This window comes from Phyllobates terribilis, unplaced genomic scaffold (genome assembly GCF_046119375.1).
Source record: "Phyllobates terribilis strain yellow unplaced genomic scaffold, ASM4611937v1 Scaffold_3__8_contigs__length_932513732, whole genome shotgun sequence".
NCBI classification, from domain to species: Eukaryota; Metazoa; Chordata; class Amphibia; order Anura; family Dendrobatidae; genus Phyllobates; species Phyllobates terribilis.
In genome coordinates, this window is record NW_027362763.1 from 360,327,009 (window position 1) to 360,448,904 (window position 121,896).

At 43.0% G+C, this 121,896-nt stretch overlaps 1 protein-coding gene across 3 annotated transcripts; it reads left to right on the forward strand.

Annotated features, from left to right (window-relative positions):
- Positions 1-27,391: 27,391 nt before the first annotated feature.
- FAM131A (family with sequence similarity 131 member A) lies at positions 27,392-115,888 on the forward strand. Of its 3 annotated transcripts, XM_073675342.1 has the most exons (7): positions 27,392-27,692; positions 86,213-86,337; positions 90,783-90,863; positions 104,503-104,596; positions 107,974-108,156; positions 108,576-108,704; positions 114,577-115,888. In XM_073675342.1, the coding sequence occupies exons 1-7, from the start codon at positions 27,653-27,655 to the stop codon at positions 114,978-114,980; spliced, it is 1,056 nt and encodes a 351-aa protein (XP_073531443.1). In that variant the 5' UTR covers positions 27,392-27,652; the 3' UTR covers positions 114,981-115,888. The 3 variants fall into 3 exon arrangements, with proteins under 3 accessions (XP_073531443.1, XP_073531444.1, XP_073531446.1); XM_073675343.1 differs by lacking the exon at positions 90,783-90,863 and having other exon boundaries at positions 27,406-27,692; XM_073675345.1 differs by lacking the exons at positions 27,392-27,692; positions 86,213-86,337; positions 90,783-90,863 and adding an exon at positions 104,240-104,364.
- The last annotated feature ends 6,008 nt before the right edge of the window (positions 115,889-121,896 follow it).

Below are 121,896 nucleotides of genomic sequence, written 5' to 3' on the forward strand. Positions count from 1 at the left end.
CACACTATATAATTGCCCCCACTAGCCATCCAAACAGCATAATGGATCCCACACAACATGATGGACCTCACACAAACCTCCAAACTGTATAATTGCTTGCATACAACCAGTATAATGGCCAACCACTCAGCCCTGCAAACAGTATAATGTCCCCCAACATAGCCCTTCAAACAGTATAATGGTCCCCACGTAGCTTTGCAAACAGAATGATGAACCGCACTTAGCTCTGCAAACAGTATAATGTCCCCCATATAGTCTTTTAAATTATATAATGGCCCCCGCATTGTCCTTCAAATATTATAATGGCTCCCTCTTAGCCTTCCATATGGTATGATTGTCCCCATATAGCCAACCATGTAGAATAATGGGCCCCACATAGCCTTCCATATAATATATTGGTTCCCATATAGCCCCCCATATAGCCTTCCATGTACTATAATGGGGCCCCACATAGCCTTTCACATAATATAACAAACCCCACGTAGCTTTCCACATAATATAACAAGCCCCACATAGCCTTCCCTATAATATAACAGGCTCCACATAGTTTTCCATATAATATAATGGTCCCTTCATAGCCTTCCATGTAATATAATGGGCCCCAAATAGCCTTATATATAGCATAATGGGTCCCACATATCCTTCAATATAATATAATGGGCCCCTTGTATCCTTCCATATAATATAAAAGGGTCCCCCCATAGCCTTTTATATAGTATAAAGGGCTCCACATAGCCTTCCATATAATATAATGGGCCCCACATAGACTTCCATATACACTGACTAAGCAAAAACGTAACAATGTTTTGAATCAGGGCTGTGGAGTTGGTTAGCCAAACCCCCGACTCCAACTCTGACTCCTCAATTTCCATGACACCGACTCCAATTCCAACTCCATGACTCCAACTCCCTCATACATGCCTCATGTTTAAGTGATAAATTTACTGTAGCACAGATTCATCTCAGCTAAAAGTCTAGACTCTTAGATCAGGAATACTGTAGGATAGACATTTATAGGACATTTCATAACTTTCCCAAATTCTTATGAAAAAATATTCCCCACAAACTGCATTGAACTACTATACCCAATTTATTATATATTTTAGGAGTTGGAGTCGGTCCATTTTATACCGACTCCGATTCTGACTCCACCAAAATGGACACCGACTCCACGACTCCAACTCCACAGCCCTGTTTTGAACTATTGACTTTTAGGCTCCATATCTTACCATCCACTACTGCTTCGAATGTGAGAGTACCATCATTTTATAGATAATCATCTTGGCTATCTCATACATAAATTTGACTTCCAACTATTTTGCATATGATTAGTTATGCAGATTCTAGTCATGTAACTGCATTGTTACTGTTTTGCTCCGAAAAATATAAATTTTATTAGTATTTTGTAAATCTACCTTTGGCTTTCAACACTGCCTGAATCATTCCGGGCATGCTCTCAATCAGATTCAAGCATGTCTCAACCGAAATCTGATCCCAGGTCTCTTCTACATGTTCCCAAAGTTGGTGCATACTGGTCGACTCACTTGGGTATGTAGATATCTTTTTCTTCAACTATACCCATAAGTGTTTGATTGGGTGGAGGTCTGGGGAGTGTGGGTGCCAATCCAGCACTTCTACTTCATTGTCATTAAACCATTTCTTCGCCAATCTCAACGTATGCTTCATGTCGTTGTTCTGCTGGAACACTATGCCGTCCTTTTCATATGCATAGTACTCGAGTGTACGAAGTAACATGTCTTGTAGGATACTCATATATAGCTCAGCATATCACCAGGCTTCCTCCACTGAACTTGACAGTTCCTTCAATTTCTCAATCTGTTAGCCCTTTTTCCATTGTTTCTTCCAGAACCATTTGCACCCATCAGTGCCTAGTCTATTGACTTTTGTCTCATCGCTCCAAATCACTCGTGTCCAATCTTCTACTGTCCACTTTTCGCACTTTTTGTAAACTCGAGCCGACACTTCTTATGACGATATTGAAGTTGAGGATTCTTCACTTTTTTTCGAGCAACCATTCCGAACTGGTGTAACGTGTGTCGCACGGTGCTTGCATGGACGTATGTGATCTCACTATTACGACGCACACGAGCCCCATCCACTGCTGTGTTTGTCGCACCAGAACTGATAGACCTTGTGATGAGCTGACTTGTTGACTCCCATACTTTGCCTGGACATCCACCTCTTAACTTTTGAATGGATGGACGAACTTCATTTCATATTCTTCCAACTGTCATGGCACTCACATGATACAGTTTGGCAATTTTCTTGACCGAGAGATAGCTATCGATGAGCTGTATGATGCTATTTGTCTTTTCTTGGGAAATGTTATTTATGGCTGCTCTAAATTTGAACCAATGACCTTTCACTTGGGAATCAAACTAATAACACACTGAGCTATTAGGTAATGTGAGAACAGGTTAAATTTGTTGTAATTTGTACTATACAGGAAGAAAAAGATTTTTCCCCCACCAGGGTCAAACAACAACAATGCAGTGACATGACAAGAATCTGCATAAATAATCATATGCTAAATAGTAGCAGCTCAAATTTATGGATGAGATAGCCAAGATGATTGTCTATAAAATGATGGTAGTCTCACTTTTGAAGCAGTAGTGCATAGTGAGATATGTGTTATGTTCTGCTACCAGAGCTAAGGAAAGAGAGGAGATCTGTCCCTACGATAGAACTCAGCTTAATCCCTACGATGTAACAGGGGACCTGATCCTGCGATCAGACCTGCTAAAGTCCTAAGCTAGTCTGTACGGAGACCTATAGATGTGGGGAAGGAATCCCTACAAGTACTAAGGACTGGGAGGAAAATGGGACACCTCCTAACAGAAATAGTAGCAGACAGACAAACAAACAAAATATATAGAACACTGAGGTCCGTAGACCAAGCAAACTAACAGAGTAAGATACAGAGCACAGGCTAGCTAGAAAGTAGTTATACAATGAAGTCCAGCAAAGCCAGGAGGGCGGAGCAGGATTAAATAGGCCAACAAGGTCATGTGACCAGCAAAGGAAAAAACCTAAGAGCAAGGTTCTAACAGTACCCCCCCTTCTAAGAGGATCCTCCGGATCCCCTAGGACCAGGCTTATCAGGAAATCTCCTGTGAAACGCTCTGATAAGTCTGGACGCGGAAACATCATCTGACCTCACCCAAGAGTTATCCTCGGGTCCGAAACCTTTCCAGGCCACAAGATACTGCAAACTACCTCTATACCGTCTAGAGTTAAGGATGCGAGAAATTTCATATTCCCCGTCCTCCACCACCGGAGGAACAGAGGCAGAGGCGTCACCATCCGACACAACAGCTTTTTTTAACAGAGAGACATGAAATACCGGATTAATTCTCCAGGAGGTAGGAACCTCCAACCTAACAGCAGATTGGTTGACAACCTGAAGCACCTTAAAGGGCCCTACAAACTTGGGACCCAATTTCTTAGAAGGAATCCTCAACCGCAGATTCCTAGAGGACAACCAAACCATGTCACCAACAGCGAACAAAACCTCCTGTCGTTTCCTATCAAAGTAGTCTTTAGATTTTCTGTTGGCCTCCTGAAGATTACCACGCACATCCGTCCAAACTCTCTCCAAATCACCGGAAAAATTCTCCTCCTCAGGCACGGCAGATCCCAACTTGGAGAACGACCCAAACGACGGATGTCTCCCAGAACAACAAAAAAAAGGCGAACAACCAGCAGAAGAAGATGTATGATTGTTCAGAGCAAATTCAGCAAGTGGCAGAAACTCAGACCACCCCTCTTGATTGTCTGCCACAAAACAACGCAAGAACTGCTCAACATCCTGGTTTTTCCTTTCTGTCTGGCCATTAGATTCAGGATGATATCCGGACGAGAACGACAAATGAACTCCCAACCTGTCACAAAAGGCACGCCAAAAACGAGCCACGAACTGAGGACCCCTATCAGAAACAATGTCAGTAGGAACGCCATGAAGTCTGACAATTTCCTTGACAAAGGCCTTAGCGAGAGTTTTAGCACAGGGCAGTTTGACGAAGGGAACCAAGTGACACATCTTGCTAAAACGGTCCACGACCACCCAGATGACAGTAAAACCCTCAGAGGGGGGAAGGTCAGTTATAAAGTCCATAGCCAAATGTGTCCAAGGAGCACTGGGAACCTCCAAAGGACAAAGCAACCCCGCAGCAGGAGTATGTGAGGACTTAGATCTAGCACATATAGTACATTGACGCACCCACTTAATGACTTCCTTCTGCCATCCAGGCCACCAAAAACTGCGACCCACCAGTCTCTTGGTCTCAGAGATTCCGGGATGACCTGCCAACCGAGATTCGTGACACTCAACAAACAAATCTCTCCTAAAGGTCCCAGGCACAAACAACCTCCCATGAGGAGTGTTAGATGGGGCATTCTCCTGTGCTTTAAGAATCTCATCTTCCAAAACGGAGTCCAAAGCAGCTATCACAACACCTTCTTGTAAAATGTTCTCCTCTTTCTCAGCACCGACTATGGGAGAAAAACTGCGAGACAAGGCATCCGCCTTAACATTCTTAGTACCAGGGATGTAAGTAACGGAGAAATTAAACCGCGAGAAAAACAGTGCCCACCTAGTCTGACGGGCATTCAGGCGCTTGGCAGCATCAAGATATATCAGATTTTTATGATCCGTAAGAACCTGAACGGGAAATTCCGCACCTTCCAAGAAGTGGCGCCAGTGTTCAAATGCGAGTTTAATAGCCAATAATTCCCGATTACCAATATCGTAATTCAGTTCAGTCTCCGAAAATTTTTTTGAAAAAAAGGCACAGGGATGTAATCCATCCCCGTTATCCTGAGACAATACTGCGCCAACCCCCACAGAGGAAGCATCAACCTCAACCAAAAACGGCTTAGTCACATCAGGCTGCATAAGGATGGGAGCAGAGGTGAACCTCTCCTTGAGATACACAAAAGCTTCAATAGCCTCAAAAGACCACTGAACCGCATCAGCACCTTTCCTGGTGAGATCGGTCAGAGGTCTGACAATACTAGAAAAATTTTTTATGAATTTTCTGTAATAATTGGCGAAACCTAAAAACCTCTGTATCGATTTCAAACCAATAGGCCTAGGCCATTCCTGTACAGCTTGAACTTTAACCGGGTCCATCTCAAAACCTTCGCTGGAGATAATGTAACCCAAAAAACTAATTCTCTGTACAGCGAACTCACATTTCTCCAGCTTAGCAAAAAGCGAATTGTCCATTAACAACTGTAATACCTCACGTACGCTCCGCCAATGAGACTCCAGATCCGGAGAATAAATCAAAATGTCATCCAAATACACAACCACATTTTTGCCGATCAAAGGTCTAAGGATGTCATTAATAAGATTCTGAAAAAATGCAGGAGCATTAGTAAGACCAAAAGGCATAACCAGATTCTCAAAATGACCCACAGGAGTGTTAAAAGCAGTCTTCCATTCGTCACCCTCCTTCATGCGCAACAGATTGTATGCCCCCTTAAGGTCAATTTTAGAGAACCACTTGGCCCCCATTAACTGGTTAAAAAGATCAGGAATCAATGGCAGTGGGTAAGGATTGCGTACAGTAATTTTGTTAATCTCACGAAAATCCAGACAAGGACGTAAACCGCCGTCCTTTTTTTTTTACAAAAAAAAATCCAACCGCCACAGGAGACTTAGAGGGCCTAATGTGACCGGCGGCCAAACTTGTCTGTATGTATTCCTCCAAAGCCTTCCTCTCAGGAATAGTAAGGTTAAATAAACGACTTTTAGGAAGAGTCGCTCCAGGGACAAATTCAATAGAACAATCATAGTCTCTATGGGGAGGCAAAACCTGCGATTCCTTCTCAGAAAAAACTCTCCAAAAATCCTGAATAGGAACAGGCAATTCTCCCCTATCCAAAGCTGCAATACGCCCGTTACAACACTTGTCATAACATTTATGGCTCCAGGATTTAATTTCACTGGTAGACCAATCCAGTACAGGATTGTGAAATTTTAACCAGGGCAATCCCAATATTACTGGAGAAGGCAAGTTATTCAAAACTACCAAATCCAATTTCTCATGGTGAACACCATTAATAGTGAGAGGAAATTCACAGACCTTGAGAGTAATATTCTTCAAAGGGGAACCATCCACAGAAACCACAGCAATGGGGGATGATAAAGGTTCGGGTTTTAAATTGAGTCTTTCCAAGGATCCCCCATCAATTACATTCAGAGTAGACCCACAATCGACAAACACCCGAAATTCCATTAATTTTTCCTGAGCAATCGTGGAAGCAGCTAAAAATACACCATTGGAATTTAAACAGGCAATACGGGCATGACTGACCATTTTTTTTTCTTTCTTCATACGAAGCTCACAGCCTTTAATCAAATGACCAGATTTTCCGCAATAGAAACACAAGCCTTCAAAAAATCTACGGTCTTTTTCTTGAGAGCGAGGTGCCACCGATCCAATCTCCATCGGTTCACCACTGTTAGTACACACATTCTCATAACCAGAAACTGACATAGCAGAGGATTTGCTCTCATTAACCCTTGCACGCAGTCTCCTATCCACCCGTATAGCTAATTGCATAGCCTGTTGCAAATCTTCAGGTGTAGGATAAGCAATTAGCAGGTCTTTAACCCTTTCATTGAGCCCAGCAAGAAATAGACTTTTCAGAGCAGAATCGTTCCACCCTGTTTGAGTAGACCAACGACGGAAATGAGTACAATATTTTTCCACATTACCTGATCCCTGTTTCAAACGTCTCAACTCAGTCTCAGCTGATGCGACACGGTCAGGATCATCATATAATAGTCCCAAAGCAGAAAAAAAACTATCCACTGAACTGAAGCATGTATCACTAGGTTGCAAAGAAAAGGCCCACTCCTGAGGCTCTTTGCGCAAAACTGACATTATGAACCCTATGCGCTGGGATTCATCCCCAGAGGACTTGGGTCTCAAACGAAAATACAATAAGCAAGCATTTTTAAATGAAAAAAATTCTCGGTGTTCACCAAAAAATAAATCCGGCAAACATACCTTAGGCTCCAAGAAATGTGCTCCAGGACAGTTACTCACGTGCTGACGGAGCTCGGCCACCTCCAGAGAGAGTCCCTGCAGGCGATGAGCCAAATCCTGAACCGACACCATGATGGAACAGATAAATCTTTCCTTAGAGAATTTGCAGGCTAGACTTACTGTTATGTTCTGCTACCAGAGCTAAGGAAAGAGAGGAGATCTGTCCCTACGATAGAACTCAGCTTAATCCCTACGATGTAACAGGGGACCTGATCCTGCGATCAGACCTGCTAAAGTCCTAAGCTAGTCTGTACGGAGACCTATAGATGTGGGGAAGGAATCCCTACAAGTACTAAGGACTGGGAGGAAAATGGGACACCTCCTAACAGAAATAGTAGCAGACAGACAAACAAACAAAATATATAGAACACTGAGGTCCGTAGACCAAGCAAACTAACAGAGTAAGATACAGAGCACAGGCTAGCTAGAAAGTAGTTATACAATGAAGTCCAGCAAAGCCAGAAGGGCGGAGCAGGATTAAATAGGCCAACAAGGTCATGTGACCAGCAAAGGAAAAAACCTAAGAGCAAGGTTCTAACAATATGGAGCTTGAAAGTAAAAAGTTCAAAACATTGTTACCCTTTTTTGCTCTTCGATGTAGTATAATGGCCTCCACATAGCCTTTCATGTAGTTAATGGGCCACATATAGCCTTCCAAATAACATAATGGGTCTCACATAGTCTTCCATATAGTATAATGGCCCCCACATAGCCTCCCATATGATATAATGGGCCTCACATAGTCTTCCATATAGTATAATAGGCCCCACATAACCTTCTATATAATATAATGGGCCCCACATAGCCTTCCATATAATATAATGAGCCCCACATAGCCTTCCATGTAGTGTAATGGGCCCCACATAGCCTTCTATATAATATAATGGGGCTCACATAGCCTTCCATATAATATAACAGGCCCCAAATAGCATACTATATAATATAATTGGCCATACATAGCCTTCCATGAAGTATAATGGGCCACACATATCCTTCCATATAATATAATGGGCCCCACATAGCCATCTATATAGTATAATGGACCCTGCATAGCCTTCCATGTAGTAAAATGGGTTCCATATATCCTTCCATGTAATATAATGGGCCACATATTGCCTTCCATATAATATAATGGACCCAACATAGCCTTAGCCTTCAATATACTATAATCAGCTCCACATATTCTTCCAAATAATATAATGGGCCCCACATAGCCATCTATGTTATGCACACGCCCGGACTGACTGGCGTGTGCGTGTTTAGTGATCCCACTGGACCATGAACCGGAGAGTGCCTGGAGGGGCGTAACTAAGTATCTGCCCGATCCGACCAAGGTCGCATGACGGCATACGACGCCTGTGCACCAGGGAGGAACCGGGCAGAGGGACCAGGTGCTACTCCAGGTCAGACCCCGGACACGGCTGTTGACCCACACCGGGGAATACAGGAACAGGCAGGTTCGGCTGGCACACTGACTGGTGGGTATAGGCAGGCACGACTGGTATGCAGGCAGGTGGGTACTGATGAGCACGACTGGTATGCAGGTCGGGGGTACAGGCAAGCACGGCTGGAGTGCAGACAGGGAGGCACTAGCAGCTTGGAGCACAGACGGGATAAGGTCCAATACAGACTGGGGCTCAGGAACAGAACCGCAGATGCGGTAGACAAGCAGAGCAGGGCGAGACCGCCGGAGCGGTGAGCAAGAGCAAAGCAGGGTGAGACCGCCAGGAGCGGTGAGCAAGGCAGAGCAGGCAAGAACCGCCAGAGCGGTGAGCAAGGCAGAGCAGGCAAGAACCGCCGGAGCGGTGAGCAAGGCGGAGCAGGTAAGAACCGCCGGAACGGTGAGCAAGGCAGAGCAGGCAAGAACCGCCGGAGCGGTGAGCAAGGCAGAGCAGGCAAGAACCGCCGGAGCGGTGAGCAAGGCAGAGCAGGCAAGAACCGCCGGAGCGGTGAGCAAGGCAGAGCGGGCAGAAACGGCCGGAGCGGTGAACAAGGCAGAGCAGAGGGGACAGGGCTCTGTTCACACGGAACAGACTGGAAGGGAAAGGCAGAACCAGATACACACAAGATACTTGCAGTGAAGTAGCGAGTGGACTCTAAACTCACAAACGGAAGTACAGCGACAATGAGTAGGAGTTAGGTGCAGGTTCAGACTCTGCAGAAAAAGGGAAGGTATGGACATAGAGAAAAACAGGAAGCAGGTTAGGAGACAGTTCAGACAGGAACTGTTACTGCAACAAATACAGGAATGAGCCAAGGTAAAGCCAAGTGCTGGTTCAGACAATGCTGGAGAAAGGGAAGGTACGGACATAGAGAGAAACAGGAAGCAGGTTAGGAGACAGTTCAGACAGGAACTGTTACTGCAACAAATACATGAACGAACCAAGGTAAAGCCAAGTGCTGGTTCAGACAATGCTGGAGAAAGGGAAGGTACGGACATAGAGAGAAACAGGAAGCAGGTTAGGAGACAGTTCAGACAGGAACTGTTACTGCAACAAATACAGGAACGAGCCAAGTAAAGCCAAGTGCTGGTTCAGACAATGCTGGAGAAAGGGAAGGTATGGACATAGAGAGAAACAGGAAGCAGGTTAGGAGACAGTTCAGACAGGAATTGTTACTGCAACAAATAGAGGAACGAGCCAAGGTAAAGCCAAGTGCTGGTTCAGACAATGCTGGAGAAAGGGAAGGTACGGACATAGAGAAAGACAGGTAACAGGTTAGGAGACAGTTCAGACAGGAACTGTTACTGCAGCGAGATACAGGAGCGTGTCTGGGTATGCGGCCCCCAGAGGGCGGGACGAACAGGCTAGGAGCGTGTTCAGACAGGCCTGGAAATAAAGTCTCCAGGAAGGCAGACAGGCAGGCAAGAAAACACAGAACAGGACCTGGCACATTCAGAGAGAAAGAGCACACTGAATGATCACATTGCTCAGGCACCAGCTTCCAGGTGAAGCTGGTTTAAATATCCAGTGACGGACAGCAATAGGCTGAGGACGCATTAGGGGTGTGCCCACAGCAGCTACAAGAAGCAGGAAGAGATCGGGCGCCACCCTTAAGTAGCCAGAACAGAGGCAAGCAGACAGCATGGAAAGAAGCCAGGCTAGCAGACTGGACTGGTGATCAAGTCTGCGATCTTGCATGGTGAGAGATGGTGCACCATGCAAGCCCGCCACCAGGTATGTTACAGTACCCCCCCCCTACGCCCCCTCTTTTTCAAGCCTGCCAGAGTGTTCCGCAGAGAATTGGGAGGCCAGTCCTTCTCTTCAAGAGGATTGCCTCTTCTGTCCACTAGAGGAAACGAAACTGGTCTCATCATCTTGGTAACTAGGATGCTTCCTCCCATCAAGCCATCCTCAGCAACGGATGAAGTGGGTGAAGTACCAGGTACAGGGTGTAAGAAAGTCTCTGTCCATTTGTTATCAGGTAGCACCCCGGAGGGTTCAGGAGACAACGGGAAGTCCTCCGCCTGGTTGGAAGGGTGCAGAGACTTGGAGGTATCCACCGCCTCGATGGACGCACGGCCAGATTTATTAAAGATGGAGGGTCCATGCTTTGGGACCATCCTCAAACTGGTTTCAGAAATGACATGTCTGTGAGGCGGGACGGTACCTGAGGCCAGATCATTGGTACAATCGTCGAGACTGTGTGGGGACATTGCCTCCGCTTCTCTTCCTTCGGAGACTTCAGCGCACAGCGAGTCAGCGACAAGCAGATCTGGTGAAGAAGAAGAAGACATTGCTGACTGTCCTGAAGATAAGGGGACTGGACACCCCTTGTACCTTAACAGTCCCCCAGGATACACCATGCAAGGTCTCCAGACCTGAGCGGGCACTAGATCTCTCGGCTCTGGACGACCTGTGGGTAAACCAGTCAGCACCTGAAAGGAAAGCTTCTTCAAGTGTAATGCTCCAATCTGGAGCTTAATTTGTACAGACATCTTTTGACTGTTTCTGAGTAGGGCTTGTCCCTCTGCAGACAATGCCCAAACCGGCTTCTGGAGTTTTCAGACGGGAATCAGACACTGACTCTTCAAGGCTTTAAGCCCGAAACTTCCGGTTAATCCGAGGCTTTTACTTGCCACGGAGACAGTCATGGTCATCTGTGGAGAGGAAACACTAAGGCCCAGGGCAGCCTCTCCTACAGGCCTAGTGTTTTGGGATTCTCCAACCTTCACTGGACAAAGACCGTCAGGGGGACTGCAATCCAATTTCGTGACTGAGTTCCGGCCTCTGCTTTGCCTGCCGAACATGGTCAACCTTCATGGATTAAGTGCGGGTAGCTGCTTCTGCAGGCTGGGGAATAAGAGGTCTTTGGGAGGACAGAACCTGGCGTGATGGTTTGCCTCTACGCCTTGCACGTCTGGACTGCCTCTTGAGGTTGGGAAGAGAAGTATTCTGCGGAGCGTAGTCATCCTGTGTGGATTCTGGGTGGGCATCAGTCTCTTCAGGCTGGAGAACTGGTGAGCTACCCACACACATTACCCATCGGGGCTGCTCCGGGATACTGGGAAGTGAAGCATTAGCAGAGGCTTCAGGATTGGGGTCATCGAAGACCATTAGAAAGGCCACCAGGAAGGCCTGCAGGTCAAGGACGATAGGATCCCATGCTTCCCATATGGGGGTGACCCATTTCAAGGCATCACCCGCTAGGTAGGATAACATAAATGCCACTTTAGACCACTCGGTAGGAAAATAGAGAGGGTAGAACTTGAAATGCAGCATGCATTGCTCCACAAACGCATGGCTTTGTTTAGGATCCCCATAGTACCGTGGCGGATCAGCAGGATAGAGTGCCGATAGCTCCATTTGGACTGGTGCGTAATTCACCTGGGCCATAGCTAGAGGAAAAAATTTTATTTATTTATTTTTTTTTTAATGCACGTATTCGCTGGACACGGATTCAAAATGTCTCTGAAAGCGAAGGGCCGTGGGGCTCAACGGGAACCATGGCCTGAGCAAACTGTTATGCACACGCCCGGACTGACTGGCATGTGCGTGTTTAGTGATCCCACTGGACCATGAACCGGAGAGTGCCTGGAGGGGCGTAACTAAGTATCTGCCCGATCCGACCAAGGTCGCACGAAGGCATACGACGCCTGTGCACCAGGGAGGAACCGGGCAGAGGGACCAGGTGCTACTCCAGGTCAGACCCCGGACACGGCTGTTGACCCACACCGGGGAATACAGGAACAGGCAGGTTCAGCTGGCACACTGACTGGTGGGTATAGGCAGGCACGACTGGTATGCAGGCAGGCGGGTACTGATAAACACGACTGGTATGCAGGTCGGGGGTACAGGCAAGCACGGCTGGAGTGCAGACAGGGAGGCACTAGCAGGTTGGAGCACAGACGGGATAAGGTCCAATACAGACTGGGGCTCAGGAACAGAACCGCAGATGCGGTAGACAAGCAGAGCAGGGCGAGACCGCCGGAGCGGTGAGCAAGAGCAAAGCAGGGTGAGACCGCCAGGAGCGGTGAGCAAGGCAGAGCAGGCAAGAACCGCCGGAGCGGTGAGCAAGGCAGAGCAGGCAAGAACCGCCGGAGCGGTGAGCAAGGCAGAGCAGGCAAGAACCGCCGGAGCGGTGAGCAAGGCAGAGCAGGCAAGAACCGCCGGAGCGGTGAGCAAGGCAGAGCAGGCAAGAACCGCCGGAAAGGTGAGCAAGGCAGAGCAGGCAAGAACCGCCGGAGCGGTGAGCAAGGCAGAGCAGAGGGGACAGGGCTCTGTTCACACGGAACAGACTAGAAGGGAAAGGCAGAACCAGATACACACAAGATACTTGCAATGAAGTAGCGAGTGGACTCTAAACTCACAAACGGAAGTACAGCGACAACGAGTAGGAGTTAGGTGCAGGTTCAGACTCTGCAGAAAAAGGGAAGGTATGGACATAGAGAAAAACAGGAAGCAGGTTAGGAGACAGTTCAGACAGGAACTGTTACTGCAACAAATACAGGAACGAGCCAAAGTAAAGCCAAGTGCTGGTTCAGACAATGCTGGAGAAAGGGAAGGTACGGACATAGAGAGAAACAGGAAGCAGGTTAGGAGACAGTTCAGACAGGAACTGTTACTGCAACAAATACAGGAACGAGCCAAGGTAAAGCCAAGTGCTAGTTCAGACAATGCTGGAGAAAGGGAAGGTACGGACATAGAGAGAAACAGGAAGCAGGTTAGGAGACTGTTCAGACAGGAACCGTTACTGCAACAAATACAGGAACGAGCCAAGGTAAAGCCAAGTGCTGGTTCAGACAATGCTGGAGAAAGGGAAGGTACGGACATAGAGAAAGACAGGTAACAGGTTAGGAGACAGTTCAGACAGGAACTGTTACTGCAGCGAGATACAGGAGCGAGTCTGGGTATGCGGCCCCCAGAGGGCGGGACGAACAGGCTAGGAGTGTGTTCAGATAGGCCTGGAAATACAGCCTCCAGGAAGGCAGACAGGCAGGCAAGAAAACACAGAACAGGACCTGGCACATTCAGAGTGAAAGAGCACACTGAATGATCACGTTGCTCAGGCACCAGCTTTCAGGTGAAGCTGGTTTAAATATCCAGTGACGGACAGCAATAGGCTGAGGACGCATTAGGGGTGTGCCCACAGCAGCTACAAGAAGCAGGAAGAGATCGGGCGCCGCCCTTAAGCAGCCAGAACAGAGGCAAGCAGACAGCATGGAAAGAAGCCAGGCTAGCAGACTGGACTGGTGATCAAGTCTGCGATCTTGCATGGTGAGAGATGGTGCACCATGCAAGCCCGCCACCAGGTATGTTACAATCTATATAGTATAATGGACCCTGCATAGTCTTCCATGTAGTATAATGGGCTCCACATATCCATTCATGTAGTATAATGGGCCACATATTGCCTTCCAACTCGTATAATAGAGCCAACATAGCCTTCGCCTTCCATATAATACAATGGGCCCCACATAGCCTTCCATATAATATAACAAGCCCCACATAGCCTTGCATTTAGTATAATGGGCCCCACATAGCCTCCTATATACTATAACGGGCCTCACAAAGCCTTCCATGTAGTATAATAAGCCCCACAATGTAGTCATTGCTTTAAAAAAAATAAAATACTCACTTCCCCTCGTTCCTTCGCTGCTCCGGTCTCTGCAGTCTGTGGTCTGCAGATCTACACTGCTTAGCGGGCACAGTGATGACACTAAATCCCTCCCACTGCGCTGAGACGTCAGCTCTCAGACACAGAGGGAAAATGTTGGAGATGGGAGCTAACGGCTCCCTCTTTCATCATTGCTTTCAACTGTATTTGCATCTAGGATGCCAATACAATTGAAAGTGCGATGCCGAGTGGGCGTGGACCGGCTCTGGCACCTGGTCCCTCAATTCACGGGCCACATAACGACCATGTAGTCTGTCGCTATTGGCGTTACACCACTGCTGCTGATGTAGAAAAATGGATGAGAATGCAGAAGAAAAATCATTTTTTTTCATGTGAAAATGTCCTAAAGGTGAATTCACACGACTGCATTTTACGGTCTATGTTCAGGCCGCAATGCCCAGCCCAAGTGTGTGTCTCCTGATGTGAACTAACAGCTTCACAGGAACATATTAGGCTGATCATTCAGGTCAGGAAAAACTGGGTTAGACCAGGGATTATGGCCTGAACACAGACCATTGAATATGTTAGTATGATAGAAATGGATGGGTAGGAGATTTTATATGGCAGATGAAAGGGAGGAAAGCATCCAGGTTATCAGGTGGGGCAGATCACACAGGCTGTGTATGAATGTAGAGAGGGAGAGGAGTTACTCCTTAACATCAGTGTCAGCACAAGGGAGAAGAGACCCTTGGTGCTCTGTAGATGGGGGGAGCAGTAAAGGAATTAGGATGTTGTAGTTCTTGAGAGTTAGTGAAATGATCTACTTCTCTCCATCACCTCTGTGAGGATAGCATGAACTGAACAGTCATGTGAGACAGCCTGGTTGCTAAGAATACACCAGGGTTGCCAGGCAACAGGTGCCTAGCAACCAATCTAAGATTAGTCAAGTCATTAGCCTAAATCAAGATTGCCCTGAACTAAGACCAAAGATGGGTCAGAAAAAAACGAATTTTCCATATATTAAAAAAAGGAATGCTGTATACATAATCTGTATATTGTGTTATGTGATGACACAAGGATTCCCACAATTAGATTCCTTGTTATGTAGCACTGTCTCAGGCTTAATCTGGGTGTGATGTGCTAGTTTTAATTTGAGCAGGATTTTTTTCTGCAAAAGGTAACAATAATTTCAAAATACAGTTATATGAAAAAGTTTGGGCACCCCTATTAATCTTAAGCTTAATGTTTTCTTAAAATTGGTGTTTTTGCAACAGCTATTTCAGTTTGATATATGTAATGAGCTTTGAACTTCATAGCCAAGTGTATGCAATCATGAGAAAAGCTACTTAAAGTGGCCACTTGCAAGTTGTTCTCCTGTTTGAATCTCCTCTGAAGAGTGGCATCATGGGCTCCTCAAAACAACTGTCAAATGATCTGAAAACAAAGATTATTCAACACAGTTGTTCAGGGGAAGGATACAAAAAGCTGTCTCAGAGATTTAACCTGTCAGTTTCCACTGTGAGGAACATAGTAAGGAAATGGAAGAACACAGGGACAGTTCTTGTCAAGGCCAGAAGTGGCAGGCCAAGAAAAACATCAGAAAGGCAGAGAAGAAGAATGGTGAGATCAGTCAAGGACAATCCTCAGACCATCTCCAGAGAGCTGCAGCATCAACTTGCTGCAGATGGTGTCACTGTGCATCGGTCAACTATACAAAGCACTTTGCACAAGGAGAAGCTGTATGAGAGAGTGATGCGAAAGAAGCCGTTTCTGCAAGCATGCCACAAACAGAGTCGGCTGAGGTATGCAAAAGCACATTTGGAGAAGCCAATTTCTTTTTGGAAGAAGGTCCTGTGGACTGATGAAACCAAGATTGAGTTGTTTTGTTATACAAAAAGGCGTTATGCATGGCAGCAAAAAAACACAGCATTCCAAGAAAAACACTTGCTACCCACAGTAAAATTTGGTGGAGGTTCCATCATGCTTTGGGGCTGTGTGGCCAATGCCGTCACCGGGAATCTTGTTAAAGTTGAGGGATGCATGGATTCCACTCAGTATCAGCAGATTCTTGACAATAATGTTCAAGAATCAGTGATAAAGTTGAAGTTACGCAGGGGATGGATCTTTCAGCAAGACAATGATCCAAAACACCGCTCCAAATCTACTCAGGCATTCATGCAGAGGAACAATTACAATGTTTTGGAATGGCCATCCCAGTCTCCAGACCTGAATATCATTGAACATCTGTTGGATCATTTGAAGAGGGCTGTCCATGCTCGGCGACCATCAAACTTAACTGAACTGGAATTGTTTTGTAAAGAGGAATGGTCAAAAATACCTTCATCCAGGATCCAGGAACTCATTAAAAGCTACAGGAAGCGACTAGAGGCTGTTATTTTTGCAAAAGGAGGATCTACTAAATATTAATGTCACTTTTCTGGTGAGATGCCCATACTTATGCACCTGCCAAATTTGTTCAAATGCAGATTGCACATTTTCTGTTAGTACAATAAACCTCATTTGAAGGCAGAAACATTACTGCGTCCAACAGTTATTACATATATCAAACTGAAATAGCTGTTGCAAAAACACCGATTTTAAGAAAACATTAAGCTTAAGATTAATAGGGGTGCCCAAACTTTTTCATATAACTGTACCTTTGATATAAATTACAGAGACTGTAAAGTGCTGCTGATCACTAGGGGTACAGAGCCTGAAACCACCACCAATTGCTCCAAACCCCTTTCTGAAGTGGGCAGCTCCTGCATGATTATACATCGGTGTAAGGGCTCATTCAGACGTCAGTTTTTCTAGTATGGTTGTTATTAGGGTTGAGCGAGTATGTTCTGTCCGAGTATGCTCGGGCCGAGCACCGAGTATTTACAGCTGCTCGGTGATATGGTTGAATCACTCCCGTGTGCATGATTTGCGACCGTTTGACAGCTTTATTACATGTGAGGAATGTGTAAGAAATAGACATTCCTCACATGTAATAAAACTGTCAAACAGTCACAAATCATGCACACAGGAGTGATTCAATCATATCACTGAGCAGCTATAAATACTCGGAGCTCGGCCCGAGCATACTCGCCGAAAGGGTTAATAGAACATACTCGCTCAACACTAGTTGTTATCCATGTTTTTCACAGATAGCACTCATACCTATGATTGTCTGTGAGGCAGTTCGCTTGTCTGATTTTTTCCTCGGACTGAGTGGTCCACACAAAAGCACGGAGACTCGTCTGATATTGAACCAAGTTTCACACCAAACTAACCAATGAGAGTCAATGGGTGTGAAAAAATTGGAAAGCACTCAGATGCCATCTTTGTGTCATACGTTTTTCATGGACTATATGATAGGAGAAGCTTGAAAAACCTCCATCAGTTTGGTTTTTTTTTAATCGAAAAAAGCTGTTGAAACTGACCATATTCTGATGATAAAAAATGACACACTGACTAAACTGATTAAATTATGGTCACACTGATGAAACTTGGACCGTTTTTTTGTGTAAGAGGAAATACACTGATCTGTGAAGGAGCCCTAAGTCTGTGGGTCCATACACCACTCTCATAGAACGGTGTTCGGACCCATACAGAAAGTGAAGGGCACATGCAGACGTCTGTGAATCTTGGACCGCTAATTATTATTATTACTTAATAATGCTAATACATGGACTGACAGGGTGTCTCCCGACCCGAAAGTGCCAGCTTCATTGAAATATATGAAGCTGTCACACTTAAAGAGCACCTGTCAGCAGGATTGTGCTCAGTAAACTACATACACTGTCAGTTGGGTGACATTACACTGATTAAAATTATACCTTGGTTGATGAAATCCGTCCTGTGCTTCTTGTGTAATCTCTACTTTCAGTTTGGAGATAATAATATGCCCGTGCTCCGGGGCGGCCTGTGGGGGGCGCTCTATCTGGTGCTCTGCTTACATATTCATCTGTATGCTCTTATGACAGCTCACTGTGCCTTCACTGACCTGCCTCTTATTTTACCTAGCCCCGCACTACTAGATGCATTATGTAAAATAGGAGGCAGGTCAGTGAATGCACAGTGAGCTGTCATGAGAGCATACAGCTGAATATGTAAGCAGAGCACCAGATAGAGCGCCCCCCCACAGGCAGTCCCAGAGCATGAGTATATCATTATCTCCAAACTGAAAGTAAAGATTACACAAGAACCACAGGACAGATTTCATCAACCAAGATATCATATTAATCAGTGTAATGTCGCTCACTACACAGTGTATGTAGTTTACGGAGCACAATCCTGCTGACAGGTGCGCTTTAAGTCAGGAGAGCTGCAGCCAGACCATGGATTGTGGTCCGAGATCAGACTGATTTGCACAGACATCTGAATGAGCCCTAACTTAGAACTTTTAGACCAGTCGTCTTATGTTTTGTTCTCCATGATGCAACAACTAAGTTGCCACCAGCCTTTCATTACTATGACTAGAATTAAGGTAGCGTGATAATATTTAACGTTGCCAATTGCATCTGGTAAGCCTGTTATTTAGTAGCGTGTTTATTTGGTTGTTATAGCAGTCACTGAGCTCACACATTGAGTTTAGAAGTCATTCTGACCGCCTTTCCATCTATTTCAGCTCTGTTTAAGGATATATTTGTTTAGTAACTAGGAGCGGATACACTGTTCTGTGCATCCCACTCGGTGATCAGCAATTATTAACCATCTGGGATCCTTCACAAGTCATCCTCCCTAGTTTTATTCATGCCGCCGTCATGTCATATTCATCTATAGTATCAGAACTTTGTGCAGATGGTCATACTATTTTTATAAAATGAAGCTTGGCATTAGTTGATCAGGATCATCTGAAAATGAACACCTGGATCTGGGTTTCTTAAGTTATATGGTGCCATCTCATGTCAAATTAGGTACATTAAATAGTAAGCCAGCCAAAATTAAAGAAGCACTGCTTGATATTTGTGCAATTCTATTACTGGCAAGCCTCTATGCTTCTTTGCTCAGTGCCAATTCAACCTTCATCCTAAAGACCAGGAGTAATCAGTGACAGGCTGGTAGCTAGTGACATACTGCAGGATGAACACTTTAATTGGAATCTTTCACCTGTTTTTTGCCACCTAGAGAAGCATGATGTAGAGACAGAGACCCGGATTCCAGCGATGTGTCACTTATTAGGTTGCTTGCTGTAATTTTGATAAAATCACTGTTTTATCTAAAGGAAGAATATCACTAGAGGACTACTAAACTGCTGTCATCTAGACCTCTATATTCATGGGTTCAGTATAACCTCACCCACACCGCTGATTTACATCTTTCTGCCTATGCACAGTGTACACAGAGAGCTGCCAATCAGTAATGTGGACGGGGTTATACAGAGCTCAGACTTCAGAGAACTGGTAGATCTGCAGCAGATAAAACAGTGATCTTAACCCTCCGTCAGGGGCAATATGTTTCATAACGAGTTTAGGGGCATTGCGCCTGTCAGGCACAGGCTAGAAAATTGGCTATATTTTCCTTTTTTTAAAATTTCAATGCTCTAAAAGTGATCAGTTACCTTAATAGGAATGTAATAAATGAGAATACACATAATCACACAGCCTTTAAAGTTAGGAAGGTACTGGGAGGAGGGTGTTTCCCAGACAAACCACTGAAAATAGAGAAATGAAACTAAGTGAGCTGCGCCTGTCAGATCAGTTGCCCCTGACGGAGGGTTAACAAAACTGCAAACAGCCCAGTAAGTGACACATCACTGGAATCAGGGTCTCTGCCCAAATATCATGCTGGTATCAGATGGGGTAGCACAATCTGGTGACAGATTCCCTTTAAAGTCAACACCTTGACTTACATATGTAAGTTCATGCTAACATTTAGGTCTATGACAAACCCAGTCTGAACAATGTTGTGTCACTGAGAAAAATATTGCCAGACCACAAGAAAGAAAAAATTGCCTTCTGAATGGTACTGCAACCCTTTAAGTCCCCATACACCTTGATTAGTTGTCGACGTAACACATTTATAGCCAACAGCTAAATCTCCCAACCTTCCCATACACATGAATGCTTCGACATGCTGAATCCTTCTTTCACCCGACATTATTTATCAGCAAAAAGCCAGGAATCGCTAATGCATACATAAGCTGGTTGTGAAATCTGTGGTGTGTGCCAGATCAACAGCAGATAAAAGTAACTATAGGAAAACTGAAGCAAGCAGTCCAGTAAGTGATACATCCCTACAATCAGGATTTCTGCCACTTTATCATGCTGCTCTCAGATGGGTTAGCAAAACATGATGACAGATTCCCTTTAAAGTCTCAACCAGAGGTTAACCCCTTATTGGACAGTGTTAGACAGTGTGACATACTGTATCCTGGTGACAAAGAGAATGTCAAGCTTATTCGGGTGCCCATCGACACATCCTGATTCTCCACAACAAAAATACGGGGGACAAATGGCTTGCCATGTCAGCACAGTAAAGGATCCCATCGCCGACATCTTTGTCCTTAAGAAGTGGCTGGGCTTCATTGGAGATCTTAAATTTCACTATATTCTGCAATATATAAGTATTGCAGAATAGAAGTGGGTAAAGAAAAATACTAAAAATAAGTTTTTGAAAATATTAAAAAATAAAAAAATATACATTTCAATCAACCCACTTTTGCCAACACAAAAGCCCCTTTGATCAAACATACAATTATTCCACCTGTAAACAGCGTAATTGCCATGTTTTAGTTGCCATAGCGCCCCAAAACATGTAATAAAAACAAATCAAAACATTATATGTAACCCAGAATGATAACAATGAAAACTACTGTTTGCCACACAATAAAAACTATATGTCTGTCGCTGTAATTGTACTCGTATATAAAACTTGACACTCAAAACTCAGTATTGAAGTAATTTATTAAGTGCAAGCAATCCAAATCATAAATGTAGATGTTTCGGTCAACACATGACCTTCATCAGTAATGCGGATTGCAGTAAAGATAAAGAAAGTACTGCCGCTATGGATTGGCAGCATGTACTGTAGCAGAGAGTACAGACAATTGTCTCAAAGCCCATTAATGGGCTGTATGTGCTATTCCCTTATTAATCCTTCGTAAATTAAGTAGGTAAAAGGTCTTGAGCTGATGGCTGGTGTGGCATTTGCATTTGGAAGCTGTTGCTGTGAACCTACAACATGCAGTCAATGGAACTCTCAGAGGAAGAGAAACAGACCATCATTAGACTGAAAAAAAGAAGAAATCCATTCCATCAGAGAGATATCAGAAATGTTAGGAGTGGCTAAATCAACAGTTAAATACAGAGCATTGGTGAACTTGGGAACTCAAAAATGCCTAGATGTCCACGGAATAAAACAGTGGTGGATGATTGCAAAATTCTTTCCATAGTGAAGAAAAAATCCTTCACAACATCTACCCAAGTGAAGAACATTCTCCAGGAAGTAGGTGTTTCAGTATCGAAGTCTACCATACTTAGATTCAGTATCTAAGTCTACCAAGAGAGCAGATACAGAGTGTTCACCACAAGGTGCAAACTATTAATCAGTTTTAAAAATAGAAAGGCCAGTGAGCTTCTGAAGCCAGGTAGCGTACACCCAGCTTCAGAGGAGCAATAATGTGGGCAAAAAAAGCTGCGCGCATGCGCAAGTTTTGCAGATGAAATGCAAGGTTTATAAAGCCTCTTTTTAAACTAGGGTCTTAGTGTTAAACACTACAGAAGGTTGATTAGGCAGGGTACTTAGCAACAGATAGTGTAATGCTGATGGGTTGGAGGACATGGGGACCTTTCAGGGTCCCTTAACCCTAGAACGCATACCTGGGGCCTCGCAGGCCCGCCCTGTTAATTGTTTTCTATTTTCTGCAAGATTACTTTAGTTCGAATTTTGAAACTCTAGGTATTCTTCATGTATATAGTTGTTTGTCATTTGAGTTTGAGTTATTCCATGTTATTTGCACATGGGCCTAAAAGGCCCCAGGTGTATGAAAGTGTAGATTTTTATGGTCATGCGTTTTAGGGTTAAAGCATGTGAAAAATGCATGCTCGATGGGGTTGAGATCTGGTGATTGACTCGGCCATTGCAGAATATTCCACTTCTTTGCCTTAAAACACTCATGGGTTTCTTTTGCAGTATGTTTTGGGTCATTATCAATTTGTACTGTGAAGCGCTGTCCAATCAACCTTGCTGCATTGGTTGAATCTGAGCAGATTCACATGATTAATAAACACTAGTGGCCCAGAGCCATTGGAAGTCATGCATGCCCATGTCATCACGCGCAGAAAGACCCCCAAACAAGCAACATTTGAAATCAGCTGCAGTAAAGGTTTGGCAGAGCATCACATAGGAGGAAACCCAGCGTTTGGTGACGTCCATGGCTTCTAGACTTCAGGCAATCATTGCCTGCAAAGGATTCTCTACAAAGTATGAAAAATGAACATTTTATTTTATGATAAAGTTAATTTGTCCAATTACTTTTAAGCTCCTGAAATGAGGAGGCTTTGTAGAAAAATGGTTGCAATTCCTAAACATTTCACAGGATATTTTTGTTCAGCCCCTTCAATTAACCCCTTAGTGACAGAGCGACTTTTGACTTTAATGAGTCAGATTTTACAATTCTGACCAGTGTCACTTTATGTGGTAATAATTTGGAACGGTTCAACAGATCCCATTGATTCTGAGTTTGTTTTTTTCTGTGACAAATTGTACTTTATGATAATGGTAAAATTTGTTTGATAGGATTTGAGTTTATTTGTGAAAAAAAACGGAAGTTTGGTGAAAATTTCACAATTTTCAAACTTTTCATTTTTATACCCAGGGCCGTAACTACAGCCGGGGCAGCCGGGGCACTGCCCCGGGGCCCCAACCACCCAAGAGGCCCCAAACTGATGGTAAAAAAATTTCCAAACATATTCACTAAATATTTAACATCTAAAACTTGCATCATAAACAACAAAATATATTAAAGGTCTTGCGGAACGTGGTGAAGCCTGTGTGTTGTATACAACAATGCGTAGCAGGCTTCACCACGTTCCGCACAACCTCTAGTGATTGAAATGTTGAGGGGCCCCACTATGTCGTTTTTCCCCGGGGCCCCGAAGTTTATAGTTACGGCACTGTTTATACCCTTAAACCAGAGAGTTATGTCACACTAAATAGTTAATAAATAACATTTACCGTATGTCTACTTTACATCAGCACAATCTTCGCAACATATTTTTTTTTGTTAGGAAGTTACAAGGGTTAAAAGTTGACCAGCGATTTCTCATTTTTCCAACAAAAATTTACAAAACCATTTTTTTAGGGACCACATCACATTTGAAGTGACTTTGGGGGCCTATATGGCAAGAAATACTCAAAAGTGACACCATTCTAAAAACTGCACCCTCAAGGTGCTCAAAACCATATTCAAGATGTTTATTAACCCTTCAGGTGCTTCACAGGAACTGAAGCAATGTGGAAGGAAAAAATGAACATTTAACTTTTTTTCACCAAAACTTTACACTAGACCCATTTTTTTTTTACACAAGGGTAAAATAGACCACAAAATTTGTTGTGCAATTTCTCCTGAGCATGCCGATACCCCATATGCCATATGTGGGGAAAAACTACTGTCTGAGCGCACAACAGGGCTTGGAAGGGAAGGAGCATTGTTTGACACTTTGAATGCAAAATTGTCTGGAATCAAGAGCGGATGCCATGTCGCGTTTGGAGAGCCCCTGATGTGCCTAAACAGTGGAAATCCCCCACAAGTAACACCATTTTGGAAACTACACCCCTCAAGGATTTTATCCAGGGGTATAATGAGCATTTTGAACCCTCAGGTACGACACAGAATTTAATAACATTAGGTCGTCATATTGAATATGTCGTCATTACTGTTGAGCGCAAGTGCTCGCTACTTGAGTTTGCATAGGGTGCTTCGGTATGCACCATGTATCGCGGGTGCTCGAGTGACATGCTCGAGTCCCCGATCCGCATGTTTTGCGGCTGTTAGACACCCCCTAAAAAACACGAGGGGATTGCCCTTGTATGGCCCGTGTTTTTTTTTGGCTGTCTAACAGCCGTGAAACATGTGGGGCGGGGACTCGAGCATGTTACTCGAGAATCCGCAATACTCGGTGCATACCCGAACACCCAATTCAAACACGAGTTGCGAGCACTTGCGCTCAACACTAGTCATGTCATCATTTTTTTTTTTACTTTTGAAAAAATCCCAGTCCTAACTCCAACCCTAACCACAACCCCAACCCTAACCCTACCTTGACTCCAACTCTAACACAACCCTAACCCAAACTCTAACAGAACCCTAATCCCAATCCTAAAGGCAAAGAATGGAATTTTTTTTTATAATTTGTTATCTAACTAAGGGGATGACAAAGGGGGATTTGATTTTTTAACTTTTGGTTTTTGATCACTGTGATAGACCCTATCAAGAGGAACCAATAGGTAAAATTCTCTATTGTTGCCAGTTACTGGCCGGCAGATCTCGGTGGGTGCGCATGTGCCTGCATACTGCGCCCGCCATTTTTTCAAGGAGGATGTCTCAGAGGGCCGGGGCACAGAACAGGAGGGATCGGGGGATGGCGGAGGTACCGGGGGTTCTTGGGGGACACCATATCTCTCTCCTCTGACATGTATATAATGTCAGAATAACGGCGATCACGTGATTGGGGACCAGAAATTCCAGCCCTGATCATGTTCTCCAGGGTCTCAGCTACCTCCTCGGAGATTTTCCGACTCTGGAGGGCGCAATACTCTTATTCCCGATCGCTGTTTTAAAACAGCAATGAGGGAATAAAGCCCCTTAATGGCTGATGTTTTAATGCGTTTTGGTGGTCGTTAAGACGTTAAACCTGAAAGTCTACACATCAATTGCATCTCAGTTGTTTTATTTTAAATAAGATTCAGTCACTGGACATATATTTCTGGACCTAACTGTATGTATTGTTATGGTAGCAGAGCTGTGTATGCATCTGCTGTGCATGAAGAAGTGTTGTGTATATGTGTGCCTTGCAGAGTTTGTATACATAATGTGGATTTTGCAGAGCTGTGTGTATATTGCACATGCTCCATAAACAGGAGCTTACTGTTAAAGAAGCACTCCCATTAAAATTTTTATGTGCTTACCTTGTGTGAAAGTATGCAGTGCTCAGCCTAACTTTGAAAAATAAGATTTTAATCAATATCTCAGTGAACACAAGCACAAATTCCAAAACTTGAACAAGACAGAGTTTCATAGAGCATTTTTTAACCCAAACATGAAAGTAAGGTTAATAATATAATTTTCAGTACAAAATCTTCAGTTTTACTCAAATAACCTCCATAACTTTTAAGGACAGCACCAAGTCTTCTAGCCCTGGAATAAGCAAATTGGTGATATATTGCAACATCTATCTCTTTCCATTCTTCAAGAACTACCTCTTTTAGAGCCTGGATGATGGATGGAAAGTGAAGCTCAACTTGTCTCTTCAGAATTCCCCACAGGTATTTGATTGGGTTCAGATCAGTAGACATACTTGGTCACTGAATTACTTTCACCCTGTTCTTCAGAAATGCAACAGTGGCTTTAGGTGTATGATTTGGATCATTGTCATGTGGGAAGAGTGCACATCTACCAAGTCCACGGAGTAATGGGAGCATCTCTCTTTCAATATCTGGAAATTCATGATACCATCAATGAAATGTAGCTCCTTGACACCAGCAGCACACGATGCAGCCCAACATAAAGTCACTGCCACCACCATGTTTCACTGTAGGCAGCATGCAATTTTCTATGTACTTCTCAGCTTTCTGACACCATACAGCTTTGAAGCCATCAGTTCCAAAAAACATTTATCTTGGTCTCCTCACTCCAGAGTAGAGTTCCAGTAGTCTTCATATTTTTTAAGCATGAGTTATGGCAAATTGTAGGTGTGCTTTTTTGTGCAAGGGCTTTAGGATAGACTTCCTTCGAGGATGACACTCATACATACCATTCCCCTTTAGTGTGTGCAGTATTGTGTCATGGGAATCACTCACCCCAGCTTCACTTTTTATTTCTTTAGCTAAGCAGTGAACTCGCATGCAGGGAAATGTTTTACCTCACAGAAAGAATCACCTGCGATCCCAGCCTGTCCTGTCTGTATCCTCTTTTCCTTCCCCCGCTGCCCAGGAGATGTGATATGATCAGACCATGTTCCTGTACGGTCAGACACAGCCATTACACAGTACACAGCAGGGGCACATGTATAAGATTATCTCAGCACAGGAACATTTTATTTAACACATCCAATTGTGGAATTTAATTTTATTCCAAGATCTATTGATTAATATGTACTTTATTCGTGGGAAAACCCCTTTCATTATTACCTCCTTATTCTAATTTAGAGTACAGAAATACTATTGACTTCTCCACTGATTTACACCACCAGAGACGTTTTAATTAGTAGGAACAGGTTTTAAATATTTTCTCATATCTAAACTTGGGATATGTCTTACAATCAGAAAACTGTGGTATAGGTCAGCGGCAGGATACGACGTCCCAGGAGGGGGTGTATGTATGGGGGTGTATTCAATAGTTTGCTATGGGGCTCAAGCTCTCCTAATTATGCCCCCGCTGTCATTCCTCCTATCAGTGGAGGAATACATTGATAACTGGGCATTACCAGCTAGGCGTGGTGCTTCATAGCTGCTATTGTGTGGATAATACATTTACTAAACCTGTCAGGAGAGGCGCCGGCACCAGAATGGTTAGGAGTAGTGTCTTTTTTATTTCTGTATCAATCTCCAAATACAGCAGTGACTGTTCACTAAGATGCAGGAAGAAAGATAAGAAGATAACATATGACTGAGGGATCATTTGGTTTGTCTGTTACCATGGAGACACATGGGCATGCATAAGAGCTGTAGACAGCGCTGTTTACCAAGTTTGCAATAATGCCCCTTACCCAATGCACACAAGAATCTGGGGGTCTCTCATGCCCACTACTCCTATTAGGTATAGAAGGTTGTGGGCTGCCCTAGTGGAAAAACAACAGCTGGGGGGCTTTATCCTATTTCCGGACTGACCAGCTCCCATTTAGATGACCCCATAATTATCAGCCAGGCTATGAGATGCTCCCCTCATTCCCTATTATCAGGGTGCACTTCCCATTGGACGGGTCAGTATTCTCTCCTACTGTCACCGCCATTTCTTCCCTGTGTCTTCTCCCGGGCAGATCCCCGGTGTGTGACCAGCCATTGCTTCTCCTCTAATTCCCCCAATCTGTCCCCGGCCCCCTCTCTCCCGCCCCTACAATAAGGCGGCACAGGGTGTTGCTGTGGATGCTGTAGTCGTGGAGGGGCAGTGACGTCACGGTCTCCGCTCATCAGCAGCTGCAGCTCCGGGGAACATAACTGGAGCAGGGACACGGCAGTCTCCCCGTTCTCAGCGGCGGCCCCTCGTCCTCACACTGGGGAGCGGTTCTTCAGCACAGCCGGGCTCCTCAGTCGCCCAGAACCGTCTGTGCCCGGGTCCTGTGCACTGTCGGGATGTGCCCGGACTGCTGAGGATGACTATGGGCTGTATCGGGAGCCGGAGCAGCGGGACCGGTGAGAGGAGGGGGCGATGTGTGTGTGTTCTGTGGAGACATGGAGCGCTGCTCCCCGGGTCTGTGCCTGTCTGTTCTGTGTGATGATACACCTGATGAGCAGAACATACAACAGCCTCCCACTGCAGTGCATGCAAAGCTCTCCTCTGCTGTGCCCTGCTGCACGACTAGGCGATGCTCTGCCTGAGGTTTATGCTCTGCCTGCACTACGAGGCGATGCTCTGCCTGCACTACTAGGCGAAGCTCTGCCTGCACTACTAGGCGATGCTCTGCCTGCACTACTAGGCGAAGCTCTGCCTGCACTACTAGGCGATGCTCTGCCTGCACTACGAGGCGATGCTCTGCCTGCACTACGAGGCGATGCTCTGCCTGCACTACTAGGCGATGTTCTGCCTGAGGTTTATGCTCTCCCTGCACTACTAGGCGATGCTCTGCCTGCACCACTAGGCGATGCTCTGCCTGCACTACTAGGCGATGCTCTGCCTGAGGTTTATGCTCTGCCTGCACTACTAGTCAAAGCTGTGACTGAGGTCTATGCTGTGCCTGAACTTCTAAGCGATGCTCTCACTGAGGGCTATGCTCTGCCTGCACTACTAGGCAATGCTTTACCTGCACTACTAGGCGATGCTCTGCCTGCACTACTAGGCGATGCTCTGCTTGCACTACGAGGCGATGCTCTGCCTGAGGTCTGTGCTCTGTCTGCACTATGAGGCGATGCTCAGCCTGCACTACTAGGCAATGCTCTGCCTGCACTACTAGACAATGCTCTGACTGAGGCATATGCTCTGCCTACACTACTAGTCGAAGTTATGACTGAGGGCTATGCTCTGCCTGCACTACTAGACGATGCTCTGACTGAAGGCTATGCTCTGCTTGCACTGCTAGGTGATGCTATCACTGAGGGCTATGCTCTGCCTGCACTACTAGTTGAAGCTATGACTGAGGGCTATGCTCTGCCTGCACTACTAGACGATTCTCTGACTGACGGATATGCTCTGCATGCACTACTAGTCGAAGTTATGACTGAGGGCTATGCTCTGCTGCACTACTAGACGATGCTCTGACTGAGGGCTATGCTCTGCCTGCACTACTTGGTAATGCTCTCACTGAGGGCTATGCTCTGCCTGTACTACTAGGCAACGCTCTGACTGAGGGCAATGCCCTTTCTACACTGTAGGTGATGCCCTGCACACACTATAGGCAATTCCCTGCCTGCAGTACTAGGCGATGCTCTGACCGAGGAATATGCACTGCCTGCACTACTAGTCAAAGTTATGACTGAGGGCTATGCTCCGCCTGCACTACTAGACGATGCTCTGACTGACGGATATGCTCTGCCTGCACTACTAGTCAAAGTTATGACTGAGGGCTATGCTCTCCCTGCACTACTAGACGATGCTCTGACTGAGGGATATGCTCTGCCTGCACTACTAGTCAAAGTTATGACTGAGGGCTATGCTTTGCCTGCACTACTAGACGATGCTCTGACTGAGGGCTATGCTCTGCCTGCACTACTAGTTGAAGTTATGACTGAGGGCTATGCTCTGCCTGCACTACTAGACGATGCTCTGACTGAGGGCTATGCTCTGCCTGCACTACTTGGCGATGCTCTCACTGAGGGCTATGCTCTGCCTGTACTACTAGACAATGCTCTGACTGAGGGATATGCACTGCCTGCACTACTAGTCGAAGTTATGACTGAGGGCTATGCTCTGCCTGCACTACTAGACGATTCTCTGACTGACGGATATGCCCTGCCTGCACTACTAGTCAAAGTTATGACTGAGGGCTATGCTCTCCCTGCACTACTAGACGATGCTCTGAGTGAGGGATATGCTCTGCCTGCACTACTAGTCGAAGTTATGACTGAGGGCTATGCTCTGCCTGCACTACTAGACGATGCTCTGACTGAGGGCTATGCTCTGCCTGTACTACTAGGCAACGCTCTGACTGAGGGCAATGCCTTTTCTACACTATAGGCGATGCCCTGCCCACACTATAGGCAATGCCCTGCCTGCACTACTAGGCGATGCCCTGCCTGCACTACTAGGCGATGCCCTGCGCACACTATAGGCAATTCCCTGCCTGCAGTACTAGGCGATGCCCTGCCCACACTATAGGCAATGCCCTGCCTGCACTACTAGGCGATGCCCTGCCTGCACTACTAGGCGATGCCCTGCCCACACTATAGGCAATTCCCTGCCTGCAGTACTAGGCGATGCCCTGCCCACACTATAGGCAATGCCCTGCCTGCAGTACTAGATGATGCTCTGACTTAGGAATATGCACTGCCTGCACTACTAGTCGAAGTTATGACTGAGGGCTATGCTCTGCCTGCACTACTAGACGATGCTTTGACTGACGGATATGCTCTGCCTGCACTACTAGTTGAAGTTATAACTGAGGGCTATGCTCTGCCTGCACTACTAGTTGAAGTTATAACTGAGGTCTATGCTCTGCCTGCACTACTTGGCGATGCTCTCACTGAGGGCTATGCTCTGCCTGTACTACTAGGCAACGCTCTGACTGAGGGCGATGCCCTGCACACACTATAGGCAATTCCCTGCCTGCAGTACTAGGCGAAGCCCTGCCCACACTATAGCCAATGCCCTGCCTGCAGTACTGTACAAGGCGATGCCCTGCCCACACTATAGGCGATGCCGTGCCCACACTATAGGCGATGCCCTGCCCGCACTATAGGCGATGCCCTGCCTGCACTACTAGGCGATGCCCTGCCTGCAGTACTAGGCGATGCCCTGCGCACACTATAGGCAATACCCTGCCTGCAGTACAAGGCGATGCCCTGTCCACACTATAGGCAATGCCCTGCCCACACTATAGGCAATGCCCTGCTTGCACTACCAGGCGATGCCCTGCCCACACTATAGGCAATGCCCTGCCTGCACTACTAGGCGATGCCCTGCCCACACTATAGGCAATGCCCTGCCTGCACTACTAGGCGATGCCCTGCCCACACTATAGGCAATGCCCTGCCTGCAGTACTAGGCGATGCCCTACCCACATTATAGGAAATGCCCTGCCTGCAGTGCTAGGCAATGCCCTGCCTGCATTACTAGGCAATGCCCTGCCCACACTATAGGCAATGCCCTGCCTTCAGTACTAGGCAATGCCCTGCCTTCAGTACTAGGCAATGCTTTGCAGGCTCTGACTGAGGGAGATTCTTTGAAAATTACAGCATGGCCATGGGAGTGACTTGCTCTTAATGACTTCTGTGTTTTAGGGCCCTTCAGACCATGAAGATAACGTTTTGTACAATACCCCTGGAATGATCACTATGCTCATAGGACAAGAGTGATATTATCCATATGTTCTTAGAGCTGTCCACCAGAAAAACAAAATAATCTTTGATAAAGAAAAGACTTAAACCTTAATGTGGGGTAGCAAAATGAAGTGTTGGGCCATTCTAGTAAATGGTTAAAGTATAGTAATGACTGTACCCATAGAATACCCTCCTACACAACCCTTCAAGCCCAGGCCATATCTCCAGTAATGGATGTGTTGTGCGAAGATGGAGACCTAGGACCGAGCTCTGAATAGTCTGAACAGAATGGCTTTTATATCAACAAAAACATTGAGCAATGAAGGGATAAGGGAGAGTTGGTTGTGACACTAGATTGAGCCTAGATCATTGAGGTCAGTGCTGGGCATCTCTGGACCTGGCATGGGCAATGATTCTAGAGAAGAGCTGTGGTATAGCACCAGTGTAGCTTAAGATGTACACTATAACTGCTTTACAGAATAACTGTGCCATGTATCAAAGCAGTGGTGGCGAACCATAACTATTCGTATGAAGGTGTCTTGTAAGTGTCCACAGCTTTTCTCAAGAAATTGGGTAGAAATGGCTACTACTGAATCCTGAGTTCCATAAAGGCCTTGAACAAATGTTTTCACAGTAGATATTGCTGCATGTGGTTAACCCTGGCAGTGCTGGATAATGGGAATAGTATTCTGCAGGCTTTGGCAACGTGTAGTAACCGCTCTGGCTGAATAGGATTGTGCTTTTTAGGCTCAGTATGCTGTCAAAAGAGGATGTGCTTAATGCTTGGCAGGCTTTAGCAATGCACCTGAGGAGTTAATGCAGTGCTGGCTGATGTGGGTATAACAGGGTGCTGGCCGGGTTGGGTACATGCTGTGTCGGTACAGGCAGTAGATGGTTAATACTTTTTAAGACAATGTTTCACCTAAGCAGTGATGCATTGCATTATACACCATGGGAAAAAAATGACATATTGATTGTGGCAATACCAGCAGGGTCTTTTCTCTCTTTCTTGTGTGGTCTGTCATTTTCCTCCTTGCTCACTCACCTGTGTCCGTACACTTTGCCTCTAACTCCAGCACATCTCACACTGAGTTGCCTTGTACATCTTTAAATGGGATCACGATTTCTTCTCTTCATTATGTACATACAACATTGTCTTATGATGTGGAATTTTTGGGTTCAGTGACCCTAGCTCCCTGTTATCCTCCTGCACTGATCTCTAGGGTCTAGGAACCTGTGTCTCTTCAGCCTTTTACCTTTAATCAGTTGACGCCTGGGGCCTTTTCTGCCCTCTTCCCCTGGGACCTCTTTCTTTCTCATGTCCCATAGGACCTTTTTCGTCTGCACTACAGTAGAGGAGGATGACTGTATTATATCTGTACAGTTTTCCTCTCTGTTGTTTGACATGTACAGTGCACATGTTTGCTCACAGACTTGAGGCTTGAACACAGAGTTGCACGCAAGCCAGGTGATTACTGCAGCAAGCACATGGACCAGTGAATAGGAGCTCTGCTCGCTGCAGACTAAGAAGATATTGAAGCTACTGTTACTTTATACATAAGCATTATAATTAGAAAACTATCAACGCTGACCATATATGATGCAATTGTTGCAAAGATTTAATAAAACTGCATTATTTTCACAATAGTTTTACAATCACACCCATAAGGGACCTTGTGCATCTGCCGTATGTTTTACCTATTTTTTTTTCTTCTTTATTTATTTTTTATTTTGGTGATTAGATATTTAAAAATCAGATGCCACTCCAGAAAAAGTATTATGTGAACTCCCGTAATAATTTCTATAGCCAGCAACTGCCTATAGAAATTCATTTACATCCAGACGTTAAATCATTTCCATGGATTGTTTTTAAATGCTCCTTTTTTTCAATTTAAAGTGCATATTAACTGCCAACTCTTATACATTTGGGAAAATTGTGTTATTGAGTACCATTAAGCTATTAGATGTATACCAGTCCGAGTCCAGAGTCTGCTGGGAAACTCTGTAGATCTTGGCGTTGTAAGGTTTGCAGTGCGACTACCTGGTTTTACTGGATTAGATCTGGCAGATTCCTCTGATGTATTCCTCGTTGGAAGGTTTGTGTGTTGTGCAATATTGGAAGCTATGATGTATTTTTTTGTATGGTTTTCATGTTGGTACGCAGCACCTCTACATGGACTTACTTTATTTGTGCAGCTTTGTGTACTCTGAATGATGAAAGAGACCTGTAAATGATGCATCTGAATGGTGTGCAGTGCGTCTATAACCTCAGATCAGCTTGTTGGTGCAGGCTAGCAGGCAGGTTACAAGGTTTTTCTGCAGTTGTTGGTACTATGTATTTTAATTGTGCTTGTAGAGCTCCAACGTGGTGTATTGGGTTACTCTGCATAATATCTGCAGGGTTTTGCAGATGACGATTCTCTACATTTATACCCAGTGATCCTGTTTAGCAATACAACATAGATCCAATTTCTAGAAAGTCTTTTCCTCTTGTTTTGCTTTATTTATTTGCTTATGTGACTGTACCCATAATGTACACAGAGCATTAGTGCTGCCATATAATAAAACTGCCAGGGGAGATTGTCACTGTCACACCTTTATTACTTGTATCACTGAATGGTATCTGGCTTTGGTCCCAGACTGTAGTCCTGTAGTAAATGGACCAAGAGATATGTGCAACCCCCTGCGAAGGACAAAGTACCATTACAGCTCTCTGTACAAATGTCCAAATGCATTGTTTAGGCCGTGCAGATGTTTTCTTCGGATCCATATTTACTAAAATCAGTTTCCTGACAATATTGAATTTTATGGCTATAAATTGTACATGGCATGCAATGTAAAATGTAGTTTTCGTTTTACATGAATATGCATATAGAAAAATGCTGTATAGACTAGCTTTAACTGGACATTCAGGACCATAGAACTTATAGAGATGCCAAATATCCTGGTGAGCTTTCTCTCAAAGCTGTTCTTTCGGGAGGGAAGAGTAAATGCATCAATGAGAATTCACTGTTACTGCCTAAATAATTTTGTTTTTTCTATAACACCTTTTATTTCCAGATTTAACAGCAAGAAACATTGGTGTAACAACAGTATATGACAATACCTGAACTGCTGAACTCCTAGGGCAAACAAGGACAGCGGTATCCTCAGAATGTACCTCTTATGCATTTACCAGGCAATAGTAAGCATGGGTACTGTTAAGGGGATTTTCCGGTTATAAAACACTGATAATCTATCCACAAGCCACATCATCAATATTATAGCAGTGGGGCCAACATGTGGCACCTGACCAATCAGCTGTTATTTGCTCAAGTGGTGACCAGATGTAAACACATGGCATGGAGCTGCAAGGCATAGCTCCATTAAATGTGTAGCAGCTGCTGCCAGGTACTGCAGAACAGCTTCTATTCTTTTCTGCAATACCCGGCAACAGCCACTATACATCGAATGGAGCTATGCTTTACGTCTATGTTCTACCTGTTTACATCTGGCAGCCGCCAGAACAAATAACAGCTGATAAATTGGGGTACCGGGTATTGAACCCCCACCAATCTAATAGTGATGACCATCTTACTGATAATAATCAATATTTTATGACCGGACAATCCCTTTCATGGGTTCTTATATTTGACTGAGACTGATCTGATAATGACTCATATTTTTACTTTGAATAGATATAATGCTTTACAGGGAATCATCTGTCAGGAAGATTTTACTACTGAAACTAGATATATGACTGTACAGATCCTAGTACAAGAATAAAAATATTGTAGTAATCCAGTGTACCAGCACAAAGAAATAAAGCTTTGCAGCCACATGCAAATTAGTCTTGAAGTGCACTGGGGGCAGTCTGAGGGAATAGACATGCCTCCAATGCACTTCCAGGCTCATTTGTAGGTGTCTTTAGAGCTTGCTATGTCAGCAATGTCACATTGGATTACTACTGGATTTTTATTGTAGCACTAGGATTTATACAGCCGTACCACTAGGTTTAATAGTAAGATCAGACTTACTGGTTTCCTTTTAAATCATATTACCGTAAGTTCATATTGTATATATGAGAAAGGATTTTCTTTAACTTGCTCGCAAGTAATATATCAGAAATCTATGATATAGATTTATATATTATATATATATATATATATATATATATATATATATATATACAGTACTGACCGAAAGTTTTATGAAAATTGTACATTCACACTGAAGGCATCAGAACTATGAATTAACACATGTGGAATTATATACTTAACAAAAAAGTGTGAAACAACTGAAAATATGTCTTATATTCTAGGTTCTTCAAAGTAGCCACCTTTTGCTTTGATGACTGCTTTGCACACTCTTGGCATTGTCTTGATGAGCTTCAAGAGGTAGTCACCGGAAATGGTCTTCCAACAATCTTGAAAGAGTTCCCAGAAATGCATAGCACTTGTTGGCCCTTTTGCCTTCACTCTGAGGTCCAGCTCACCCCAAACCATCTCGAATGGGTTCAGGTCTGGTGACTGTGGAGGCCAGGTCATCTGGCGTAGCACCCCATCACTCTCCTGCTTGGTCAAATAGCCCTTACACAGCCTGGAGGTGTGTTTGGGGTCATTGTCCTGTTGAAAAATAAATGATGGTCCAACTAAACGCAAACCGGATGGAATAGCATGCCGCTGCAAGATGCTGTGGTAGCCATGCTGGTTCAGTATGCCTTCAATTTTGAATAAATCCCCAACAGTGTCATCAGCAAAGCACCCCCACACCATCACACCTCCTCCTCCATGCTTCACGGTGGGAACCAGGCATGTAGAGTCCATCCGTTCACCTTTTCTGCATCGCACAAAGACACAGTGGTTGGAACCAAAGATCTCAAATTTGGACTCATCAGACCAAAGCACAGATTTCCACTGGTCTAATGTCCATTCCTTGTGTTCTTTAGCCCAAAAAAGTCTCTTCTGCTTGTTGCCTGTCCTTAGCAGTGGTTTTCTAGCAGCTATTTTACCATGAAGGCCTGCTGCACAAAGTCTCCTCTTAACAGTTGTTGAAGAGATGTGTCTGCTGCTAGAACTCTGTGTGGCATTGACCTGGTCTCTAATCTGAGCTGCTGTTAACCTGCGATTTCTGAGGCTGGTGACTCGGATAAACTTATCCTCAGAAGCAGAGGAGACTCTTGGTCTTCCTTTCCTGGGGTGTAAGGTGCTCCAGCGAGGTAGTCGTGGGCGAGCTGTAGTCCCCACTCGCTATGGCACCCTACAGACAATACGTGTCCTCCCTCTGAAGTGTGGCTGTGTATGTGGTGCTCTTCACTTACTTCAAGCCATCCGATCACGGCTGTCTCCAGGCATTTCTCTTCTGGGACCAGGGCAGCAATAAATTCAGAGGACACGAGGTTCTTAACCAGAACTTGAACTTTACTTGGGGAAGAGGAATATTTACAGTATTTACAGGCAGATATAATGGATAAGGCCCGACAGGCTATCATCTCTCTCACAGGCACTGGCAACATCTTCAGCCCTGGTTCCCTCTTTAAGTGAAGCACCTCTGTGACTCTATCTCTAGTCCACGAGACTCTTCTGTAACATTAACAGTGACCTGGATCAAATATCTCCCCCACGTCCTAGCCTGGAGTCCTGTTTATCTTCTTCTGCTTCCTGCAGATTAGAAGTGCCTCGGGTCCTCACTACCTCTGATGAGTTTCTCCGACCAGCTAACAGGACTCTTGCTCTTGCATGAGGAGACTTGCACAGTAGTGATCCCGCTGTCTGAGGGTGTAGAGCTCCCGTCTACCCTAGCAGCCACTATAGTCAGGCTGCCCGCACGATTCCCCGTACTGTCTCTTAATGGCCTCTGGACACTAAAACTGAGGCTTTTTGCCAATGTGCCCACCCTCTTTGAGCTGTCATCACACAGCATTAACTCATCACTGCCTGTAACCCTGCTAGCAGATTCAACCTGACATCTGCACCCAGGACAGTGGCATCTTGTGGCTGTTTACAGGTACTGCAGCCCACAATGAATTATGCCAGGAACAAGCTCTATATCACTCAAGGCTTGATCCGGGCACTAAGTTCCCCCTCTACTCTACTGACTGGACCACTAAAGCTAACCCCTTAGCTTGGTCTACCAACAGTTCAGAAAGGTCTGACTTTAGGAACACTTCCTTTAACTATCTCAGTACCAAGGGAAGGCTACGCCCTTCCCCACTATTAAATTCCCCGACACTTTAATGTTGGTCGTCCTTGACCACACTAAACAATAAACACAAATCAGCAGCTATGACATTATATCATATTACTAAATTTTACTAAAACATTTTAGCAAACGACTGGTCCTGAGGTCATCTTCTTGGATGGAAGACCAGCCCTTCTCGGTTAAGGGCCCCGGAACAGCAATTCAGGACAGTCCATTATCTACCTTTCAGAGGTACCGGTCCTTCTTGGTAAGGACCCTGGAAACACAGTGTCCATGTCCATATTTTTAAGACAGGCCAACACCTCAATAGCCCTCAATCTCCTTCAAGGGCTGCATTCTGAGGCACACAGTCACAGGTAACACCCTGTGAGTCTCTTTCATCTTGGCCCTAGCGGGGGTCACCGGTTCTTCCCGCTAGGCCGCAAGTCTCTTAGATTTGGAGGATATCCATCCTCAAGGTGTGCCTCAGCATTTTAAATTCCAGCAGAAAAAGGCGCAACAAGCGCAACAAAAATAAAATAAAAAGTAAAAACAAAAAGAGCAGCTCTCCTGGGCACACAACTTTTGGGTGCTGCTTAAGGGCTTCCTGGCCTGGGAGGTAGGGGAACAGTCCTCCATTTTTTTTTTTTTCAACTTAAGTCAACATGGGGCACTCCGCCCCCACTGGGTAACAGTCCCAAACTGCAGACAGGACCACCATCGATGAGTCCTAAATAGGAAAGTGGAAGGTCAACGGACCTTTTAGCCAGCTCACTTCTTTCGGGCCTCCTTCCTTTCCTTCATTAAGGCGGCCCATGCTGTAGAGGAAGGTGGCTTCTTCCACCTCCAGGGCTGGTCAGGGTATCGGCTACGCCCGGGGTCCTCATCCGAGGAGGTGGCGCTGCCACAACCAACTTGTGTGGGGCCGTAGCTAGTCACGGTGAAGTTGTGAACCTCCTGACTGACAGCAGCCTGAGTCCTTTCGGCGACTCCACGACCAACCGCCTCGGCCCCTTCTGGGTGTTTGGTTGTTGAGCCTACAGCCTCACTGGGAGAATCAGCCCTACTACAACCCGGGACATCCTCCTCTTTATCAACGCCATCTCCCCGCTGCTGGCTTCCGGACTCTTCTTCCTGTGGGATGCCGGCCTTGGGAGGGGACACGAATCCTCCAGGGGCTTCCCTAGCCTGACGTTGCCGAGCCTCCCTCTCAGCTCTTCGCCGGAAGACCTGCCTGTCCTTCTCCAGGATGTCCTCCCATTTATATGGGCGGGTGACCGCAGCCGCGTACCACCCCCTTGCACATTCGCATTTCACGAAGTGAACAATTTCCCCTTCATGCAGGTTGTGGAGGCGATCGGGCAGGTATTCGCGCTTGACGGCTTCCCGGCTGACAAACACCTCATGCCTGGTCCACTCTTCCTCGAGGAACCCGTAAACCTCGCGGACACGGAACTCCACAACCTGCCCCCGGGTCTGGGAGTCTTCCACTGACTCCCTCCGCGCCGCGTTGGACCCCTCCAGCCAGCCTCTTAGGAAGGTGTCGGTCCACCGCCGCTGCTCCCGCGAGGTCATCAGAGTGTCGCGGGTGGCCCACTGTGGACTTCCGGGCTTGATGTACCGCTCTGCGGAGGGGGAATGTAGGGCCTCCAAGGCCAATGACCAAAAGCTCTCTTGCGGGGCCTTTCTTTTAGGGGGCTTCTCTTCTGCTCCGCCTCTTGAGGGCCTGAGGGCCTCTGTTGCCGCCGAGGCAGGTTCTGCAGGGGTGACCGGCCGCTGGGGCATGGACCGCTCACCTTCTCTCAGCTCCGCTGCAACTATTGCTCCGGCCCCACCGGGATGTTCTCCTCCCTCAGCCGAGGGGGACGACTCCTCCGGTATCCGGCTCCAGCACCGCACACGAAGCTCATGAAGTAGCAGGCCCAGCTCCGGATCGGGCCTAGTGGCCCACTGGACAGCCACTGGGGGTAAAGGCAACGGTTCGCGGGCACCGCCCGCCGGCGAACGGCTTCCAGCCGCGGCCCCTGGGGTAATAATCTGCAGGGGTTCCAGCTCTCCTCCGGTCTCTCGCACTCTGTTAGGCTCTGAGGCTGCCATTCTTTCAGGACGTCCGCTGCCGGATCTCCTTCTCCTGGCGTGTCGGACAGAAAATGGCGCTGGTCGTTTACCGGTGACGCGTATCCTGCGCGTCCAGCTCCGCCTCTTCCTAGGCCGGCCTTCTGACGGGACCGCCGCGTCACTCGTCACTCTCAGCCGCTCCGCCTTCAGCCAAGCCCCCTCTCTGTGCGCGCTGATACTCACGGGGCCGGGCTTCACTTTACGCCGCGCCCTTATCCTCACTGGACGTCCCATCCTGGGACGCATCTTCACCGCTGGGCCCATCCTTCTTCGGGCCGGAACTCGTAGGGGCTGGACATCTTTTCGCACTCTCCAGCACCGTCCACTCCCACGATAGGCGGTTCTTCTCCCAGACTTTACCGCCGTTGTCACCATCTTGGAATCCATGCTTCGGGCCGCCATCTTGGGCCGCATGCCTTCCAACACTTTCTCCTCAGTGTTCTGCGTCGGCTCTTCCCCGCTTTCTTCATGCGAGGAGCTCGCATCCTGCCGACTGCGCCAAATGTAAGGTGCCCCAGCGAGGTAGTCGTGGGCGAGCTGTAGTCCCCACTCGCTATGGCACCCTACAGACAATACATGTTCTCCCTCTGAAGTGTGGCTGTGTATGTGGTGCTCTTCACTTACTTCAAGCCATCCGATCGCGGCTGTCTCCAGGCATTTCTCTTCTGGGACCAGGGCAGCAATAAATTCAGAGGACACGAGGTTCTTAACCAGAACTTGAACTTTACTTGGGGAAGAGGAATATTTACAGTATTTACAGGCAGATATAATGGATAAGGCCCGACAGGCTATCATCTCTCTCGCAGGCACTGGCAACATCTTCAGCCCTGGTTCCCTCTTTAAGTGAAGCATCTCTGTGACTCTATCTCTAGTCCACGAGACTCTTCTGTAACATTAACAGTGACCTGGATCAAATATCTCCCCCACGTCCTAGCCTGGAGTCCTGTTTATCTTCTTCTGCTTCCTGCAGACTAGAAGTGCCTCGGGTCCTCACTACCTCTGATGAGTTTCTCCGACCAGCTAACAGGACTCTTGCTCTTGCGTGAGGAGACTTGCACAGTAGTGATCCCGCTGTCTGAGGGTGTAGAGCTCCCGTCTACCCTAGCAGTCACTATAGTCAGGCTGCCCGCACGATTCCCCATACTGTCTCTTAATGGCCTCTGGACACTAAAACCGAGGCTTTTTGCCAATGTGCCCACCCTCTGTGAGCTGTCATCACACAGCATTAACTCATCACTGCCTGTAACCCTGCTAGCAGACTCAACCTGACATCTGCACCCAGGACAGTGGCATCTTGTGGCTGTTTACAGATACTGCAGTCCACAATGAATTATGCCAGGAACAAGCTCTATATCACTCAAGGCTTGATCCGGGCACTAAGTTCCCCCTCTACTCTACTGACTGGACCACTAAAGCTAACCCCTTAGCTTGGTCTACCAACAGTTCAGAGAGGTCTGACTTTAGGAACACTTCCTTTAACTATCTCAGTACCAAGGGAAGGCTACGCCATTGGGAACACTTTCAAAGTTTTCCTAATTTTTCGCACTGACTGACCTTCATTTCTTAAAGTAATGATGGCCACTCGTTTTTCTTTACTTGGCTGCTTTTTTCTTGCCATAATACAAATTCTAACAGTCTATTCAGTAGGACTATCAGCTGTGTATCCACCTGACTTCTGCATAACACAACTGATGGTCCCAACCCCATTTATAAGGCAAGAAATCCCACTTATTAAACCTGACAGGACACACGTGTGAAGTGAAAACCATTTCCGATGACTACCTCTTGAAGCTCATCAAGAGAATGCCAAGAGTGTGCAAAGCAGTCATCAAAGCAAAAGGTGGCTACTTTGAAGAACCTAGAATATAAGACATATTTTCAGTTGTTTCACACTTTTTTTGTTAAGTATATAATTCCACATGTGTTAATTCATAGTTTTGATGCCTTCAGTGTGAATGTACAATTTTCATAGTCATGAAAATACAGAAAAATCTTTAAATGAGAAGGTGTGTCCAAACTTTTGGTCTGTAATATATATATATATATATATATATATATATATATATATATATATATATATATATTTATTTACTGCCGTAGGCTCTGGTCTTACAAGACCCATAGCAACTATGACGTAGCCATTTGAAGATTAATCTCATTCACTCATGATGAGGCTGTGTTGTTTTTTGTTTTTCTTGAAAAAGTATTTCTTGATTTTTATTTTCAAAAGCCTATCAATTATTTGAATCATTTTTTTAATACACCATGTACCCATATGTCTATAAAACCATAAAAAGGCAACACATATTAAAAAAAGAAGTTAAAGGCAAATATCAGTGATCAATCCACTTGTTTATTAATACATCTAAAATGGAATACACAGATGGTATTAGTTATAGGGACCATGCTAGAGTACAGACAAACGGTGTGGGAAAACACCTGGACAAGGATGTGCACCCTGCAATTTCGATGTCTACCCTGCAGCCATTTTTAGCATGCTGTAATACTTGCACATTAATATGTGGAAACACAATGCACGGGAGACCCATTTGCATTATTTAAACTCTTTACATTTTTGCCTGTGATGACAAATCGGCTCTGCAGCCTGTGATGCAAATACATTTGATCACAGCAGTTGCAGCATGGCCTGCCCATATTATTTTTATCCATCTTTCCATCCTACATTACTTGGCACTGTCACTTCCTGTCACATAGACCTCTGTGGCTATGGAAGAGCTTTGAGAGCAGCTGGTCAATTAATGGCTACAGGCATGAGCAAGACGACCTGACTGTGATTATTATTATTGAAGGTCCGTGCCATGAAAATGCAGTCATCACTGTTCATTCCCTTACTGCACTGAATTACATATTTTTTTTATTCTCAATGCTATATTCCTTCCCATTACCGATAATGTATACAGGCTTTTAATTCTGTCTCTAACTTGATCCTTGTCAATAACCAACTGCCTTTCTAAGCATCCACTCTGATATTATGGGACATCTTTATGAAATACTGAAGAGTCAGTGATGTGTTTCTAGTTTTTTATTTTGATGAGCAATGTTATCACCCCTTTACAAAGTCAATCCACTAACGGTGCAATTATTATGAATGTGCGTTCCTAAGAACGCTTGTGTACCAAAAATCAGGCAGTGTAAACAGGCGGCCAATCACCCTACAATCGATCTAAACACTAATTTCTCGAGTGAAATTATTCCAAAAATCAGGCAGTGTAAACAGGCGGCCAATCACCCTACAATCGATCTAAACACTCATTTCTCGAGTGAAATGATTCTTAAAGAGGCTTAAAGATCATCTTTTTTGGCAGCACATTGTCCTGAGTAAACAGGACACATGCTGCCGAGAACAATAGCAGTCTATACTCACAGAATGATCTATGTCTTATCATTCCACTCGCATAGGAAATGAGGTCTGCCTATCTAAACAGGCTATTAAATGACTGCCGATCAGCAAACAAGTAGGTGAACGGCGGTCGTTTAACGTCAAAAGTCAGGTGATGTAATGACGCTGCTGGAAAAAATAGCCCATAGTCATCAGTTAGTCCTAATTTCGATTTCCGTTTTTCATGTACTTGTTCTATCTGTGGTTTATGCAGATAGATTACGTGCCCATTATAGTCTATGGTGCTAGCTTCTCCGCTACAGAAATTGACATGCTGCTGATGAGTTTGGGTGCGTGGCCACGATCAGGAAATACTGCTGGTTTGACGGTGCGTATTTATGCAGCGTCAAACCTGCAGGGGCAAGATGTTACAGCATAGTGGATGATATTTCTAGAAATCCCATGTCCACTATGCGTGCTTCTGAGGCTGCATGATCACTCGCGGACACTGACATCTGACATGACATATGGCGCGTCTTTCAGGACATGTCAATTTCTCTTGCAGAGTCGCTAGTCTCTGCAATAGAAATTTGACCACTAGAATGTATTGAATGCAGTAAATCCACATGGTTCAGTGAACACATGCGGATGTACTTGCGTTCAGTAGAACTCAGCGTTTTGGACGCAGCAAAAATATGCTGCGTCCAAAGTGCTGCTACGTCCGGATCGTGGGCACATAACCTAATTTAAAAAATGGGGTCGGCTTTCGCGTCATTTCCATAACCAGCAGAGGGAAAGCCAACCACTGGGAGCTGATATTACTAGCCAGGGAAGGGGCCATTAGCCAAAGATGTTCTCTGGCTATTAATAACGGCCCACAGTTGTTTTCTAAACCTTTACTGGCTAGGTTACAGGGGGACCCAAGAAAAAAATTGACTTAGGGTCCCCCTATAAAATCTAGCCAGCAAAGGCTAGGGAGACAGCTGTGGGCTGATATTAATAGCCAGGGAAGGGGCCATGGATGCTAGCCCCCTCTGAGGCTAATAATATCAGCTATCAATGGCCCCAGAAATGGCGCATCCATAAGAAGCGCCAAATCTGGCACTTAGCCTCCACTCTTTCCACTTGCCCTGCTGCAGTGGCAAGTGGGGTAATAGGGTTGGGGTTCATGTTAGCCTTGTATTGGTAGCTGACATGAAGCCCAGGTTAGTAATGGAGGGCGTCTATAAGATGCCCCCATTGCTAACCCCGTAGAAAAGGTTTTGAAATAAAGACACGGCAAGAATAAAGTCTTTTATTTTAAATAAAATTCCACGCGATTTTAATCATCTATATAAAAGTAAAAAAACACCGTTAGGTGAGTATAATGCCTAATCTGCTGAAGCCATTGTCACCTGTAAAAAAACAACCATATCCCACACCTGTCCCAGCACTCTATACACTGACAGGAGTGTAATCACCCCTGTGTTAGTGTATAGTGCTGAGCTGCCGGGACTGAGGTCACTGGAGTTCAATCAGCTGATGATCAGCTGAAAATTCTCACGCAACACCGCAGCTCGTCAGCTGATCATCAGTTGATTGAACTCCAATGACCTCACTGCCGGGAGCCATCGCGCTCCTGTCAGTGTATAGAGTGCTGCCGGGTGATCGGATCGCCAGGTGACACATGAGTATAAAGTGTTTTTTACACAGACGCCGACTGAGGAGACTACTTCTCCCCTCAGCGGCGCCTGCTCACGCTATTACCAGTGGGAGCGGCCGTAGGCTGATAGGAGGAGTACTCTACCCGGTCAATTCTTTGTGCGTTTTTGCCACGGTTTTGACTCATTGACTTGAATTGAGTCAGTCAAATACGCCGCAAAAATCCACAGCAAATCTGCAAATATTTTTATACCCGCGTTTTTTGCTGCGGATTTGACTGACTCAATTGAATTCAGTGGGTGAAAAACGCTGCAAAAACGCACAAAGAACTGACATGCTGCAGATTTAAATGCAATGCAAACCTGACCAGAAAATTCCTGAGCATGTGCACAGCACTTCAGGATTGTCATTGCATTAGCTGGCACACAGATTCCCTAGCGTTTTTGGCCCATTTCTGCCCTGAAAAAAACACAGTGAAAGTGCACCAAAAACACACAGTGTGCACACAGCCTTATTATTGATACTAGATTTTGTGTCCTCTTCCTCTCTGAAGAGATTATTTACATATCCAAATATATCTCTAAAATAGTATAAAAAATTCTCCCAAACTATAGATCTCCGTTGAAGTTTTTTTCCAAAAGTAGACCAGTTTGATCACACAACCCACCTCAGTTCCTTAGGCCAGTTCCTTGGGCACTCTAGACACCCAGAAAGATACCAAGGATGGAATAAGTTCTAAAAATTGTATCCGATAAATAAATCAAGAATTTACATTCATTTTGTTGTCACTTGGTAATAAATATCTTCATCAATATAAACAAAGCCCTAAGTACTAGTAGCAAGTCTGTACATCAGCTATCTGGCTCCTGGTAATTTGCAGGCATTGGGTTAACTCTTTTTAAGGTCTTGTTAAAGGGGTATATATCTCATGGAATTCTTTAAACACCCTAAAAAGAAATCTTTTTGATCTGTATGGTAAGTTTTCTCCCAGTATGCCTTACTTTTTCAACCAATTTCATGGCTGTAATCATGTAAAAATGACACTATGGTTCTTTTTAATTATCCTGGTAAGCTTTGCCTACCTAGTGACAATGTAATGTTGTCCAGTTGCTTTGCAAATAATAGTGTTGCTAGGCTGCTTATATCACTTACATCAATTACTTGACAACGTATGAACAAGATCTTATTTTAGGAGATGTACGTTTTGCAGGCTGAAGAGTAATTTGCATCTTTTTTTGTAATGTGCAAAAAAAATGACAATTTTTTATTTATTTGCCGTGATAAAAAGGAAATGATTTTGGAAACCTGGTCTCATTGCCATGTCTTACATCCCCTCAGAAAGAAGCAGCTGGACTGTCACTGACAGCTTCCATCTGATGACAGCTACATTGCCATTTCTTAATTGATTGATGCAGGAACATTAAGCAACATTTAACAGCCAGTAAAGGGTAATAGGCTGCTCTCATGCAACTTCCTGCCTGCAGACTGCTGTCACTAGTGGAAGGTTGGTTGCTGCTGTTACTAGTGGGGAAAAAATTTGTAACACTAATATGACTATTGGGGAGGGGGGCTGTCAACCAGAAATTAACCAACTCCTTTCACTACTGAGGGGGTGCTGTGACAGCTGGGAGAGTCTTATGAATCGGTACTGTTATTACTAGAAGTAATTCGATAATTATTGTTCAGGATCACAGTATTATTTTGACTACCATTAATGATGGATAGAGCAGTGACTTTTGTTTTTGGGAAGGGGGCATTGCTATTACTATGATCTTCATAAATATGATGGCGCCGGAGATAAATTCACTGCATGAGTGCATTGTATTTTGAGAACCCAGATTATACTCCACTTGACCCATATACACTACCGTTCAAAAGTTTGGGGTCACTCAGACAATTTTGTGTTTTCCATGAAAACTCATACTTTTATTTATCAAATGAGTTGCAAAATGATTATAAAATATAGTCCAGACATTGACAAGGTTAGAAATAATGATTTTTATTTGAAAGAATAATCTTTTCCTTCAAACTTTGCTTCCGTCAAAGAATGCTCCCTTTGCAGCAGTTACAGCATTGCAGACCTTTGGCATTCTAGCTGGTAATTTGCTGAGGTAATCTTGAGAAATTTCCCCCCATGCTTCCTGAAGCCCCTCCCACAAGTTGGATTGGCTTGATGGGCACTTTTTGTGTACCATACGGTGAAGCTGTTCCCACAACAGCTCAATGGGGTTGCGATCTGGTGACTGCGCTGGCCACTCCATTGCAGATAGAATACCAGCAGCCTGCTTCTTCCCTAAATAGTTCATGCATAATTTGGAGGTGTGCTTTGGGTCATTGTCCTGTTGTAGGATGAAATTGGCTCCAATCAAGCGCTGTCCACAGAGTATGGCAGGGTGTTGCAAAATGGAGTGATAGCCTTCCAGCATCTTTTCAGTTGTTCTGCGTCTCACAAATGTTCTTCTGTGTGATCCAAACACCTCAAACTTTGATTCGTCTGTCCATAAAACTTTTTTCCAATCTTCCTCTGTCCAATGTCTGTGTTCTTTTGCCCATATTAATCTTTTCCTTTTATTAGCCAGTCTCAGATATGGCTTTTTCTTTGCCACTTTGCCCTGAAGGTCAGCATCCCGGAGTCGCCTCTTCACTGTAGACGTTGACACTGGTGTTTTGCGTGTACTATTTAATGAAGCTGCCAGTTGAGGATCTGTGAGGCGTTGATTTCTCAAACTAGAGACTCTAATGTACTTGTCCTGTTGCTCAGTTGTGCAGCGGGGCCTCCCACTTCTCTTTCTACTCTGGTTAGAGCCTGTTTGTGCTCTCCTCTGAAGGGAGTAGTACACACTGTTGCAGGAAATCTTTAGTTTCTTGGCAATTTCTCGCATGGAATAGCTTTCATTTCTAAGAACAAGAATAGACTGTCGAGTTTCACATGAAAGTTCTTTTTTTCTGGCCATTTTGAGAGTTTCATATAACAAACAAATGTAATGCTCCAGATTCTCAACTAGCTCAAAGGAAGGTCAATTTTATAGCTTTTCAAATCAGCCAAACCATTTTCAGCTGGGCTAACATACTTGTGCAAGGGTCTTCTAAACATCCATTAGCCTTCTTACACAGTTGGCAAACACAATGTACCATTAAAACACTGGAGTGGTGGTTGTTGGAAATGGGCCTCTATACACCTATGTAGATGTTGCAGTAAAAACAAGACGTTTGCAGCTAGAATAGTCATTTACCACATTAACAATGTATAGAGTGTATTTCTGATTCATTTAATGTTAGCTTCATGGAAAAAAAATGTGCTTTTCTTTCAAAAATAATGACATCTCTAAATGACCCCAAACTTTTGAACGGTAGTGTATAAGATATACATTATATCAGATATACATATATATCTGATATATACAGTACAGACCAAAAGTTTGGACACACCTTCTCATTTAAAGATTTTTCTGTATTTTTATGACTATGAAAATTGTACATTCACACTGAAGGCATCAAAACTATGAATTAACACATGTGGAATTATATACTTAACAAAAAAAGTGTGAAACAACTGAAAATATGTCTTATATTCTAGGTTCTTCAAAGTAGCCACCTTTTGCTTTGATGACTGCTTTGCACACTCTTGGCATTCTCTTGATGAGCTTCAAGAGGTAGTCACTGGAAATGGTCTTCCAACAATCTTGAAGGAGTTCCCTGAGATGCTTAGCACTTGTTGGCCCTTTTGCCTTCACTCTGCGGTCCAGCTCACCCCAAACCATCTCGATTGGGTTCAGGTCTGGTGACTGTGGAGGCCAGGTCATCTGACGTAGCACCCCATCACTCTCCTTCTTGGTCAAATAGCCCTTACACGGCCTGGAGGTGTGTTTGGGGTCATTGTCCTGTTGAAAAATAAATGATGGTCCAACTAAACGCAAACTGGATGGAATAGCATGCCGCTGCAAGATGCTGTGGTAGCCATGCTGGTTCAGTATGCCTTCAATTTTGAATAAATCCCCAACAGTGTCACCAGCAAAGCACCCCCACACCATCACACCTCCTCCTCCATGCTTCACGATGGGAACCAGGCATGTAGAGTCCATCCGTTCACCTTTTCTGCGTCATAAAAAGACACGGTGGTTGGAACCAAAGATCGCAAATTTGGACTCATCAGACCAAAGCACAGATTTCCACTGGTCTAATGTCCATTCCTTGTGTTCTTTAGCCCAAAAAAGTCTCTTCTGCTTGTTGCCTTTCCTTAGCAGTGGTTTCCTAGCAGCTATTTTACCATGAAGGCCTGCCGCACAAAGTCTCCTCTTAACAGTTGTTGAAGAGATGTGTCTGCTGCTAGAACTCTGAGCCAGTTTCTTTGTAGCGCTTGATGGTTTTTGCAACTGCACTTGGGGACACTTTCAAAGTTTTTTCAATTTTTCGGACTGATTGACCTCATTTCTTAAAGTAATGATGGCCACTCGTTTTTCTTTTCTTAGCTGCTTTTTTCTTGCCATAATACAAATTCTAACAGTCTATTCCGTAGGACTATCAGCTGTGTATCCACCAGACTTCTGCACAACACAACTGATGGTCCAAACCCCATTTATAAGGCAAGAAATCCCACTTATTAAACCTGACAGGGCACACCTATGAAGTGAAAACCATTTCCGGTGACTACCTCTTGAAGCTCATCAAGAGAATGCCAAGAGTGTGCAAAGCAGTCATCAAAGCAAAAGGTGGCTATTTTGAAGAACCTAGAAGATACGACATATTTTCAGTTGTTTCACACTTTTTTGTTAAGTATATAATTCTACATGTGTTAATTCATAGTTTTGATGCCTTCAGTGTGAATGTACATTTTTCAAAGTCATGAAAATACAGAAAAATCTTTAAATGAGAAGGTGTGTCCAAACTTTTGGTCTGTACTGTATATATATATATATATATAATAGTCATCTTTTGCATTTTGCAAATTACAAAAAGGAAAATGGGCCAGTGCAAAAGTTTTGGCACCCTGCATGGTTAGTACCTAGTAGCACCCCCTTTTGAAAGTATCACAGCTTGTAAACACTTTTTGGAGCCAGCCAAGAGTCTTTCAATTATTTTCTTTTAAGGGATTTTCTTCCAGGTGCAACTGCTGGAACCCAGTGCCATAAATATACAGCTCTCGTCCTAATCGCTATGTTCCAGTGTTGTAAATTTCTGGCATAGTGAAACACAATAAAATGATTGGAATGAGGGTGTCTGTCCCTGTGAAATGCTGCCTGTAGCTCGGGCAGCATGAATCACATGACAGGTTCCTTTTCATGCTTATCTCTAGCCAAATATAAAAATTTAACTGTGCTCTTATTCCCTTATGTTCAGCAATTAAATTGTTAGTCTTTCTCTAGTAGCAATAGATTTTTTTGTCCAGACTTCTCTTCTCAATTTCATATTAGCCTTAACGACCTATCACCAAGTCAAAAGTGGCCTATTTTCGGGCAGTGCTCACTGGATAATAATGCAAAGCAGCCTAAAGACACACCATGAGAGAATCCTGTGAGCCTCACCCCCTTAAAAAGGCCATAAAAATTCACACTAAATAAAATGGGCTATATTTCTGAAATCGTATGGCGAATTTAAAAAAAAAAATTATGTTCAGAGGATCTATTGGAATGAAATAGGAGCAAAAACGGTCCACTTTAACAAAACCCGGCTCTCTTTAACAAAAGGGTTGTATAATAAAAAAAATCCCTGTCTATACAAACTACAAGGCTTTGACACCATTATGTGGTTGGCCATTGAATTCAATGGCCAGTATGTTCTGCTTATGGCGAGCCAGAGTTTCCAGGACCTGTGACAACCAATTGATCGAAGCGCAGGTATCTTTAGCTTTTAGACAACCTTTAAGTTGTGTCTCAGTCAGATAACTCTATGTCTTTGTAAGCTTCCTCCTCCCTATCCCGCTGTCTGCCCACTCCAGTATCCAGTCACAGACCGTTCACCATGCAGAAGTATCCTGATCTAATCTATAGCTTCAAATTATAGAACGCCCTTGTCCCTCATTACAGAGGTAAGATTAATGCCTTTATTGCCTAAGGGCTGTGAATAATTGCTGTTGGCAGAACGAGGGTTGGACTTTTATCCCACACGTCGTATAACACAAGAAAGGGGTGTCCTATACCCCTAGTAATATATTCTGTGGTGACCATTATATGTGATATTGTTCATGCTATAAGCGAGTGGTTGCTGTATTAGACTATGGTTTCTATGTGGATCGTCAGGATCTGACATCAGTCAGTGCTCGATCATTGTGTCTGAGGACTTCTAGGATCTGCAGGGATAGTCCAGAAGGCTACAGCTTTATCCTTCCGATTTCTGAATGGTCGTATCCTCAGTTTGCTTTCCATGTTCTGATAGGCAGCTTGTACTGTTTGACATACTTTTACGACACTTTATTGATGGACTTCCACTTGCAGTTAAGGACATCCACTCTTTCGTGTAGTGCTGATTAAGTGGTTGTCAACACAACAAACCAGTGAAGAACAGTTGGCAGCGTTCCACCATGGAGTCTGGGGCTTTGTGTCTTAGGAGAGTATATCCACTACAAAGGGCCTCCAAGGGCACAAATGGGAAGTAACAGATGAAACAGAATACTGTTCTTCTTCACTGATGTCTCAGACTTTGTCTTGGGTTGATACATTTATACTGTCAGGAAATCATACAGTTCCCAAAGTAATTACTACTTGTTATATGCTGTCAGTAAAGCAGCTATATACAATCACAGGCAGAGTGGTACAAGGCCATAGTATTACATTTTACAAATACTCCTTAAAGGGGGGCTTCCTTGTAAAAGAAATGAGGAACATTATATTCAACAATAATCTCCACGATTGCCAGCCCCTTGGATAGACAGCAGCAGATATTTGATACACTCTTTTTTGACAAAGACATTTTGTATAGTATTTTCTGCAAGAAGTGTGAAGCTGCAGGGGTAAAGCCGTGATTGGATGCTTCATTTATGAAGCCATATATTTCCTTTTCATTGAAATTGGTAATCTTTTTTTTATACTAGGATTTTCTACAAAAAAAATACTGATGTTGTTTTAATGCACTAATGTCACAAAGACTAGACATTATACTAGAGTCAATAGCGTAAAGGACACCCTGTCACATCCAGATATGCTATATACCCGCTTATATAGGGACAATCTGCAGGTAAATGGTGTTTAAACCCCATAAGGTGACATCTGTCACACATAGGCTGTTATGGCATACTGAACTGCGTGGAATGGAATAATGTAGTCTAGTACCCCCTTTAAGCGGACATTCTGTGAAGGAATCCAAAAACAGGGGTTTGTAAAGTCACTAACTAGCCATAGGAACATGTTTATAATATGATCCCAATTTAAAGGGAAGCTGTCACCATGAAAATGCGGTCTAATCTGCAACCATCATGTTATAGATCACGAGGAGCTGAGCAGATTGATATATAGTTCTGTTCACAGCCATGTTCTGTTCACACGTTCAGTATTTGGTCAGTATGTTACATCAGTATGTGTAAGTCAAAACCAGGAGAGGAACAATCAGAGGAAAAGTATAATAGAAACAGTCACCACTTCTGTATTTATCATCCACTCCAGGTATTGGCCTACAAATACTGAGGTAAAATACTGACCAAATACTGAATGTGTGAACGTGGCTTAACCTTTATTTTCATCTTGTAAACCTCTGCTCTTTCTGGGATTTTCGGCCCAGTGGTCGTTCCTATCAGTGACTGACAGCTTCCTTTGTATAAGAATGCATACAGGGATAGCTGTCAATCACTGATAGGAACGCCTACCGGAGTTAAAATCCCGGAAAGACCAGAGGTTTAAATGATGAAAATACAAGTAGGGGGCCAGTCAGACGGCTGTATTTCTCTTGCGAGGATGGATCGCATCTCTTCGCAATCCTCAGACTGGACGTCGGCTATCCTGACCTGAGTATGACAGCTGCATAGAAATACATGCTGTCACGCTCAGGTCAGGAGAGCCGAGGGCCAGTTCGAGGTTTGCAATGCGATCCCCACGCGAGTAATACGGCCGCCTGACTGCGCCCTTATACTGAATCTTTTCTCACAAGACTGTACATCAATCTACCTGCTCTATAACATTGAGCCTGTAGAGTGGACTGCTTTTTCATGGTGACAGGTTCCATTTAAAAATAATGTTTTATGCAATCAAACAGAGAAGTGTAATATTTATAAAGGGGAAAACCCCTTTAAAATGAAATTCATATTGTAAGTATCTCTAATAATAAACTGTGCAGCAGTATTGCTATAATATCATATAAGTCCTTCCCTCCACCGCTGAACTTTGTACATTCCGTACTTATGATCCTCAGGACTTTAGGATTAGTACAGGTTTGTAGTTGGTATATTAGATACAAATGTTCCATGAGTTTACAAATGTAATAAATGTGTTACAGTATCCAAATTTATCCTTCTTGGGTCTGTGCGGAAAAATTCTGTATTGCTATAGTAACAGAAACTGCGTGTATTTCTGCTCTATTTGAAAAATAATTGTAGCGTGTGATGTATTAAATGTAAAATATTGTGCACAATACTTAAGAACACATTTCCTGTGAGCCATATTTTTTTTTTTTAGAAAAATAAATGTAACAAAGCTTTGTAAAATAGGGCAGCCGAATGCCATGTGTTGTTAGCTTAAAGGGGTTGTCCTCTTTCAAAAGAGTTTTTCCTAAAACTTCTGTTGGAAGTAACCCCCCACCCACCATAATTGATCTCTACTCATCCTCCTCAGGTCCAACACTGTGTCTCTACCACTCCGAGTGTCTGTTGTTGTCTGTAGTCTTGATGTCTCATTAACGGTGCTGTAGAAAACCGGGATAACAGGCTCTGCCAATGCAAGATTTATGTATTGTAGGCGAATACTTAAAGGGGTTTTCCCACGAACAAAGTACATTTTAATTATTAGATCTCGGAATAAAAATAAGTTCCACAATTGGATGTGTTAAAAAAATGTCCCTGTGCTGAGATAATCTTATAAATGTGCCCCTGCTGTGTACTGTGTAATGGCTGTGTCTGACCGTACAGGAACATGGTCTGGTCATACCACAGCTCCTGGCCAGGGGAGGAAGAAAAAGAGAGTATACAGACATTACAGCAGGGGATCACAGCTGATTCTTTCTGTGAGGTTAAACATTTCACTGCCTGTTTTTAGGCAATGTTTTACCTTAAAAGAAAGTATCATCTGTGATCTCATGCTGTCCTGTCTGAGATGTGGTATGATCAGACCATATTCCAGCACAGATACAGCCATTACACAGTTCATAGCTGGGGTACATTTATAAGATTATCTCAGCACAAGTACATTTTTTTTAACACATTCAATTGTGGAACTTATTATTATTTAAAAATCTATTGATTAAAATGATGCAATTTTACTTTGAAAACCTCTTTAATATTAAAATGTGACTTGTAATAACCTGAAATTCAACACATGTACAGTTCAGGGGAGTCCTGCCACTGTTTAAAATGGAAAACCCCATGTAAATGTAATAGGTAGGTGGTATTTTTAAAGTGCGGTTATTTTTATCATAATTTGTAGAGTCAATGAGCAGAACAGGCTAAGTGCTAATCTTGATGTCAATGTGGCATTATGGTTTCACAGCTTGAACTTAGTCATTCATTTTGTGGTGTATTGGTCAGCCTGGGTTTATATGTAAAATTCAGGATGATTTAAAAGAATTATTTTCTTCTAGTTTGCATTGTTTCTAGTCTGAGATATGTCCATAAAGCTCTGCATATTTTATTCACAGGCCTTGTGTCCTTATATTTGTAGTATATTTATTAAGTGCAGATATCACGATGAATGTCAGTGTAAATGCCCAATTTCCAAACTCTAGCATGTTGTGTATCACTGTGAGGCTGGAGTCACACTAGCGTATAAAAAATCAATCCAATGTTGATACAGAAAAGTAGGACGAGTGTCATAAAAGTTTAATACGATTTTTCTCACCTAGTAATCAGCTCTTACACAGAGTAATTCTCTATGTCATTTAAAGCTAGTTTACAAACTAATAAAGCAATCTTATATACAGAGATAGATAGAATAATTAGGAGAGATGTTCTGTAGATATTTAATGTCACAAACACCCTACATATAATAAACTAGCACCCTTTAGTGCCTTTCATGTCCCAATTATTAAATAAATAATTAATTGGGGAAAAATGGCATGGGATCCCGCTTATTTTTAATAACCAGCTTAAGGAAAGTAGACAGCTGGGGGCTGGAGTTATTGTTCTGGGAAGGGACCACTATCCATGGATCTTCCCAGTCTATTAATATCAGCTCACAGCTATCTGCGTAGCCTTTACTGGTTATTAAAAAGGGGGGACCCAAGAAAAAAAAGATGTGGGGTCAGGGCCAGCTCCAGGTTTTCGTGGGCCCCGAGTGAAAGAGTCTAAGTGGGCCCCTCTAACACATACCATGATTCATGATGCACCGATAGGAAATATAGGTAGAATACAATGCCAAAGATTTCACGTCTTACATTACGAGTGATATCTTTTGTAAATTCTACAATAACTCAAAAATGGTGAATCCTCACAGCTCACAGCGTGTGCGCTGGGGAGATTCAAATGTCTGCAGTCACACAGAGTGACTGCAGACACTTAATTTTAGACAGGACAGTATAGTCCTCCATACATTATGGGCACCACCTAGTCCTCCATACAGTATTATGGGCACCACATAGTGCTCCATACAGTATTATGGGCACCACATAGTCCTCCATACAGTATAATGGGCCCCATATATTGCTTCATACAGTATAATGAGCCCCATATATTGCTCCATACAGTATTATGAGCCCCTTATATTACTCCATACAGTATATTGACCCCATATAATGCTCCATACAGTATAATGGGCCTCATATAATGCTCCATACAGTATAAAATGACCCCATATATTGCTCGACACAGTATAATGGCCCCATATATTCCTCCTCCATATAGTATATAGTCGCCCCATACAGTATAATAAAAAAAAATCAAATACTCATACTCACCTCCTCTCTTGGCCGCTGCTCCAGTATCCTCGGCGTCGGCACAGAGAGCGCACTGTAATGACGTCATCGCGCCCTCCACCCTGAGACGTCACAGAGTCAGACGACGCTGAAGAGAGTAGACCAGAGCAGCGGGGAACAAGGAGAGGTGAGTATTTGAGAGGGGGGCCCGGTGCTAGTGCTGGTACCTGGCTCCCCTGACTCACGGGCCCCATAGCGTGCCAGTGTCCCCGACGGCGAGTGGGTCCCCCCCCGTTTGTCTAGGGCACCAGCACTTGCCCGGGTGTGCAAGGTGGTGACGCCAGCCATGTGTGGGGTCCCCCCTATTTTTAATAACCCGCAAAGGCTAAGCAGACAGCTGTGGGCTGATATTAATAGGCTGGTAAGGGGCCATGGATATTGGAGCCTTCCCAGACTAATAACACCAGCCCTCAACTGCCCCAGAAATGGGGCATCCACTAGATGTGCCAATTCTATCCCTTAGCCTTGGCTCTTCCCGATTGCCCTGGTGCATTGGCAATGGTTTGGGGGTTGAGGTCAGCTGTGTAATGTCCACTTACATCAAGCCCAGGGGTTAGTAATAGAGAGGCGTCTATAAGACACCCCCATTAGTAGCCCTGTAGTCAAAAGAAATAAACACACACACAGAGAAAAGTACTTTAATTGTAAAAAGTACTTCCCGATCCTCTTTTACCCATTTAATACCGTTAAAAAATAAAATAATCCAAAGGGATCCGCCATAAATCCATAACAAGGAGATACCACGATGGTCCCGGACTTTGCTTTATCCGGAGTCTGTGCTGAGCTGTGACATCAGTAATGTGACTGCTCAGTACGGCCACCGGAACGCACTGAGAGTAGCATGTGAATCCGGCTGCTGTGACGAGTGCTGATGTCAGTAAGGTTATCGCAGTTCACAACCGATGAACTGCAGTAGTCTTACGTCACCTCTCGCAGCGTGAGAACTGTCAGTAAGATCACAGTAGGTTGTCTTTGATTTTTTTTTTACTTTTTCAGATATGTTCATTTTAGCAGGTGACACTTTTCATAATATACAGAATTTTCTATTCATTTGTATGAAAGCTCATATTTTGAAGACACTGAAAAGTTTAGTTGACTCCTAAAATCTACAAGACTTTGCTCTCGATTCATCTTTTGCTTTTTTTTTAAGTCACTTTTATTTTTTTTCTTGTGGTGTTAGCTGATATTTTTGTGCCAAGTTCATCAAAATGGCGCACACAGTTCTCGAATTTTGAGCAACGTGAAAAATTATCTTATTTTTCTGTCCTTAAACAGTTTTTTGACTTTTTAGTGCAAAAATTCTCACGTTTTTCAAAATGTTGTAAAAATTGTCCAAAAAAATTCTGGTGTATTCTGGGACTAGAGTATATTTGCGACAAATTTTGACACTTTTTTAAAACTCGCAAAAGATGAATCAGGCAATAACATCTGGAAACCATGAACCCATACTGGCAAATTAATAAAAAAAACAAAAACAAACGAACACTAGAGATGATCAAATTTGTTCTAGGAACTGTACTGGAATATAAAGAAAGCCTGCATTTTTGAGAATACTAAAAAAACAACCTTATACTACCTAACTGCTAACCTGTCTGGCCCCACTGATGCTCACTGCCCCCTCTCCGATCGTCAGAACTGCCTTGTCTTTCCCCTTTCGTAAGCCACATCTTCTAGCCGGTTGCACTCCCAGACCTCGGAAGTCACTATGCGTTGCACGTTGTGTTGTCATCGACATGCAACGCACAGTGACCTCTGAGGCCTGGTAGCGCCCAGAAGCACTAGCTTAGAGTAAACAGGTTGAAGATGCGATAGCATAAAGAACAGGACCTAAAGGCAGGTAGCACTTCTCGTTGGCCTGTGCATGGTCCTCAGGGCTACTTCATTCTGCCATCATATGTGTGGCCTGTTCACTCAAGGCCGTGAATTCCGGTCGTGACCAAGCCTCGGTGGTCAGTGTGCAGCGCATGTCCATGACCTCACAGCGTACAATGCGCAGAGACCGCTGAGGCCTGGTTGTGGCCGGAAGTCCCAGCCTACAATAAACAGGCCAGAAAATTTGGCTTGCAGTGGTGGAAGGAAGAGACAGCTGTGTGGACCAGACGGCAGACATCAAGCAGCATAGGTTCTTGAAAGGTGAACGGTGAGTATAAATTATTTGTTTTTTTACATCTTACTTTTATCATGTTCTGGGGTCTCGAGAGACCCCAAAGCTTAATAAGGGACATTCATTTCATGGACAAAATAGGTAATAATGAATTGGGTCCTTTGTCTTCCCTTAGTTTTCATAGATATAATTTAGTGTTTACTAGTCATTTTATAAATTGTGTAGTGTTTTGTACAATATTTTTTCCACTGATATATCGTTTATTAGATGAACAGACACATAATCATTGATCAAGAGACACGGTAATCATTTATCTTGTCAGGTTGGCATATATATTTAGTTTGCTGTTAGGGCTGTTACAGTAAGTACAATTACACATAGTAGTGCTGCTTTATTTTGGCTTTATACATATGTTGTAATCGAAGAGCTTCCTGTTAGAATAAGTTCACACATTGCTGCTGCATTTATGGCAAAAGTATTCCAGTGATGTGACCAAAAAACATTCTCTCCTATGGATTTGCAATGTTTGAATTGATTGCAGCTAAAAACACTTTCATTGTTAATGGCCAGATGAGTAGGCATTAAAATGACAGTTCAGTGTGCAGCCATTACTCAACTGGTGGAATTTAGAATTCCCTCTATCACCTCTGTGCAATTTGGTGAAAGGGTTCTTGGAATAAAATTTTACAACTGTTTTGCTTTTTCAGTCAACCCTGTCACCTTCTAAAAAAGTGTCACCAAATGACCAATTTTCTATAATGTTTACCAGAACGCTGGCGTAATTTGTAGCTGAAATCTATGCCATCCTATGTTTTGTCCTTTCTGCCTTTATTATACTTATCAACTAAGGAATTCTATTACACCACAAAATAATCTAGCTTTGCTTTCTAGTAAATGTATTATTTATGATTTGTGAGATGTTGTCCATTAGCTCCCTCTTATGTGAGCTTTTCATTTGTTACCATCAATTAGGTGATGTTAAGCTCAGACTTTCCGGTTGTTCCTTGTACATGCACAGTTTCTTGCATTGCTACATGTTTACCATGTAAATTTCCTAATTCACAAAATGTATAATGGTTATTTATACATTTTTTCCATTAGCAAACAACTACTAGGTAACATTTGATGGGTACAGGTGACACTCTCCTAAAAGGAGTCTGAAAAAAGTGATTAAATGCATTAAGGTATATTCTGATGTTGTGTTTGAGGTGCGGCACAGTGGCAGCTTGTTTTTTATGTATTATTGTGATGTGACTTCAGCTGTACATCACTCACAGAGTTTGCTATATCTTTACCTTGCATGTAATTATGCTGATTTGATGTCCAAGTTAGGGCAGAGCTTCTCAGGGCTCCTTGGAGAATGCCCTGATCTGTGGGGGGGGGGCTTCCCCATAGGGGATGCCCAGATTGGGAAGGGGCTTCTCCATGGGGGATGCCCTGACTGGGGTAGAGCTTCCCCACAGGGGATACCCTGATTGGGGTTGGGCTTCCCCACGGAGGATCACTTGATTGTGGTGGGGGTTCCTCTCAGAGGATGACCTGATTTGGCCGGGTATCTCTTCAGGTGAGGTGCTTTCTAAGGAGGAATTTGCTTCAGAATTTCTCAGGCACTTACACATACTGATGTGTTTGTTCCCTTGTAGAGAAGAAAAATATTTACCGTAGATTTGAGAGTCCTCAGTGGTTGATACCTTTCTAATGGCTAATTGAAAAGATGGTAACAAGTTGCAAGCTTTCGAGACTACTCAGGCCTCCTCTCAAATCTAAATATTTTTCTATCTACTGGCTAACATGGTACAAAAATTCTGTGAATTTCTACTACATGGTTTCACCACATCTTTCCCAAATAATACTACATGGTCACTGAATGTGTGTGTGTGTGTATATATATATATATATATATATATATATATATATATATATATATATGTATATATATATAGTGTGGTAAGACGCCTCACTTGGCCGCTTCTGGAAGTAGACTCAGGAACCGTGTTTTCTCTGCAGGCTTTATTTAGTGGAATAAAGCCTTGCTGCTCCAGCAAAAATAAACACAGCCTTACTGGCAAAACAACAAAAGATAAACGATAGCAGAGTCCATAGCAATGTGGGATTAGCCACACAGGTTGTAGTCCCAGCTGGAGGTATGGGGAATGACGTCCCTCCCATCTCTATGTCATTCCCATAAAACCACGCCCTTTAAAATAGTTAACCCCCCAGCATAGAACATGCTGATAGAAATTTTATTGCTTATAGTTCACACAGGCTAGCAACCTGCGTGACACATACCTCCCCTCATATACCATACCAGTGACTCTGTCACTATGAGAGACAGAATCTAAAAAAAATCCAGAAAATTACATTGTAGAGGTGCTTCTCACAAAATTAGAATATCATCAAAAAGTTCATTTATTTCAGTTCTTCAATTCATAAAGTGAAAATCATATATTATATTGAGTCATTACAAACAAAGTGATCTATTTCAAGTGTTTATTTCTGTTAATGTTGATGATTATGGCTTACAGCCATTGAAAATGCAAAAGTCATTATCTCAGTAAATTAGAATAATTAACAAAAAACATCAGCAAAGGCTTCCTAAGCATTTAAAAAGGTCCCTTAGTCTGTTTCAGTAGGCTCCACAATCATGGGGAAGACTGCTGACTTGACCGATGTTCAGAAGGCAGTCATTGACACACTCCACAAGGAGGGTAAGCCACAAAAGGTCATTGCTAAAGAAGCTGGCTGTTCACAGAGTGCTGTATCCAAGCATATTAATGGAGAGTTGAGAGGAAGGAAAAAGTGTATTAGAAAAAGGTGCATAAGCAACCGGGATAACTGCAGACTTGAAAGGAGTGTTAAGAAAAGGCCATTCAAAAATTTTGGGAAGATTCACAAGGAGTGGACTCCTGCTGGAGTCTTTGCTTAAAGAGTCACCACACACAGACGTATCCAGGACATGGGCTACAAGTGTCGAATTCCTTGTGTCAAGCCACTCATGACCAATAGACAACGCTAGAAGCGTCTTACTTGGGCCAAGGAGAAAAAGACCTGGACTGTTGCTCAGTGGTCCAAGGTGTTGTTTTCAGATGAAAGTAAATTTTGCATTTCATTTGGAAATCAAGGTCCCAGAGTCTGGAGGAAGAGTGGAGAGGCACACAATCCAAGCTGCTTGAGGTCTAGTGTGAAGTTTCCACAATTAGTGATGGTTTGGGGAGCCATGTCATCTGGTGGTATAGGTCCACTGTGTTTTATCAAGACCAAAGTCAGCGCAGCCGTCTACCAGGAAATTTTAGAGCACTTCATGCTTCCCTGTGCCAACCAGCTTTTTGGAGATGGACATTTCATTCTCCAGACAGACTTGGCACCTGTCCACACTGCCAAAAGTACCAATACCTGGTTTAAAAACAACAGTATCACTGTGCTTGATTGGCCAGCAAACTCGCCTGACCTTAATCCATTAGAGAATCTATGGAGTATTGTCAAGCGGAAGATGAGAGACACCAGACCCAACAATGCAGACGAGCTGATGGGTGCTATCAAAGCAACCTGGGCTTCCATAACACCTCAGCAGTGCCACAGGCTGATCGCCTCCATGCCACGCCGCATTGATGCAGTAATTGATGCAAAAGGAGCCCCGACCAAGTATTAAGTGCATTTACTGAGCATACATTTCAGTAGGCCAACATTTCGGATTTTAAAAACATTTTTAAAGCTGTTGTTATAAAGTATTCTAATTTACTGATATAATGACTTTTGTGTTTTCATTGGCTGTAAGCCATAATCATCAACATTAGCAGAAATAAACACTTGAAATAGATCACTCTGTTTGTAATGACTCTATATAATGTATGAGTTTCACTTTATGTATTGAAGAACTGAAATAAATTAACTTTTTGATGATATTCTAATTTTGTGAGAAGCACCTGTATGATTTTTAAATAATGTAATTGCTTTTTATTGCATGAAATAAGTATTTGATCACCTACCAACCAGCAAGAATTCTGGCTCTCACAGACCTGTTAGTTTTCTTTAAGAAGCCCTACTACACTGCACTCATTACCTGTATTAATTGCACCTGTTTGAACTCGTTACCTGTATAAAAGACGCTTGTCCACACAATCAATGACACTCCAATTTGTCAACCATGGCCAAGACCAAAGAACTGTCTAAGGACACCAGGGAGAAAATTGTAGACCTGCACAAGGCTAGGATGGGCTACATGACAATTGGCAAGCAGCTTGTTGAGAAGGCAACAACTGATTGCACAATTATTAGAAAATGGAAGAAACACAAGATGACCGTCAATCTTCCTCGGTCTGGGGCTCCATGCAAGTTCTCACCTGATCGGGTAAGGATGATTCTGAGAAAGGTCAGGAATGAGCCCAGAACTACATGGGAAGACCTGGTCAATACCCTGAAGATAGCTGTGACCACAGTTTCAAACATTACCGTTAGTAACACACTATGCCATCATGGATTAAAATGCTGCAGGGCACGCAGGGTCCCCCTGCTCATGCCAGCATTTGTCCAGGCCCGTTTGAAGTTCGCCAGTGATCATCTGGATGATCCAGAGGAGGCATGGGAGAAGGTCATGTGGTCAGATGAGACCAAAGTAGAACTTTTTGGTATCAACTCCACTCGCCGTGTTTGGAGTAAGAAGAAGGATGAGTACAACCCCAAGAACACAGTCCCAACCGTGAAGCATGGTGGGGGAAACATTCTTTGGGGGTGCTTTTCTGCAAAGGCGATAGGACGATTGCACCATATTGAAGGGAGGATGGATGGGTCATGTATCGCGAGATTTTGGCCAATAACCTCCTTTCCTCTTTAAGAGCATTGAAGATGGGTCATGGCTGGGTCTTCCAGTATGACAATGACCCGAAACTCACAGCCATGGCAACTAAGGAGTGGCTCCGTAAGAAGCATTTCAAGGTCCTGATGTGGCCTAGCCAGTCTCCAGACCTGAACCCAATAGAAAATCTTTGGAGGGAGCTGAAACTCAATGTTGCCCAGTGACAGCCCAGAAACCTGAAAGATCAGGAGAAGATCTGTATGGAGGAGTGGGCCAAAATCCCTGCTGCAGTGTGTTCAAGCTTGGTCAAGAACTACAGGAAACGTCTGTCCTCTATACTTGCAAACAAAGGTTTCAGTGCCAAACATTAAGTTATGGTTTTCTATTGTATCAAATACTTATTTCATGCAATAAAATGCAAATTAATTATGTAAAAATCATACAATGTGATTTTCTGGATTTGTTTTTAGATTCTGTCTCTCACAGTTGAAGTATCTTTGGAAATTTGTATTTCTAGCTCCACACTAGTCTTAGAAATGCTGAGAGATTTTCCTATGTAAACTGTGACTAAGTAACTTCTCTTTTGATCAATACATTTTATATTATATTCAATAGTTAGTTGTATGCATATTTTTTACATGTATTGTATATTTTTAACTGTGGCAACTCCTGGTAATATAGCTGTGATCTACTAGAAAGGTGGACTGCAGCTGCTGAGACAGACCCTCCACCACTGCTAATTTAACTGAAGCTGCTGAGACAGACCCTGTACCGCAGCGAATGTGACTGCAGCTTCTAGTACAGGCCATGCTATGAGCGAATGTGACTTTCATCTTGGGAGACCAACCCTGCACCACTGCTAATATGACTGCATCTCGTGCGAGAGACCCTGCACCACTGCTAATATGACTGCAGCTCGTGAGAGAGACCCTGCACTGCTGCTAATATGACTGCAGCTCATGAGAGAGACCCTGCACTGCTGCTAATATGACTGCAGCTCGTAAGAGAGACCCTGCACTGCTGCTAATGTGACTGACTGCAGCTGGTGAGACAGACCCAGAACCGTGACTACAGCTGCTGAAACAGACTCTTCAATTCTGATAATGTGAGTGCAGATTGTATGAGACAGACGCTGTACATTGATGAAGATTGACAGTTCAGACTAGTAGTATACTTGTAGTCGTGCTGCTGGCCTGAGCTGTGTGCTCTCTAATGCTGCAAGCTTTTTCTCTGCAGCATTGGAGGAGTGCAGGGACATTGAAGCTGGCCAGATGCAGCAATCCAAAATACACACCATTTTTTACATTATTGATGAAGGTCTCCCAATAAGCAGAGATATTTTTAAAGAGTTGTCTGGTCTTTTGCAAAAAGTCTGCAGTCACACTATAATACTGCAGACTTCTGAATCCTCACAGTTTGGGCACCACACACTGTCTTCTCCAATGTTGGCGGCAAGAGCAGGCGGCCAAGTGACTGCAAGTATGCGATTTTTATACTTCCGGCCACATTCCGACTAGACGCGTGTGGGCTCACTCCGTTCACTCTATTGCATGCTTGCAGTAGCGTGACCGGCCGCTCTCGCTTACGATAATGGAGTATCTTAACAGCATGTGATGCACACGCTGTGAGTATTCAGAAGTCTGCAGTATTATAGCGTGACTGCAGACTTTTAGCAAAAGACCAGAAAACCCTTTCAAATGAGGTCCTGGAAATGGCTGCAGTAACAGATCACGGCTGTTGAAATGACTCTGCATGTGTAGCAAAATACTACCTGGATTGTACAATTGCTCAGTGGTTAGCATTGCTGCTATGTAAAGCTGTATTAACACCTTCACTTCACATTGTTGTCAACAATGAAAAAGTTATTTCCCTACGATAATAATTTCTTTATTGCATTTCATGCTGAAAGGGTTTGTACGAGATGTGTAAAACATTCCATACAGGCAAAACAGTTAAATAATACCTACTCTTCCTCCATTGCAGCGCCTTGTTCCCGCTGCTCATCTCTGGTATACTACTGTATTTACACTGACTTCAGACTCTGAGTGCTCTCAGACCATATACTCCTAAGGCCAGTGATTGGCTGCAGATGTCATATGGGTGTACGGGACATGACATTGGCAGCCAATGTAAACAGCATACTGGCGGAGAGCAGTGGAAACATAGTGGTGGGCCAGAGAATGAGTAGGTAATATTTCAGTGTGTTAGCTCTACTGCTGCCTGATAGCAGCATGGTACATACATTATATCTACACAAGTATTGTGACACCTACACGTTACACCTACAGCTGCTTTCATGACATCCCAGTGAATCCATAGGCATTATTATGGAGTTGGTCCCCTCTTTGCAATTATAACAGCTTCCACTCTTCTAGGAAGGCTTTCTACAAGATTTTGGATTGTGTCTATATCTATTTTTACCCATTCAACCAGAAGAGCATTTGTGAGGTCAGACACTGATTTAGATGAAAGGACCTTGCTCGCGATCTCCATTCTAGTGCATCCCCAAGATGGTCGATGGTCAGGGTTCTGTGAGGCCAGATCCTCCACACCAAACTCATCCAGTCATGCCTGTCTATGGATCTTGATTTGTGAACTATGGCACAGTCATGCTGGAACAGAAAAAGAACTTTGCCAAACTGTTCCCTTAAAGTTGGAACCATACAGTTTTCCAGAATGTCTTGGTATACTAAAGCATTAAGATTTCTAGTCATTGAAGCTAAGTCCTTAGGCCAATCCTGAAAAACAGCTCCATAACATTCTTCCTCCATCGGACTTTACTGCTAGCAGAGTGCAGTCAGGCAGGTTACGTTCTTGTGGCATTCACCATGCTTGTCCATCAGACTGCCAGATGGAGAAGTGTGATTCGTCACTCCATAGGTTTGGACTTGTGCAGTTATCGAGTCAGCGGAGGGTTGGTGACTTTTATGCACTTTGCACGTCTGCATCTGGCGACCCCCGCTCTATATCTTTGTTTTTTGTCACTTGGAGGTTTAGTGTGATTCCAGACCACTTCCACTTTTGAATAATACCACTCATTGTTGTTCGAGGAATATTTAGGAGTGAAAAAAATTCACACATTGATTGTTTGCAACTATGGCATCTTATTAAAGGCCCGTGTTCAGATTCAGTGAGCTCTTTATAACAACTCATTCTTTCTCAAAGATACAGAAATGCAGACTGCAGCTAGGTGATAGATTTTATAAATGGAACTAAATGGGAAACCTATATTCCATATAACATTCCTTTTGTCCATGTAGTTTAGCTCGGACAACCCCTTTAAGACAAATGATAGTGTTTTATTAACCTAATTTATTTAACTAAGGGTGCCTTCAAATTGCGCTTATCTTCACGATCGTGGGTCCCGTCAGGGCTTGCGTCCAAACCTCCCTGCAAAACTGGATTCAGACATATAGTGGCATGTAAATGTTTGGGCCCCCCTGGTCAAAATTACTGTTATTGTGAACAGTTAAGCAAGTTGAAGATGAAATGATCTCTAAAAAGCCTAAAGTTAAAGATGACACATTGCCTTTGTATTTTTGCAAAAAAAAAAAAAATATATATATTTTCATCTTTTACTGTATATGCTCGAGTATAAGCCCACTTTTTTCAGCACATTTTTTATGCTGAAAAAGCCCCCCCCTCGGCTTATACTCGACTATATACTTCTTGAGTATATATAATTTCAGCTGTGGGATGGTGGGTTGCAGCGGCAGAGGAGCGGGGCACAGGCAGTAGCCAGCTGCTGCAGCTACCACGTGTGCCCGCTGCTAAAGATAATGAATATTCACTTTTCTCCATGCCCATGGGAGAGGAGTGAATATTCATTTTCTTTAATCGCGCACACTGTCAGTCCTAGCCGCCGGCTTCCTGCTGCGGCTCGGCTATCCTGTGTGCCCGCTATTAGAGAGTATGAATATTCACTCTTCTCCACTCCCATGGGCATGGAGAAGAGTGAATATTCATTCTCTTTAGAAACGGTCATACAGGATAGTTGAGCCGCAGCAGGAGCTGCGGCCGCTGCTGACACTGCACGCTATTAAGGAAAATGCATATTCACTACTGTCCACGCCCAAAGTCCCGGTGTGGAGAGGAGTGAATATACCCGCAGTTCACCTCAGCGTCTGAGGGCGCATGGCAGTGACGTCATGCGCTGCTCAGATGCTGAGATCAGCTGCTGGCAAACAGGATGCAGCGCTGGAGCAGAGGGAAGAAAGGTGAGTAGAAGTGTTTATATTTTTCATGTGTGCAGTGATGGGGGGCCATTCTTACCAGGATGTGGATGGGGATGAGGGGTCCATGCATACCAGGACCGGGGTCCATGCATACCAGGATTGGGAATGAGGGGGCCATGCATACCAGGATTGGGGATGAGGGGATCATGCATACCTGGCTTGAGGATGAGGGGGCTATGCATACCAGGATTGGGTATGAGGGGGCCATGCATACCAGGATTGGGTATGAGGAGGCCATGCATACAGATTGGGGATGAGGGGGCCATGCATACCAGGAATGGGGATGAGGGGGCCATGTATACCAGGATTGGAGATGAGGGGGCCATGCATACCAGGATTGGGGATGAGGGGGCCATTCATACCAGGATGGGGAAATTTACTAGTGGCTGCTGCATTTCCCGCCTAGTGGACTCACTAGCTGACATCCCCAACCATCACACCTATCAATAGAACTAAAAAGCAGTAGTAATACGGCCCCTTCACCGCAGTGACTGGCATAGTCATGTCCACAGTCTGGCTGTGTCTAGTTCTGTAAACATAGGATAAAGATGCAATTTCAGCTCACCATTCCATAAGGCAAAATCAATGGTCTAATGAGCCAGGTGATGCACGGAGTGACGTAAGCAGCCAGTCCCAAGGAATATAGAAAAGGTGTATCCAGCACTCATCCCAAGGTTTAATCAAAAATTGCCATTTATTAGTTTTATTAAAAATCAACACTGCAAAACGGTGAGACTTTATGGAAACATGGACCTAGGTTTGAAGCATGTAACAGTTTACACACGCGCATTTTTGTTACATTTTTGTGCTGTTGATTTTAATGAATCTAATAAATGGCAACTTTTTATTGAACCTTGGGATGAGTGATGGACCATATGTTCTACATTCTTTGTGTCTAGTACTGTAACTCAACCATTCTCTGGGCTGCAATGCCAAGTACAGTCAAGTAACATGGGTTGTGTGGTGCCCGCTACTACAGTTAGCCCCTTGGTTCTGTTGATTGGTGGGGTTACTGGAGATAAGGTAGGCCATCAATTTAATATGTCAGAATGCCAATTGTGTTAACAGGTGAAATGTTGCCTGGCACTTTGAGCATCGTGATTTTTTTAGGGCATGCTTAAAGTTATAGTTTCTCAACAGGAGAGTCGCAGTCGGAAGTTAACTATTCTGTAAATTTCTGAGCAATGTAACAATTTTTTGAATAGTTTCATAGACTGTATTTCTCTTAATAGTTAAAAAGGGCATACAGGGATATCTAAGAGGTGTAGGTGTACAACACTTTCTTGAATGACGATTAATATTATTTGACTTTGTTGCTGAGCCATACCATGAAGGATTACAATTCTCCACAAGCTGAGTAAGCATACTTTTGTTAATTATTTTGTACAGTAATTCCCAAGCATGGCTGTACTTGATAAAGTAAGTTCAGTAATATTCCTTTATTCCAACATCAGAAGGTCCAGATAAGTTCTTGATTTATTACTGGATATTCTGTTATTGTTAGATATTCATATGTTTGAGACTTAATGCTGATGCCAAAGATAAAATAGGTTCATTATTGTATTCCTATGTACATGCAGTCGATAAGGCATTCTTAAAATAGCTTCAATAAATTGGGATATTTACTGAATAACTGTTGGTCTACTTCACCATAAAAACTCTACCAGCCAAATGTTCATGTTGATATGAAGAGGGGAAAAAACTGTTTTGGGAAGTCTCCATACACATCGGCCATCCTCTGATCATGGCCAATTTAACAGACTCAGACAATATTTTTCTGCTTAGTCGTTTTTATGACCAGCTTGATCTGCAATACCCTAGCAGTACAGTGGGTATGGAAAGTATTCAGACCCCTTTAAATTTTTCACTTTGTTTCATTGCAGCCATTTGGTAAATTCTAAAAAGTTCATTTTTTTTCTCATGCAAGTACACTCTTCACCCCATCTTGACTGAAAAAACAGAAATGTAGAAATTTTTGCAAATTTATTAAAAAAGAAAAACTGAAATATCACATGGTCATAAGTATTCAGACCCTTTGCTCAGACACTCATATTTAAGTCACATGCTGTCAATTTCCTTGTGAACTTCCTTGAGATGGTTCTACTCCTTCATTGGAGTCCAGCTGTGTTTGATTAAACTGATAGGACTTGATTTGGAAAGGCACATACCTGTCTATATAAGACCTCACAGCTCACAGTGCATGTCAGACCAAATAAAAATCATGCGCTCAAAGGAACTGCCCAAGGAGCTCAGAGACAGAATTGTGGCAAGGCACAGATCTGACCAAGGTTACAAAATAATTTCTGCATTACTCAAGGTTCCTAAGAACACAGTGGCCTCCATAATCCTTTAATGGAAGAAGTTTGGGACCAACAGAAGTCTTCCTAGACCAGGTCGTCCAGTCAAACTGAGCAATCGTGGGAGAAGAGCCTTGGTGAGAGAGGTAAAGAAGAACCCCAAAATCACTGTGGTTGAGCTCCAGAGATGCAGTAGGGAGATGGGAGAAAGTTCCACAAAGTCAACTATCACTGCAGCCCTCCACCAGTCAGGCCGTTATGGCAGAGTGGCCCGACGGAAGCCTCTCTTCAGTGCAAGACATATGAAAGCCCGCATAGAGTTTGCTCAAAAACAGATGAAGGACTCCCAGACTATGAGAAATAAGATTCTCTGGCCTGATGAGATGAACATAGAACTTTTTCGTGATAATTCTAAGCGGTATGTGTGGAGAAAACCAGGCACTGCTCATCACCTGCCCAATACAATCCCAACAGTGAAACATGGTGGTGGCAGCATCATGCTATGGGGGTGTTTTTTAGCTGCAGGGACAGGACAGCTGGTTGCAATTGAAGGAAATATGAATGCGGCCAAGTACAGAGATATCCTGGATGAAAACCTCTTCCAGAGTGCTCTGGACCTCAGACAATGACCCTAAGTGCACAGCTAAAATAACAAAGGAGTGGCTTCAGAACAACTCTGTGACAATTCTTGACTGCCAGAGCCCTGACCTAAACCCAATTGAGCATCTCTGGAGAGAACTGAAAATGGCTGTCCACCAACGTTCACCATCCAACGTGACGGAACTGGAGAGGATCAGCAAGGAAGAATGGCAGAGGATCTCCAAATCCAGGTGTGAAAAACTTGTTGCATCCTTCCCAAGAAGACTCCTGGCTGTACTAGCTCAAAAGCGTGATATTTCAGTTTTTCTTTTTTAATAAATTTGCAAAAATTTCTACATTTCTCTTTTGTTTTTTTTCAGTCAAGATGGGGTGCAGAGTGTACTTTAATGAGAAAAAAAATGAACTTTTTAGAATTTACCAAATGGCTGCAATGAAACAAAGAGTGAACAATTTAAAGGGGTCTGAATACTTTCCGTACCCACTGTATGTCTGCCCATTTACACAGGGTGATGAACGTTCATTTCCGATCTTTGCTCCGTGTAAGCTTGCCAATGATTAAACAGACGCTGCTATGTTGGCTGATTGCATCAGTAATACAGGTATAAAAATCATTGTTGGTCGACAGCACATTCCTAAAAAGCACTTTCCAAGAATATACAACATGTTTACTGACAGAATTATAGTAACAATGATTTGTATACAGTTTGCACAATGAGATGATTTTCCAATTATAGTTATTAGCTATATAGTTATTAGTTATATTTTCCAATTAGTAAATAAATAATAAAATAATAATGAGTAACTTTGCTTTATTTAGACTGCGCTAGTCCTGGTTTACAGCTTTTATTGATGGGAATCTGTGAGTGTGATCAACCCTCCTTAGCCGTCTATATGGGCATGCAAGTAACAGAAAGTTGAATAAAATGATACCTTCATATCTGCAATCCGATGTCTTATTCCAGAAAAATAAACATTTTTCTTGAAATATAAATGAGCTTTGAGCAGGACATAGCATCCCCGAAAATCTGCCTCCAAAGCTAATGTTAAATGAAAGGGGCTGACAGCACTATTAAGAAAAACATGGATTTCTTTGGAATAAGACATTGGATCGCAGATATCAAGGTATAATTTCATTCAAGTTTCTATGACCTGCCTGCCTATATAGATGGCCTATCAGTGAATGTGAATAGCGGTATCAGAGCGCCAATAACAGGGCAAAAATTAAATTAAAATGACTGATTTATTAACACAACGCGTTTCGGTGGACAAGGCCACCTTCATCAGGTGTGACAAGCAACAAACAAATGATCCTTATATACATTTGACCAGGTACACAATTACTTCAGAGGGGCAGAGCTAAATACAGAGTGATACCTCTATATTAACCCCTCTAGTTCATTTATGCCCAATAGAGTAAACAGGATTTTTATAAATTAGTACCTAATAAAACTAATAGGGTTCTCATAGATAGGATTTGCAGTATAAAAACTTGCGAATCCTATAATCATAATACTTAATAGGATATATTGTTATGTAACCCCCTATATTTTATATTATAAAAAATTACATACAACATGGAACAATATGTGAATATAAAATTACAGTCACCACAAAAAGGAAGGGGAAAAGGGGTAGGAGAGGAACCAAAAGCTCCCCTGCTGTTTCTATCATTGAAAATAGGAAAATATAATTAACAACCATAACAAAAAAATATTGGAAGATAAGAGAAAATCGCATCCTACTAGTTCAACTTCATCGGTATCCCCCTCCATTCAAGAATCCAATATACCATCAGGTCCTACATTGTTGGACCCTTTCACTCATGTAAATGTGAAGGGGAAGAACAATTTTTATCCATTACATCATAAAGGTTCACACCTTGAAACTTTCCAACAATTAATTTTGAGGGACCTTAGGACATTCCCCCCCAATTTCTAAAAAAGTAAATAATTTGAGCTATCAAGAGAAATGTGCATTAAAAACCCTTCAGGATAATAAAGAGATAATTATAAAGAGAGCAGATAAGGGAGGGGGGACTGTGATAATGAACAGAGGCTGGTACATCAAGGAGGGCCTCAGAATTCTAGATGACTCAAACTATTATATGAAATTGGAAACAGATCCATCTATAACCATTTTTTTGGAGTACAGAGGGCTTGTAGCCGGGGCCTCTACAGCTGGCTTCCTCAATAAAAAAGAAAAATCCTTTTTAGACATTAAAAAATTTAAAGTCCCTTATTTTTTTTTTTTACCCAAAATTCGTAAAGGTAAATTTAATCCCCCTGGACGCCCTATTATTTCTGGAACCAATTCTATCACATCCAACCTATCCCACTATATTGATTTTTTTTTACAGAAGTATTTTTTATCTCTAGATTCTCATTTAAAAGATTCCACACATTTAATTAGATTGCTGAGAGGATTTCCCCCTCTTCCAGCCTGTCTTCTTATTACACTCGATATAAGCTCTCTTTACTCCAATATCACACATTTATTGGGCTTACAGGCAATTAAAAAATTCCTAGATGAGGACCCTAACTTACAGGAATCCCAAAAAAATTTTCTATTGAGGGGTATAACTTTCATTCTTGAGAACAATGTATTCTCTTTTGACGGAGTGATATATCGGCAGCTGAGGGGCTGGGCGATGGGGACGAGGTTTGCCCCCAGTTATGTAAATCTATATGTGGGGGCATTCGAGTCTGTCCACATCGCGCAGTCCCTCGGCGCCGATAAGCCCATCATCATGTACCGCCGCTTTATAGATGATTTATTTATTATATGGAGGGGGAATACTGTGGAGGCTGTCAAATTTATTGAGAAATTAAATGCTAATGATTGGGGTCTTTCCTTTACCTCTACCATATCCGAGAGTAATATCCAATATCTTGATCTTCAGATAAATATAGACAACTAGATGGTGGCCCGATTCTAACGCATCGGGTATTCTAGAATAGGTATGCGGCCGACGGGGCGCAATTAGCAGAGCGGCGTTTAAATTTGGTGCCCAAATCGCTGATTGATCGCGTTCGGCAACCGCGACCAATCAGCAAAGCGGTGTTTAAATTTGGCGGCAATATCGGTGATTGGTCGCGGGCGGCGGCCGCGACCAATCTGCGAACCGTGTTAGTGAGGACTGGAGAGCGTGTTTAAATTTGGCACCAAAATCGCTGATTAGTCGCGACCGCGACCAATCAGCAAAGAGGTGTTTAAATTTGGCGACAATACTGCTGATTGGTCGCGGCCGGCGACCAGTCAGCAGAGCGATGCAGAGCGGTGTTTAAATTTGGCACCAAAATCGCTGATTAGTCGCGACCAATCAGCAGAGCGGTGTTTAAATTTGGCGCCAATACTGCTGATTGGTCGCGGCCGCCGACCGCGACCAATCAGCAGAGCAATGCAGAGCGGGGTTTAAATTTGGCCCCAAAGTCGCCGATTAGTCGTGTCTGACAGCCGCGACCAATCAGCGATTTTGCCGCAAAATTTAAACAACGCTCTGTTGATTGGTCGCGGCCGTCAGACGCGACTAATCAGCGACTTTGGGGCCAAATTTAAACTCCGCTCTGCATCGCTCTGCTGATTGGTCGCGGTCGCCGGCCTCGACCAATCAGCAGAGCGTTGTTTAAATTTGGCACCAATCTCGCTGATAGGTCGCGGATGGCGGCCGCGACCAATCACCAGAGCGGTGTTTAAATTTGGCGCCAAAATCGCTGATTAGTCGCTGCTGAAGACCGCGATCAATCAGCAGAGCGTTGTTTAAATTTGGCGCCAATCTCGCTGACTGGACGCGTCTGGCGTCCGCGACCAATCAGCAGAGCGTTGTTTAAATTTGGCGCTAAGCTCGCTGATTGGTCGCGGCTGGCGTCCGCAACCAATTAGCACAGCAGTGTTTAAATGTGGCGGCAAGATCGGTGATTGGTCGCGGCCGCTATTTAAATGTGGCGCCCAAATCGGTGATTGGTCGCGGGCAGCGGCCGCGACCAATCAGCAGAGCGGTGTTTAACTTTAGCGCCAAGATCACTGATTGGTCGCGCTCTCCGCACGCGACCAATCAGCGAATCGTATTGGTGAGGAGCGGGGAGCGGAATCGTATTAGTGAGGACCGGGGAGCGCCGCTGCCTGTGTGGCTACTTCCGCTGCGAGAACCCGGGACATGAGCAGGCGCTCGCAGCAGAAGTATCCCGACCCGCAGCGCCGCTCCCCGGTCCTCCCTTCACACCCTAGCCGCTGATCTCCCCACAGTATCCGCATGGTGTTACAAAGGTCCGGACATTTGTGTTAAAAATCGCTGATTGGTCGCAGGCGCTGCCCGCGACCAATCACCGATTTGGGCGCCAAATTTAAATATCGGCCGCGATCAATCACCGATCTTGGCTCCACATTTAAACACCGCTGTGCTGATTGGTCGCCGACACTGGGCGCGACCAATCACCGATTTTGGCGCCACATTTAAATAGCGTCCGCGACCAATCAGTACAGCGGTGTTTAAATCTGGAGCCAAGATCGGTGATTGGTCGCGGCCGATATTTAAATTTGGCGCCCAAATTGGTGATTGGTCGCGGCCAGCGGCCGCGACCAATCAGCGATTTTTAACACAAATGTCTGGACCTTTGTAACACCATGCGGATACTGTGGGGACATCAGCGGCTAGGGTGTGAAGGGAGGACCGGGGAGCGGCGCTGCGGGTCCGGATACTTCTGCTGCGAGCGCTCGCTCATGTCCCTGGTTCTCGCAGCAGAAGTATCCGCACAGGCAGCGCCGCTCCCTGGTCCTCCCTTCACACCCTAGCCGCTGATGTCCCCACAGTATCCGCATGGTGTTACAAAGGTCCGGACATTTGTGTTAAAAATCGCTGATTGGTCGCTGGCGCTGCCCGCGACCAATCACCAATTTGGGCGCCAAATTTAAATATCGGACGCGACCAATCACCGATCTTGGCTCCAGATTTAAACACCGCTGTGCTGATTGGTCGCGGCCGATATTTAAATTTGGCGCCCAAATCGGTGATTGGTCGCGGGCAGCGACAGCGACCAATCAGCGATTTTTAACACAAATGTCCGGATCTTTGTAACACCATGCGGATACTGTGGGGACATCAGCGGCTAGGCTGTGAAGGGAAGACCGGGGAGCGGCGCTGCGGGTCGGGATACTTCTGCTGCGAGCAGTCGCTCATCTCCAGGCTTCTCGCAGTGGAAGTATCCGCACAGGCAGCGGCGCTCCCCGGTCCTCACTAATACGATTCCGCTCCCCGCTCCTCACCAATACGATTCGCTGATTGGTCGCGCTCTCCACACGCGACTAATCAGTGATCTTGGCGCTAAAGTTAAACACCGCTCTGCTGATTGGTCGCGGCCGCTGCCCGTGACCAATCACCGATTTGGGCGCCAAATTTAAATATCAGCCGCGACCAATCAGTACAGCGGTGTTTAAATGTGGAGCCAAGATCGGTGATTGGTCGCGGCCGATATTTAAATTTGGCGACGCCGGCAATCCATCCGCTGCTACCGGCCGGGAGATGAGCGCCTCGCGCCGCTCATCTCCCGGCTGCATCTCCGTCCCGCAGATGGGTCCGGCGGTCGGGTTCCTTCTGCTGTTGCCGGCCGGGAGATGAGCGCCTCGTGGCGCTCATCTCCCGGCTACATCGCCGCTCAGCTCCGTCCCGCAGATGAGCCGCTAACGGCCGCCATCTTTTTTCAGAAATCCCACGGCGCTGATTGGCTGCTGCCGGACCAATGAGCGACGCGGGATTTCCTGGACAGACAGACACACAGACAGACAGACAGACTGGATAAGACGATTATATATATATAGATTCTGGCAAAATATCTACATCTACCTACTTCAAGGAAGTGGATGTAAATAGTTATCTTGAATTTGACAGTGGCCATTTGCCCATTTGGATTAGAAATATTCCATACGGTCAATATTGGCGTGTCAGAAAAAATTGCACACATGATTCGGATTTTTTTCTGGAATCTAAAGTTTTACAAAAACGCTTTAGAGCTAAGGGAGTGGTGGTGAAGCTGGGCGTCCTTCTCGGCGGTAAGCGCAACTAACCTGATCACGTGACCCACCATCGCGAGATCAGGATCTGTGAACGCCACTGAAAGCAGATGACAGCCACGAACGGAGCGGAGCTTGTGCAGCTTTACACTGGGGTTGTGCAGAGGTGCACAACTCCATAAGGTTAGTAGCCATTCCCACACCCCCCTACAAATTTTATTACTGAGTCACCCATTGCGCCCTGTTCTCTCTTTTTTTACATATATAGATGGCCTAGGATCGTTGATCCTCCTGACAGGTTCCCTTTAAAGTTCAGAGCTACATTAAAAAAATGCAGACTTCTTAGCTCAGATCTCCCAGGATCCTTTATTTGCTCATATGATATGTTTATTATTGGAAATATACCTTTTACATTAGTTATGTTACATTAGTCATTAATTTGATATATTCAAAACCATTGGCTCATTACATTCCAGAAGTTCAGGTAAGATATTGAAAATGCACCTGTCAACAAGCTTGTCAAGCTGTTGATCCATGACAGCTGCACAGTGGCTGGGAGGTAAAGGAGGCCCACAGCTAAATAATAAATATATTGTTTTTTCTTTGAGGATACAATTTTTTTGTGGCCAGTAGGTGACAGCATGCTCCCTCCTGCTGGTATGAAACACCCCATGAGTAGCTGGGGCCAGGTACTATGACTAATGCAGCCTGCTGGTACGTGAATGTGTATGTTTTATAGTTTATGTCTTAGTGGTATATATCCAGTTTTAAGGAGAATATGGGACTTGGAAGGTGTCCTGTATAGTGGTGCAAAGTACGGATAAGGTTACAGTGGCTGTGTGCTTTAACTTACGACATATACAAGTGCTTCTCACAAAATTAGAATATCGTCAAAAAGTTAATTTATTTCAGTTCTTCAATACAAAAAGTAAAACTCATATATTATATAGAGTCATTACAAACAGAGTGATCTATTTCAAGTGTTTATTTCTGTTAATGTTAATGATTATGGCTTACAGCCAATGAAGACACAAAAGTCATTATCTCAGTAAATTAGAATACTTTATAACAACAGCTTTAACCCCTTAAGGACCAGAGCTTTTTCCGTTTTTGCTTTTTCGTTTTTTGCTCCCCTTGTTCCCAGAGCCATAGCGTTTTTATTTTTTCGTCAATATGGCCATGTGAGGGCTTATTTTTTGCGGGACGAGTTGTACTTTTCAACGCCATTACTAGTTTTACCATATCGTGTACGGGAAAACGGGAAAAAAATTCCAAGTGCGGTAAAATTGCAAAAAAAGTGCAATACCACAGTTGTTTTTTATTTCTTTTTTTACCACGTTCACTGAATGCTAAAACTGACCTGCCATTCTTATTCTCCAGGTCATTACGAGTTCGTAGACACCAAACATGTATAGGTTCTTTTATATTTAAGTGGTGAAAAAAAAATCCAAAATTTGGTACAAAAAAAAAATAGCGCCATTTTCCGAGACCATTTTCCGGCTGTTGCGGGCACATGTCAGCTGTAAGAATCAGCTGACATGTGCTCGGTTCAGTGAGGGCTCAGCGCAGCAGCCCTCACTGAACAGGGGGGTACGCAAATGTGCGTACTAATACGGCATGGGTTGCAAAGGGGTTAAAAATACTTTTAAAATCCGAAATTTTGGCCTACTGAAATGTATGTTCAGTAAATGCACTCAATACTTGGTCGGGGCTCCTTTTGCATCAACTACTGCATCAATGCGGCGTGGCATGGAGGCGATCAGCCTGTGGCACTGCTGAGGTGTTATGGAAGTCCAGGTTGCTCGTCTGCATTGTTGGGTCTGGTGTCCCTCATCTTCCGCTTGACAATACTCCATAGATTCTCTATAGGGTTAAGGTCAGGCGAGTTTGCTGGCCAATCAAGCACAGTGATACTGTTGTTTTTAAACCAGGTATTGGTACTTTTGGCAGTGTGGACAGGTGCCAAGTCCTGCTGGAGAATGAAATTTCCATCTCCAAAAAGCTTGTCGGCAAAGGGAAACATGAAGTGCTCTAAAATTTCCTGGTAGACGGCTGCGCTGACTTTGGTCTCGATAGAACACAGTGGACCTACACCAGCAGATGACATGGCTCCCCAAACCATCACTAGACCTCAAGCCTCTTGGATTGTGTGCCTCACCACTCTTCCTCCAGACTCTGGACCTTAATTTCCAAATGAAATGCAAAATTTACTTTCATCTGAAAACAACACCTTGGACCACTGAGCAACAGTCCAGGTCTTTTTCTTCTTGGCCCATGTAAGACGCTTCTGGCGTTGTCTATTGGTCATGAGCGGCTTGACACAAGGAATACGACGCTTGTAGCCCATGTCCTGGATACGTCTCTGTGTGGTGGCTCTTGAAGCAATGACTCCAGTAGCAGTCCACTCCTTGTGAATCTCCTCCAAATTTTTGAATGGCCTTTTTTAACAATTCTTTCAAGGCTGCGATTATCCCGGTTGCTTGTGCACCTTTTTCTACCACACTTTTTTCTTCCACTCAACTTTCCATTAATATATGCTTGGATACAGCATATAGCCATAATCATAAACATTAACAGAAATAAACACTTGAAATAGATCACTCTGTTTGTAATGACTCTATATAATATATGAGTTTCACTTTTTGTATTGAAGAACCGAAATAAATTAACTTTTTGACATTCCAATTTTGTGAGAAGCACCTGTACAGTATGTGGATAACCCTTAGGCACCAGATATTTACAGCATAAGTGGGAGCTGAGCTCGCTCTTTAAGACAGCTGTAATACACAGCCAGACTACTACCGTAAAGGTTGATTTTGGATCCAGCAGTTCATACCTTAGTTTCTGTGGGCTGCATAATTGTGGGGTTCTGATTTTTTTTTAAATAGTTTAGAACGTCATAAAATAACAAATGAAGTGATACTTGTCTTGCTGATCTGTTTTGTGCCTTCTCTGGGCTTTTTGATTCAGCAATGACTTTCCAACACAAACTAAGTGATTGCAGCAGCCAATTACTGACTCTAGCCTGCTCACAACTGCAGACTGTAATCATCTGCACAGATCACTCTTAGTCAAAAGTCATGCCTTGAGGAGTAAGTTCAGAAACAAGCAGGAGGGCCAGGAAGCATCAGCATCACTGGCACCGCCTTTGGACAAATCGAACATCAAGAGGAAGTCAGGGCTGTAGCTGCTCTCTCACTTCCTCATGTTTGATTTTTATGAAGGTGGAGACAGTGACACCAGTGCTAATTGGGCGCCAGGCTCACAAGTCATAAGTGCATGAGAGCCCCGGGAACCAGGGCTGTGGAGTCGGAGTTCATTTTAGTGGAGCTAAAGTCGGTATAAAATGGACCAACTCCTAAAATATATACAGTTATATGAAAAAGTTTGGGCACCCCTATTAATCTTAAGCTTAATGTTTTATAAAAATTGGTGTTTTTGCAACAGCTATTTCAGTTTGATATATGTAATAACTGTTGGACACAGTAATGTTTCTGCCTTGAAATGAGGTTTATTATACTAAAAGAAAATGTGCAATCTGCATTCAAACAAAATTTGACAGGTGCATAAGTATGGGCACCCTTATCATTTTCTTGTTTTAAATACTCCTACCTACTTTTTACTGACTTACTAAAGCACTTTTTTGGGTTTTGCAACCTCATTGAGCTTTGAACTTCATAGCCAGGTGTATGCAATCATGAGAAAAGCTACTTAAAGTGGCCACTTGCAAGTTGTTCTCCTGTTTGAATCTCCTCTGAAGAGTGGCATCATGGGCTCCTCAAAACAACTGTCAAATGATCTGAAAACAAAGATTATTCAACATAGTTGTTCAGGGGAAGGATACAAAAAGCTGTCTCAGAGATTTAACCTGTCAGTTTCCACTGTGAGGAACATAGTAAGGAAATGGAAGAACACAGGGACAGTTCTCGTTAAGGCCAGAAGTGGCAGGCCAAGAAAAACATCAGAAAGGCAGAGAAGAAGAATGGTGAGATCAGTCAAGGACAATCCTCAGACCACCTCCAGAGAGCTGCAGCATCAACTTGCTGCAGATGGTGTCACTGTGCATCGGTCAACTATACAACGCACTTTGCACAAGGAGAAGCTGTATGGGAGAGTGATGCGAAAGAAGCCGTTTCTGCAAGCACGCCACAAACGGAGTCGGCTGAGGTATGCAAAAGCACATTTGGAGAAGCCAATTTCTTTTTGGAAGAAGGTCCTGTGGACTGATGATACCAAGATTGAGTTGTTTGGTCATACAAAAAGGCGTTATGCATGGCGGCAAAAAAACACAGCATTCCAAGAAAAACACTTGCTACCCACAGTAAAATTTGGTGGAGGTTCCATCATGCTTTGGGGCTGTGTGGCCAATGCCGGCACCGGGAATCTTGTTAAAGTTGAGGGACGCATGGATTCCACTCAGTATCAGCAGATTCTTGACAATAATGTTCAAGAATCAGTGACAAAGTTGAAGTTATTCAGGGAATGGATCTTTCAGCAAGACAATGATCCAAAACACCGCTCCAAATCTACTCAGGCATTCATGCAGAGGAACAATTACAATGTTCTGGAATGGCCATCCCAGTCCCCAGACCTGAATATCATTGAACATCTGTGGGATCATTTGAAGAGGGCTGTCCATGCTCGGCGACCATCAAACTTAACTGAACTGGAATTGTTTTGTAAAGAGGAATGGTCAAAAATACCTTCATCCAGGATCCAGGAACTCATTAAAAGCTACAGGAAGCGACTAGAGGCTGTTATTTTTGCAAAAGGAGGATCTACTAAATATTAATGTCACTTTTCTGGTGAGGTGCCCATACTTATGCACCTGTCAAATTTTGTTTGAATGCAGATTGCACATTTTCTGTTAGTATAATAAACCTCATTTCAAGGCAGAAACATTACTGTGTCCAACAGTTATTACATATATCAAACTGAAATAGCTGTTGCAAAAACACCAATTTTTATAAAACATTAAGCTTAAGATTAATAGGGGTGCCCAAACTTTTTCATATAACTGTAATAAATATATAAACATTTAAAGGAATCACGCTATTGTGACACATAAACAAGTATGCAATATATAATGTATAGGTTTGCAGATAGCATATAATTAGCAGCAAGATGGTAAAGAAACATATTCTGAGATGTACCACTTATGTGACACATAAATAGCTATGGAACATATAGTACATTACATGACAATTCAATATATAATAATAAATGATATTTATTATTAATTTATAATTCACGCTATTGTGACACATACTTGTTTATGTGTCACAAAAGCGTGATTCCTTTAAATATGTTTTTTTTACCATCTTACTGTTAATTACATGCTACCCGCAAACCTTGTATTATATACACTCTCTTTTATATATTGGTATGACCAATTGGGTAGCAATTTTTTATATATGAGCACTTATTAGCTCATGTTTTTTGGTTAAACGTGACACTTATTAGTCATAATGATGTAAAGATCTATTTTTCTTATGATGATTGTATTATAACATGCTTCTCCCTTTTGTTAGTGACTAATAAGTGAGATGGGGTCTATGTGTGTTTATATGGAACAATATTTAATAATATATATATATGGTTGAAGAATTGACAATTCCTCCTCCATTTTACTGTTATCTTATCTATATATATGTAATTCTTTTGTTACCAATCATGCTGTAGGTATGTGCGTATGCACAGGCCTATAAATGCCCATCATCCAATGCTGTGTCTGTGACCTTGCACACATGCGTGCCATAGATTCTGGGGCTCCCGCCGGCTCTCCGTATCTCCAGGTCATCTGACGTCAGGTCACATGATCCTGTGTGCCCTGCCGTTGGCTGTCACGTGACGCGGACGCCGGCCGGCTTCCCGGTCTGTATGACTACGCTATGCGTCACTTCCGGTCCGCGGTGTATTCTGGTTCCTTTATATATCCCTGCACTTCCCTATGCCTCCTGACGAAGGGAAACCTAAACGCGCGTCGAGGCAGTAGCTCCACGTGCACAGCCTCCATTACACGCCCTTGTACCTGCCTTTTCTTCTTTTGATTCCTTGGTATGTATATACAGGGCTCTGGTGACCCTTTCATCATTGGATGAACATGTATGTTGTACTATATAATTGATTAGGTATTAGGGACAGCCTTGAATTAGACTATATCTTTTAGCCAGTTAGGCAAATGTACAGGGCTCTGCGGGTATTACACCTTGGTACATCTAGATATATAATATACATTATTTGATTACGTTCTCCTGTTATTTGTACCTCCTACCTGGTATTCTCAAATTTGGGTATACATACATATACATATATAACTTATGGCAGCTGCTGCGTGGTGCTATCTTTATAGTTTTAACCGGCTCCACTTTGCCCCCCTTTGTGCTTGTTGTAATTTTCTAATAAAATTTGGATTGTTTTGTATAAATACTAGTGGCCACTGTTTCGTATCTTGTCTGTTTTGTTCTTTTGCTGTTACTGACAATTTGGCCCTGACATGGTCCGCATCATGGTAGTTGAGAGACATATATGTATAGACAGTATATAATATAATATATGTTCCCCATGGGGTACATACTCTACCACTTCTTTCCATGAATTGTATTTAGGATGGGGGCTGTGTATAGAGGCCTGAGAAGTGTGATATACTGCAGGATGGGGCTGTATTTGGAGTGCTCAGAGGAGTGATATATTGCAGGATTGGGCTGTATATAGAGTGCTGAAAATGTGATATACTGCAGAATGGAGCTGTATTTGGAGGGCTGAGAGGATTGATAAATTGCAGGATTTGGCTGTGTATAGAGGGCTGAGAGGAGTGATATACTGCATAATATGGCTGTATTTGAAGGGTTGGGAGAAGTGATATATTGCAGGATGGAGCTGTCTATGTACCTAATTAAAGTCACATAAAATTCCTTACTAGTATAGCATTCTTTATAAATACCGTTGACCGTGAATGAAGCAGTAATATGCATGTGTGACCACTGCTACATTCAAATGAGTACAGCACGACACTTGAGTTCTTTTGAACGGTGTGTGTCACAGCGGTGGGACCACTATGAATAAGTGATAAATGTTGTTGATGCTCCAAAATCTTTTAAAGAAGATTTGTCTGGATTTCACAATACAAACTGCATACGTTACTAAATAATTCTTAAACCTGATGTTGGTGTACGTACTTTAAAGATCCATGTTACGACGACTGTGTAATCCTGATGTTAAATTGAGCATTTTAGGAGTCCACGGTCATATCAAAATGGAGACTTTTCAAAGAACCGTTCTGACATGAATTTTCAAAGTAAGTACACCAGTCTCATCAGGTAGATAGATCTATTGAATAATGTATGACATTTGTATTGTGAAATCTGATAATAGATCCTCTTTAAGGAAAAGCTCAACTTTTGAACAACTCAGTTTCACGAATGTACACGAAACATTGAGTAAACTGAAAGGGAATCTGTCAGTAGGATCAACCCTCCTAAGCTGTCTGTATGGGCATGGAGGTCATTGGAAGCTGAATAAAATGATACCTTTATATCTGCGATCCAATGTGTTATTCCTGAGAAATACATGTTTTTTAGATCTAAATGATCTGTTCAGGACTATGGGGAGAACGCTGCCTGAAAGAGAACTCTGTCTCCAGAGATTATTGTACATGAAGGCGGAGTTATCAGTGATGTGTAATGGCCGCTCTCAGCTCACCTGACCTCATTGCAGAGCTGTGTGTGATTATACCTGACACATCTGCAGGTTCCTCTCCGCTTCCATCTCACAGGTAGACAGGGTTGCAATAATGTTGCAATACAGCAGAGCTCAGAGAGCTGCAAAAATGTGTTTGTAATGACACAAAGTTCAGTTCTGCTGTTCTGTGTTAGTTACTTGTCTCACATGGGTAATGTCTCATTTATATATACAATAAGCCCTGGAGGCAGAGTCTCATGCAGATCAGTGTCCGGCCCATAGCCTGGAACAGCTCATTTACATATAAGAAAAACAAGGCTTTCTCTGGAATAAGACATCGGATCACAGATATCAAGTTATCATTTTGTTCAGCTTCCTATGACCCACATGCCCATATAGATGGCTTGATCCTACTGACAGATTAACTTTAACTCTAAATAACAGAATAAAAAGTTCATTTTTATTTTTCTAAACCTGGCTATGAAGGCAAGAGGCCATGGTTAAGGATCTTAGACTTATTTGTCCTAGTTGTTCAGATGGATATAAAATATGGAAAGTGATATTATTTCATGATGATAATTAAAAGCTATTTTATTTCTCAGCTGTATATTTTCAGGCTGTTAAAGCAGATCTGTCAGCTGGACGTGCTGCCCTATGTAATGGGCAGCATATTGAGCTGACAAATCCGCTTTAAAACAATTATATCATTTAATGGCGTCTATAAAGGTTGGCAGTCTCGGTAAACAATAGCAACTTAGATTGTAGATCAATTAATTATGCTCCTGGAACTGCTTCTATGGAAACCACATCATGGTGACAGTTTCTAAATGGCGTGGTTCTGCAGCAGCTGCTGTAGTTATCTCTTGCTGTGCTGTAGTTTAAGGAGGTGCGTGCATTTATGCCTCATTGTGTGAGGCATAGCAACCTGTTTTGTGAAAGGTTTAGGGACATACCAGTGCAGTCCTTGACTTGAAATCCAAGTTTACAATTTCCCCCAAAAGACCTGACAACATCATAGGAAAAAAAGAAAAATCTGCTAAAAATGAGAAAAAATGCCAGCACCCTAAAGTAACACAGCATAAAACATGCACTCATATCAGGCAGGGTGCCATTATAGTTGTAGCTCGGCAAAGATGTTTTGCAGTCATGTAACGATTTTCTCCAAACCTTGGTGTTTATTTTGCAGTAATTAGAAAAGCTCGAAACTGAAGTACCTGAGGAAATGTGTATTTTATTTTAATTATTGGAGTGATGTGAAAGTGAACCGGTGCATGGGAAATGAAAAATGTACTTTATAAAAAAAAAAAAAAAATCCAGTGTAGCAAATTAATGCAGAAAATGTCTGTGTTTAAATGTATCAAGACTGCTGTGGTGTCATATAGCCATTTACCGGACCGTTTAATCCAATCAGAAGGTAAGCCGACTTGCTCCGAGCTAAACTGCAACAGGAAAGTACATGATGGTGTCGGCTGACTGGCATCAGAATTGAAAAGGGTTAATTTATATGCATTGATAGGTTTCCCCCTTTTATTTTGACATCCCCTTTTACTTCTTCATACACACGCAGTCCTCAGTAGTTGTGTTGACTTTGCATAGGACATTGCAGAGTTGAGTATTTGTTCATTGCCGTCTTGTCTCGTCAGCAGACATCAAATATTGTCATGTTAGCGTGTTTCTATTAGAAGCAGAAAGTGTGGCCAAAAAAATAGCATTTACTTTTCAGAAAATGATTTATTGGCGTGTTCCTTAGCTTTTTTTTCAAGTATTTTAGGAGCATAATAAAAAAAAATATGAAGCTAATTCTCATGTGTACAGCCAGGAAGGGTCTTTGTAAACCTCATTTTAGAGAAAATTGAAGGGATTTAGTTTGGTTGATTTTCTTTTGCAGTAGTTCTTATTTTTTCTCCTTCAACCGATAAGAGGCTGTACTGATTGCCCCATTACTCTCTTTGTGTTATGGATGCAAGTTTTACTGTTCTTAAAGTAGTTGATATGACAAGCACATCTTACGCTGTTGTCTAATGATACTCAATTGCACTTTACAGTTGGTTCCAAGAGTTAACATTGAATTAAAGGGGTATTCTTATCACCAAGATCCTATCCCAATATGTAGTAGGTGTAATAATAATATTAGCAAATACCTCCAATTAGAAATGTTGTATAGTTCTCCTGATTAGCTATGTCGCTTACCTCATGTGCAGGGCATTGCAGTAGCTTAGGTATCCATGGTTATGACCACTCAGTTAGTTACATATTGGAATAGGATCTTGAAGATGGGAAAACACCTTTAACTTTGCATCTGCAATTTAATTTCTCTGTCTTCCTTTTATATTAATCACAATTTTCTATAGTTGCGTCTTGTCAAATTCCCTTTTAGAAATAGGATGTGCAACAAATCCACATAATCAGTACGAGCCCCACTCGTAGGCATTCCTAGGTAACAGCGGCATCAGACACAAGGAGGCATCTCAATCATAGGTCTCTTTGCTGTATATTTTGCCAAGCTCACTAGTTACATAAGTTAGAGTTCGACGGAGGAGGGCAAATGTGATCCAGAACCCACAGGAAAAACGTTAAAACTCTTTTCTTTTTTTTTTTTTTATTACATCTTAATTAAAAACACAGGTAGGCAGCAATAGTTACTGGAAACATGTCCTGCGCGTTTTGAACCTAACAGGGTTCTTAATCATGGTTGGCTATGGTTAAGAACCCTGCCAGATCTGAAACGCGCAGTACATATTTCCAGTAAGTTACTTTTTACCTATGTTCTTAATGAGGCTGAGATTTTAACTTTGTTCCTGCTGGATTATAACTATTTACCCTTGTGTCTCACTACCCAAGAACCGGTTTGGAGATTATCACACCACTGGACATTACTTATGATCATTCCCAATGAACAGCGAGTTGATGTATTTTTCTACTTCGTAAACTAAAGTGACTGCATAAATGTCTGAAACATAATCTATACCTGTATGTCCTTTAATCCTTCTCCCTGTTCTATTAAATATATCTCTTTCTGTCTTCTGAAAAAGACCCTGCTTTGCTACAGTACCTGTGACTAGTGTACCTGCCATTCACAATCTGAGTGTCAGCTGCACACAAAACTGCCTATCACTGCATGGCAGTACCACCAGCACCAGGTTTTGTGGTTGGGGAGCTTCTACCTTGCCCCATGGTTGTTGTTATATGTGCTTGTCCTCACTAATTCATGCGTGTTCCCATCCAGTGGATGCTCTGCAAGTGGAGTGGCGTGAGGGGAGGTGCAGTACTGCTTTTTATCATCAGAAAAGACCGTACCTTGTACGAAGGTTTAAGCTACAAGTCCCATCGGAGAGCCAGGAGTTCCTAGAGGTGACACATGGTTTGCCTTGCTGTGACACATGCCCTCTGCACACTGTTACAATGCACTGACAATTTCTGCACCTGTAATCCCAGCAATTTTCTGCATGAGCAAGCATGTTTAAATCATCTAGGTGTTACTGCCATGTTACAAGTGACAATGTCACCTCCATGATTCATGTTATCACTGCTTATACTGTAATGCTTTGTAGCAGCAGTGACATGTTTAAAGCTCCTTATTAACATCATGATCTAGATAGGGGCCTACCAATAGTGTTACCTTACTTCAGAAGCAGTTATCTGATAAAGGCCTACTTACTTTGTGACAGTCAAACATGATAATTTGGTTCCTGTCTACATTGGTACGTAATAGCTATGACAAGCATTCGACAATAGCTGCTAATGTGTTCAGTATAATTGGGCTTGTAGTATATTCATGCGGCTGTAAAGCTCCACAGCTGGAGAGAGACCTGGTTGGGTAGAAAAAGGATTGCAATTGAGATGGACAAAATTGTGGCCACATTAGGAGTTATGAGCTCATTTCAGGGGCCAGATTTATCCATATTTGCCTGGCTGTAAGTACCATCATTGGCATCAACAAAAAACAATCCAAAAGTAGAGGCGGCAGCGCAAAACTATCAAGCACATGTTCTCCCTGCCCCTTGAATTTGTGAAGTGCTTTGTTTTTACATAAATGTTTAAAATGATAGAATTGATATATCGATGATTACTTAATTCCAAAAATGTAATTCTAGCCAAATCTAGTTAGATTGGTCAATATGTGAATCATTCCTCAGGAACCTGGTGACCTTAGAAATTATAACATGCCTACTACAGACATTATTAAGTAAAAAAAACTATGTTTTTCTTGAACCAAAAGAGTATGCGCATCTGTGAAATAGGAAGCAAACGTGGCTGGAATGGAAATTTGCATGAATTTGCAGCATTGCACAGGAGTGGGTGGCAGCTTTTCTTTAGTGACTATGCATTATATTTCTGGGCTTCAGCATGCATGTGTCAGTGTGGGTTCTGTGACAAAGAAAAACTTCTTCTGCCTGCAATATTTTGTGAACTTTTCTCTGCTTTCCGTAGGTTTTTTTCATGTGAAAAATGCTAGGTTCACGTGGAGTTTTTTTTTACACAGATCCACTGAAATATTGTCCCCAAAACAGCTCCAAATGCTCTTTGAATACTCTTCCTATTCAATTGAAAATCTACTTTGCTGTTCTTTACGAGTTTTCTTGAGTTTTTTTTTCTTTTAAACCTCTCCTTGGAAAAAAAAGAAGTAACAAGTCAGTTCCTTGAGGCACCTTCCTCGTGGCATCCACTACAAACTTGACACTGTGAAGTCAACAGGCTGCAGAACAGTGTAGAAAAAGACATCTTTAAAATGCTTCAGGAAACGCTTCTGGGGACATAAAATGCCTTAAAAAAGGTTTTCTGATGTGAATTCCTCTTGAAAAACTCTTAAACTCTAAACTTTTGTGCCTCCAAAACCCTCCTTGTGAACCTAGCCTAAGGATGTTTCCACCAAATCAGTTTGAACAATGTGCTTATAGATTTTAACAACAAAAAATATTAATATGTGCTAATTGTTCACAATAAATAGCAATACGGGTTAAAATCATAACAAGAAAATGGCAGCAAACAAAATATGTAAAACATGAAAATAACAACATACTAAAGTAAGACATTCTATTTTGTTAGCTCAAAAGAACTTAAAAAGAAACTACATATGGCCCTTGTTTCCTCTAATCCCTCATTCCCTCCAGAAATTAGTTGAAAGGAATCTGTCACCAGGTTTTTGCTATCTAAACTGAATCTAAATCCTCCATACTTATGAGCTGTGTATAATCCCACTAATGGTTGGCAACTTTCTGCCTATGCACAGTGTACACAGAAAGCTGTCAATCAGTGGTGTAGGGGCGTTATACAGAGCTCAACATTCAGAGAACTGCTAGATCTGCAGCAGATAAATCAAGGGTTTTATCAAAACTGCAGCAAACAGCACAGTAAGTATAACATCACTGGAATCAAGGTCTCCAATCCTGCATCATGCTTCTTTCAGATGTGGTAGCAAAATCCTGGTGACAGATTCCCTTTAAAAATTCCAAACTTCAGATAGGTATGGAAAACACAATTAGAACTTGTGTCTTACAGGCCAAAACTGCAGCGATCATTTGCTGCTGCTTTGTCATTGGTTAGCAAGCAATTATTTGGTTTTGTGGCAGAACAGTTGCTTCACCCCAAAATTGTGCAACCACTTCAGTCTGCCACACAGTTTTTCAGATGAAACAATTGTTGGGGTGAGGTTTGCCGCTGCGCTCCGGCTAAGGTTCTGCCACTCCTTTTGGCCTTGCCCTTGCAGTTGTTATTGGCCGTGTTGATCCTCATTAGTATTTTGCTTTACCTACTTCATTCCCAGATAGCACAACTTAGAAGGAACACTACATATAGCAATTCTGATGACAGCTAGGAGTAAAGAAAGCAAGCAAAGGTGATCCTAATGCTGCTGCAGTGTCAAATGCTGCAAAAGCTCTAAGCCTCCTTAGTAGTTACCAGTAGCATAAGTTGTGTAGAATAATCCACAGGGCAGGTGCAGACTGAGCATAGTGAGATCCGATTCTCTCGGATGAGGAGAAGATGGAGAAAAAAGTTTCTCCATCTTCTCCATTTTGTCAAACTGTGAAAATCATACTGCACTCAGATGTCATCCGAGTGCGTTCCGATGTTTTTCAATGATTTACTGAGTTGCATGACCGAGTGTGATCCGCATATCAGATCAAACTTGGAAATACCACGTTTTTTTTCCTCAGACTTGTGCTGTCCGAGGGAAAAATCTGATATGTGCACGGCCACATTGGTCCAAGTGCAATCCGATGTTTTCTTGCTATGCCTCTGTCATTGCTTATACATAAGTTGGATATGTCCACTATGGCACATATTTACAGCTCATATAGATGTTAAGCTTTGAATATATCCTGGACAACTTTCCTGACACGTCTTTTTAAAGTAACTACTTAATTTTCTTCATTTAAAAACAAATAGAAGCACCTCGTAGTACTCTGCATTGTGCCTCTCTTCCATCTATTACTACCAGAAACTTATGAATAAATTGACAACTGGGTTAGGGGGAGCGTCCCTACATAGTCTGACTGTCTAATCAGTGCTGACAAACATGTCCCTTTAACTAAAGAAATAATAGTCAAATTTATTAATAAATATTAAGGAATAACAGGAAAGGAAGAACACAGATGTGAGAAAATAGTGCCCCAGAATTGATATTTCATGGTAAAAGCATGTTTTTGCTTAAAAAAGCTAAGGATCTCTAAAAGGAGTTGTCTTTTTTATTATTCCATAGGCTTCCTGTATGTAAAAATAATAAGTTCCCCTGTAAACAGCTCCATCGCCTGCTTTCCGCTGCCGTCCCCAGCCTTTGTTGATTTCACTGCACAGGAGATATTACGATATCACATGACTGATGCAGCCAATCACTGCACTCAGCAGTCTCCTGCACAGTGCAGCTCCGTTTAGTGTTTACTGTCATCTCCGGAGCTGTTAGCACCTGATTGATGGGGGTATGGGTGTCGAACCACCACCAATCTGATATTAATTACCTATTTATAGGATAGGTCAAGAATGTCATATAACTAGACAACCCTTTAATAAAACTGTAAAATATAGTCACAGAGAACTAAAATTGTTCAAACCTAAATTTCCCTCTGTTTGGGCCATGCGTTTACAGATAGAACTACTACTCCCAGTATAGACTATGATGTGATACTAAGAGATTCCGATGCATCTGTATCATGGACTGTGGTGCGCTGCCTTGCGTCTTGCTTCCATAAAGCTTATCAGACAATAAACAAAATGTGATGTCAATTTCCAAAGCAATTGCAAGCTCTAAATGGCAGAATAACTGGCATATCTGTTCCCCGTCCCGTGACTTTGGGTGACAGCCTTCTAGCGTGCTTTGTGGCGACCATGAAGTGTTCTTTGTGAACGAGGCTGGGCGCCCATCAATGCTGTTTATCTTTGCTTGTTGCCTACTTTTTAGCTGTTTGTGTTTGAGTAAAGAATATCATTTCTGGTACAATGCACCTGTTGATTTGGGACAAGGGAACATTCATCTGCTCTTTCAATCTCCTCCTCCTCTCTTTGCTCTATCTCCCCCTTATTTTTTCTCTCTCCCCACCTGACGTGTTCTCTTTGTATCCTGGGAGATTCTCTCCATGCTGAGGTTTCCATAGAAATTCACCTTGTTGATGTTGGCGCTCAATGAGTAGGTGGAAGGAGGGGGAGATTGGAGTGAGCACCACCTGTTATAAGGCTGTATGTGATGGAAGAGTGCAGCGCATGTTGTGCTCCCCCCTTTTTGCATAGCATGAATCGCCTTTCTGCCTTGCTGGCACATTGCATTGCAGAGCACTATATGCATTCCTCTCTCTCCCTAACAGAGCAACGCGTGTGTGTTGAGTTGGGAAGATCTGCAGCAGAGCGAAGGAACAGCCAAAAGTTTGGGCAATTCTGGGGTAGTGGTATGTGTACTGGGCTCCATAATCAGTATTTGAAGTGCGTTTTTCTATGTCTGTGCCATTGTTTTTGTCTCCCCTCTCCATCCCAGTACAGAGATTAGTCTCTGTGATGCTTCTTTTTTAGAAGTGATATAAGTAAATGGTTTTCTTATATTCTTATATGCTATAAACTGAAATTATGAGGGATATTTGCATTTTCTTATTAAATTACATGTCCATTAGATTTAATTGTAGTGAAGATTTAGTAAATTCTGCATTGTTATGTAGTAAACGGGCTTGTCTTGTAATGGAGACATTCAATCTATGCCTGCAGTGTGTTTCAGTGCACTGCCTGTAAAATGATTAAATAATGCAATTGTCTGTATATAATGTTATTTCTACTAATTACATTTATTTATTCATCTACGTTTACCTATCTAAATAATAAATAATAATCTATATACACCAAGCTGCCATATCATTACAATCACTGACAAGTGACGCTGGCAGCAATCAAAGGTTGGGAAATGTTTGGCAGCAAGAGAACAGTCAGTTCTTGAAGTTGATGTGATGGAAGCAGGATAATGGGCAAGCATCATCCAACATTGACGAGAGCCAAATTGTGATGGCTAAACGACCGGGGCAGAGCATCCCTAAAACAGCAGGTCTTGTGGTTATTGCTTACCAAAAGTAGTTCAAAAAGGTCAACTGGAGAAACAATGACGGGTCTTGGGCACTCAAGGTGATTTAGACTTCTAAGGACCATAGGCTACCAGTCTTAGTCTATTCAACAGAAAGCTGCTGTAGCACAAATTGCTGAAAAAGTTATTGCTGGTTTTAATAGAAAGGTTCAGGACACACAGTGCATTACAGGTCACTGCTTATGGGGATGCGTAGACATGGAGTGCTCTAAGTGCCCTTACCGACTTCTGTCCACTGCAAAAGGCACTTCGAATGGGCAGGTGGATATCAAAACTGGGCTGGAGCATTGGAGAAAGATGACCTGCTCATCATGTGGTTATCTGGGTTCTAGTACTTTGCGTACCTGGGTAAGAGATGGTGCCAGCAAGAACTATGGAAAGAAGGACATCTGCCATAGGCAGTCTGGACATTCTTATGCTTTGTGGGATCTTAGCATTTATGTGGTCGTTACACCTATCGTCTACCTAAATATTGTTGCAGACCAATTAAACCTCCAAAGTACAATGGCAACCATCATTCAGCAAAATTTTTATGAACGTGACAAACAATTGAAGGTGTACCACCTAGGGGAGTCCATGACTTAAGGGGTCACACCTGTTTTGTTGTCACAAGGAGGTAATTACACACTATTAGACTTACTGGGGGTTTAGATAATATGGCTGATCATTACATTTTCTTACAATAAATGTGGAATTCACTGTAACAAACTACCAACAAAAACACAAAGCTTTTCAGATGTTCATTAGAGGTAAAAATACCATTGATAACTCAGAGGACACAACAAAGATTGTTCATTGTATGTAAGGACAGCAACAGTCAACGGGTAAAGTCAATCTTCCTGCTGGTGTGCTGCTAGGAAGTGTGTTACTGAGCATGCAATACGAATATATCAGACACTGTACAAGTATGTATACCAGTCTGATAGATGCACCAGTCTGATAGATGTACCTGTCTGGTAGATACGCCTGTCTGATAGATGCACCAGTCTGATAGATGCACCTGTCTGATAGATGTACCTGTCTGATAGATGCACCAGTCTGATAGATGTACCTGTCTGATAGATGTACCTGTCTGATAGATGCACCTGTCTGATAGATGTACCTGTCTGGTAGATGCACCTGTCTGATAGATGTACCTGTCTGATAGATGCACCTGTCTGATAGATGCACCTGTCTGATAGATGTACCTGTCTGGTAGATGCACCTGTCTGATAGATGTACCTGTCTGATAGATGCACCTGTCTGATAGATGTACCTGTCTGATAGATGTACCTGTCTGATAGATGCACCTGTCTGATAGATGCACCTGTCTGATAGATGTACCTGTCTGATAGATGCACCTGTCTGGTAGATGCACCTGTCTGATAGAGGCACCTGGCTGATAGATGTACCTGTCTGATAGATGTACCTGTCTGATAGATGCACCTGTCTGATAGATGTACCTGTCTGGTAGAGGCACCTGTCTGATAGAGGCACCTGGCTGATAGATGTACCTGTCTGATAGATGTACCTGTCTGATAGATGTACCTGTCTGATAGATGCACCTGGCTGATAGATGTACCTGTCTGATAGATGTACCTGGCTGGTAGATACGCCTGTCTGATAGAGGCACCTGGCTGATAGATGCACCTGTCTGATAGATGTACCTGTCTGATAGATGCACCTGTCTGATAGAGGAACCTGGCTGATAGATGCACCTGTCTGATAGATGTACCTGTCTGATAGATGTACCTGTCTGATAGATGTACCTGTCTGATAGATGCACCTGTCTGATAGATGCACCTGTCTGATAGATGTACCTGTCTGGTAGATGCACCTGTCTGATAGAGGCACCTGTCTGATAGAGGCACCTGTCTGATAGATGTACCTGTCTGGTAGATGCACCTGTCTGATAGATGCACCTGTCTGATAGATGCACCTGTCTGATAGAGGCACCTGGCTGATAGATGCACCTGTCTGATAGATGTACCTGTCTGATAGATGTACCTGTCTGATAGATGCACCTGTCTGATAGATGCACCTGTCTGATAGATGCACCTGTCTGATAGATGTACCTGTCTGGTAGAGGCACCTGTCTGATAGAGGCACCTGTCTGATAGATGTACCTGTCTGGTAGATGCACCTGTCTGATAGATGTACCTGTCTGATAGATGCACCTGTCTGATAGATGTACCTGTCTGATAGATGTACCTGTCTGATAGATGTACCTGTCTGATAGATGCACCTGGCTGATAGATGTACCTGTCTGATAGATGTACCTGTCTGATAGATGCACCTGGCTGATAGATGTACCTGTCTGATAGATGTACCTGTCTGATAGATGCACCTGGCTGATAGATGCACCTGTCTGATAGATGTACCTGTCTGATAGATGCACCTGGCTGATAGATGTACCTGTCTGATAGATGTACCTGTCTGATAGATGTACCTGTCTGATAGATGCACCTGGCTGATAGATGTACCTGTCTGATAGATGCACCTGTCTGATAGATGCACCTGTCTGATAGATGTACCTGTCTGATAGATGTACCTGTCTGATAGATGCACCTGTCTGGTAGATGCACCTGTCTGATAGAGGCACCTGGCTGATAGATGTACCTGTCTGATAGATGTACCTGTCTGATAGATGCACCTGTCTGATAGATGTACCTGTCTGGTAGATGCACCTGTCTGATAGAGGCACCTGGCTGATAGATGTACCTGTCTGATAGATGTACCTGTCTGATAGATGCACCTGTCTGATAGATGTACCTGTCTGGTAGAGGCACCTGTCTGATAGAGGCACCTGGCTGATAGATGTACCTGTCTGATAGATGTACCTGTCTGATAGATGTACCTGTCTGATAGATGCACCTGGCTGATAGATGTACCTGTCTGATAGATGTACCTGTCTGGTAGATACGCCTGTCTGATAGAGGCACCTGGCTGATAGATGCACCTGTCTGATAGATGTACCTGTCTGATAGATGCACCTGTCTGATAGAGGCACCTGGCTGATAGAGGCACCTGTCTGATAGAGGCACCTGTCTGATAGATGTACCTGTCTGATAGATGTACCTGTCTGATCGATGTACCTGTCTGATAGATGCACCTGTCTGATAGATGTACCTGTCTGGTAGATGCACCTGTCTGATAGATGCACCTGTCTGATAGATGTACCTGTCTGGTAGATGCACCTGTCTGATAGAGGCACCTGTCTGATAGAGGCACCTGTCTGATAGATGTACCTGTCTGATAGATGTACCTGTCTGATCGATGTACCTGTCTGATAGATGCACCTGTCTGATAGATGTACCTGTCTGGTAGATGCACCTGTCTGATAGAGGCACCTGGCTGATAGATGTACCTGTCTGATAGATGTACCTGTCTGATAGAGGCACCTGGCTGATAGATGTACCTGTCTGATAGATGTACCTGTCTGATAGAGGCACCTGTCTGATAGATGTACCTGTCTGATAGATGTACCTGTCTGATAGATGTACCTGTCTGGTAGATACGCCTGTCTGATAGAGGCACCTGTCTGATAGATGTACCTGTCTGGTAGATACGCCTGTCTGATAGAGGCACCTGGCTGATAGATGTACCTGTCTGATAGATGTACCTGTCTGATAGATGTACCTGTCTGATAGATGCACCTGGCTGATAGATGTACCTGTCTGATAGATGTACCTGTCTGGTAGATGCACCTGTCTGATAGATGTACCTGTCTGATAGATGCACCTGTCTGATAGATGCACCTGTCTGATAGATGTACCTGTCTGGTAGATGCACCTGTCTGATAGATGTACCTGTCTGATAGATGCACCTGTCTGATAGATGTACCTGTCTGATAGATGTACCTGTCTGATAGATGCACCTGTCTGATAGATGTACCTGTCTGATAGATGTACCTGTCTGATAGATGCACCTGTCTGGTAGATGCACCTGTCTGATAGAGGCACCTGGCTGATAGATGTACCTGTCTGATAGATGTACCTGTCTGATAGATGCACCTGTCTGATAGATGTACCTGTCTGGTAGATGTACCTGTCTGGTAGAGGCACCTGTCTGATAGAGGCACCTGGCTGATAGATGTACCTGTCTGATAGATGTACCTGTCTGATAGATGTACCTGTCTGATAGATGCACCTGGCTGATAGATGTACCTGTCTGATAGATGTACCTGGCTGGTAGATACGCCTGTCTGATAGAGGCACCTGGCTGATAGATGCACCTGTCTGATAGATGTACCTGTCTGATAGATGCACCTGTCTGATAGATGTACCTGTCTGATAGATGCACCTGGCTGATAGATGTACCTGTCTGATAGATGTACCTGGCTGGTAGATACGCCTGTCTGATAGAGGCACCTGGCTGATAGATGCACCTGTCTGATAGATGTACCTGTCTGATAGATGCACCTGTCTGATAGAGGCACCTGGCTGATAGATGCACCTGTCTGATAGATGTACCTGTCTGATAGATGCACCTGTCTGATAGATGTACCTGTCTGGTAGAGGCACCTGTCTGATAGAGGCACCTGGCTGATAGATGTACCTGTCTGATAGATGTACCTGTCTGATAGATGTACCTGTCTGATAGATGCACCTGGCTGATAGATGCACCTGGCTGATAGATGTACCTGGCTGGTAGATACGCCTGTCTGATAGAGGCACCTGGCTGATAGATGCACCTGTCTGATAGATGTACCTGTCTGATAGATGTACCTGTCTGATAGATGTACCTGTCTGATAGATGCACCTGGCTGATAGATGTACCTGTCTGATAGATGTACCTGGCTGGTAGATACGCCTGTCTGATAGAGGCACCTGGCTGATAGATGCACCTGTCTGATAGATGTACCTGTCTGATAGATGCACCTGTCTGATAGAGGCACCTGGCTGATAGATGCACCTGTCTGATAGATGTACCTGTCTGATAGATGTACCTGTCTGATAGATGTACCTGTCTGATAGATGCACCTGTCTGATAGATGCACCTGTCTGATAGATGCACCTGTCTGATAGATGCACCTGTCTGGTAGATGCACCTGTCTGATAGAGGCACCTGTCTGATAGAGGCACCTGTCTGATAGATGTACCTGTCTGGTAGATGCACCTGTCTGATAGATGTACCTGTCTGATAGATGCACCTGTCTGATAGAGGCACCTGGCTGATAGATGCACCTGTCTGATAGATGTACCTGTCTGATAGATGTACCTGTCTGATAGATGTACCTGTCTGATAGATGCACCTGTCTGATAGATGCACCTGTCTGATAGATGTACCTGTCTGGTAGATGCACCTGTCTGATAGATGTACCTGTCTGATAGATGTACCTGTCTGATAGATGCACCTGTCTGATAGATGTACCTGTCTGATAGATGTACCTGGCTGGTAGATACGCCTGTCTGATAGAGGCACCTGTCTGATAGAGGCACCTGTCTGATAGATGTACCTGTCTGGTAGATGCACCTGTCTGATAGATGTACCTGTCTGATAGATGCACCTGTCTGATAGATGTACCTGTCTGATAGATGTACCTGTCTGATAGATGTACCTGTCTGATAGAGGCACCTGTCTGATAGAGGCACCTGTCTGATAGATGTACCTGTCTGGTAGATGCACCTGTCTGATAGATGTACCTGTCTGATAGATGTACCTGGCTGGTAGATACGCCTGTCTGATAGAGGCACCTGTCTGATAGATGCACCTGGCTGATAGATGTACCTGTCTGATAGATGTACCTGTCTGATAGATGCACCTGGCTGATAGATGTACCTGTCTGATAGATGTACCTGTCTGATAGATGCACCTGGCTGATAGATGTACCTGTCTGATAGATGTACCTGTCTGATAGATGCACCTGGCTGATAGATGTACCTGTCTGATAGATGTACCTGTCTGATAGATGTACCTGTCTGATAGATGCACCTGTCTGATAGATGTACCTGTCTGATAGATGCACCTGTCTGATAGATGCACCTGTCTGATAGATGTACCTGTCTGATAGATGCACCTGTCTGGTAGATGCACCTGTCTGATAGAGGCACCTGGCTGATAGATGTACCTGTCTGATAGATGTACCTGTCTGATAGATGCACCTGTCTGATAGATGTACCTGTCTGGTAGATGCACCTGTCTGATAGAGGCACCTGTCTGGTAGATGCACCTGTCTGATAGAGGCACCTGGCTGATAGATGTACCTGTCTGATAGATGTACCTGTCTGATAGATGCACCTGTCTGATAGATGTACCTGTCTGGTAGAGGCACCTGTCTGATAGAGGCACCTGGCTGATAGATGTACCTGTCTGATAGATGTACCTGTCTGATAGATGTACCTGTCTGATAGATGCACCTGGCTGATAGATGTACCTGTCTGATAGATGTACCTGTCTGGTAGATACGCCTGTCTGATAGAGGCACCTGGCTGATAGATGCACCTGTCTGATAGATGTACCTGTCTGATAGATGCACCTGTCTGATAGAGGCACCTGGCTGATAGATGCACCTGTCTGATAGATGTACCTGTCTGATAGATGTACCTGTCTGATAGATGTACCTGTCTGATAGATGCACCTGTCTGATAGATGTACCTGTCTGGTAGATGCACCTGTCTGATAGAGGCACCTGTCTGATAGAGGCACCTGTCTGATAGATGTACCTGTCTGATAGATGTACCTGTCTGATCGATGTACCTGTCTGATAGATGCACCTGTCTGATAGATGTACCTGTCTGGTAGATGCACCTGTCTGATAGATGCACCTGTCTGATAGATGTACCTGTCTGGTAGATGCACCTGTCTGATAGAGGCACCTGTCTGATAGAGGCACCTGTCTGATAGATGTACCTGTCTGATAGATGTACCTGTCTGATCGATGTACCTGTCTGATCGATGTACCTGTCTGATAGATGCACCTGTCTGATAGATGTACCTGTCTGGTAGATGCACCTGTCTGATAGAGGCACCTGGCTGATAGATGTACCTGTCTGATAGATGTACCTGTCTGATAGAGGCACCTGGCTGATAGATGTACCTGTCTGATAGATGTACCTGTCTGATAGAGGCACCTGTCTGATAGATGTACCTGTCTGATAGATGTACCTGTCTGATAGATGTACCTGTCTGGTAGATACGCCTGTCTGATAGAGGCACCTGGCTGATAGATGTACCTGTCTGATAGATGTACCTGTCTGATAGATGTACCTGTCTGATAGATGTACCTGGCTGATAGATGTACCTGTCTGATAGATGTACCTGTCTGGTAGATACGCCTGTCTGATAGAGGCACCTGGCTGATAGATGTACCTGTCTGATAGATGTACCTGTCTGATAGATGCACCTGTCTGATAGATGTACCTGTCTGGTAGATACGCCTGTCTGATAGAGGCACCTGGCTGATAGATGCACCTGTCTGATAGATGTACCTGTCTGATAGAGGCACCTGTCTGATAGAGGCACCTGTCTGATAGATGTACCTGTCTGATAGAGGCACCTGGCTGATAGATGCACCTGTCTGATAGATGTACCTGTCTGATAGATGTACCTGTCTGATAGATGTACCTGTCTGATAGATGCACCTGTCTGATAGATGCACCTGTCTGATAGATGTACTTGTCTGGTAGATGCACCTGTCTGATAGAGGCACCTGGCTGATAGATGTACCTGTCTGATAGATGTACCTGTCTGATCGATGTACCTGTCTGATAGATGCACCTGTCTGATAGATGTACCTGTCTGATAGATGTACCTGTCTGATAGAGGCACCTGGCTGATAGATGTACCTGTCTGATAGATGAACCTGTCTGGTAGATGCACCTGTCTGATAGAGGCACCTGGCTGATAGATGCACCTGTCTGATAGATGTACCTGTCTGATAGATGCACCTGTCTGATAGAGGCACCTGGCTGATAGATGTACCTGTCTGATAGATGTACCTGTCTGGTAGATACGCCTGTCTGATAGAGGCACCTGTCTGATAGAGGCACCTGGCTGATAGATGTACCTGTCTGATAGATGCACCTGTCTGATAGATGTACCTTTCTGATAGATCCGCCTGTCTGATAGATCCGCCTGTCTGATAGATCCGCCTGTCTGATAGATACGCCTGTCTGATAGACGTACCTGTCTCATAGATGTACCTGTCTCATAGATGTACCTGTCTGATTGATAGATATACCTTCAGACATAAGTTTGTCTCTTAAGAGTTGTATACGTGTTTTTCATGAATATAACTCATACATATTATGTAGCTGTTCACATGTCCTTTTATTTTTTCAGACCAAGTGGTCTGCACAAAATCACAGAGACGTGTACGACTTTAATCTGAGTCTCAGATCAAACTCACTAATGCAAGTCTATGGGTGCGTGAAAAAAATCGAACAGCACTTCATGCAGTCACGGCTGTTTATTAAGAGACGCTCGAGAAACCTCCATTTGTTTTGTATTTTTGTTTCTTCTTCATCGGAGAAAAACTAATCAAACTCTGATGGTAAAAACTGACACTGACCAAACTCTGATGACTTTTTGATAAAAAACACTAATAAAATTAGGACCATTTTTTGGGTATGAGAAAAATCACTGACTTCTGAATGAGCCCTAAGGGTATAACTACATGGAGAACATACAATGAAAGATCAGGTCTATTTGCTCCAGAATCTGCAAAAGAAATCAAAAGACTGAACATATTTTCAGATTTGCTCTATTTACCTGGAAACTCCTTCAATAAGTGTTAATAACTTATATAATTTTTAAAATGTTATTTTTAATAGAGCATTGTGAGGGTTTGCAAGCCTTTTGGGGAGGAGATTGTATGCAGTGTAGTTTGTTCCCAGCCATTTTTTTATACTACAGCCATGCCCTTCTTCAGGCTGCACCACTTTTATGGGCTAAACCTTTTGGAAGTGCTGCTTTCCATGAGACTTCAGTGTGTACCCAGGAGATCACTGAATCCATTGGGGGGGTCTCCTCTTTTTTTCCAGGAAAATTATCCAGTATATGTAGTGGCCATTGTAGTATTATGTGCCAGTCATTTAAAATAAATGGCTGATCGTGTAACACATGCATAGGCAAGGTCTGCCAGAGCAAGAGCCACTCTTCTTGAATGGTGTCCGACTTTTAATAATACAAGGAGTTCTCAAGCAGAAAGCCATATTGGGCATTTTTTACAGGGCTTGTCTTTAAAGGCTATGTACACCTTTGTACATTTTTTTATGTTGTCCTTTTTTCCTAAATGCAAAGTAATGCAACTTGATAAACAGTCTTCATAAAAAAATTATGCCATTTTGCTGTTGTCGGGTGTCTGTTAGTCCTTGTTTGTGTGATCTGCAAAAATGTTACAAATTTGTGAGAGCTCTTGCTCCTTATTCTGATGGTTCTCTCTGCTCCACTCTACCTTATTGCCATTGTAAGATTTGATTCACACATCCAACATTTACGGTCTGATTACGGACCACAATGACCAGCCCCGGGTTTCCTTGCCCAAACCAAAAAATCTCATAGACATATATGAGGCTGTTGAGTTTGCGTCAGAAGATCCGCTTCCAGTCTGGACATGCGGATCGTACTTCGATCGTGAATGTCAGATGTGTGAAACTGACCTTTGATTTGTTCATAAATCCCCACATCATGAATGGAGGGTGAGAGCCGGGGGAATATCTCAGGAAGGGAAAATAAAACAGGCAGTTGAAAAGGAGCAAAACACATAAAGATGAAATTTCAGGATAGAAGCTGTTCTATTATATTAACTACTAAAAACCTCAGCACCCAGGATACATACAGATATCACATCCTGACTATATTATTGAGAAAGACACTCCCACAGGATAAAATGAGAAGATTGAGCTGCAAGTTTATTAACTAAAAGTAGCCACTATTATGTGTAAAAAAAAAAAAAAGTATATTTTTTTATGTCAAAGGTTTTCATAGCTTTTAATGTATATTCACAGGTGAGTCCATATCAGGCACTAGTTTATAGCAATGGTTTTGACACATAAACTATATTTTATAAGATTAACTGAAAACCCTTAAAGTTGTCTAACGAAGACAACACCTTTTGCAAATAAAGCTGGTCTTGTGATAAGGAGCCCGCTTCAGAAACTATTGAGGATCAGCTGCATAGAAATAAATGAAGAGCTGCCGACCATCCCGATTAATACGGCCTTCTTTCTGACTGCACCCTAACAGACACTCTAAGTTAGCGGCACTCCTTTTGGCTCATAGGTGTCAATAGCATACAGTACATGTGGACATCCTATATGTTATGGATAGATAGAGGTTGTTGTAATAAGTTGAAAATAATTGTGTTTTTAGAAAGATAACCATTAGTATAGTTGAAGTATTGTATGTGTTATGCGATTTTTATGCCAATAACCTCTGTCATATTCACACAATGGCTAAACATTTCTAATACGTTTATATGATATCTTCTGATTTTAAACAGTGATATTTATAAATTGCTTTTACAGTTCTATATCAGAACAGTAATCCATTCATTCCACGTGGGTGTCTATGCTAGAGATGATAATGTCACTTTGTGATAGTAGATATTGTCAGAACAGATTATTTTATGTCTTTCACTCTCTAAACAGGGTGACGGTTAGCAAAAAAAGTCACTACTGCCCAATGGATGGATAGACTTGATTGGCAAGATCTAGTAACGCTTCTTGTTTGGCAGATTTGTAGATTAATTTATATGGCATATTTGGTACATATGATAATTTATAGAAGGAAAGAATTATTTTTAGGTTAAATTGCTGCTTCTAGGCTATACAATATTTGCTTATTAACTAGAAGACAATTTAACCGATTAGCCCAGAGTCCTAAATTTCCATCAGTTTTAGGCTAAATTCACAAATCTGTGGGACCCCTCCATGTGCTGTCTGTTTTTTTCTTGGGGAGCACACAGATGCAGAGTTTCATTGAGCCATACACACATCAGATTTAAAAATGGGTCCGTGTCTACCTTCCGTGAGACTCCGAGAAGGTCCTATTCTCATCCGTTTTGCAAATCAGACTCTGCAGGCATCTGTATAAATCGAATAGCAGACAAACTTTGTAATTCAGACTTCATCCATTTTTAACGAATCAATTACTAAGAGTCAATTGATGAAAAAATGTAGATAGTTTATTTGCTTCAGTGAAAAAAAGTGGAAGCAGCTAGGATGACACCTTAGAAAATAATCGGTCCATTTCTCTTGGATGGTAACCTCACAGGGATGTGTGAATCTAGCCTTAGCTGATCTAAGATACAATTGAGGTAGCTGTCATTCTGTTCACAGCTACTCTTCCCAACATCCCCCATATTGGGCAAGTTTATATGAGGCCTCAGTAGGGAGAGGGAAGTCACCACTGGCTGTGTCTTATCTCCCTTAATAACAAAGTTATATTGTGGGACCGTGTTAGCCAGAAAAATCAATGTAAATGCTTTTATGCCAAAAATGACAAAAGTATTCTTGGAGTGATACCTTTATTGGCTAACCAGAAAAAAATATATATATATATGCAAGCTTTCAGAGCACAGAGGCTCCTTCGTCAATCTTGCCTGAAAAAGGAGCCTCTGTGCTATGAAAGCTTGTATATATATATATATATATATATATATATATATATATATTTCTGGTTAGCCAATAAAGGTATCACTCCAAGAATACTCCCTTAACAAAAGAAATGGACATGTTGAAATGAAGCAGCCTAATAGTTCTTTCTCTCAAAATGTGAAACTCCCTAATACACATTAGATGGTCATTGAACATAGACATTAATATTCAGGAATAGGTTCTTTCCCCTACAGTACTAGTTTATTAGATGCACATCTATTATTTTTTGGTTTTGCACTTTCCGCTGTGGTTTAATTGGAATTTTATTGGTCTTTTCATTTTTAAGGCTCAATTTTTTATCTGCTCAATCAATGGGGGCTTCCCATCTCACACGTTTATGGCCTATATACAGAATATACCATGTATAGTAGATGTGCGTTCCAGCAATGAGACTCTCGTCTATCTCGAGACCAAGATCTTCTTGCGCACTGCTGTCAGTGGAGATCTGGCTGGAATTCCCATACACAATAAGAATTCCAACCACTTCTTCATTGACTATTGTTGAGATAGATGGAGGTCCCATTGGATATCACATAAATTTATGAGATGTGAATACTCCTTTAATGATATGTTCAGCAGCATTAAGGGCAACCTAAAGTATCTTATATTCGATCATACCTGCATATCGCTTAGGCATCATGTAAGCAGAATGAGCCGTCCGGCCACATCTTCTACTTTATAAACCGACCTGTGTAGACACTAAATTAGACCATCATTACTGATCTATTCTTAATTCTACAGCGTATGTGGAAAATGACATTTTTTACCCTAAAATAGTTTACTTTTTTTATTTCCTAGAGATAAACTGAAGAAATGCAGTTATATTCTCGCATGCTTTGCCTACAAGGCAACAGATTGATTGCTGTATTGTTTCTTTGCACTTTAAATGTAACCCATAATAGAGCACTAATGAATAGAGACGGTAGTCTTATGTACTTCGTTATTATGACTTCTCTAGAAACAATGCTCTCAGCCTGAACAAAGTGCCCTCCTTTCAGCTGTAAGCGCTTTTTATTTTTTAAAAGCCGCATTTGTTAAGGATGTGTCACATGGTAGAACTTGGATGCTGTGTTTTTCCATGTCGAAGTGCACAGACTTCAGGAGAGCGGAATCTCTGCCCTTGTGACTGACTGGGCGAAGTGAAGAAATAACAATTCTCTTCTGTTACATGACCAATGCCCTAGTGTTACCCCTTAACTCCATTATATCACTATGGCAGTGAATCTGGAAAGTCATGCACTACCTGTAAGCAACGCTGCGCACATCACTATTATTGCCTGATCGTGTAGGACATTTGTGTTACGCAGCTGTATTGTCTCTTTTGTAGAGCAGTATACAAGCTGGATGTCTCAGTTACTATATAACATGTTTCTTTTGTGATAGTTACATGTTGAAGACACTGGTGAAATGTTACCCAAGTCTCGACGAGCCCTCACTATTCACGAAATCACAGCCCTTGCTCGCTCCTCTCTGCACGGTGAGTTCAGTAACAGTTTATTCTCTTGCAGGTCTATGTGTTTGTTTTTGATATATTTATATTTTTTTTATATATGTTTGATTTCTGCATGATTTAATAGTTGGACAATTGTCAAAGTTCCTTGACTGTATGGTCTTACTCCCACAGTTTCCTGACTTAATTTCTTTGCCCCCCCCCCCATTTTGAATTTTTTTCATTATGCTACTTAAGTACAATTGAAAAAAAAAAGAAAACTAAATCAAATATTATTTATTAGGGTCAAATACTTAGTTTCCTTTTGAAGTGATATGTCCCAATAGATTTGTTTAACTTGACAGGATTGGGGCATACATTGATCAGACATCGTGAGCTGCAGAAAAGTCACTTTATTGACACAATTCCCTCATTACCAAACTTAATCTCAGTCTTATAAACCTACAGCGACCTTGAATGAGTAATGCCATCAAAAAGTATAATAAAATATGAATTTTATTGAGAATATTTTAAGTTAAATAATACATGATAGAAAGACTACATGGACAATAAAATCACTTACACATGGGGTATCATTGATACAGGAATAAAGCCATACATCAGAAAGTAGAAGTAATGTTACATTAATCGCAGTATAAGTTATATGAAGCGTATATTAGGGTAATGTCATATCACTGCACATAAAGTAAAAAAGAAGTATCTACAGTATATAATAGACCATTACTATACTACAAATGACACAAAAACCAAAATTATTATATGATTAATGGTAGGGTGATTGAATTGTTAGAAAAGTTTACACAAAAAACTGCAACGCTCTAGTTGGTAATATAAGAGGGTACCACTAAGTCACTAACACAATATATGTGTTAGTGTATATGTGTGGGAGTGAGTCCATATACTCCCATGCATATCACTATTCACATTGGCAAACCATAGATGTAACATTAAATACAGGACATCATTATTCATTACCTGGGGACATGGTGGAAGGGATGTATAGGCTGCTAACACCTCTAAACTAAACTAAACCTACTAAATCGAATGTCATTTGTTAGGGTCTAATACTTAGTTTCCTTTTGAAGTGATTATATCATACGTTCCAATAGATTTGTTTAACTTGACTGGATTGGGGCACACACTGATCAGACATTGTGGGCTGCAGAAAAGTCAGTTTATCGACACAATTCCCTCATTACCAAATTTAATCTCAGTCTTAGATCACTATGTTAGCTATGTACCTGGGAGGGAATGAAAAAAAGAAGATCAGTGGAATAGATTTACTTATGCCATCTAATTTTTAGCCTACATAAACTTAAACTATCTTAAAATGGCCAAATTTATCATAGAGGGTCATGCTTAATGATCAGTTCCTCACATCTATACACCACCTATTGGTTGGCTTTTTTGGGCCAATAATTTGTGCCAAAATGTTTGCACAGTTTTGAGGGACAAAAAAGTATCAAAATCTATTAATCATTGTGGTGCAAGGCATCTACACCAGGGAGCACCTTGCGGAAGATTTATTAAGTTAAATGCACCAGAATTCTTTTTTTTACTGGTTTTAATTTTTGCTTTTGAAAGTTATAAGATTGCGGTAACATTACGGCAAAGCTGTGACATTCGCACTACAGGTAGAACATATTTACATGTGCATAAAATATATCTGCGAAAACAGAATACTTTATATACAGACAAGCATTCGCTAAACTGGTTAATCGATTGTGTATCTAACAGAAATACAAAAATAGCTGACATTGTATGTTTTGGCATCTGTCTACCTAGAAAATACGTTAATGCTTCATACATGAAAGATTAATTGTCCTAGTTTGGAACTGAAGAAGCTGTTTGAGCATTTAGCCATAAGTCGTGAGTTTCGCTAGCTATATAGGTCAATTTTTATATCGGCAGGGATATATCCCAGTGTTGGAAGGAGGGGACCTTTGGAAGTTTCCATTTAAAATAATTTTTCTGGCGCAAAATATTAGAAGTTTGTACAAAATTCTTCTTAATTTACCAGGAAGCATACCCCCAGAAATCCCAGTTTTGTTTTTAGAAGAAACATGGACTCCAGACCAAGAGACTTGAATCACCTGCATTCCCATATCACAAGTAAAAGCATTCCCTGTGCTTGATTGCAGCTTTAAGGCTATGGCCCCACTATCAGTATTTGGTCAGTATTTTTTCTCAGGAGTGGGAGCCAAAACCAGGAGTGGGTGATAAATGCAGAATTGGTGACTTGTTTCTATTATACCTTTTCTCTGATTGTTCCTCACCTGGTTTTGGCTCCCACTACTGAGAAAAAAATACATTAGAATGGTGGCACACATTTCTGGCACAAAGTAACCCAACTAAAAGGTGGTGTAAACTTATACTAGAGCAGGGATGTCAAATTTAAACACACAGAGGGCCAAAATGAAAACTTGGACAAAGTCGTGGGCCAACCAGTATACAGTATAATGGGCCCCACAAAGTCCTCCATACAGAATAATGTGCCCCACATGGTCCTCCATACAGAATAATATGTCTTACATAGTCCTCCATACAGTATAATGGGCCCTACATAGTCCTCCATACAGAATAATATGTCTTACATAGTCCTCTATACAGAATAATGGGCCCCACATAGTCCTCCATACAGAATAATATGTCTTACTTAGTCCTCCATACAGTATAATGGGCCCTACATAGTCCTCCATACAGAATAATGGGCCCCACATAGTCCTCCATACAGAATAATATGTCTTACATAGTCCTCTATACAGTATAATGGGCCCCAAATAGGGGTGGCGGTTCTGGTGTCAGGGGCCAAATATAACCACCCTGCTGGCCAGATTTGGCCCACGGGCCAGAGTTTGACATGTAGGTATTAGGTAGTCTTAAAATACTCCATATTTTTCAAACCGCATAAACAACTATTACAAATCTGGCTCATTTTGAGATTATCTAGCCTTAGCTTGTACTGTCTGAGGATTAGTTCAGTATTGATACATTTGCCAGAATTCTTGTCCATTTAATTTAGTAAATCTCTCCTGCGGATGAATTTGGTTAGTGAAGACAAACTTCAGAAAGTTTTAAGTCCTTACATGTAGCTACTAGATTTGTTGGGTCTTTACCAAGACCATGACAGCCTACAATGTTCATACCCCTAAATACAGAGCAAAGAGAACATCATAAATACCTTCCAATTTTTTTTTTTAAAACATGTAATAGTACAGGTAGGATTGTAACAGATGGCAGGGTAAATCACATGCTTTGGCTAAATTAGACAGGTTACATGGAAGGCCATCCAATTGCATAGATGTGAATGCACGAGTATAAATGGCTGTAAACAATGATTGTGATATATACTCATATGATTACACTGAGACACCTGTGCCCTGTACCTTCTCTCCATGTACCAGGAATCTCACAGGTGGTGAAGGATCATGTGACCAAGCCTACCGCCATGGCTCAGGGACGTGTGGCGCATCTAATTGAGTGGAAGGGCTGGAGCAAACCCAGTGACAATCCTGCAGCTCTGGAGACTCACTTTAACTCGTACTCACATTTAAGTGAGGGAGAACAGGAGGCGAGGTTTGCTGCAGGTGAGAGACAGATTTTACAGCAACTAATGGATATGAATGTATGAAGGAACAGTCACTCACTCTCCTTTTTTTTATGACTTTCAATTGGTTTTTTTTTTGCTGCCTTTTTCTGCTCCTAAATTTTCTTCCCTTTTGCTGCTCTTATCTCATTGTTCTTTCACGCTCGCTCAATATCCTTTCTCCTTTTTTACTTCCTAAATACTACATTAATTTTATGTCCTTTTTTCTTTACACTTTTGTCCACGCATTTCTCCTTCTACACCTTCATGCTTTGCTTTTGACTTCCCTTGAATTCTGCTGTCCTGACACTGTCTTTATGTATTGCATTCCTGGACTTTCCAACCATGTTCCACTGCTGTCTATACTGTCCTATGCTTGTTCTCTTTGCTCTTCTGCTTCCCCTTTTCCTGTGCTACCAGGAGTAGCTGAGCAGTTTGCCATAGCGGAAGCTAAACTCCGAGCGTGGTCATCAGTTGATGGTGAAGATTCCACAGATGATTCCTATGATGAGGATCTGCCTCCTTCTATGGAACATTCGCAGCCTACAGGTCAGTCTGGGCATCTGGGCATATATAAGGAATAATGGCGATCCTAAACAAAACTCTTTTCCAAATTATTTGGTTGCATGTTCATTGGTACAGTTCAACAAAACCACTAATCATTAGGGACCAAATAGAGCTAGGTCTCCATCAGAAGAAGAGTGAAAAAAATAGAGAGTTAATTTTTTTATTAAATAACAAACATATATACCGTAATAATAAAAAGGTAACTAAACATCCATTGCACCAACAAAAGCAAATTAATTGTTGAACAATTAATTCATTGATTGGCAGCACCTAGCTGCTATTTTCCCTATTAATTACTATGGTAGGGTGTACTTAAATTTTCACTGCTTCTGCACTTTGGCCTAGTTTTTGTTAAATAAATGATGACGGGGTGTAATTTTCAAATTTGTTGTTTTTCATCTGACGTTACATATTTACCTGATATTTAGCCCTGTAAACGACCAGACGTTTTTGTATCATATATCCTGGTCCATTTCCCAATGTTAAATAACAGCTGGATACTATTGTGTAAAATGTCGCATATAACTAATATTTTTCACAAATGGAAACTTTTTATGAATATTAAAAAAACGATTGCAATATAAATGTGTTTGTTTCCTCTTTTTTTAAGACAGCTATGCCATGTCTAGAATATGCGACTTTTATGTAGAAATTCAATCATAAATTCATGTTGAAAGGTTAACCATGACCCCTAGTTTTAGCAAAACTACTAAAAAATAATGTAAAATTGGTATTAAACATTGACAAATTTTGGCTTTGGCATTTCACAAAAATGTGTTTTAGGCCTCATTCAGACATCCGCGTTCCACGATGGTAAAAACGGACACACTGATGACACACTGATAGTAAAAATGGACTCACTGAAGACACACTGATGATAAAAAGGAGTGGGTGATAAATGCAGAATTGGTGACTTGTTTCTATTATACCTTTTCTCTGATTGTTCCTCACCTGGTTTTGTCTCCCACTCCTGAGAAAAAATACTGACCAAATACTGATAGTGGGGCCGTGGCCTTAGCAAACAAATAGGTGATGTTAGACAAAGTGTTTAAACAATTAGCAAATTTATCATCCAGCATAAGCCTTGGTAATACATTTGGTGTCTAATCTAATTTTACACTGTCTAAAGATTTGACAGGGTTAGTAAATGTGTCTTTCTTTTTTTTTCTGCTCATTTATAATGTACATGTTTTTTTCCTTAATGTAGTAGTATTGTCTGATATAATAGACCATCCATTGTAAGGTGATGAATCCTCAGATTCTGTTATCCCACTATAGAGTAGAAGCATAATATACTTGTGAGGAATGATGAAAAATAATTCTACCTGTTTAAAGGGAATCTTTAACCAGGACAGGCCTTTGATATGGACCATCAATAGCATTTTCATTTTGAACATGTAAGGAGGTCCTACTGTATCTACTGTTTGGCAGCTCTAAGGCTATGTGCCCACGATGCAGAAATGCTCCGGATTGTACATGCGGATTGTACATGCGTTTTTCCTGCCAGGGACAAGCGGATGTGAAGCGTTCTTCACATGTATTTCTGCATGCGGGTTGACAAGCGCTTTCCAAGCGATTTTAGCATCACTTGGAAAGTGCTTGACAACTTGGTCACACTATATAAATCCATGCAAACGGCATGGATTTATATAGTGTGACCGAAAGAATGTTAAAAAATAAAAAAATAAATCTATACTTACCTTCCCCGATGGCCCCCGCAGGCTTTATTCGCTCCGTCCTGGCTTGCCGGCAGCTCGCGGTACACTGCACTGAAGGACCTGCCGTCACATGACTATGACGTCAGTGCAGGTCCTTCAGTCCACTGCGATCTGCCGGCAAGCGAAGACAAGCGCAGCGGGGGCCGTCAGAAGGTAAATATATTTATTTTTTATTTTACTCTTTTTTTTACAGGTTCTATGGTACCCGGGTCCGGAGGAGAGTCTCCTGTCCTCTAGACCCGGGTACCATCCGCACATTGAAATGCATGAATTCCGCATGTACAGATCCAGTGATGCGGAATCCAAGCGATTCAATGCAAGTCAATGGCGGCGAAAACGCAGCACTTCCGCAAAATAATTGGTAGTGCTGCGTTTTTTTCCGCAATGATAATCCGCAGCAGAAATTTCCGCAGCATGTGCACAGCACATGCGGATTATCATTGGGGAACATGGCAGACCTTCTACCAAGCGTTTTTTAAGCGTTTCTGCAGCATTTTTGCCGCTGCGGAAGCGCTTAAAAAATGCATAGTGGGCACACAGCCTAAGTGTTACATCATGACTTTTTTCAAGAGTAAGGCTGGCCATACACCTTAGATGGCTGTCGGTTGAGTGATGCTTCAGCCAAAAGTTCGGCCGACAGCCATCTGTGCCATTCCTGTGTTCTCTATGAGAAAGCCTCTAACTGACACGTCAGTCGGCGACTTATCACAAGGAGATCAATGTGTTCAGCAGTCCAAAATTGGACTTGCGCAATCAACATTTCTTCCAACCATCAGTCGGCTAGTGCCCCAATACACATTAGACCATCAGCCGAACCTGCCGATATTGGCGGTTTCAGCTGACATTTGTCGAACGCGTAAGGGGGCCTTAGGCCGCGGCTTCACTATGAGTATTTGGTCAGTATTCGGTCAGTATTTTTTCTCAGGAGTGGGAGCCAAAACCAGGTGAGGAGCAATAAGAGAAAAGGTATAATAGAAACAAGTCACCAATTCTGCATTTATCACCCACTCTTGGTTTTGGCTCCCACTCCTGAGAAAAAATACTGACCGAATACTGAGCAAATACTGATAGTGTGGCTGTGGCCTTAAAGGGATATTCCCATCTCCAAGATCCTATCACAATATGTAGTAGGTGTAATAATAATAATAATATTAGAAAATACCTCCAATTAGAAATGTGCAGGGCATTACAGTAGCTTAGGTATACATGGTTACGTCCACTAGCTAACTGATTCACTATATGAGTGGTCATAACCATGGATACCTAAGCTACTGCAATGGGGTAAGTGACATAGCTTATCAGACGAACTATATTACATTTCTAATTGGAAGCATTTGCTAATATTATTATTACACATACTACATATTGGGATAGGATTTTGGAGATGGCAACACCCCTTTAAGTGTAGCCAATTCTACTGGAGGTTCAAATGCAACTAGAGAAACGTGCCACACTTCACTCACTGATTGGTATCTGTAAGAGAATCCTATTGATGGTCTTGGTCAAATGGGCCTGTTCTGGTAAAAAAAATGCAATGCTAAAAATGCTAACCCCCATTACACCACTGATTGTCAGCTTTCTGTGTACACAGTGCATAGGCAGAAAGCTACCAATCAGTGGTGGGTGCTGGATTATTCACAGCTTATAAATATTGAGGACTACATGGCAGCAGGTTTACTGGACGTATAGTTAAAATCTCCTGCTGATAACACAGTGATTTTATCAAAAATACAGCAAGCAGCCCATGATGACAGATTGCCTTTAGGCCACGTTCACACGTTCAGTAAGTGGTCAGCATTTTTCATAGGTATTTGTAAGCCAAAATTAGAAGTGGGTGAAAAATACAGTGCATGTGTTTCTATTATACTTTTCCTCTGATTTGTTCCTCTCCTGGTTTTGGCTTACAAATACTGATGTAACATACTGACCAAATACTGAACGTGTGAACGTGGCCTTCAAAGGGTAAAAAAATATTTCTCATTACATCTCATAAGTATGTTGCGTTTCCAGTGAAGGAAGATGTCCAGTTGTCAGATCATCTTTAATTCAGAATACTTACACACGTGGTAAAAATTGTTGGTACCCCTCGTTTAATGAAGAAAAACTCACAATGGTCACAGAAATAACTTGAATCTGAGAAAAGTAATAATAAATTAAAATTCTATGAAAATGAACAAATGAAAGTCAGACATTGCTTTTCCACCCTGCTTCCACAGAATTTAAAAAAAAAATTAAACTCATGAAATAGGCCTGGACAGAAATGATGGTACCCCTGAAAATAATGTGACAAAAGGGACATGTTAAATCAAGTTGTGTCCACTAATTAGCATCACAGGTGTCTACAATCTTGTAATCAGTCAGTGGGCCTGTATATAGGGCTACAGATACTCACTGTGCTGTTTGGTGACATGGTGTGTACCACACTCAACATGGACCAGAGGAAGCAAAGGAAAGACTTGTCTCAGGAGATTAGAAAGAAAATTCTAGACAAGCATGTTAAAGGTAAAGGTTATAAGACCATCTCCAAGCAGCTTGATGTTCCTGTGACTGCAGTTGCACATATTATTCAGAAATTTAAGATCCATGGGACTGTAGCCAACCTCCCTGGACGTGGCCGCAGGAGGAAAACTGATGACAAATCAAAGAGACGGATAATACAAATGGTAACAAAAGAGCCCAGGATAACTTCTAAAGAGATTAAAGGTGAACTTCAAGCTCAAGGAACATCAGTGTCAGATCGCACCATCTGTCGTTGTTTGATCTAAAGTGGACTTCATGGGAGACGACTAAGGAGAACACCATTGTTGAAAAAAAATCATAAAAAAGCCAGACTGGAATTTGCAAACTACATGTTGACAAGCCACAAAGCTTCTGGGAGAATGTCCTATGGACAGATGAGACAAGAATGGAAGTTTTTGGCAAGGCACATCAGCTCTATGTTCACAGACGGAAAAATGAAGCATATCAAGAAAAGAACACTGTCCCTACTGTGAAACATGGAGGAGGCTCTGTTATGATCTGGGGCTGCTTTGCTGCATCTGGCACAGGGTGTCTTGAATCTGTACAGGGTACAATGAAATCTCAAGACTATCAAGGGATTCTAGAGAGAAATGTGCTGCCCAGTGTCAGAAAGCTTGGTCTCAGTCGCAGGTTATGGGTCTTGCAACAGGATAATGACCCAAAACACACAGCTAAAAACACCCAAGAATGGCTAAGAGGAAAACATTGGACTATTCTAAAGTGGCCTTCTATGAGCCCTTACCTAAATCCTATTGAGCATCTTTGGAAAGAGCTGAAACATGCCGTCTGGAAAAGGCAACCCTCGAACACGAGACAACTGGAGCAGTTTGCTCATGAGGAGTGGGCCGAAATACCTGTCGAGAGGTGCAGAAGTCTCATTGACAGGTACAGGAATCGTTTGATTGCAGTGATTGCCTCAAAAGGCTGTTCAACAAAATATTAAGTTAAGAGTATCATCATTTCTGTCCAGGCCTATTTCATCAGTTTAATTTTTTTTTTAATTCTGTGGAAGCAGGGTTGAAAAGCAATGACTGACTTTCATTTTCATAGATTTTTAATTTATGATTACTTTTGTCAGATTCAAGTTATTTCTGTGACCATTGTGGGTTTCTTATTTTTTTTATTCTTCCTCATTAAACGAGGGGTACGAACAATTGTGACCACGTGTGTATACGTTAGTGAGGCTAGGGGCACACAACAGTATAAAAAATAGGTAAGATTTTCATCCAGAAAAGTGATGCAATTTTTTTCTCATTTGTCATCTATATACAATCTGTTTTTGTACTCAGCAGCTATTAATCTTTTACAGGACCATTTACAGTTTCCTATGCTGCAGAATTGTAATGTACACGTAAAAATCCAATGCCGTACTGTGGCTCCGTATAGCATCCAATTTTTTTCTTCTCGCACCCATCCAATTTCGGAGTTTAATCGCACATGCTGAGATTTTTTTCACAGACAGATTCTGTTGCTGAAAAAAAAGGTCATCAGCACTGCCCCATTGAATAACATTGGTCCAAGCGCTATTTAATGAAAAATCAGGTAGCACTCGTCCGATAAATATGGTGGTGTGAGCAGGCACTGAATGTAATTCTTTTCTTTTTCTATTTGTGTAGATTTTCTGAGCCCAGTGCAGAAGGATTTGGTGTCTTCTCACGTATGCTGCTGTGACAGTGACTCCTCGCGCACCCTGTCTCCTCAAACTCTTTGTTCCAGTCTCTGCAGCTTAGATGAGGAGCAGCTGCTTTTGGGGTCTCCAGCTCAGATGGTTGAAGAGTCTTTACTCATAAAACCACAATCAGGTCTAGGTCCATATGATCGTCTCCAAGATCTGGAATGTGAGGACTCTTCATATTCCATGTCCTTCTCTGAGTCCTGTTTAAGTCCAAGTGAAGATGAGCTTATTTCTTTTCCTACACTGAGTGGAGGGTCTGGTGTGCTCGCTTTGCGCAGGAAGGGCTCTGATGTGGTGTCTTCTGGTGTGGTGTCACTAGATGAAGATGAAGAGGACCAACCCTGACTTAAAATCAAACTGCCACTGCCACTCTCTCACTTTTCCAGCCTCCCCTTTTTTCTGAATTATGGTATAACTTGATTTCAGAGAATCATGGACTAACGAAAGGGCATTACTCATGAAACCATTACATCTCTCTTCCATATGCTTAATTCAATCATTTTGGATTATTATTTCCAGACATCTTGATTTCTTTTTTTGGTGATTTTTTTTTTCCTTTCATTATTTTTTTTTTGCAATTTCCTTTTCATGTTATTTTATTTACATACACACAATTAATTGCCTGTTTGGTCTATTTTGCATGATTATTGCCCTCGGGCACCGTGCTGATTCAGTGGAGGGCCTTAAATCTGTTGTCTGCATGTCTTGCACCCCATTTTATGCCACCTCCAACTGATGCCACCTCCAGCCTGATTTTGTGTTGGTGGTGGATACTGTGTTAGGAACAGTGGCAGCACGGCTTGTCCCCGTCATCTCCTGGATCTGCTCGCAAATCTTTGGTTCCTTCTGCACCACAGAATCCAGGAACCAGATGGTGAGGAACATGGGGTATGATATGGATTCTGTGATATTTGTGCAGCCTCAGGACTGTACAAGGACTTGTGGAGCTCCGGTGACACTGTGGGGACCTTCCTCCCTGTGGACTCTGTGGGCGCATGATTTGTGCAGGGGAGACCCTTCTTTTCTAGCATTTTGTACGTGTCTGTTTGCTGCTCTTGGAAGGTCTTGTGCGGTAACATCAAAAGTTTGTAACTCATTTTCCTGCGTCTGAAAATATATGACCGGCTGTGTATATATAAATATATATATATATATATATATATATATATATAAAAAAAATGGCGATCATTTGTCTTTATTTACTTATTGGTATTGATGGTGGAGAATTATATTAAAATAATATGAAGAGGTTATATTTTCACATTTCTGTATAACAATGTTTGATTCGCTAATTATAAAATTATACATTATCCCTGCACTGAAGCATCATATAATGCTTGGTCTAAATGTATTATTAGACCTGCTTCCTTTGCTTGAAGATGCAACTTCAGCACTTAGTAAGAAAAACTGTAGTTTTTTCTTTCCAGTTTTCAGGGATGAACAAAATAATAGTTTTTGCTGCTTTTTTTTTTTTAAATATTTTCTGTAAGACATTTTAATGGTTTTGTACATTTGTACAGTCCGACAGCATTGGTAACGCTCACTATCACTCCACGGTCACACGACCGATTTTCTCTCATCCAAGAAAATCGATCTATCTGATTGTGCTAATTACACTCTGATCAGAGTTTGATCAGAGTGTGGTCCGATTTTCTCAGATGTAGAGAAAATCGGACCACACACAGATGTCATTCGAGTGCAGTCCAATTTTATCCACGGACCCATGGACATGAATGGCCGAGTGCGATTCAATAATCGGAGGCAACTCGAGAATGCTGCAGTTTCTTTCCTTGGACCGATACGGCCTGAGGAAAAAATCGGACATGTGCAAAGCACCATATAATAACATAAAGACAAGTGCTATCTGTTGAAGCCCTTACTGTACATTTATGTTCACTAGCCTCTAAGTCCATGGATGCCATATAATAAAAAAGAATCAATAGCTGGATCAGGTATTAAAAAGTACACATCTCAATAGACAAAAGATAATGGAAGAACGTACAAGAACAGTTCGTGGACCCCTTGGGCCACGTGCACACGTTCAGTATTTGGTGAGATTTTTACTTAAGTACTTGTAAGCATTTCATTCTTCATTTTCTAGCATATACTTCACCAGTGTACCACTTTATTTTGTTGGTTGAAGACCACCAGCTCACACATTTAATCTAATACACAGTTGGAAGAGGAGATATTTTTATTGTAGAGGTAGGGCTCCCATGCCTAAAGGGCTCCTGGCTGTTACCCTTAAGCCAGATTCACACATCCATATGTCGCGCTCTGAGTACAAACCGTGATGCATGGTCTGCCTGTGGGTCTCCTGGCTCGACCTTGACAGCTTCATATATGTCTATGAGGCTGTTGAATTTGGCTTGGAAACCCATGGGCAGGCTGTGACACACGGATGTGTGAATGTGGACTTAAAAGCATACCTCTAACCCAAGAATAACTATAGTAACTTTGGAGCCTACCGTGGAGTTTTTCATATCAGCTTTTCTTACTCCAAACATGAGTTCCTGACACAAGAAGGAGCTTCTTTGTTTCCGCTATTAGAGCTCTCTTGGCAGAGGTAGACACAGACAGGAGAAGGCCCCTGTGTAGGAACTGTATGGGGGTCCTTTGCAGTCCAATAACTTATCGTAATGCAGAATTCCGCCTGCTTTTGAGGTGGATATGGGCTCCCTTACCTCTTGGGCCCTTGTGTGACGGCACATGCTTCACCAATGAGATCTTCACACTTGTCCCATGGCCTAAAATTTCAGACTCCCTGTCACAGAAAATCAACCCTCCCTATGGCCACACGCCTTTGTATCCAATAACCTGAGTGATTGACTGCTCAATGTGATGTCATTGTACTGTGTCCAGAACGCCATTGTGACATTTAATTTTGTAGAAGTTTATCTATGCTCAAAAATGTGAATATTCACAATTAAAAGAAAAGATAAAACATGTTAATGGGGTTGTCCACTACTTGGGACATTTCTTTTCATTAAATTCATGTATTTGGGGCTAAAAATAGTTTTTCAGTAAAAAAATTTTTACTAGCTGTGTTTTCCTACACATTCATCTTTGATGTAGTCATAAATTGCCTGAGAGAAGCTCAACAAAAAGACAAATAAAAGAGATACAAACTCTCCTATTGGAAAGTCAGAGTGAACTCAGTGACGGATTCTCAGTTAACTCATTCTTCAGCCTTCAATAGAGCGTGCAGCACAGATGCTATAGAAGGCAAACATTGCAACATTTTTAAAGTACCTCTGAAGCGTTTTTTTTTATTTCAGCAATTGAGTGGTGCAACTAATCTAATTTCTCTTCCCCTAGAATTATACTCACCAGCTGCCGTCTTCAGCTCTTCCATCCAATGCTGCTCCGGTCCCATGCCGCCGTCTTGTGACTTAGCTTCAGACTGGAAGTCAGAGGTAACGGTCACAGGCTCTCAGTGTAAATCATTTTAGCCTTGTTCTGGCTCTCATAGACTTACACTGAGTACTGACCTCCGACTCGCCCAGCAAACACTGGAGTGATCTGTCAGGTCATAACCTGAAGACCAACTGGAGCAGCGCCGATAACAGATTAAGATGGCGGCTGGTGAGTATAATACTAGGGGCAGAGAATTTAGATTAGAAGCACCAATACAGTCCAGCAATAAAAAAAACCTTTAGTGAAACCTAATTACAAAAATGATTTTTACCTAAAAATACATGCATGTATATAAATAAAGAAAATCCCCAAAGGACAACCCTTTAATGGTCAAGGCACAAATATGACTTACTTGGGAATGGCATGCGTAACTTCCATAGAAAGAGGATTGTGACAAAGTGAAAGGATGGGGGCGCAGACAGATTGTTCCATGTCCTCCAGGAGTGATGCAATATACGCTCTGTCAGTGCTCTGTTATGTCAGTTTAGATATTCTTATCTCCTTGTTACCTAATTAGAATGTTTTCTGGCTGCACATCATGTCTGTCTTAGATAACTTTCATATTGTCTCTGCTGGAAGTGTAACACAACTTGGTCTTTTAAAGGTGATGTTACATTGTGACTGACATACCTAAGACATCATCTAAAAGCAGGTTGACTGTCTAGGAATGCAATGACAGTTTCCATGGTTACTGATGTTCCAGAGGATTCTTGGATATTTACACTATATCTTTGATATTTTGCAACAGTGAAACCTCCCAACAATGGACAATAGAAAGCAGCAGAGTTGGGAGTGATGAGAGCGTAAGGATCAGATACAGACACATGCAGAACAGTTAGGCTGTGTGCCCACGATGCATTTTTTAAGCGTTTCCGCAGCGGCAAAGACGCTGCAGAAACGCTTAAAAAACGCTTGGTAGAAGGCCTGCCATGTTCCCCAATGATAATCCGCATGTGCTGTGCACATGCTGCGGAGATTTCCGCTGCAGATTATCATTGCGGAAAAAAACACAGCACTACCAATTATTTTGTGGAAGCGCTGTGTTTTCGCTGCCATTGACTTGCATTGGAACGCATGGAATACGCATCACTGGATCTGTACATGCGGAATCCAAGCGTTTTAATGTGCGGATGGTACCCAGGTCTGGAGGCGAGGAGACTCTCCTCCGGACCCGGGTACCATAGAACATGTAAAAAAAAGAATAAAATAAAAAATAAATATTATATTTACCTTGTGATGGCCCCCGGTCTCCTTGTCTTCACTTGCTGGCAGCTTGCGGTGGACTGAAGGACCTGCGCTGACGTCATAGTCATGTGACGGCAGGTCATTCAGTATACCGTGAGCTGCCAGCAGCCAGGACGGAGCGAATAAAGACTCCGGGGGCCATCAGAAGGTAAGTATAGATTTATTTTTTTATTTTTTACCATTCTTTCGGTCACAGTATATAAATCCATGCCGTTTGCATGGATTTATATAGTGCGACCAAGTTGACAAGCACTTTCCAAGTGATGCTAAAATCACTTGGAAAGCGCTTGTAAACCTGCATGTGGAAATGCATGTGAAGAACACTTCACTTCCGCTTGTCCCTGGCAGGAAAAACGCATGTAAAATCCGCATGCGTTTTTTCTGCCAGGGAGATGCAGAAACGCTCAGGAAAAAATCCTGAGCATTTCTGCATCGTGGGCACATAGCCTAAGGAAGGATCAGATACAGACACATGCAGAACAGTGTAAGGAAGGATCAGATACAGACACATGCAGAACAGTGTAAGGAAGGATCAGATACAGATGACGCGCCCCCTGGGCCGTAGGGTACCCGGAGCCGGGCCTGTAGATACTGGGGGTTGTAGTCACCGTGGCGGTGACCCGGTCCGTGACCCAGGTGGTCAATCTAAGGGTAGTTTATGTATATCTGTTATGTATAGTCCGACTACGCCACCTGTGGAATGCGGTTATTGGGAACCGCCGCTGCGGAGCAGTCCTCTGAAGCTGGTGGTATGTGCAGCAAGGTGATGTAACTCCCCACAGGAAGAGTGGAGCTTCAGGGCAGCATGTATGGATGATGGTGGTAGTAGTGCAAGGTATCAGTAATGACAACACGGAGTCTTTGCAGTGCAGTCCCAAGGTCTTTACTGTTGGCAATCATATGGGCCCCAACGGGAGTACCGGCTAGTGATGAGGGCCTGATCAGTCTGGGAACAATCCTAGAGTCCTCCTGGCCAGGTGAAGTTGTAGGCCTGCCATTCTGACTATACTCTTTGGCTATCCCGCTTATAGTCGTGTTGTAGCCCACGTCCCTGAGTGTAACGTGCTGTGCTCACCCGTATGGCTGGCGACTCGGACCTTGTGTATTCCTCGCTCCTCTGTGGCGGTACGGGTCCTTTCGTGTGGCTGAGCCTCCGGGCTTCTGTTGGGCCAGGAGACCTGCAATCTCCTGCCCTGTGGTATCTGCTGCTGGGTATGCAATCCCCACAGCCTCGGACTCCGGTGTCCGGTCATCTGTGGATACTATCCAGGACGAGCTAACTCCAGCTCCAGTCCCTGGCTCTTTACTCCTCCGTGTCCTACTTGACTCCACACACTGTGTTCTAGACTCCGACTCAGACTGACTAACCCCGCCTCCAGATACAGTTATAAAGGGCAGGACCCTCCCCTTTCTGGTCTGGGGCAGGAGGTGTTGCATGTAATGTGTTCCTGACCAGGAAACTCCTGTTTTGCTCCCAGACATGGTATTACTACCACTGTGGCAACCAGACCCTCTGGGGTGCCACACTCCCCCCTAGTAAATTTCAGTACTCCGGGACTGAGCATATTTTGCAAAAATATAACAGATAACAATAAACAATAGCAATAACAATACACGATCATATTTACAGGCATTACAGTCCTTATAGGTCACGGTATGATCCGTAACCAGGTGTCCATTTAACCCAACAAGGTGCAGTTGTAGAATGGGGGACCTGTCCAAAACAAACCCCAAAGTTGGCCTTGGGCGTGGCTGCAAGGCTTAGGCATTCCCGTTGGACCACAAGTGGGGCCACGCCAGACAGGTTTTTGTTCCGTGGTCTGTTGCAAAGGGGGCACTTTATAGGTGCAACTATTTACAGGGTAAGTTTTTGGTTACTCACTGTCCATAACCTGAAAGTCTTTGAACCCTGTCGGGTAACTGGAAAAACATAATTAGTACACACATAAAACATTTCAACATTTGCAATACTACAGTTATAGGTTACATCTAAATCCTCCAGCGAGCAGGGATTTGACCTCTGGTGCTTCTGGTAGATCGACGTAACACACTGTCTATCCGTGTTCTACCTTGGTCCCCTGTATTTACTCCTGGTGTGGTGGGTTCAATGTTCACCACACTACAGGTGTTTGGAGGTGTCTCTGGTAGGTTGGGCAGCTCCCTATGGATCCTTTGGCTTACCGTGGGTACAACAGGTTCGCTACTAGCAGAGGGTAGATTCTCCTGGTCTGCTGATGAGCAATCTTCTGTCTCTGGGGCCAATGGTTCTTCCAACTCCACTGGGACTTCTACAGCTCCCTGAGGGGCTGGTTGGAGAAATGTAAGGACTGGCACAACAATGGCATTATTCACTTGCATCCATGACCGGGGAAATTATCCGAGTACTGTGCTGACCATTTCTTCCACCTCCTCTGCGGGTTGAGGAATATCTTGGCCTTCTTCAGCATGCTGTAGCAGCTCGGGACATTTCTTCAGGTGGTCTCTGGAAACTGTTGCTGTCGTTTCTCCTCCATCCTTACTTATGAGGTACACCTTGGTGTTATGCCTTGATGGTAGAATGGTGTACGGCTCTTTTTCCCACTGGTCATCCAATTTATGG

Coding starts and splice junctions, on each gene's coding strand:
- FAM131A (XM_073675342.1), top strand. CDS start 27,653: ATGACTATGGGCTGTATCGGGAGCCGGAGCAGCGGGACCG. Junction 27,693..86,212: donor GAGCCGGAGCAGCGGGACCG/GTGAGAGGAGGG, acceptor GTTCCCATCCAG/TGGATGCTCTGCAAGTGGAG. Junction 86,338..90,782: donor AGAGCCAGGAGTTCCTAGAG/GTGACACATGGT, acceptor TCTCCCTAACAG/AGCAACGCGTGTGTGTTGAG.